Source organism: Marmota marmota, unplaced genomic scaffold, assembly GCF_001458135.2.
Source record: "Marmota marmota marmota unplaced genomic scaffold, marMar, whole genome shotgun sequence".
Classification (NCBI taxonomy): domain Eukaryota; kingdom Metazoa; phylum Chordata; class Mammalia; order Rodentia; family Sciuridae; genus Marmota; species Marmota marmota.
The window spans coordinates 6,456,162-6,584,819 of NW_025999943.1; the positions used below are offsets into that span (position 1 = coordinate 6,456,162).

The 128,658-nt window shown below is 33.5% G+C and overlaps 1 protein-coding gene and 1 non-coding gene across 10 annotated transcripts; both read left to right on the plus strand.

The window, feature by feature from the left end:
- The first annotated feature begins 42,513 nt into the window (after positions 1-42,513).
- Positions 42,514-121,664, plus strand: Rbm26 (RNA binding motif protein 26). Of its 9 annotated transcripts, none has more exons than XM_048801406.1 (22): positions 42,514-43,067; positions 65,036-65,154; positions 66,724-66,860; positions 70,170-70,258; positions 70,903-71,120; positions 72,969-73,229; positions 73,997-74,236; positions 74,648-74,818; positions 75,167-75,322; positions 79,616-79,727; positions 80,810-80,969; positions 83,713-83,877; positions 84,360-84,491; positions 85,538-85,609; positions 92,067-92,192; positions 92,640-92,714; positions 94,027-94,194; positions 95,595-95,699; positions 98,858-99,058; positions 101,857-101,943; positions 110,393-110,506; positions 117,948-121,664. In XM_048801406.1, exons 1-22 carry the CDS (start codon positions 42,997-42,999, stop codon positions 117,969-117,971), a joined length of 3,003 nt encoding a protein of 1,000 aa, XP_048657363.1. In that variant the 5' UTR covers positions 42,514-42,996; the 3' UTR covers positions 117,972-121,664. The 9 variants fall into 9 exon arrangements, with proteins under 9 accessions (XP_048657363.1, XP_048657364.1, XP_048657360.1 ...); XM_048801407.1 differs by having other exon boundaries at positions 117,951-121,664; XM_048801403.1 differs by lacking the exon at positions 117,948-121,664 and adding an exon at positions 112,199-113,559.
- On the plus strand, positions 118,763-118,867 carry LOC125616357. Its single transcript, XR_007346977.1, has one exon. It is a non-coding gene; the product is annotated as a U6 spliceosomal RNA (small nuclear RNA).
- Positions 121,665-128,658: the final 6,994 nt, after the last annotated feature.

Consider the following 128,658-nt stretch of genomic DNA (forward strand, 5'->3'; position numbering starts at 1 on the left):
TTTGTTAAAATATTTTTCCATGTCAGTTGACACAATGTGATATTTATTCTTGATTCTATTAAACATAATAAATGATTCTATATATTCAATTTATGTTCTTTTTTAACTTATCATATAAGGCAATACCCCACATAGCCTTCAATACATGAATTTTTGGGAGACATTCCAGATCCAAACTATATCAGATTCTAATTTGATGATATTGGTGTCTTTATAAAAAGAGAGAGAAATAACAAAGATCTCTCTCCATATACTGCATGGAAGAAAGGCCATGTTTGAATACAGCAAGGATATGGCTACCTATAAGCTAGGAAGAAAGGCCTCACCAGACACCAACCCTCTGATTCCTTATCTTAGACTTCTAGCCTCCAGAAATAGATTTACAACATGATCCAGCATCTTGAATTCTGAGTATAAACTCCCCCAAATTGAAAGCAGAGTCTACAAGAGATATTTGTATACTTATGTTCATGGAAGCATTATTCAAATAACTAAAATGTGGAAGCAAACCAGCTGTCCATAATAAATAGATGGATAGGCAAAATGTTTTATACATACATACACACACACACACACACACACACACACATACACACACACACATTTGTCAGGATATTACTTAGCCTTAAAAATAAAGGAAATTCTGTCATATGCTACAACATGTGGACATGATGGTGAGTGAAATAACTCAATCACAAAAAGACGAGTTCTGTAATTCCCCTTTAAGGAAGTAGTTAAAATAGTAAAAAAAAATCCTAGAGAAACAGTAGAATGATGGTTTTCAGAGGTTACAGGGAAGGTGAAATAAAGAGTTGTTGTATTAATGGGTGTAGACTTTCAGTTTTGTAAGAGTTCTAGAGATGGTTAGTGATGATGGTTGTGCAATAATATGAATGCACTTAACACCACTGAAGTGTACCCTGAAAATAGTTACAATGGTAAATTTTATGTTATGTGTATTTTACCACAATAGAAAAATTGAAGGAGGAAAAAGTTAACACAATCTTTTTTGCAACATAAAACAAGCATGGTACATAAAGGAAATATGTATATGAGACAGGATAGATTAATAAATATTTTCCACGTGTGTTTGCAAATCCAGCATGCATGCACATAAGTGATCCCAGCATACCTTGAGGAATAACAATGTTTTTCACATCATTTTCCCATGGAGATTTTATCTTTTCTAGTTAATGTAGAGAAAATAATTAATAGTAAAAATGATTATGAAAACATAAAAGGTTGATAACAAATACCTGTTCTAGTGGGAGGAAATAATCTATTTCATTCAGTAACATTCTACTCACACACCGTCCAGGAGAAAGGGATGGACAATGGATTGTGAAACATTTGGGCTACATAGTACTGAGGTTCAGAAACAGGACTGAGTAGGCAAGACTTACTATCATTCAAATTGAGTTTGCTAGTTGGATTTACTAGATGCATTAATTTTGTAGCCTTTGTAGGATTTTATGGGGAAGAGAAAGATAAAAAGAAAGGCCAGAGAGCCAATGTACAAAACAAAATAGAGAATAGCTAAATACAGACCCAGTTGGTTTTGTTGAAGTATATGTGTAAATCTGAATAGCATTTTATATTTAGTGGTTTTAATCTTCATACATTTGTAAAATGGATTCTATGGACCCTGAAAGTTTGTTGATCTTTAGGTCTATTTTTTTTTAAGGCCCAGGACCTGATACAGCTAAGCCAAGTGCTCTACCACTGAGAGGCATCACTAGCCCCTAAGTCTAATATGCTACATTTTAGTTGCTTTTTGAAATTTTAATTTGTATTCCAACACTTTTTCCCTTGGGAGTAATTTACCAGCTTTTAAATATTTTTAATTAAATCATTCATGGTTTATCCAGGCACTGGGAATTGAACTCAGGGGCACTCTGCCACTGAGCCATACCCCTATACCTTTTTATTTTTTATTTTAAGACAGGGTCTTGTTGATTTTCCCAGGTTGGCCTGAATTTGTGATCCTCCTGCCTCAGCCTCCCAAGTCACTGGGATTGCTAGGATTATAGGCATGCACCACCACTCCTGGCTCAGCATTCTTTCAACAACTACCTACAAGAATATATTATGTCCTGTGTTATATAGTGGGGAATCCAAAAATGAATCAGATACCTGTCTGCCTCAGGGAACTCACTACCAATAGCAAGGGCAGACAGGAAATTCCTACATCTTAAAAGATAAGGAGGAGTGAGGTTAAGAGATAGGCTAAAGCTGCTCTGAGTAGGAGTATTTTTGAAGTTGCTCAAGTAAAACCTGGAAAGCAAGAATGAACAGTGAATAGAGAAATTGTAGGCAAATAAGTATTCTTGGGAGGAAGGGTGATAAGTGATCTGGCTACATATTTTGAAGTGGTCACATAATTAAGAGTTCTGTTTGGCATGCTAAGGAATTTGAATTGTATCCTGAAGGCAAGGAAAAATCATTTAAGATCTCAAAATAGGAATGTGGCAAGATAAAATATGAATTGACAACAATCATCATAAGGGTCAGACAGATTAGATTAGAGCCACATGGGGCAACTAAAGAGAGATATCCCTAGCAGGAGTCATGCTTGTCTGGACCAAAGCAGGGACAGTGGGCACTCAGAGGCAGGGACAGGTAGGGAGAAGCCATTGAAGAAGCAGAACTGGTTAGACATAGTAAGGGTGTATACTAGGATTTGGTTTGCCTGGAGAGGGATTTGAAACCAATAGTTTAAATAAAATTTCCCAGGCAAAGCTAATAATTTCTCAGGTTTGGGACCTACTAGTACAGATGCTTCCCAAAGAGCTTGTATGTCAAAGAAAAAGGGAAAGAGAAGATGGCTGTTAGAAAGCCAAGGTGGGGGTTGAGTCTTGCTTGTTCCAATGCAATCTAGGTGCCAAAGAAAGAAAAACTGGAGACAGGGACAAGAACAGAGGGGCTATACTCCCTAGGAGGAGCTGAGAACTTGGGATTAGTGCAGGGGAAAGACTTCTCCAGAAGAGTATCTCAGTTCTGAGATAGGAACAAAAGAAGAAAGGGGAGAGGCGGGAATAGGGACATAGGTTCGGTAAATTCTACCTATCCTCCCCCTCCTCCTCTTTTCTCAGTGAATCAGGTGGTGAGTAGCCAGTAACCTTTTCAGAGAAAGCTAAGTTGAGAAGAAGATAAAGGCTATGGAGAAAATGAGAGGGGTCTTAAAAGAGAAAGATACAAGTGCTATTGCCTCTTGGCGTGCCCTAATAACTTAAACTTATATTCAAAGTGGTCCTGATGAGTACAATTGTGTGTGTGTGGTTTTTTTTTTTTTTTTTAAATCAAAGGTTGCCAAATTTAGCAAATAAAATAAAAATACAGGAACCTAGCTAAATTTGAATTTCAGATAATGAATAACTTTAAAAAATTTTTTAATTGTAGATGGACACAGTACCTTTATTTTATTTTTATGTGGTGCTGAGGATCAAACCCAGTGCCGCCCTCATGCGAGGCGAGCACTCCCCCACTGAGCCACAACCCTAGCCCTATAATGAATAGTTTTTAGCATAAACATATCCTATGCAATATTGGGAACATACATAAACTGAGAAATTATTTGTCTGTTATTTAAAATTCAAATTTATTGGAGCATCATGTGTTTTGTCTGGCAAGCCTACAAGAGAACTTGTAAAAATAAGATGTGAGGATTATGACCTAATCCCTAAAGTGAAGATCAGAGTTTACTATGCAAAACACCTTTTTTTATTAGTATTTATTCTAATTATTAGTATTTATTCTAAGCATGACTCACTGTTAGCTTCAGACAGGGCCATGAATACACACTGGTAACATGGCAACAATACAAGCAAAACTAATTAGGTCATTACTACTGAGTCGCTTCTTTCCTACCCACTCCTGCCTGTCCCATTGTTGGAGACATCCACCTCCACCTCTGACAGGGAAATCAGTGTTTCCTGTCCTGCTCTGCCTTCATGTGTTGCAGTCCTTCAAATGAGCAGAGTCCCTATACTCCCTGTGTTCATTGTTCAGCTTTCATTCTCCCAGGAAAATTATATTTCCCTTCAAAAAACCTTTGTCTTCAATATTTATATTCTCTCTTAAATAAAAGAGGTAAGACTTCACAAAGGCACATTTGCTTTTTGTCAAATTACATTTTAGGTTTTAGAACATCCTCAGAGGAAAATATGTCAATTATAAGATCACATTTTTTTTCTAGGCTAATTTTTTTTAGATGTTGGTGGACCTTTATCTTATTCATTTATTTATATGCAGGACTGAGAATCGAACACATTGCTGGGCAAGTGCTCTACTACTGAGCCACAGCTCCAGCCCCTCGGCTAGTTATTAATGATACAATTTTAAAATGATTGGGTCAAAGAAAGAGTTGATCCTTACATACAGTCTGACTTCAACAGTAATTTGGAAATACTGTAGGATCTATGAATATGCAGAATGGCAAAATATAGGTATATATCTGTACATATTTGTGTAATAAATGCCAAACATAAATCACTGGCAATCTATCTTGCTTTCAGAACTCAAAAATCTTAGTTTTGTACCTTGAAGTGAATTAACCTCATACAAACTAACTTCAAAGAAACCTGCATTCCACAGGTGAAGGCACATCTTTACCACAGGGCAAAAACAAAGACAACATAATTTTGGAGTCATGCTTTGGTGTACTGAAACCTTCATTATGATAGCAATGTTAGTGTCCCAATTGATAGTTATGGAAGCAGCCAAATCAATTTGATTCTCTTCTTCCTACTGAGTCACAAAACTTTGACTTTTTATTCCAAGAATCAATATGACCAGGTAAAGGACTTCTTTTTGCAGTCTGCATTAAAACTGAATACGGAAAAGAAAGGTATCTTAAGAGAAAGACAGACAGCTTGCATGAATCCTTTCTCACTTTTCTACCTTTCTCTTGTTTCTTACCTGGAGCTTAAGAATGGTGGCTGGTGCTCCAGCAACAATCCTGGAACATGAGAAAACTTTGAAGACAGCAGCCACAACTACAAATGGAATAGTAGGAATATAAGAAAAAGCTGGGCCTCTGAACACTGTGGCACCACCCTATGAGAATTAGACTACTCAACCTCAAGCTTCTTTTACTTGTTAGAGAAACAGTTTAAGATTAGATTAGTTTGCTATTTGTTATTAGCTGCCAAATGTATATCCTAGCCAATACAACTGTTAACTGTGAATATAAATAAAGATAAATATTGTTTGGATAAATAACAAAAACTTATTGAATGCTTGCTGTATGCCAACTTCTGAAATACTTTCTAAACACTTCTTTATTTAATCCTCACAAAACTCTTAGGAAGTAGGTGTTTTAGATAGTTCATTTTTCATATGAGGACATTCGGCTTGGAAATGTTAAGTAACTAGCCCAAGGCCATATAACTCAGAAATATAGCTTTGGGAATCAAACCCCAAAACTATCATGAGAACCCCGGCTCTGAATTTCTCAGAGGTTAAAGGAATAACATTCCTAGTGAGAGAAGGTGAGGAGGATTTTTTAAATGGTTAGGGCAATCGTTCATTTGAGAGGCTATCACTGAGCATCCATTATTGTTGTTCTTTTCTTAGAGCTATTCTTTGTTATTTTTCATTTCATTCTATTTTTATTTTTATTTTTTTGTGGATGTAAATCTTGAGGAAGGCCCAACTGTCCTAGAAATTCATAAAGGGAAATTAATATAGTTAGATTATAAATAACAATATTTGAGAATACCGTTCTAAGAAGGTTGCCAGGAATAACATAGAATTGTACTTCTTACTTCTCAAAGTGACTTCAGGACTTCCCTTATCTAAATATACACAACATTTTTAAAATTCAAACAATGAAATATGTGGATTAGATTGTACTCTAATGGACAAGAGAATCCTTTCTAATGAAATAAGATTATTTTCCTATTATTGAGCCCTCACCAATACCAAAAGATCCAGTCAGATTTAATTTTGGTTCTCTTTGTCTGACAAGAAAAGTCTTTAAGTGCAGAAATAATTCAAATTGCTTCATGGAGCTGATAGGTATTTACAAAGGTTAATTATCTGAGAAGCATCTAAATGTACAATAATTGAGATCCATAACCTTCAACACACTTAATGATTTCTCTCAGTTCCTTTCTCATTTATGGCTCTTTCTTGTAACAGGGTAAAACTTAGATTCTGTAGTTCTCTCAGGGTTTTTGTTGGTTTGGTTTGGTTTAGTTTTGGTTTTTAGATCTTTTCGAAAAGATCAGCCAAGTACCCAGAAATTTGGGACATTTTCCAGCTATCAAATTAGCCTCAGATTAGTATTTCTCTCTCTTGACCCCCCCCCCAACGATCTAACTCTATGAATTTCTAGGACAGTTGGGCCCCAGGATAAACATCACAGCCTCATCACCCTCCAGCTGGCAAAATAACATTTTTATATAGGTATTACTGCATAATGTGAAGATCGGGGCAACTGGAGTGTTGTTTGAGAAGAATAAGTAGATAGTTGACCCTCCTTTGAAGACAGGGGGACCATCATTTGACAGCAGCACAGGCAGAGCTCAGGCCTGTCTTTCACAGTGGCAGAGCCACTTCCGCTGTTGGAGGGGAGTCACTCCCTGACTCATGCCCAGGTCTGCTAGCTGCTTGTTTGCTGAGTGGTGACACTCTCCGCCTCCACCTCCCCACACATGGAGTTCTGGGGAATTGCCCCAATTTTCAGCTCTGCTAATGTGGTTTATGACTCATTCTCTTTTCTTTTTTAGTGACCTTTTAGAGTGGCAGTCATTACATCTATTTTGATTCCTTTTTTTAAAATTTAGTTAATTTCTCTTGTTGGACTTTTTATTTATTTGAACATATTCTATAATCAAATTTAAAAATTCATTTTGCATACTATGTATACAAGGCTGGCTCTTTGTCTACTTCCCAGATAAAACATTTCCTTTCCATTTAGGAAAAAACCGTGTAAGAGGATCTTATTTCCTGACTATGAGATAGTCAGTATTATATTTCCCAATAATTGTCTAAAATAAGGTACAGAGCTGCAGTCCTAGGAGTCTTACTTAGGATCTATTTATTCATAGCTTTACATACAATACATTTCATGGAATAAGAAGGATTGCCAGTGCAAGCAAGGTTGAAGCATCTAATCTTTTCACAATTCTGCAATGGTAAGTGGTTCTTTAAAAACCCTAATTCTAGTATATTTGTTTCTTTTTAATTTTATTGTTACAATTTCAAGCTCTTATCATAATTATATATCCTCCACCTCCTAAATGTGAAAACTCCCTTTCCAGTAATTTATAAGTTAGAATCTTTGGTATGCTTATTAGCAATTTTACCTCTCATAATATGGAAAACCCATGTAGATGGCCTATAGAAGATATATCTTTGTGTATGCACTTAACTTCTGTCACTAGCCCTGGAGCTAACTGGATTAGAGAATTATAAGTAGCATAGATTTGCTGGAACATAAGGTGTGAAAGTGGTAATGGCAGGAGGTGATGTAGGAGAGACTGCATTAAAGACTTCAATTTTTGTCATTTTATAATCAGCAATAGGTCTAGAGAGAAAGACTGGTCATTATTTAATTTTAAGAAATCTGAAATTTAAGTTAAATGTAATTTCCTAGATTTAAGAATATATATTTCAAAAAGTTCAGAGGAAAAAAAATATGACTCCTATATAATTCAACAGAGTAGAAAATTGCAGAAGCATAATTATCATTATATAATTATATTAGCAAGCACATTAATACTAAATAGCTACACTGCTAGACTTTAGAGTGTTATTAGCATACCATATACTAGAGTTTTATTGTATGTGTGAGGATGTGAGTGAATGTAACCTCATATTTAAAACTATGTAGTCTTATTAGCTACACACACACACACACACACACCCCATACCATTTGTCCTCTGTTTCTGTGGGATTTGCACTGCAGAGTCAACCAACTCTGGATTCAGCCAAGCAAGGATCAAAAATAGTTGAAAAAGAAAAATACTATACCTGTATTGAACATGTACAGACTTTATTCTGCTTATTCCCTAAACAATATAGTGTAACAACTATTTGCATAGCATCTACCTTGTATTAAGTAATACAAGCAATATAGATATGATTTGAAATATATAGGAAGGTATGCATGTAGATTATAAGCAAATACTGCGCCATTTTATATGAGGGACTTGATTATTCACCCATTTTTGTATCTGCAGGGAACCTGAACCAACCCTCCATAGACACTGAGGAATGACTTTATGTGTACATAGAAAGGAAACAAAAAACACATAAGATTGCACACAGGGGCTATTCTAGTAGTCCCAGGGCAACAATATGCTTAACAAGTGAACTAACTAAATACTATGCACAGCAAGTTGTTTCTTTCCTGCTTCCCTGACTGCCTCTTTCCTATCCTCCTTTGTTCTTTTTTGTTATTTTGGGGAGGGTGTGGAGAAAGAAATGAAGAAGAAAAGGAGAAGAGAGAGAAGGAGGAAGATCAAGTTCTATCTCCTGAATCTATCTCCTGCATGTGATCAGTCCCAGGCAGGCCTGCCATGTCTCCGGCATGTTTGCTAACTGGTTTTTATTGCATGGTGCCAGTGAGTGGGATGCCAGCGTAGGTAGAAAAAACAATAATTTTTATGGATCAGGTTGCCAGATGTTTTCTATGACATGGCAAAAAAACATATGTGCCTAGAAGTTGGATGATGATCCGAATGATGTAGTTTGCTTAAAATAGTTTTTAAAATCCATGTAATCTAATTATTCTGGAACTTCAGGCAGGCATGGTTTAAGTGAGAAGCACAGCGGTGGATCCAGGTTTTGTGGGGCCTGAGACATATTCAGTTCGGGAGGAGGGCACTAATTAAGAAGAAATAAAAACTAACAAACTTCAAATTTCTGTGATCTCTTCTAAGGCCTTGCGAATGACCCATGCAAATGAGAAATCCTGAAGCGTTAAGTATAATATGCCTTTACTCTGGTGAGGAACTTCCTCTGATGTGACAGGCCTTCCCCTGGACAATTGCAAAACTATTTTCAACACCTTTATTCATCCATTCAGGCTACTATAAAAACAAATACCTTCACTTACAAACAACAAAAATGTGTTTCTCATAGTTCTCAAGGCTAGGAAGCCCAATATTTAGGTACTGGAAGATTCAGTATCAGATAAGGCCCCACTTTCTGGGTCATAGATAGTGCCTTCCCTCTGTATCTGCACATGGGAGAGAGAGCAGGGTAGGGTGTCTCTCTGAGGTCTCTTTTATTAAGGCATTAATTTTTAAAAATTTTTCTTAGTTGTAGATAAACATAATATCCTTATTTTATTTATTTATTTTTATATGGTGCTAAGGCTCAACCCCAGTGCCTCACACATGCTAAGCAAGCACTCTACCACTGAGCTACCACCACAGTCCCTCAAGGATTAATCATGAGGGTTAATCTTAATCATGAGGGTCTCTCTATGCATTTATCAAAACCCCTATCATCTAATACCATCACTTTGGTGATTAGGAGTCAATATATAAATTTGAAGGGTGTCAGAGATGTTCAGACCATGGCATCACCCAAACACACATTCTCTGGGATAACCAAGAAAGCATAGTATCTGGTCATCTAAATTGCAAAACATGGAAAAACGATTTGTGTGACAATTTTCTCAATTCTCCCAAGGTGGTTATATAACTAATACCACTCCAGATGTATGGAAGAGAAACATTAATTCATTGCATACAATGGATGCCTTGGTGCAAATAAAGTCTAGTTTTCTCATGGAACTATTGAGAAAGACTGGTTTAGTTTCATCTTGTTCCTGCTGAACATGTGTCACTGTTACCCAACAAAAGTGTAAAAATGTATGTCAGAGTACTCACTTTGATATTCTTCAAAGCCAAATTTCTATAAGATTAATTCATCACCCTAGATTATGGACCCAGAAATAGGGCTTACTCAGAGTGACTACATATAAGCCGATATGATCCTCTGGTTAGTATCAGAGAAGGAATATCAATTATTAGAGCCAAGAGGCAAAGAACAAGCCATAAATAGGAAGTAAGGAAAAGCACCAGGAAGTATGGCAGTCAGGCATGAGAATATCAAGTCTAAACAAGGAGGAAATATTACAAACATTTTCTTAATAAGTGCTAAATGCATGCACAAACGTGAGCCTGACAGGATGGGTTCAAAGTGACAGCCAGTGATATGCCAACGACACAAAGAAAGGCTACTCCTAATTTCCCCTTTTTTCTTTTTCTTTTTTTTTTTTGATTTTCCCCTCTTTTCATGTTTTCTCTCAAGGACAATTGTGAACTGAATTTTAGTAAGGAATAGAAATCCACAATTAAAAGGATTACAAAGAAACATGTCTATGAAGTCTAATAACTTGGAGAAGTTCCACGCAGTTGTGGGATGTGTGGTAACATAACAAGTAGGCCCCTGGGGAGAAGGGTATTTAAGAAAGAATTTTCAGAAAGGCAATGCTTAATATGAACTTCAAAAGGAATAGAGCATTTCAGAGTGGAAAAGATAGGGTAAGGAGGGAAAGAAGTGTGAACAAGAACTTGTATATGGACGGATACAGAATAGGAATGAAATAAAGATTACCCAATAATCATAAAAAAGTAAGAGATCATTTCACAAATTTCCTAAGGAAGATTCTGAATTGTATTATTAAAGAAGTCATCTAGTTCCTAGCATGGACTAACTTGAAAAAAGCAACACACATCCTAAACTCATCTCTCCAAATTCCACACCTCCCATTCATTACTGGCAGTATAGAAGCGTGCTGAGTGCTTGTGGATAGAGGGGTAGGGAGAAAGGAGGAGGAGGGCATTGATTAAAGAGCTGGAATAAAAGCTAGTGTACCATGACACTGGAGATTGAAATAGGCAATGAGAATCTATGGCAGTGGGAGGTATGATTGTGGAAAGAAAAAAGTGTCAAGTTTCAAAACATTGTAAAAAGAATTACAGAAATTGAAGGCAGAATATGGTATCAAAAATATGAATCCCAGGGTGGTAATAGTACATGCAAGCCAACTGGGATCAAATAAAGAGAAAGAGAGAAATGGGAGAAGATAAAGGAATTCTTGCCCCCAAATATTGGTTCTTTTCTTTTCTTTTTTTTTTAATATTTACTTTTTAGTTGTAGTTGCACACAATACCTTTATTTATATATGGTGCTGAGGATCGAACCCAGGGCCTCACATATGCTAGGCAAGCGCTCTACCACTGAGCTACAACCCCAGCCACCATTTCACAAATTTCTTAAAGTATGATCCCCAGACAAAAATCACATTAAAATTTCATAGAAATGCAAATTCTCTGGCCTTGCCTACTGAATTACAAACTTTTAGGGTAAGATTCAGCAATCTGGGCTTTAACAAGTTCACCAGGTGATTCTGGTGCATGCTGAAGTTTGAGAAGTCCTTTCTAGGCTATCAGCTACAGCTTGCAGCTCACTCTAATGGGAACAGGGAAATCTGTCTAACTTTAAGGATTAGTTTCTATTTTGATTGTCATGTTAAATGATTTTGGTTTCATTTGGTTTAGTTTTTGTTGGTTTGTGTTTTACCATTCACAATCTTTATATTGCATTTATATTTCAGGGTTTAATCACAAATCCTTTTGTTAAAAAGTTCTACAGAAAAGAATGTCATTTTTTTTCCTAACCACTAAGAGTTAAAATGAGCTTTTTATAGCTCTGAAATAAAAGACCAAAAAAGAGAACTCAGTGAACTTGCCACTGATTCATTTGTACCAACCAATAAAATTTATGAACCATCATCAACTCATAATCCAGCTATTGTATCATGATTTCAGGCAATTGTTTACAAGAATGCTTCTCAAAACCTGAACTCTAGTTACATATTAAGGTTCCTTTTGTATATTTCATAATAGATAACATCAGTTTCCATAGCACATCCTCTTCTTGGGGAAAGGAGCTTAGAGAACAGGGAGTACACTATAAAATAAAATCTGATTCAGGATGTTTTACCCATCCAAATAAATTCATTGAGCAAAGTGCAATTTACTTGATAAAAAATAGACATGATTTCCTTCTCACAGGGTGCTATGGGCTGAATGTGTCTTCTCAAAATTCATACGTTGAAACTTAGTGACCAATAAGATAGTACGAAGAGGAGGGATCTTTGGGAAGGGATTAGTCATGAGCACAGAACAAGATTGATACCCTCAGAAAAGGAGCCATCTGTCTCTTTTGCTTTTCTGCCCTTCTACATGTGAGGATAACTAGATGGTCCCATGTATGAGGAAAGGGCCCTTACCAGATGCTGAACTTGATCTTAGACTTCCCAACCTCCACAATTGTGAGAAATAAATTTCTATTATTTATAAATCATCCAGTCTCAGGTATTTTGTTATAGCAGCACAAGTGGACTAAGACACAAGGTTTATGCATCAGGGTCCAGTCAAGAGACAGAACTACATCAGTTATTTTAATAGGAAAAGTCCAAAAGAATTGTTTGATAGTAGAAGGTGGTCATCAATAAAGATGAGGAGTCTAGAATTATCAGTTGTAAAATAGTTGATACTTCTCTAGCTCTGCTAGTCTGTGAAGAGACATTCAGGGACTTAAGTACTAGAAGAAGGCTAACACCCAACCCTCGGCCAAGATTCTGACCTGTTCTGAAAGACAACAATTAACAGAGTAATACATGGCCAACCAGTGATGAAGGAGGTTGCCACAGTCCAGGTTAGTACTGGTCTCTAGAAAAGGCCCACCATCACCAGCAGTTGACAGCAGGCCATGGTTGCTCAGATGTGGCTGCTTGTAGGAAGATCACCGCCTCAGAGCACAGCTAGAGCATGGCTGGAGCACTTAGGCTGCCTACTGATCTGCTATGAATACTAGTATCTCAGGAACAGAAGGGAAGTATCATCCTGCTATTTTTTTTTTTGTAGGATCACACCAGTGCCCCCTACTGGCAAAATCTAGCTTTCCCCTAATGGGCAATTGAAAAGTGCAAAATCCAGCTGCAGTATTAAAAAGCAGGGCAAAGAATGATGCATTTGAAGCTGAGAGACAATAAACAGATAGCTGTACAGTTCACACTTTGGTTACTCAGTTTTCATCTACACTTTTGTACACACGTTTACACCTCCACTCAAAAACAAAACAACTTGAATTTCCCACCCAAGAAAGTGCTGCTTTCTAAAGTGAAGTTCTCTGCCAAATGGGGGAATATATAATTCCAAAGGATATTGTAAATACTGCATTGCAATTCAGCCATAGCCCAACTAAATATTTTGTTATCTAGTCTAAATTGTAAATTAAACCTTCAAACACACATATATATATGTGTATTTATATATAAATAATTTTAAAATAAGAGAAGAAATCATTAATATACACAAATATATGTATACACACAGCAAGAAAATTGAAAATGTGCAAAGCTACTACAGTCTTTGTTTTATTTCATTGGCCACAAGGCTGTAACTGATACCTATGACTTTTTTCTTCAATTTTCCTTTTATATTTCCATTATTCTCAGGAAAACATAAACCAGTGGGGCTCTTTTCCTGGAGGATCTGTATTTTCAATTATCTTGCCTTTTTTCTTTTTTGACTTTCTTTTCTCATCTTCTTCTTCTTCTTTTTTTTTTTGGTGGGAAGGGGTGTTGCTGAGTTTTTCATACAACTGAGAGCATGGAAGTACCAAGAGAGAGCACAAAGAATTCCCTGAGTTCCAGACGTAATATTTCTTGCCTCCATTTCTAATAGCAACCCTACTTCCCCTTGGTAATTGGAGTACATTATACCAATCAGAGAAAGAACTTTTTGTTTTCTTCCTGTTGATTATATGGCAAAAGAACATCAATGAGCAGGTAGTAATCTTAGTTTTTAATTCCGTAGCACTATTGTTCTGTCTTTGCTAGAAGTGTTCCCTTCAGGGAACTAAGACCTCCAAATTAGCACAGCTCAAAATTTCTAAGACAGTCATCAAAAATTCTGCAGTGAGTTATTAGGTACAGTGGTAAGAGAAGCCATTTCCACATCCACCCCTTGATTCTCAAATGTCATGGGTGAGTGACTACCATATAATAATCTCTTCTTATTCAAACTGTATACTGTATGTACTCTGTAAGATGGAATTACATCTCTCAAGACACACACCCCTCCACACTGACACTATAATGGAGTTTTTAGCAAGTAGTGTACTTACTGTAAGTAGCGTAGTACATTCAAAGTGGTTGGCAGCTTCAGTCCTTTGATTTTATACATTTTTTTTTCTAAAAGAGAAGACTGATATGTTTAGTTTTGGAGCAAATAATGAAAATGGCTTAGATCTATTGTGGCTTGAACTACAGTGCCACATTTGACAAGGTGGATTATGACCCATTTATGGAACATTTCTGGAAAGATGAGTTGAATGGATGGCTTGGATTAGAGAATGTTGGAACATCTATTCTCAAAATATTCACAGGTCAATGTTGCCTGGGAGGGATGTATCTAGTATATTGATGCAGAATACTCTCCTTGGCCCACTAATGGGTCACATTTTGATAAATGATACAGCTTGTGATATTGAGGGCATAGTCTTCAAATCTGTGGATTAAACAAAATTAGAATGGATAATGAATAAATTGAACAAGAGTCAGGATACTAAAATATTTAACAAACGTAAATTTGGGACTCAATTTAACAAGAGGAAAAGCAACACAGAATTAATGCAAATTTTAACAAGTTATTATTGGGATTAGACAAGTTGATATTAAGTTCATATAGAAAAACAAAAAGGCAAGAAGAGACAGAAAAAGAGTGAAAAAAGAAAAACTTCCAAGAGAACTAGTTCTACTAGACACTAAAACATAGTACACACAAGCCCTTTATAATTAAAACTATGGGGAGGGGATAGACGGGGTGGCGCAGGCCTGCAATCCCAGTGAATTGGGAGGCTGAGGCAGGAAGATTACAAGATTGAGGCCAGCTTTGGCAATCTAGCAAGACCCTGTCTCAAAATAAAAAAACAAAAGGGCTGGGGATGTAGCTCAGTGGTAAAATGCCCCTGGGTTTGATCCCCAGTACTGAAACAAAAACAAAAGCAGAAACAAAACTGTGTGAAACTGGAACATGAGTGAATAGACAAACCAGTGAAACAAGAGAATGTCCAGAGTTAAACCCAGATACTTAAAGATATTTAGTATATAATAAACATGACATTTTAAAACATTGAATTAAAGATGGATTTTCCCCCCAGGGTTGGGGTTACTAGGGATTGAACCCAGGAGTGCTCAACCACTAAGTCACATTGCCAGCTCTTTTTTATTTTTTATCTTGAAACAGGTGTCTCTAAGTTGCTTAGGGCCTTGCTAAGTTGCTGAGGCTGGGTTTGAACTTGTGATCCTCCTGCCTCAGCCTCTTGAGTCATTGGAATTAAAGGCATGCACCACCATGCCTGGATAAAGATTTTTTTTTTAATAAATGGTACCAGAACAACTGGGTAGCTGTTTGGAAAAAGATAAGATTAGATTCATATGCTATACACCAAAATAAACTCTAAATAGATTAGGAATCTTAGAAGAAAACATGGGATATTCCTCTTAAATCCTGGCATAAGGAAAGACTTCTACTTAGAGTCAATAAGAAAATAAATTTTGACTTTATAAAAATTAGAAGTTTTTATGACACAACATACAATCCATAAAGTCAACATACACTGACAAACTGGAAGAAATGCTGATGACATCAGACAGAGGACTAATAAACTTAATATACAACGAACCTTAAAATTGAGAGGCAATAATCAAGGCAATACTTATTGGAATATTTATAGCATTAAATATTTATATTAGAAAGGAAGAAAAGTCTCACATCAATAATTAAGTTTCCAATTTAGGAAGAAGCTAAAGAAGAAGAAATAAGCCCAAAGGGTAGGGGGTAAAAAGGAAATTATAAAGATGAGAGCAGAAGTGAGGAAATTGAAAATAAACAATAGTGAAAGTCATTGATACAAAAAGTTGATTCTTTGGGAAAAATAGTAAAATTGATAAACTTCCAGAAAGACTGAAAGAAAAAGAGAGGGGTAACAAAATATTAATAACAGAAATGAAAGAGGGGATATCACTACAGACACCACAGATAATAAAAGGATAATAAGGTTATATTAGAAACAACTCTATGCATATAAATTTAATGACCCTTATGCACACAAGATGAAAAGGAATTCCTTAGAAATCACAAACTACTCACAATCATTTAATTAACAATCATCAATCTCTATTTAGAGAACCTGAATAGTCCTTTATTCAAGAAATTGAATTCTTAGTTTAAAATCTTCTGGAAAAAAAGAGCCAGGCCCCAATGATTTCACTTAAGAATTCTACCAAACATTTAAGGAAGAAATAACTATTATTCTATAAAACTCTTTGAAACACAAAAATCATCAACAAAATATTAGCAAATAAGATCCAACAATATGTAAAAATAAAAATTCATGGCAATAAAATGGAACTTATCGGGCTGGGGTCGTGGCTCAGTGATAGGGCATTCTCCTAGCACATGTGTGGCCCTGCGTTCAATCCTGAGCAAATAAATAAATAAAATACAGGTATTGTGTCCATCTGCAACTAAAAAAAAAAATTTTTTTTAATATGGAACTTATCCCAAGAATGCAAAGCTGGTTCAATATTTAAATTCAATCATTTCAATTCCCTATGACCTAAAGAAGAAGCACATGATCATTATCAATTTAATGCAGAAAAAGCTTTTGACAAAATTCAACATTTATTCATGATAAAAACTATCAACAAACTAGAACAGAAAGGAACTTCCTCATTCTGATAAAGAGCTTCTACAAAAAGCCTGTAGCTAACTTTCAAGGTGAACAGGTGAACCAAATATCAAAAAAATGTGTATATATTTGTATATTTGCCATGAGTAAGATATTTACATTTTACAAAATTGATATAAAAAATTTTCTCTAAATGATGTGGATCACATATTATCATACATAATACATAAAAACAAATCTTTTTTTCTTTCCATTTTCCCAGGATGTCATCATCTGATGATTGTAATCTTTTTTGGTTAAAAAGGAGTGCCAAAATTCCAAAGTGCAGTTTGTTCTACCTTTTTATCTTTTCACTAAAGGCAAAAGTTTCTCAGTTAACTAAAATGGCTGTAATAATAGTTGCAACAAAGAAAAGTAATTTTGTGAAAAAAAGTCCCCAACTTTTTCCTCACTTATAATACACAGAAAGTATTTTCATAATTTAATGTGTATACTCAAAGGTAACATGATTATCTTATTTATACAACACGATAAGTGATATATTGCAATTCCAAAAACCTGCTTCAGACGTTAAGCACTCACTCTATTTATTCAGAGAGTTCTAACTTCTACTTACATGAAAAGTTTGGGAAAGTCAAGTTCAATTTATTTCATCAGCCTCATTAATGCATGTTTGTTTCTGACCAGATGAAATCTTAAATATAGCTTGTAACAACTACTAAATTGTAATTAGTTTACACAAATTTCCAAACAAATGACTAGAAAAGTTGATTTTATAATTCATGTCTCTTATTTAAATATCACTTAAGTACTTGCTGGGTGTGTTGTTGCATGCCTGTAATTCTAGCTACACTCAGGAGGCTGTAGCAGAAGGATCACAGTTCAAGACCAACTTGGGCAACCTGTTAAGAGCTTGCTTCAAAATAAATTCAAGAAAAGAAGTGTTGGGGGTGTAGCTTGATGTTGGACTGCTTGCCAGCAAGTGTGAAACCCTGTTTTCCTTCCCCAGTACCGCAAAATAAATAAACAAATAATAATAATTTAAGTACTTTTATTTTCTTGTGGTATATAAACTTGGTAAACTAAAATTATAAGACTAATATAAAGAAGTGCTATTTGCTTAATTGTGTTTGCCCCCCAAATTCTTATGTTGAAGCTCTAACCCTCAGTATCTTAGAATGACACTATAGAGATAGGACCTCTAAAGAGGTAATTAAATAAAGGGCATATGGGTGGGTCCTAATCCAATATAGCCAGTGTCCTTATAAAAAGTGATTAGGAGATAGTATGTAGACACACAGAAAGAAAACACCATGTGGGGTCACAACAAGAGGCAGCCTGTGTTACTCTGTTGTGTATGGAAGTCACCACAAACTAATACAAAGAGTTTCCAGCACTTTTTTCATTGTGTTTAAAATGCCTACAATAAGGGAGGGTGCATGGGGACAGGAAAGATGGTGGAATGAGATGGACATCGTTACCCTAGGTACATGTATGACTGCACATGTGGTGTGACGCTACATCCGTGTACAACCATAGAAATGTGAAGTTGCGCTACAATTGTGTACAATGAATCAAAATGCATTCTGCTGTCATAAATACCTAATTAAAATAAATTATTTAAAAAAATAAAATAAATAGACATTAGCTTAAAAATGCCTACAATATGCTAAAACAAAAACATTCATTTCACTCATATTTTCATAGATACATTTTCTTATATTTAATAAACAGAAAAATGAATGTTTACATCATATGGCTAAAACAGATCTTGCAATGTCTGTTTGGACTATAATACCCCTCAAGAACTTGTAAATGTAGTTCAATTTCAGAGAAAGTTTAATGGGAGGCAATATTTTTTCCAATTCAGCTGCACTGAAATCATAATACAGAAGCAAAAGTAGTAAAACTTATACACCATTTAGTTTATAATGTACTAATGATCTCCAAACAGGTACTCATTAACAACTGGGCACCCACTAAAAGATCATACCAGGGATATGGTTACGAGAACCAAGTGGATAACAGGGTCCAGACACCAATGGAGCTATCATCCAACTTGTGATACTCAGACTTGTACTCTTCTTATAAAATGGGAATTGCTCTTATATTTGTTTGGAGGAGTAATTACAGAGAATTTGTAATTACTCCAGTAAAAAGTTTTGAAACTTTCACAGCTGCATTTTCCACTAAATAAAATAGAAACAAAAACAAAAACAAAATCCTCTGGGATATTAGTTAATAGAAGAAATGTTAATAAATGAAAATTTTGTCTGATCTCTGTGGTTTGATACAAGCTGTATAATCTGTTCCAACCCACTCATCTATATTACTCATTTCTAACACTGAATAATTGAAAGTTAGCCTCACATTTGAGCACTTACTACATTGTATTCTCATACATTTTTAATACTGTATTGCTATTAAGTTGATAATGTATCCCCTTATATTAGAAATAAATAATTAATCAAAAGGGCCAAGCTCTGCGAATATGAGATGTCAGCCTTCCTTTTCTTCGTAAATACTAAGTCCATTACTTTGATCACTTGGGCTAGTGGTTAGGGTTAGCCAATCCTCTTCTGAACATTAATAAGCATTTGGGGAAAGATCTTTTTGGAAATGAATAAATTAATTTTATAAGAAAGGGTCAGAGGAATATCTATAGCCATATTTATAGTACTTTCTAAGAAATATTCCCAATATATAATTATTGCTAAAGACTATGTGATGTGGGGCTGGGGTTGTGGCTCAGTGGTAGAGCACTTGCCTAGCATGGGTGAGGCACTGGGTTCAATCCTCAGCACCACATAATGAAAAAAATAAATAAATGTATTGTGTCCATCCACAACTAAAAAATATTTTTTTAAAAAAACTATGTGATGCATTCTAGTCTTTGACTATAATTTTTATGATTAACAGACTAACTCTATTCATTCAGTCAGTCCACAAAGATTTATTGAATACCTACTGTAAGATATTACTTAACCAAGTTTTCTCAAGTATCTTGATAGATAATCCCCATCTCTAGATAATTATCAAGTTCCTTAGAAGAGTGCTTGAAATGGGGATTCTTGTTGAAATGATTAGTTGAGGGATTGATCTCAGGAAAAGTGCATGGTGTGTGTGAGAGTTTAGCAAGGATGCAATCTTATTAGGACACTACTTTCAGAGTAGGTCCATGGGAACTCTGGTTTCCTTAAGGGAAGAGGGTTAACTTGTGCCCTGTGTCAGTCAATTATTAGATGAAAGCTGTAATCCTCAAGGGGTGACTGTTCCAGTCTCCTGTTCTATTGAAAAGAAAAGAACAGTTCTCCTGAGATGGGGGACAGCTTTGAGCTATTAACAGCAAAGGTTCGTAAAAGCTAGGGGATAGGCAAGCCAGCCAGGTCAAGGTGGGGTGGGACTGCAATAGCATACACTGTCCACTAGTGACTGTGTTTGATACAGTTATGACTTACTCAATTTTTAGAGGTGAAAAGTACCTTAGATATCATATAAGTCAGCAAAATTCATTTTCTACGTAAAGCTCAGAAACACAAAGCACCCTATTTGGCAAAATTTGAATTGAAGCATGGAATTGACTTACAGCAGGTGTAACTTTTATTATAGCCCAATTCCCTATTTGATCCAGAAATCTTTCTTTTGATTATTATATGACTAACAGAAAACTTATGTCTAATATTTTTATTTCAGAGAAGTAAAGGGCTTCATTCATAATTTGGGATTAAAGAAGTATTGTAATAGGAAAGAATTAACTACTTAAGAACAGGTTAGAGTGACTTTTACAATGAATTTAAGAAGAAATCAATATCAAAATTTAGATGAGAATGCAAAAGAAAAATCCCCAAACTGGACAAAAGAACAAGAAATGGGATATCAATTCCTTCCTAACACAAGTGATGAGGCAGAAAAACACCAGGCTGGAATAATGCCTAGAAAAGAGAGAGCTAAAAGAGATGTCTCTTCATCATCACTTTTTAAATAGCACTAAGTATTTAGACCACATTTTATGAAGAAGAATACTGAAAGAAGATGAGAGTCAGGATTCTATTTTCAAGTGTTTAGAACTGACACCGATAAAACTAGGCATTCCCTTTTCTCATAACATGTTCTGGCTTTATAGGTTTACTTAGGCTGTCTCAAGGATTCTGTAATCATCCCAAATAGGAAAAATGTGAGGATCATAAATTTGTTTAGTTGGAGGAATTTTAACCCTAGAGTCTATGCACTAAGGGTCAATATATAGAATCCAGAGGGTCCTTGAAATTAAATATGTAAAAAAGAAATTACAAAGCTATTTTCAGTAACATTTAACTGAAAATTTGAATGTCCTTCAGGTATGAATGCTGACAAAAATCTTAGACACAGTGACTTTGCCACCAATAGAAAACACAGACTTGATATCATGATGAAGTTGTTGCAGATATCTGAAAATATTATTTGTGCTTATTTTTCCTTCAAAAATACTTGGTATTAGTCCTCAGCTTCCCCATCTACAGACATTCATGCACTGCAACTGGCCAACTAGAGGACAATTCTGGACCTCCAGATTATGAAGTTGTATAATCTCAAATAGTAATTTAACTCAAGCAGATATACAGAATTTGTTATTTGCAATGGACTGAATATTTGTGTCCCCTAGGAATTCTTATGTTGAAATTCTAACCTCTAATATAATGATACTAAGGAATGAGTTTGGAGGTGATTATATCGTGACTGTGGAGCCCACAGATATGGGATTAGTGCCTTTATAAATAAAGACGGTATAAGAAGGTTTGCTTCCTTTCTTTCTGCTCTCCACCTTGCAAGGATATATCAAGAAATCTTTATTCTGCAACCCTGAAGAGGATCTCGCTGGATCCTGACCATGCTGGCACCCTCATCTGGACTTCGTCTCCAGAATTGTGAGAAATACATTTTTGTTTTTAAAGTTACTCAGCCTCTGTTAATTCACTGTAGTAGTCCTAACCAATTAAAACACAATTCCCTGAGAGAATCTATACATTTCTTGTTAAGTGGGCTATGGAAACTTTAATTTTATTTATGGTAATATATTTTTAAGAATCTAGATTGTCAACACTTGTAACAAAAACAAATAAAACTGAACATTAACTGGACATCTCACATGATGTGCTTATTGCCCTCCCAAAACTAACTGTTCTTATTTATGCTGAGTGACAACAGCCTTCACAATGACAAATGCTGTAAAATTAAAACTTAACCTTGACTTGCCAATATTTTAAGTGTTCATAGTTTTAAAGTTTGTTTTTATATTACAAAAATAATATTTTATAACTTTCAATGTAATTGATTTTATTTATAAAATATATTTTATATATTCCAAATATTATTTTTAATGAGGACCCATATCTTTATCAAACTGCCAAAGGGGCCCATGATATAAAAGGTTAACAAAAACAAATCCTTCTTTAGATGTAAATTGTTATAGCTAAGTCATAACATTCATTGGCTTTTGCTTTTTTTAAATATATTTTTAGTTGTCAATGGACCTTTATTTTATTTATTTATGTTGCAATGCTGAGAATCGAAACCAGTGCCTCACACATGCTAGGCAAGTGCTTTGCCACTGAGCCACAACCCATTCAAATCATTTTATCATCTCCTTTAGTCAACTTTTTTCTATTTTCTATTTTTAACAGATATACTTATCTTATATATCATCAAATTCATCCATCTCCATGTACAAGTCAATGATTTTTAGTATTGTCATCAAGCGGTGCAACCATCACCATGAGTTACTTTGAGAATATTTGTATCACTACCCCATTAATATCCCTCAGTCTCATTATAATCTTTAGCTAATTGTTAGAAATATTGAACTAGAAGTAGGCATGGTTGTGTATGCCTGTAATCCCAGTGGCTCAGGAGGCTGAGACAGGAGGATTGCAAATTCAAATTCAGCCTCAGCAATTTAGTGAGACTCTAAGGAACTTAGTGAGATCCTGTCTCAAAATAAAAAATAAGAAGGACCTATGTTACTCAGTGGTAAAGCGCCTCTGGGTTCAATCCCCAGTACCAAAGGGTTAAAAAGAAAAGAAATATTTGAAATTGTATTCTGCCTCTCTATTTAATTGAATGTAATTGAATGTAGTGTTTTAGGGGTTACAAGAAATAGTCTATAATAAAAGTCCTAGAACTATGCCAACACTTAGTATGGCCTGACATTTTAGAAACAAGTTTCATTTCCTAAAGGAAACTCAGCTTGCTGATGCAAGAAAAATGGAGAATATATGCTAGGCAAGCAAAAATAGTATGCCTGGTTCAGAGGGTAAAAACTTGGGAGAAAAAGTGGATACTCAAACTTGTGTGTAAATGAGGAATACTAATATTGCTATATGTGCTAAAAGTAACTTTTCGCAAGGCATTGATTAATTATAATGGGCATTATAATTATATAATTACAGTATATAATATATTTAAAATGGAGAGTCATGACAGCCTCCATCTTAGCCAAATATATGATCAGGACTGATGTCACCAATAATAGTACCAAGCAACAGCATGTGTCTCCGATATGGGGCACTGAGAAGAACAAAGCATCACTTCTGTTATTCCTGTCAAAAGTGTAAAACATAAATCTAATCAGGAGAAAACATTATAAAAACCTCAATATGAGGGATGCTGTACAAAATAATTGTCATATATGCTTTTAAAAAGTCAGCTTTATGAAATACAAAGTGAGCCTCAGATTTTTCTTAATATCAAGAAGTAAAGAGACATTAAAACTAAATGTTAATGCATGGCCTTAAAATTCTTTTGCTATATGTGCCATTATTAGAAAAATGGATGAAATCTGAATAAAGGCTGTGCTCTAATAGTATTGTATCAATGTTATTTTCTCATTTTCTACTGATTTTTTAAATAAATGACAATAGAATGCACTACAATTCATATTACACATATACAATACAATTTTTCATATCTCTGGTTGTGTATAAAGTATCACACCAATTTGTCTTCATACATGTACTTTGGATAGTGATACCCATCACATTCCACCATCCTTTCTAACACCCTGCCCCCTCCCATACCCTCCCACCCCTCTGCCCTATCTAGAACTCATCTATTCCTCCCATGCTCCCCCTCCCTACCCACTATGAATCAGTCTCCTTATATCAGAGAAAACATTCAGCATTTGTATTTTGGGGATTGACTAATTTCACTTAACATTATCTTCTTCAATGCCACCCATTTACCTGCAAATGCCATGATTTTATTCTCTTTTATTGCTGAATAATAATATTCCATTGTATATATGTCACATTTTTTTATCCATTCATCTATTGAAGGGCATCTAGGTTGGTTCCACAGTTTAGCTATTGTGAATTGTGCTATTATAAACATTGATGTGGCTGTGTCCCTGTAGTATGCTGTTTTTAAGTCCTTTAACTATAGAGTGGGGTCAAATGATGGTTCCAGCCCCAGTTTTCCAAGTAATCTCCATACTGCTTTCCATATTGGCTTTCCAATTTGCAGTCCCACCAGTAATGTATAAGTGTCCCTTTTGCTATATGTGCCACATTCTCGCCAACACTTATTGTTGTTTGTCTTCATAATGGGTGCCACTCTGACAGGAGTGAGATGAAATCTTAAGAGCAGTTTTGATTTGCACTTCTCTGATTGCAAGAAATGATGAACATTTTTTCATATATTTGTTGATTGATTGTATATCCTCTTCTGAGAAGTGTCTGTTCAGGTCCTTGGCCCATTTATTGATTGGGTTTGTGTTTTTTGGTGTTTAGCTTTTTGAGTTTTTTATATACCCTAGAGATTAGTGCTCTATCTGATGTGTGAGGGGTAAAAATTTGCTTCCAATATGTAGGCTCTCTATTCACCTCACAGATTGTTTCTTTTGCTAAGAAGAAACTTTTTAGTTTGAATCCATCCCATTTATTGATTCTTGTGCTATAGGAGTCTTATTAAGGAAGTTGGGGCCTAATCCCACATGGTGACGATTAGGGCCTACTTTTTCTTCTATTAGATGCAGGGTCTTTGGTTTAATTCCTAGGTCCTCGATCCACTTTGAGTTAAGTTTTGTGCATGGTGAAAGATAGGGGTTTAATTTCATTTTGTTGCATATGGATTTCCAGTTTTCCTAGCACCATTTGTTGAAGAGGCTATCTTTTCTCCAATGTATGTTTTTGGCACCTTTGTCTGATATAAGAAAATTGTAATTTTAATGGTACAGAATAGAGGACACAGAGCTAACCCACAAAATTATAATTATTTTCTCATTTTGATAGTTACGCTGTGATTGCATAAGAAAATGTCCTTGGTTTTAGGAAATATATACTGGAGTATGTAGCAGGAAAGTGGCATTGTATCTACTTATTCTTAGATGGCTCAGAAAATGTGTGTGTGTGTGTGTGTGCCCTCGCAGAGAGACAGAAAACAGAATGAATCAATGGAAGAGAAAGAAGAATGTGAGACTAATAAGAGTTAACATTTGGGGAACTGGATTCAGGCTATTCTGGAATTCTTTGTCTTCTTGCAACTTTTCCCATCAGTACAAAATTGTGTGAAAAGAGGGGAAAAAAAGGTACTTAGTCTTAAGTGTCCTTACTGTTGTACAGAACTTCGAAAGTTGTCAGACCTCAATTTATACCCCATTATCAGCTATTTTTAGCTACTGGTATTTTTTCTTCATAGATTTTTCTGTTATGCCCTACTTGCTTCCTCGTTTGAGAATTTATGCTTTCCTCTTTTGTTTGTTATTTCCCTAGGGCAGATGATGCTGAGTTTCAAACATATGGCCATTTTCATTTTCTGCCAATCACCTATCCCCCAATGCTACAAAAGACCAATCGTTTTGATAAACTAAAAAAAGGTATGGAAATATAAAAATGAGTCATATTTTGGGAGTCAGCAGCTTTGGTTGGCCGCTGATTCAATTCACGACCTTGGAAAAAACCACATCATTGCTTTGTGCCCTATTCTCTTCATAATCTTTTTCCCAGGGTTTATGTTACAGAGTGTTGAAAGGATTAATTTATGATTGTGCATCTCTTTGAATCTCCATGATTTAGGTATTAAAGAAGTTACCACAAATAAATATCCCTATAAATAGTACACTTATGCAAATCCTCCTATTGATATTTTGGTTGTTATGTTAGAACTTAAATGCTTTTGCCAAAGCTCAAAGTATTACCCACATTGGCTTGTGGCATTCTTTCTCACTACAGACATTGTATTTTTAAATATTATTTAAAACAATAGGATATCATGCCAGGGCTTTACTTAATCTCTAGTATTTTTCCCATTTTTGCCTTTTTATTTCTAGGCTGACATTATCTCCTGTTTTTCTTCCATGTTTTTAACCTCTCTTTTCTTGCTTAGCATCTAAATATTCATCCTTTTTCTGGTGTTGGTACGGCTGAGTTTCTTTAGGAAAATATGCGTCTCCCAACTTAGTTCATATGCTGTAGTTGGGACTCATCTAGAACAATGAGTTCCATGATCTGACTAATCAGAGCAGCACATCTTATCTACACAATGATTGGCTTAGGAATGGGCATGTAACACCAAGGACCACAAGTCTCTGCCCTGGCTCATAATGAAATTGGTAAGAAACAGATGATATCTTTCCAATGGGATTGCTAAACTAGGGGAAAGGAAGCTTTATCTTTCAAGTAGTTACCATGCTTCCATGAGAAGAGAGTATTTCTAAACCTGTTTCCATTCCAAACTGAAGTGGACCTGAGAGAAAAAGAGCAACTTTCAAATGATTTAATCACCTATATTGGGTATGCCTAAGTTCTGGTAATGTGGGCCAATATATTTCCTTTCCTTTTCTCTCTTTTTTTTTTCTTTATTAAATAGTTGGGCATATAAGGCAAAGACAATGGTATCTTATTCTATATTCATTCTTATCTTCATCCTTAGTAACATAATTTCAATTTTTTTCAACCATCTCAGCTTTAAAAATGTACTTCTTGACCTGTTATGTAGAGAAATGTGTCTGTGTAACTTAGTGTTGGCTGAACAGATATCAGCAGAAGTTACAGGATGGGATTTATTAACAGAAATCTTGGATGAGCCCCTTTGCTCCCTAACTTTCTGCTTATTCTTGCTTGAAATGGACACTTGATTGTTGCAATCCCAGTGGGAATTTTGTGATCTTGAGAGTGGAAGTCGTGTATTTAAAAAAGTATGACAGAAATAAATAGGAAGACCTTAAATTTTGTTACCCTTTGGAACCCCATGCCAGTGTGGATCACCTACTTCTGAACTTCTCTTATGTAAAAGAATAAACCCTCAAGTGTTCAAATCACTGGAGTTAGTTCTCTATTGTTAATAACTAACGAAATTCCTCGTTGATGTAATACATCTCTATAATCAAACTCCAATGGTATGTCACAAAATGCCTGGGTCTATTTTGTGTGGATGCAGTATGAGTAGAACTGGAACAAGAATATTTTTGTTTAAAAGGTAGAGTTCATGGCCAGCTTTGGCAACATAAAAACAAGACCCTATTTTCTAAAAGAGAAAAAAGAAAATATATACAAAAACATATATGTGTACATATATACATATATGTGTGTAGTTCCCTTATTTTTGCCTCAATTATGCATTGTAGGTGAGAAGCTTCGAATAATGCTGGCCACTACTACCTCAACTTCCTTTCTCATCCTCTTCATAATTTTTGTTTTTTGTTATTGTTGTTCTGGGGATTGAACTCAGGGGCATTCAACTATTAAGCCACATTCCCAGCCCTATTTTGTATTTTATTTAGAGACAGGGTGTCACTGAGTTGCTTAGCGCCTCGCTTTTGCTGAGGCTTTGAACTCTCTATCCTTTTGCCTCAGCCTCCAGAGCCACTGGGATTACAGGCATGTGTCACCAGGTCCAGCCTCCTCCTCATATTTTTGGTAAATCAATTGTAGCAGTTCAGCATCACTGCTTTGCCAATGTGTCCATGTAGAGATTCTGAACTTTTTGTCTTTATTCTATCATTGTCTCATTTCATTCCACCATCATTCAGTCTGTTAGCTGGAGCTTCCTACATTCAATCTTTGTTCACTAAACCTAATTCCCTGCACTGGCATCATCATCATCATCATCATCATCATCATCATCATCATCATCCCTTGTTAAACTTTCAGGATTAAAAAAAAAATTGCTTAGAAAACAAGTGCCTAAATCCCGAACGAAATAGAAGGTAACAGAAGCAGGTAAACCCAGAGAGAAGTTAGCACTTCAAGGAAGAAAGTGGCAACAGATGAGGAATAGAGTTAGAAAGAAATGAACCATGGAGGAACTGTAAACACTTATTACTTTTTTCAGTTCTGGGGACTGAACCTAAGGCCTTGAACATGCTAAGTAAATGCTCTATCACTAAGTTACACCCACAGCCCCATACATGTACTTCTAAATACGAGAAGTCCGTGCTGTGTACTGTGTGATTTCTACTATATGACATTCTGGAAATTATTAAATTATGTGTTTAGTTTAATTTTTTAAAAATTAAATTTAAAATATGTCACATTTGTCATATTTTATCTATTATGTTTTCTGCTTATAGCACCAAACTTTTCATTTTAGTTTAGTCTGTCTTTCAATAGTTACTAATCTTGGTCAAAAGAATTTTTTTGGTGTAAAGGCTACTAGGAAAATAAAAGGATATGCCATTTCTAAACAAAATAAGTAACATTGGCATCTTTTTATATAGTAATGAATTTATTATTTTAGCCAACAGTATGATAATCTTTTGTCTACTAACATAGTTTATTATTTAAATCACGACACTATTTTTCAAAATCCTACAGGTTTTAAAAGAAAATTCTCTTTAGTAAGTTAAAAAACACAACAAAAAAGTAGGAGCTCCCTCTACTGGCTCTGTAGTAGCATATCAGAGTGTAATCTGTTTTTATTCAGAAACAAAACTGGCACATAGTTCACGCCATTAATTGACTTTGCCTTTGCCAATGTTTGGAAGAACAGTTTTAAACTATTTTTCATAATTGTATAAATTTTAAATTATGCTAATATGCCATTAATATTGTCAAGAAAAATTAGCATTTTAATGTAAATATTAAAGTTGTATTTGCCTGGACCATTTGATTCAATCTTTGTTCACTAAACCTAATTCTCTGCACTGGCATCATCATAATCATCATCATCATCATCATCATCATCATCATAATCCCTTGTTAAACTTTCAGGATAAAAAAAAAATTGCTTAGAAAACAAGTGCCTACATCCTGAACGAAGTAGAAGGTATCAGAAGCAGGTAAACCCAGAGAGAAGTTAGCACTTCAAGGAAGAATACTAAAAGAAGTATTGCATAAGTGTGTTGTGCAGCGAAATGTCCTATATACACCACAATACAGACAGAAGGATTTTGGTGTTTAAATTTATTATGACTTTTAAATTTCAGGAACCATAAAATGTGTATGTTATGTTAATATTTCATTGATTAAAAATACCATATGTGTATATGGAAAGTAGGAAGAATATAAAATATTTGCAGTTAAGCAATGATTTATATAGTTCTGAACGTCTATATTATTTAATTTATTGTCATGACAGTATAATCTGTGACACAGTGGTTTATGATAAAGTACAAAATTTCAACTACTTGTTTTCACTTTATGATTTCTATTTTTATGTTCCATATCACTGATTTGTATCTGGATGATGGACATCCCCTCCTTCCATTATCTACTCCTTTAACTTTTTTTATGTTGTACTTAAACTTCCTTAAGCATGGCTTTAAAAAAAACAATTCAGATTTTATTTGTTTTTTTATAAAATTTTATTTTCCCCTTGTTTGTTCTTTTTATTCTAACCGAAACTCCTCTCTCAACCTATCAGAGCCTCTTACATAAGATAATTTTCTTGGTTGGTTGATGAGCTAAAATTTGATTCTTAAAATGTTGGACTGGGGCTATGACTCAGTGGTTAAGCACTCCTGGGTCCAATCCCTGGTACCAACAAATAAATTAATAAATAAATATTGGAAATTTCACATGTGGTAGAATGCAGCAGGCTTTCTAGTTAGCGTTGTGCAGGTACCCATTTTTATCAGCTCGTGAGAGCTTATTGGTCATTTTTCAAGAATTTTGCAATCTAATTGTTACACCCAGAATGTATTTAAACTAACTTTTAAAATTTGTTTTTGTAGTTGTAGATGGACAGAATGCACGTATTTATTTATTTGTTTGTTTGTTTATTTATGGTGCTAAGGTTCAAACCCAGTGCCTCACACATGCTAGGCAAGCGCTCTGCCACTGAGCTACAGCCCCAACTCTTAAACTAACTTCTATAAGCTAAAAATTGCATTAATTATATTAAAAGCAAGCTAATAAAAAATCAAAACTTATAATTTCCTAATTATTGTACTTAATTTTATGATTATTTATACTCAGGTTATTTATATCTATCTATGGTATTTGAATGGTAAACATCTCTTTCCAAATCTACATTCAATGAAGTCATATTGTACATGGAATCACCTGTGGTGGGAACACTGACACCACGGAAATTGGCACATGCTACAAAGCTGAATTTGATTTATTGTTTTGTGGATTGCCTAGATGTAATAAAGTCATGCAGAAAATGTTACAGATACAAGCTTTGAGAAAAATCAACTAAAACATTTTGTGAAAACCAATTAGTCATCTAATAGTGAGGCCTGATTTTCCTTCCTTTAAGTATGAGTTATACCTAATGACTCTAATTAATTGAATGTGGTAGAAGTAACAGACTTTCAAGGCTAATATAAAAGGATATTATATATTTTATTGTCATTTGAAAATTGTGGGTTACACATTCTTTACATCAGTAAAATTTATGTACATGTACACATATCCTTACCATTTGTTTTCTAGAATTTCAAGTGTTAAATTTTAACCTGTACTACCCCCAGAGATAGTAATAGGCAGGCAAAAAGTTAAAAGAATTCAGGAAATAACATCCCAAAATATAAGGCCTTGAACTGAGGATGTTTGGATAACCAGATTCAGATGGAGACTCTCTATGAGTGCCCCTTATCTGCCTAAAGAAGGATCTTCTAAAAGGAACTCAGCATTCATGGATTCCTTCCCTAGAAATCTTATTAACCAGGGAACATTAACTCAGATCACAGAAGAGAGGAGAGGTTGATATCATGCCCAAACAATTCTCTTCTTCCAAGCTTCCTCAGAGATAACTTTTATTACCTGACTGACTTTTTACCTGCATAACAAGACAACCTTTATTTACCATGTATTTCCTGTTCTTTCTGTTTCATAACTTGTGTTATTGCCACCTCCAGAAGCCCTAGGGCTCTATTCCTGTCTGTAGCGTGGGATGGTATATAAGTTTTTATTACCCAATCCTTCTTTGAATCTCATATTTTGTGTTACTCCTGTGTATATGTACACAATTAAGTATGTTTTTCTCATAATCTGTCTCATGTTAACCAAAAAAATGTATTATAGTGGAGAGGAAAGCCACTGGTTCCTCCCCAACACAGTCAGTTCTGTGAGGCTTCTGGGGGAAATCCCTGACTTAGTACCTGCCCATCCTTAAGGGCAGTGCTGTGGTTTTAAAACAAGTCCACAAATTCTTTAATACATTTTCTATCTAAAGGGAAGCCTAATTTTCTTCCTCCTAAATGTGGACTGTACCTAAAGACTCTAGTTAATAGAATGTGGTGGAAGTAATGTTAGACTTCAAGGCTAATCCATGAAAACCTTGTAGCCTCTGACTTGCTTTCTCTTGGATTATTTGCTTTGGGGGAAGCCAATGACCATGTCATGAGGACACTCAAACATCCATGAAGAGGCCCCATGTGCTTTGGAACTGATGACTCTTGGGAAGCATATTCTCCAGTCACAGGCAAAGCTTCAAATGACTGTGACCCCAGCAGACATCTTGACCTCAACTTCACCAGAGACCTTGGGTGGGAACCTTTCAGCTAAGCAACTCCTAAATTCCTAAAGCACAGAAACTGTGATATAATAAATGTTTGTTGCTTTAAGCCACTAGCTTTGGGAATAATTTATTAAATGGTAATAGATATCTACCATAAGTAAGGAATGCTCATTGTTCTCACTATTGGGCTTTGGAACTCATAGTGCACATACTAACTTTGTTGAAGGAAGGTGTCTGTCCAGAGATCACTAAAACTAAACTCCAAACAGGGTTCAAGATGTTCAGAAGCCAACATTACTGTTCTTCCCTTGCTTTCTGAGTTCAGGGGAGAGAAAATCTTAGCCAAATTTCTCATACCAGGATCTCCAACACAGTGCAAAGTCTCATTTTCTAGTCACTTCCCACAGGCCCTGGCCAGAACTTGCTCAAGATAGACACAGGAGTTGAAATTGTGAGGAAATGGAAGAGAGTTATCTATAAGTTGTCATATTTCGTGAATATCCTATATGGTATATACTTAAAAAAAGACATTATTAATCTTTTATTGCCACAAAATAAAGTCATTAAAAGTTAGTTGAAAATGTTTTAAAGGCATACAGTAAATGAGAAAACAGAATAACAATTTTTTTTTTACTTTTTAGTTTATACATTTTTCAAAAACAAAGTATAAAGAGTGGCCAACATTTCTTGTATTAATGCCTTTGGACCATCAATCAATTTTAAAATACTCATTGCAACATTAAAATTATAGGAAAATATGCAAAAAAGAAAGAAGGAATGATGCAAAAGCTAACTCAAACAGTGATCATGAAAATCCTCCAGCAGCCAGATGTAGAGTAGGAAGTATTCTCAGTCACTAGTAGCTTGGCAAATCCTTACTTTCCATTTGTGTCAATCAGTAAATATATACTTGCGTAGTCTTGAAACAAAAAAAAAAGAAAGAAAAAAAGACCAAATTCTTTGTGTTTTTTGCTTTTCATAACTACCAAAATATACATTTGCCATTTGCATCCAGCATTAAAAGCATTCCCTTAAATTTTTTTACTATATATTCATATTTTCGTAGATAAAATATTGAAGAAACTAATGCATAAATAGTAATGTGATTTGATCTTAATTTTGTAAGGTTAGGTGTTGTTGTTTTTTTTAATTCTTTTTTGAAGCATTGGGGATTGAAACCAGGGATGCTCTCCCACTGAGCAACACCCCCAGCACTTTTCATTTTTTATTTTGAGACAGGATTTAGCTAAATTGCTCAGGCTGGTCTCAAATTTGCAATTCTCCTGCGTTTGCCTCTGGAGTAGCTGGAATTTCAGTCATGCACTTGGTTTTTATTTTAATATTTTAAATGTGAGGCTAGTTTTTATTTTAACATTTTATTTCAGCCTATTTTCAATTAAATAGCAATTGCATTCTATTAATTAACAAATCCTGAATTGATTGTAGCTCTGGATCTTATAGTGAGTAACTTGTTTCTTCTATCACCTTTTGAAGTGACCTTGGAAAAGTCATTCTACTTGACTTCTGTCAATTTTGTCTTCTGTAAATATGAAGATAATGATTTAGTTTGTCCCTAATCCCTGATACACTATCTAAAATTTTAAATATTTATTGAGTGAATTGCTAATTATATTCAAGGATATAAAGAAATAGGAAGGGGCTGGGGATGTGGCTCAAGCGGTAGCGCGCTCGCCTGGTATGCGTGCGGCCCGGGTTCGATCCTCAGCACCACATACAAAGAAAGATGTTGTGTCCGCCAAAAAAACTAAAAAATAAATATTAAATAAAAACTTCTCTCCTCTCTCTCTCTCTCTCCTCTCTCAAAAAAAAAAATTTAAAGAAATAGGAAACCCAATTCTTACCCTAAAACAGATTAAAATCTATTTTGCAAAAAAAAAAATTCATGTTATTATAAGTACATGGTCATTTAAGTATTAGAAATGTTTGGAGGGAGAGGTAAATGGAGACTGTAGAAGTCATGGAAACTCAAAGGAAACAGAACACAATATAAATCTAAAGAATCTGAACGTTAATGAAAAACCCCTCAAACCTTGTAAGTTCATTATTTCTTCATCAGCTCCTAGTAAATCTTATACAATGGCAACTTGCATTAGTTTTGAGTATTTTTGTGTTTTATGATTTAAACTTGTCTTTTGAAGGTCCCACTCTAACTTAAACTAATATTTACTGTCTGAAAAATGCAAACATGGATTAATATATTAAAGGAAAAAAATCAATTTAATTCTTGTTAAAATATTGACTGTTTTAAAGTCACATCTTTTAGCATGCCAAATAATCTTCTAACTCATTTTGTAATAAATCCCTCTTTCTTGGTCAAAGAGACAGGCAAAGTCAATTAGATTCTCTATCCCCATAAATTTGAGTCTTGAGCAGAGGTTCCCTGGGTGGGAGATTGTCACTGAATCATTTGAATGCAAGAGAATTCTACAGAAAAGTTCCATGAATAGATAAATTTTAGTTGCTATGATCCTTGGGGGGTGTGTTGGTTCCTGTTGACTTGAAGTCTTGTTCAACATTTCCATTGATATTATGAGTTACTTAAGTCGTGTTCAAAAGAAGAATCTTTTTATGGAACAAAATCAACTTGAGTATTTAATAAATTAATGATGGAGTGAAATTAAAAGCTGTGTCACAAGCCTTGGTTTGTGTTTTTTGGGCTATGTATCAATTAATGTGACTAAGTGACTTAAAAACATTTTATTACCTCTCACCATTCTGTGAGTTACTGGGGAGTTCTTTTGGTTTAGGCTGGCTGGGCAGGTTGGGGTTTTGGTTTGTCTCATTCACGTGAATGGTGATTGGCAGATTGGTTCTAGCTGGGACTCCTTCACATGGTAGATCTCCATTGAGCTCCTGAGATGACAAGCCCTAATGTGCAATCACTTTTTAAGATGTTGCTTGTATCACATTTATTTTTATAACATCATATTTACTTTAATCTGATTAGCCAAAATATATCACTTTGCTAAGTCTAGAATCAGTGTGGGAGGAAACCTCTCAAAGTCATGAATATGGGAAATATAAACAGATTTGGGGGCCATTAATGATAGTCATTTACCAGGGGATTAGAAATATGAATATAGATAAGCTTTAAACTCCTTTACCTTTCTAGCCCCTTAAAATATAAATCAATTCAACAAAAAAAAAAAACTTTGTAATTCTTTTTGAAAACCAGTTTTTGTTGTTGTTGTTCTTTGGAAAATGACAAATATCAAAGGAAGGCTATTTAAAAAAAAAAAATCTCTTTTCTGGACTAATGTTCCGCTTTGTGGCATCTTCAAAGACAGACGAGTGTCAAATAACATGAGCATCATTACTACTGCAGAAGAAAAGAAGTGATAAATGACAATTTTAAAAACATAATATGTATTACAAGTTGGATTCTGGAAATAAAATTGTGTATGGAAAAAAAGCTTTTCCCTTCAAGGAATATAATCTTTTCTAAAGTTTAAAAATTTTACTGATACATTATAATTAGTGGGATTTGTTATTACATATTAATAATGAACACAACAATAATTTAGTCAATTTTATTCCTCAGTGCCTCCCCTTTCAAGGAAGTTAATGTGGTAGACAGACCAATATTAATAATCTGGTATGACATCATTATAATAGGGATAAATACTCTCAACTTGGGCCCCATAGGAGAAGGCTTCCTGGAGAAACTGATTTTGAAGATAAGTCTTGAAGGATCAAGAGTTAAGGGAAGAGTGTGGTTTGGTATGGTAAATGTTCTACACATATGGGTTACTTGTATAAAGAATGGAATGGAGAGGCTGAGATTGTAGCTCAGTGGTGGAGCACTTGTCTAGCATGTGTGAGGCACTAAGTTCGATCTTCAGCACCACATTATAAATAAATAAATAAATAAATAAATAAATAAATAAAGCAAAAAAAAAAAAAAGAATAGAATGGAGGATAGCATGGACTGTTTATAGGAAGAGATTAAGGTTTTACAGGTCTTATACACCCAAATATTATATGGCTTTCCCATTTAAAATTGAAAACAAAAATAATACCAACTGTAAAATACAGGTAGGAAAGTCCTTCTGTCTGATTTTTGTCATGTTTAGTTTGATACTTCAAAATACAAATTCTCTCTGTATATTCATGCTCTGGTTTCTTCACAAGTGGGTGTTCATCTCCATGCAATAATTCATCTGCTAGTAAGTATCCATCCTTATTTGGTATTTCACCAAAGGGAGACAGTGGTCTTCTCTTTGCCTTCCGTATTGGCAGGTTGTCTTGCACATATTCTTCCCAACTTGAGTCTTGTCATACCTGAACTTTCCAAACTGAACAAATGCCAATGGTGTTTTCAGCACTACTTTTATAGAAGGGGTCTAAAACATACCAAAACAGTACATAGCAGGAGAACTAGGAATTATGCTATTTGTACACTGAGTTCTTTATTTTATTCCAAAGGAGAGGAAAAAAATTCTTACATTTTAGAAAAACACTAACAAAAATGTATGTGAACCACACATATAGTTTTAAATTTTCTATTGGTCACATTAAAAAAATAAAACCAAGGCACAAAAAAAAAATAGGTAAAATTAATTTCATTAATATTGTATATTTTATTTAACCGAACATATTCAAAGTATTATCATTTTATTGTGTGATTGACATAAAAATTGAGATATTTTACTTTATTGTTGCCATTATTGTTTCTAAGTGTTTGAAATCTGGTGCATATTTTACACTTAATACATACTACAATTCAAACTAGTAACATTAAAAGTGCTCCATACTCACACAATGCTGGTGCAGCTTTAAAAATTTAGGTAGTGTCTCAGCCGGGAATGGTGGTGCATACCTGCAACCCCAGCATCTCCGGAGGCTGACAGGAGGATTGCCAGTTTGAGGCCAGCCTCATCAACTTAACAGGACCCTATGCAACTTAATAAGACCCTATCTCAAAATACAAACTAAAAAGGGATGGGGATGTAGCTCAGTGGTAAATTACCCCTGGGTAAATCCCTACTACCCCCAAATGAACAAACAAAACTCAAGAGATTGTGTCATAAGGATATTTAATTGTGCCTGATATTTGTTATTCCAATTTTATTGGATGTTTTTCTCTGTTCAGGTTCTGGTCCCCAAAAGAATGGATGTAAATTTCAAAAGCCCTAATACAGGTTCTACATCATTACCTTTGTACAGACAGTTTTGTCCTAAGGCTACTTAAGGAGCCAAAAAAAGCATGCAGAGGTGAAACTTCTTCAAATGAATATTTATTCCTTCTCCCACTCCAATTAGAGAATGAGAGGATAGGGTATATACTTTGTGCTTTTTATTTTTTCTTCTGATTTTGGCTCACAGGTTGAAGGCACCTTATACAATAAATATTTGTTGAAATAAACAGGAATGAAATATGATAGAGACCTTATGAATAACTCTGTAGGGATATATATATATATATATATGCATGTTAATACCTACTTGTTATGGAACCCCAAGATGAAAGTTTATGAATCGTCTTTCTCTTGGGGGTAGCTTTCTTGAAGTATTTATCCTTACAACAGCTAATAGAATACCATATGTTGTAGGATAGATGAATAAAGCCCAGAGTTCTTGCCCCTCAGTCTGAGATGTCAGACTCTCCTCCAGGATCACATTTTATTCTCCAGTGTTCATTAGTTCCATGTCTATTAAGAATATACTAAGTGCTACAAATTTCTCTAGTCATTAGAGACAGCTGTAAACAAGATAGGCGAAGTCTCTTCTCTCATGGTCTAGCCAGTCTGTTAGGCATTCCCAGATCTTTTTGTTTTTCTAGGTCTCCCTGCCTTAATAAGTTTTTTAAAGAATATTTTTTTATTAATATGGAAAACTTCAAACACATTTAAAAGCTAAAAGAAGTGTAGTCTCCCATTATCCGGTTTCACCAATAATGGACTTGTAGTCAATCCTGTTTCATTGATACTCTCTCCCCTTACTCCATTTTGAATTACTTTGATCATACACATCACATCATTTCACTGACAGTTTTTATATTGCCTTTCCCACACTAAGATTTACACTATCATATTTCATTATTTGTGGCAATTTGTACAAGATTTTATATATAAATGGGTGTTTGTAATGAATATGCAATATATGTACATATGAATCTTTATCCTTTTTATGTTTTGATTACTACTACTCATCATGGCCATATCCACATACAATATTTCCACAACAACTCTGCACTGGAGATAGAATCATTATAATTAATTATGGATATGAATAGAGCGCCCACTGAGGAGTTGGTGATTATCCCCAAACTCTTTGATACCAGAAGTGCCCTGGTTCTATGAGGGGAAAATGACAGTAGGTCTTCTGATCCCAGTATGTATCAATGACAATTGCTAAAGCATCTCCTACCTATGACATACTTATGAACCCAGCCTAATTCCATCTTAAATTTGGGAGCCACCTTGGCACAAAATCATGAAAAGTTAATTTCTGTTTTACTATAAATTACTGTGATTTCTAAACTTGTTTGGAATTGCTGCCCGTGCCTTGCACTCACCCATACCTGGCTTTCCCTGACCAGATAACAACCCTCTCTGAAACCTCAGTGGCGCCTCATAAATTCTGGTGTTGAGATCTAAATTTATTCCCTACCTTGAAATGTTAAGCCATGTAGATCATTAACCTACTATCTGCCTTTGTATTATGCTTGTCAAAATCCTGTTATCTGTAGTTCTCAAGACTCCCCCATTTTGCAACTTTTTGTGCTATAAAACTGTGTTCCTGGAGAGCTGGGGTACTGATCTCTAGCTCAAGGTTTTTGGGAGACATAGTCCTGGCCAGCTCCAGTATACACCAATACAAGCTTGCTTTAAAATTGGAGTTGGTGTTGTTTTCTTTTCTTTGCGTAGGGGTTTAACAATACCTTACCCCAGCAAGCATTATTCTTCTTTGCCTTCTCAGATTAGAAAATATATTTGCTTTGTAACATAACCTTGATATTATTTCTAGGGAAATAAAAATCCTGGGTTATTATATTAAAGGACAATTACCTCCTTTAGGTTTTTATTTTTAAAATTTCAAATTTAATTAAGTTCTCTGTGTAGTGTGCTCATGTTTTTAATTGATTTTGTCACACTGAAAATCCTTCAGAGGCTATTTTATTTTAAATAAAATTCAGTACAAAAATCTTAACATGATCTTTTTTCCCCCTCTAACTTGACCTACAGCTGTCCCCCTCCCCAACCTTGATACCTCCCACCTCTCGGGCCTTCTTTAAGATTCTGGATCTTCTTTACCTCAGGAACATCCCACAAATCTATTATATGTGCCTGAAATGTTCTTGTCTCTATTTTGCTTCATGTGGCTGAGTTTTAAAACAATATTCCAACAGCATTACAGAGAGTACTACTATATCTATCATTTAGAACAGAAAACTGGAAGAAATAAGGAGGAGGTAAGAATACCATAGAAAATACTCCTGGAATCAAGCTAAAAGATGAAGACAACTCATGGTAAAAAAAAAAACAAAAACAAAACAAAACAAAAAAAAAAACATAGAGATACAGGTATGCTAGATAATACATCATTATCTTGCCAATCTAAATATTTTTTCCAGACTCTGTTTCCTTCCTATTTATAATGAAGCATATATCCTTCAATAAACTTTTTTCTTTTTCAGATATTGTGTTAAGTGCAGGAAGTACAAAGAAGAATAAGCTTGAGTCTGAGTCCTTAAGGAGCTGAGAAAGACGAGAAAACTAAATAAAATGTTTTAACTCATACAGCCAGGAACAAAGGGGGAAAATACCTTGGTTATCAGTGAGGAAATGGCATTTGAGAAACAAGGAAAGTTATCCCAGACAGAAGGAATAGTATGAACAAACTTACAGGCCTTTCAAAGAGCATGATGTGTTGGAAATGATAATTGGTTAACTAAATACTGAACATTTCAAATGTTCATGTTACTGAATAGAGAAAGTAGTCTATGGTGGTTGTTTTGTCTTCTTTGAGTAGTACCAATTATTACATTAGCTATTTTTCCACCTTTGAAATATCAAAGAAAATGAACCAGTGACATAACGTGGGATCAATAATTGATGTTTGAGGAACAGCATGCTAGAGAACAACAATGACTAATGAGGGACTGGTAGCAAGCACTGTTCTTTGGATTTAGCTGAAGAGATTGCTATCACCTATAGTGGGCAGGAAAGATTTAATGGAAATGATAGGGTTTCCCTTGGTTGTTCAAAAAATATAGTTGAACCTTATTATTTGCAGATTCTGTATTTGTGAAATATTTGGTGAAAAATTTGAGTCACCCAATGTTCATGTTCCCCGCTGAGGTTGAACAAGGGGATCCTTTGCCTTCTTTTTTTAACTCCCATACTGGAGACAAGTGTCCCTTCTCAGTCTCTTTATTACCATTTAAAAACAAAATTTTGTGCTTTTTTTGTTGATAATTTTACTGTTTAAAATGATCCGCAAGTATAATTCTGGAGTGCTGTTTAGTTATATGCAAGAAGGCTGTAATGTTTCTTATAGAGAAAAATACATGCATTACATAAGCTTTGATTAGGCATGAGTTATAGTGTAATGAGTTCAATGTTAATGAATCACCAATATATATTAAATAAGATGCTTTAAACAGAAACACAGAAATCATGATTATTTGTTGACCAATTGACAAAAATTTGACTGGAGGCTCACAGGTATCTAACCCTGCATTTTCCCTAGGAGAAATGGTTCCATATTTGCTAATTCAGCATTTGCAGATGTCTATGGAACCCAACTACTGTGATTAAGAACTGACTCTATATATCAGGGGCTGATGTTGAAGTAGAGGATTAAAGTTATAGTCAAAAGAAACAGATAATAGGATAATTATTAAAACAATGAGGGCTTTATTCATAGAAGCAAGCACAGGCTGATGTGAGAAGGACTATCACTTTAAAGCAGGAAGGTCAGGGATGGATTTTTTGAAGGTGACTATATGCACTGAATTTTGACAGGTAAGTAGGAATCTTTCAAATGAGAAAGAGAGGAACATTTTGCAATGGCTCAGTTTAGTGAGAGAACACAGTTCTTTCAAGGAACTTAAACTAGTTCAGGATGACTAGAAAAAAAGGCTGAAAGGTTTTTGAGAGAAGTTTCTAGGTAACTAGGAAGGAGTTTGATACAGGAAAGGCTTTATACAGGATGTTAAAAATTCTGTTTATCCTGAAGACAATGTGGAAGATGATGAAAATTTTAAGCTCTCTTTTTTGACACGATTAGAGCCAAGTTTTAGAATTATTGCTGTTAAAGACAATGATGATGATGGCAATTGAAGATGAACTGATATGAGGGCAGCTTAAAACACAGAGATTAATTAACTATTGCTATTGTTTAGGAAGAGCCAGAAAAGACCTTAAAACATGACAGTAGCATTGGTCTTAGAGAAGGATGGGAAAAGTTTGAGCAGTTAGAAAAAGAAGTGCAGGCATTCTTTGCGGGAAATAACATGAGCAAGCAATTTACTTGGATTCTCTGGTATTTGATAGACGTTTGAAAGGCTTGTGTGGAGAACCAGAGTTATGGAACAGTTAGTGACTAGTTTGAAAATATTGGTGAAGTCAGTGGAAAGGCTATAAAATAAAATAAGATTTCATTCTCTCAACATTAAAATTATAAATTTTATTATAACATATGCACTTATCATTTTAATTATACAATCCAATGGCATTTAATATATTCAAAATGTTGTGCAAACAGCAACACCATTCCTCTTCATAATAACTCTTATCATCCCAAACTGAAATGCTATCTCCAATGAAAAATAACTGATGTCCTTTTCTCCCTGCCTCCTTTTTCATGTCTCATTCTTGGGAGCCACCTTTCTATTTTTCTCTCTCACTACAATAACTCTAGAAACCTCATGTAAGTAAAATCATGAATGTTTGTACTTCTGTTTCTGGCTTATTTCACTTATCTAAATCACTTAACACCGGTTATTCAGTAGCTGGATTCTAATTTTCATTCTACTCTAGATTCTATATTTTAGAATAAATGTCTAGCTTTGTACTTGATATATATTTTTTTTCACTTAATGGTTAAGGGCATTTCATTCTAGGAAATTATAAACTCAGAGTTCATAAGGACAATTTCGTCTACTACTGGGTCTCCCATACAGAACTTTATTGGTCTATTAAGTGTCTTCAGCTTGTGAATATTTTCATTTCAATTGTAGTTCATGAATTTTAGACCCTTTGCAAAGTTCCATTTAGTCTTAAAGGGAGCATAAAATAAATAGAACTCAGGAATCAAACTTGAAGGGAAATTTACTTTCTGGGGATGTGATATGAAAGCTCTCTTTTTTGATACAAGGTAATTTCTCTTGAGATAGAGAAATCCGCTCTACTTTAAAACGGAACACCCCACGGCTTATCTTTCAGGTGGTTGGAAAGTATCCGAGAGCTGTCAAAGTTACTTCAAGTTTTGTCTTGGGGGCATCCCTAGGTCATTAGGGTTTTTTGTCTGTAAGTCGAGTAATTTTGGAGAGGACACTAATCCTTTGGAGAGTTAGTGGTTTAGCTTAGGCTAGCCCGTGTTTTCCAATCTTGTCCACACCACACAGTATAAGGTTTTGGTAGGCTACTAAGGTAAACATGCGCAGCAGACCGCTCTCAAGGGGCTCTCCATCCCGCTTATTCTTTCCAGTTGACACGCGACAGCCCTCACACCGAGGGTGAGCTGAAGGTCTCGCAGATTCTGCCTTTCGGATCTCGTAATCAGGTTTCGTCTTTAGCCTTTAAGAGAGCCACAAGGTAAAACGGAACCAGGCACGCAAACCACGCAGACACGCACAAACCAAACCATCCTACTTGTCCAGTGCGCACTCCGCCGAATTTACGTCTCTTCCCGGCAGTCTCCGGGAGTCACCGCGAGACTTCATTAATTCTCGCGAGATTTATCGGCAGCCATCTTCTTGGGGGTGCTGGGAGCCGGGAAGACCCCCCGAATCGTTCCCATTGAGCTGCCCTTCGTCTTCGCTTTCTTTACTTTTGCCTCTTGCGTTGCCAACAAGCACCTAGTCCCGAAGCTGAGAGGAAGCCCGGGTCTAAGCGCGTTTCGCGCTCCCGGTTCTGGAAGACTCGCTGGGGAGTAGGGAAGGGGGAGGGCCCGGGCAAACCGTTGCTGCCTCAGCCCAGGCCGGGGTCCGGGAAGGGGGAGCTCCTAGCACCCCGAGGACTCGCGGCCTGCGGCGATCCTCCGCGGAGCTGTTCGCCGATCGGGGCTCGCGGGAACCTGCCACCGGCGCCTCCCACCGCGGCCCGCGCGGGCGGCGCGCGGAGGAGGGGGCGGGGGCAGCGGCGGCCGTAGCGGCTGCGACCTGGGCGGGCGGAGGAGTGTGACGGGCCTCGGGGCCCCTGTGGATGGTTTCTAAAATGATCATTGAAAACTTCGAGGCACTCAAGTCCTGGCTCAGCAAGACTCTCGAACCCATGTGAGTATCCGGGGGATATCTCCTTGCAGGGATAGCTGTGGCGGATAGGCAGACACTTAGATCTGTGGTGTTTCCCCAAAGTGCCTGCGGTGGAGGCCAAAACGGTGATCAGAGGTCCCAGGGCTGTTTTCTCCTTTGCCACTCTCGCGTCCAGGTCCAAGTATAATGCCGAGAGCCTGAGCTGAGCTTTATTTTATCAGGGAGCTGAATTTTGAACCGGTGTGTCTCTCGTTTTCCCGTTATGTGTAGACCGACCTCAGCCTCCTCGCACACACGTTTTCTGAGGGCCTCAAAATCCGTTTCTTTTTCTTTTAGTGAATTCGAGCATAATCTCCTGTCCTAAGACTATTTCACTTTTTTAAAAATGAAATGGGTGGCCTCTATTAGACATTAGGACAGTTCTAGTTAAATATCTCATGTTTCACCTAAATACAATCACTAAAAGAAAGGCCACGTCTCCCATGTGCTGTCTGGCTCATCTGCACCACTTCTCTTAACTGATTGAAGATGTAACAGGTGCTAGGATTCCCAGTAAAATTCCCTTTTCCCGCCTACACGTTCGTTCACTTGGAGAGGTGGGAGAAAATTCAGTCTCCATCCATCTGGAATATTAGTTTTAAGTGGAATGCTGTAAGTGGCCTGGGCTTACGGGTGAGTTTAGAGTTCCGAAATGTCTTCTGTTGGAAATTTTAAGGAGTGTTTTAAACACTTACTTGTTAATACAGAATAAATCATGGACTGAGTGCTTTATCGGATTTGGTTGGTTTACAGTCAGCAATTAAAATACAAAGGGGAAATTTAAGACATTTATTAAGCTCCTGTTATGAACTGTGAGAGGCTTTGGGAACAGAGCTTTTTAAGTTTCAAAGCTACAGAATGTAATAAACAAGTGAATAGGTCCATTTCAGATATTGATAGTATCAATAGTGTTATGACCATTGTAATAATAGAGGATCATGTAAAAGAGTGATTAGAATTGGGGCTACTTCACATAGGATGGTCAGACAGAAGGCCTTTGAATAGGTCACATTTTAGCAACATTTAAAGAGGGGAAGGAACCATCTGTGTGAAAGTCTGAGCAAGGACCATTCTTTGCAGAATGGAGAGCAGATGCAAAGGCCCAGCCAGTAGCAGACATGATCCTGTTGTGTTCCAAGGAAGAGAAAGGCCATTGTGGCTGTAAGGTATTTTGTGATGGGGAAGTGGAAAGACATGAAGTTGGAGAAGTAGCAGGGCCAAGTCATATAGAATTTTTTAGTCCATGATGAGGAATCAGGATTTTATTTAAAGTGTAATACAAAGATATTAGAAGATATAAAGCAGGCAAGGACTGATTTAATTCTGCCTGCTTTGTTTAAAGGAGATTAAGGGGGAAAGAATGAGATGAAGGAACCTATTCTGACGGAGATGTGGTTGTTTGCATTAGATAGTGGAGACAGAAAGAACCAAATATATTTCTTAAGTAGATCTAATAGAATGTGCTGATAGATTGGCTATGGGAGATGAGGAAAAGGGAAATCAAGGATGATGCCAAAGAAGTTAGTCTAAGCAACTATAGTAGGCTGAAAGAGAACAGGTTGGGGGAGGAGGGAAAAGTGATTGGCTTTGATTATTAAGTATGAGGTATTGTACACCTAAATGAGATGTCAATTAGGAAGTTGGATATATGATTCTAGAACTCAGGTCAGCACTAGAGAAATTTGTAGTCATGCAGGTGATATATAAAGTCATAGTATTGTGGGAGATGTCCTAGGAAGTGTGCGTAGGGAAGAGGGGAGGCCTAGAACTGAGGTAGAAAAACTGGGCTGTATGTTAACTAAAGAAAGAACAAATGTGTGACAGAAGAGAATCATTAACTTGATAGAAAACTGCAGAGTGGATGAAAAAAGATAGAGGCAGATAAGTGGCCCTTAGATCTGAGGTGGAGGTCATTGGTAATCCTGGCAAAGTAGTTTCATTTGAGTGGAATAGTGCAGATGGAAGTTGTATTTCAGGGGGCTGGAATATATAGCCTAGTGATAGACCATGTTCTTAGTGTGTTCAAGGCCCTAGGTTTAATCCCCAGGACCCCAAGAAAACCCCAAATCAACAAAGATAAAAAAATAAAGTAGTTCTATTGCAGTGGAATGAAAAGAGCACAGCATAAGAGTTGAGAGGGAAGAACTCTAGGGCCTAATGGCTTGTACCTCTGCCACTTAACTAGCAGCTGTATCATATTCAATAAGTTAATGCCCGTGTTTCCTCATCTGTAGAATGGGGAGAATAATATATATAAAGAAAATCATAGAACACTGCCTGATATGTGCTTAGCACTTGATAAGAAGTTAAAAGAAAACTTTGGAAAATGTTTTGGGTTGATATAACTTCCAATTTTGTAAACATTCAGTTTTTAAATTTGAACAACTGAGTATTCAGTTTCAAATCAGCTGTACTGTCAGTTCCCCTTTTCTTCATTAACCTGAAAGAGATTATTTGTAACTACTTGTGTTGCTGTCTCTTTAGTTCCATTTCTTTTAGATGATGACTTAACTTATCCTAATTCTTTTTAAGACAAGTGGTTTCTAACTTTAGTTTGTTATCCAATGGGGTTTTTTTTTGGCTTCAGTTTAACATTGTAATTGAAAAACTACACCTGTTTGAGAGAGGAGCATAGGAAAAACCAAGGATAAGATATAACTTGAGATTTATATAGAACTTTTAAGCAACTTATATTAGTATTTTATGGTTTTGGATTTATCACAGATTTTAAATGATTAATTCTGCAAATTTTAATTGAGCACTTGACCTATTACTCAAGTGTTCATCGGTGTGCCAGATATTGGGGAAATATTAGGAAACAAGACACAAAATGACTGTCTTCATATCATTTACCATTTGGAAGGGAAGACAGATGTTGAACAAGAAATTACAAAATTGTGGGGTTTTCTTAAAGTCAAAATATATAAATGCTGTGAAAATACATGGGGAGGTAAGGAAAGGCCTTCCTAGCATACTAACATTTGATCTCAACTTGGAAGGATGAAGAGTAGTTTGCTAGGGTAAAAGAATGGAAACAGAGACCCATGAAAGCATGCCATTCTCAAGGTTTGGGAGAACAGATTGTACAGAAGTCCTAAAAAGAGAAAAAAGGTGTCTTGGAGGGATTCAAAGAAATCGAAAAAAGAGCAAAAGAAGAATAGTAGTAGAGAGTTCCAGAGAGAGGAGCCAGATCACATAGTACTTTGTTGAGTCATGTTAAGAATTTTGGATGTTATTGAAGGATAGAGGGAAGCCAATGAAAGGTTTTAGGGCAGATGAGTTTTCAGATTGATGGAGATGAGGTTGGGTGAATGCCTGGTTGCATTTTTTAGCATGAAATAAAAGTTTGTAAGTCTGTATTTTATTTGGTTATGAGTTCTGTAGTTGGATCAGTGTTTTAAGTTTGTTTTTTAAATTATTGAAAATGTAGATATTAAAATGTCATTTGTTGTCTCAAGCATTTGCTTAGTCATACTTGTTAATAATAATGTAAACCTAGATGTTGGTCTGTCCTCTAACATTCATGTGAAGTCCTTGGACAAAAAATTAAACTCTTTTGTTCTTTTTTGTTTGTTTTTTAAATACAAAAATTTTTCTGCTCTATTTAAAAAATTTTTTTTATAGGCTTACAATCACTAAATGTCCACATTTTAATCATATTATAGACTTTTTTAAAAAATACACCTCAAGATGTAGTAATCAGACTCTTCAGTTTTTCAGAAAACAGCAGGATAGATTTAATGTTGTGCTCAGATTCTGGAGTTTAGTTGGGAAGAATAGAATACCTCCTCTTTTGCTTTTGTGAGATGCTGTGGAGGTAGTATTGTATAGTGGAAAGAGAAGAAGCCTTTTGTCTACATAGATCAATATTCAGATTTCACTTTTGCCATTTATTAGCTGAGTGCTAGGCAAATTAACTTGTCCTTTCTTTTTGAATATAATAGGGAGAATTATACTGGTTTCTGTCTGTAATTGCAAGGATTTAGTGAGACATATATTAAAGAACCTAGCTTTTCCCTCTTTCTTACATACTGGTTGATTAAACACTAATAGGTTACACTACTATTGTTATTGTTTGTATTGTCTTTCCTAATACTGCTGCCACTACCATCTTGACATTTGCATGCATTTTTAAATGTTTTGTATTCCAGGTTTTATTAGACATTGTTACCTGTGTTTTGCAGAAGATGACACTGAGGCACTGAAGCACAGTTGATACTTCTTCACAGTGGTTTGAACTCAAGCTTTTTAACTCTAGAGCCATGACTATTCTTAATTTACTACTACACGATAGTGGGTTTTTTTTTTTCAATTTCTATATGTACTTTTTTACTTTTATATTTTCCTAGTAACTTTATTGAAAAAGAAAAAATTCTAAAGCATAGTGGTTATTGATCCTTAGCAGAGATTAATCATGAAACTTCCTTGGAGTTTTTGTGGTGTTTTCCCCATTATCCACAATTATTACTATGAAGTATACCTTTCTCACCACATTAAAGTTTATTTTGTTCCTAACTTAGAGGAATAAGTGTTCTTTGGAGTTTGCAAAATGATCTTTTTCCTTCTGAAATTTTGATCATGTTGACCTCTTTTTATCTTTCCCTTTCTACTGGCTCTTTTTGGCCAAGTGAGTCAGTTTTCTATTGCATAAAGAAGAAAGACTCAACAAGAATAGTAGCAAAAATAAAATTGTATTTTTCTTCTAGTCACTTTTTTGCTGGCTTCATTTTCCTTTCACTGTTAAATTGTGAAATCCAATACTTTTTGCTTATTTGCCCTATTTCTTAATCCCTTGTAATATAATTTCTTACCATGCATATTCAGCCAAAACTGCTTACCTCAGTGTTATCAATGAATTTTTGTTTACCAAATGTAAAGACTAAAGTTTTAGGGGTTAGGGTGGTAGCTCAGTGGTAGAGTGCTTGCCTTACACATGTGAGGCACTGGGTTTAATCCTCAGTACCACATAAAAATAAACAAATAAAAAGGCATGCCTTTTATCTACAACTACAAAAAAAAGACTGAAGTTTTTATATTCTTTGACCTATGTGTGTAACATCAGACAATGTTAATGATGATTTGAGGTACTGAGTATTGAATGTAGGGTTTTGTGTCTGAGGTATACCTGCAGCCCTTTGATGGTGCCTTTTTAACTTCGTATTTAACTTCCTATTTGCTTGGATCCCTGATACTTTGGCTCTCTTTCTTTTGAATTAGTCTTATGGACTTTAATTTCTTTTCTTGACTCTGAATTGTATTTTTCAAAGTCATTACATTGATTTTTTTTCTTCTCATGTAATCATTTTTACTCTTGATGTCTTACTCATTTCTGCTGTGGTTTGAGTGTTTTGTCCCCTCCAAAACTCATGTTCAAATTTTAATGGTTCATATAACACATAAACATGTGGGATTTTTTATTTTTTTTGGGGGGGTGTCAGAAATTAAACCCAGAGGTGTTTCATTGAGCCACATCCCCAGCCTTTTTTTATATTTTATTTAGAGACATGGTCTCACTGAGTTTCTTAGGGCCTTGCTAAGCTGCTGAGGCTAGCTTTGAACTTGTGATTCTCCTGCCTCAGCCTCCCGAGCTGCTGGGATTACAGGTGTGTGCCACCCAATTAGGACCTTTTAAGAGGTGATTAGGCCATAAAGACTGTCTTCATGGGTAGGATTAATGCCTTTATAACCCCCTTTTGCTTCTTTGCCATTCTGTGAGGAACAGTGTGTTCCTTTCTTCTAGGCTCTGCCTTGGGATCAGAATTGCCAAGCCTTCTAATGCCCTTATTTTTGACTTCACAGCATCCAGAACAGGGAGCTAAAAAGTCTGTGTTCATTAAACATTACCCTGTCTGGAATATTTTATTATTGCAGCCAGATGGACTAAGATAATTGCTATAGATGGTTTCTGTTTAATAATCTGCCATTGGTGCTTAAGATCCAAAGAATGATTAAAGACTCCCTTCCTGAGCATAAATATACTTAAACATTTTCTTCAAATTTCAGAGCTTGTTAATGGACTCCACGTGAGAACTTCTACTGTGGGCATTTATTTTTCACATAAATGTTTACTAAACTACTTCTCAAAACTTTAAGCTCTTATTTCCAATTGCCTGCATCTGTCACCTGAACATTCAGTTACATTTCTGAAAAGAAATATTCTCTAGGTTCACTTCATTTCATTTCATTTCTGCAGATTATCCAGGCTTGAAATTTTACATTTTGGCATCTCTTCCCTCCATTTCTTGTACCCCTACTTAATCATCAGGTCCTATCTCATTCTTTTAACAATTCTTAGTGACATTGCTTAATAGGAAGCTCATATTCCTTTTGTCTACCAGCACAATTTGTTTTCTAACAAAATCTTCCTGTCTTTGGTCTTTCTCCCTTCCAGTTCTTTTGATGTGGATACCCAACCTTTTTTATTTTATTTATTTTGGTAGAAGGGTTTAACCCAGGGATGTTTTATCATTGAACTGCATTCCACAGTTCTTTTTTTTTTTTTTTTTCTGGAGACAGTCTCGCCAGCTTGCTGAGGCCGGCCTAGAACTTGTGATCCTCCTATCTCAGCTTCCCAAGTTGCTTGGATTTTGGGCATATATCACAGCATCTGGCTCCAACCTTTTTAATATCCTTTTGTTTAATCCAGATTTTCAGCATTTCTAGATAATAAATTGCATTCTTTTTAGCTTGGCTTACAGAATCTAATGATCTGCTTAAATTATCTTTCTACTTATATTCCTACTATTTTTTTTCTTCTCATGTAATCATTTTTACTCTTGATGGAACTCAGCTTCCATTCTCTGTCACGTTGAATTTTGCTTCAGAGAAATACTTATATGAGCAGTTTGCAGATTAAATAATCTGTGGACCTATTTCTCTATTTTTACTTCATAGTACCTTCAAGAGGAGAAAATGTTTAAGCTTAAAGTTATTCAGGTAACTTAGTTTTTGTGGGGGGAAGACATTGAAGAATATTAATATCTACTCAGTAAAGTATTATTACATGGTACAATGTTCAGGATTGCTGCTTTCATAGAACTGCACAAAAAAGAGTTGCTTTCAATAATGTTAATCTGATAAATTTTACAGTTGGTAGAAGAGTTAATATTTTGCAATTAATTATTGGCCAAAATGCTTTTTATTACCCATTCATCCCCTTAACTTTTGATAAGTTGAATCTTATGACCACATTTTACTGCTACATTCTTATTTGACTTTTCACTGTGAGTTCCTGACTAATTAAATTTAAATTTAGCATTTTTTTTGTTTCAGCATTTTTATAGTGCTTCTCAAAATCATTTTATATGTATAAATCAAGAGACAGTGATAGTATTATTAGTAAAGTGGAAAGTAAGATATTCTCATGTGTGATGTGAACATACTGAGAATGACATAACTCAAGCTTGAGAAAAATGACTTCCAGGAATATTTTTTTTCTTCATCATACTTTCTTTATCCCCAAGAAAAGGGAATGAATAAAAGAAACAAGATACAGTAAACCCTTCCTACTAGGTTTATTACTCTCTTACTACCTTATTTATGTAAGAAAATGCCTTTCACTTTACAAACTGTTAAATGCCTTTTTTGGGGGGGGGGGGTACCGGGGATTGAACTCAGGGGCACTTGACCACTGAACCACATCCCCAGATGTATTTTTCTTTCTTTTCTTTTTCTTTCTTTCTTTCTTTTTTTTTAGTTGCAGATAGGTACGAAACCATTTATTTATTTATTTATGTTTATTTTTTTAGATGCATGGACCTTTATTTTATTCATTTATTTTTATGTGGTGTTTAGGATCAAACCTAGTGCCTCACACTTGGTAGGCAAGCGCTCTACCACTGAGCTACAATGCCTGGCCCCAGCCCTATTTTGTATTTTATTTAGAGACAGGGTCTCACTGAGTTGCTTAGCACTTCACTTTGAACTTGTGAACCTCCAGCCTCAGCCTCCCAAACTGCTGGGATTACAGGCATATGTCACTGCGCCCGGCTAGAAGCTTATTTTTAATTTAGGATTATATTTAGTGTCTTTGGTTTGTGTAAGTAGTGGGGTGTTTGAGATCTGTTACTTACGATTCTTTCTGAGAAATTTTACCAATATACGGGCAAATTTTATCCTTTTCTGTGTCGAGGTCTTACAAATCTTTTGTTTTTTTTTCCTCCCTGGCACATATTCTGCAAGTGGTATATTACCAGATTGAGGAAATTCTCTTTTAACTGCTGTTTTTGTCATGTAAGGGTATTGAATATGTTAAATTATCTTTTTTTTTTTTTTTTTTGCATCTGTTAAAATGAGCATATTGTGTTTTTTCCCTTTTATCTGTTAGAGTGGTATATTTACATGGGTTGACTTTTAGATGTTAATCTAGCCTTGCATTTACTGTGATAAAAAATCCTCCTGATTATGGTGTATTATTTTTAAAAAAACAATTGCTGGATTTGATTTGCTAATACTAAAAAAAAAGTGGAGAATCATTCTGTCCTATTTTTCTGAAAAATTTTACAATTATTATTATTTTTTTCTTAGTTATATGTGTTCTTCACCAGTGAAGCCATCTAGGACTGAAGTTTTTTGGTTTTGGGAAGGTTGGTTGATTACACAAAATCAGTCTTTAATAGGTATTCTGTGTCTTTATGTGTCATTTTCAAGAATTTTTCTGTTTAGCAGTTAAAACTATTAACAAAGTTGTTTACATTGTAGTCATTCATTTCATGACTATAGGATTTACTGTGTTTTACTTTTTTTGTTGATAATTTTGTTCTTTTATTTTCTTCAATTTTTCTAATAGTTTGTCAATTTTCTTCATTCTAAAGAATGTTGTTAGGTTTTTTTGTTGTTTCCTTTTTCTCTTTCACATTTTTATTTTTGTTTCTTTTTTAATCTATTTATTTTATGTTTAGTTTATTGTCTTATTTCCCTCTTACGGGGGAACCTTGGTCACCAGTTTTTCACTTCTCAGCTGTTTTATAATATTGTCCATTGCCTCTGTCTTCTGTTGTTTGTGGTGAGAAGCAGACTTGTCATTTAAACCTTGTTCATCTGTGTAATGTATCTATTTTTCCCCCTTTGGCTGCTTTTAAGATTTAGTTTGTTTTATTTGTCAGCAGTTGACTGTGGTGGCTCAGGAGAGAGAGAGAGAGAGAGAGAGAGAGAGAGAGAGAGAGAGTGTGTGTGTGTGTGTGTGTGTGTGTGTGAGTGTGTTTTCTTTCTGGGTTTGCTAATTTGGATCTGTTTTGGTGTCCTTAATCAGTTTTCATCAGTTCTTGGTCATATGTCTTCAAACTTTTTTCTGCCTCATTTTTCTTTCCTCTTTTTCTGAGATTTCAGTCAGTTACTTGTGTGGTAGATTCTTTGATATTGTCCTATAGATCTCAAAACTATGTTCTTAGGTGATCTCTTGTAGTTCTTCTTTACTACTCCTAGAACTACTGCAGAAGTTTTAGTTGGTAAGTGCTGATGAGTGGTTGTAGATGTAGTGATTGTGACTTAGGGATGTGGGGATTCTGGTCTATCTTAATAGCCAATATGTATGTGACTTAAAAATAATTTAAAGTTTGGTTGATACCTCCATGTGTGGCAGATTTTTCTTGACTTTTTATCAGGAATGAAAAAAAAAAAAACGTGGTTTGGGGTTTTCTTTTCTCTAATGCAAGATTTGTTGCTTTCTAGAGTTTAGTTCATTTGTTAGGTGTATGTGTGTGTCCTCTCAGCTCTTGAGGCTTTAAAAAATATTGTAGTTTCCCATCTTAAGTGACTTGTTTTTGTAGTTAGGGTGAGGGGAATGGTATCTTTTGATTTTTCTGCATCCATCCAGAAGTGGAAAGTCTACTGTAGTTTTAATGTGCATTTGTTTTATGAATTATGCTGGGAGACATTTTTAATTGCTTCATCTATCTGTATGTTTTTTTTCATGTCAGTTCCTCCTACTCTATTTTTTTCTGTTACATTGTTGCTTTCCTAAAATTTTTATTTGTAGGGATTTTCATATATTAGAGAAATTACTATATGGATTGCAACTTCTCTTCCCCATATTGACATTTATGTTGATTCTGCTTACAGTAATTTTTCTTTCTTTCCTTTTGGAGATGAAGTCGCACTCTGTTGCCCAGGCTGGCCTCAAACTCCTGGGCTGAGGCAACTTTTCTGTTCTTGTCTCTCAAGTAGCTGGGACTAAAAGTATGTACTACCATGCCTGGCTTGGAAATTGTTTTAATATAGAGAGTGGAGTTATTTCATGGAGTCTGGATTTGTTTATAAGCTACACAAAACCTTTCCTATTCTGAGATGAGGATATTGATGATGGTGGTAATGTATTGATAGCTATCATTAATCGTGCTTACCAGGTTGCCCATGTACCGATTGATTTATCACAGTGTGAATGAACTTTAATAAATGATAGGCATACTACACACATACTGAGCCAGCGATTAAATAGTCTTTCAGAGAGTCCTAGTGGTATCATCCATGTGCTTTATAGTCTTTAAATTTTTTTGATACTGAGGATTGAACACAGGAGTGCTTAACCACTGAGCCACATTCCCAACCCTTTTTTATTTTTTGTTTCGCAATCTTGATAAATTGTTTAGGGCCTAGTTGAGTTGCTGAGGCTGGCTTTGAACTTGTCATTCTCCTGCCTCAGCCTCCCAAGGTGCTGGGATTACAGTCATGCATCATCACCCCTGACAGTGCTCTTATTTTTAGTACCTCAGTCTTCTACCCACCTGAAATATATTTAAAAGAGGCGTGTAGGAAGTATGGATCCAGCTCTCTTATTATATTCACATGTGTACAAATTTATCCTTATACAATTAACTGCATAATATATGTGTTTTCCTAATGATTTGGGAGACTACCTTAATTCTATAATAAATTTTTATGTACATTTGGGTTTTTTCTAACTTTCTATATGTGTTATTGATCTATGTCTATTATACCACACTTTTATTTTGGGGGGATTTATAATTCCCTGTAAGATTAGTTCCCTGTTAATAATACTCATTTTCAGAATTTTCTGCCTATTTTTGCTTAACCCTCACCCCCACAGGATTATAGTATATGAGAAGTCAAATGTATAAGAAACATGTTTTGAATCTTACAGTGATACACCCATTGCTTAGATTCTGCCATTAACATTTTAGTGTACTGTGTCCTTTTTGATTCATTTAAAAGTAAATTGTAGACATCAGTGCACTTTACCCCAAAGATGTATATCATTACAGTTCAGTATTGGTTTAGTTTTCTTTTTAAATTTTAGAGTTTATGTACAATCAAATATACAGATAGATATTAAGTGTACCATTTAATGAATTCAACAAATGCATCCATTGTTGTAACCCAGTCTCCCATCAAGGTAAAGAACATTGACATCACCCTGAAAAGTTTTCATCATTCTCCTTCTTGTGACCACACCTGTCACTAGAAGAAAGCACTATTCTGATTTTTTTTTTTTTTGCCACTATATATTAGTATTGCCTGTTTTAGAACTTCTTACATATGGAATCATTGAGTATGTAGTCTTTTGTGTAAGACTTCTTTTAAAAATAATGTTTAAAAGGTTTATACTGTTGCAAATACTTTGTTTTATTTTATTGTTGAGTAGTATTTCATTGTTAGAGTAATGTATAATTATTATAATAATGTCAATACTATTTTTAGTTCAGATTAACACAGTTTCTTGTTAAATCTTTTACTTGATAATAATACATGCTTACTTTAATTAAAATAGTATAAAAATATAAACTAAAAGTGAGTCTTATGTCCCTTTTCTTATTCTCACATATACTCATAAACATGTAAAACTTAACACACACTTATTACATATTTATGTAAGTAGATAATTTTAAAAAATTTATTAGCTCATATTATGCCCATGCTACTGCAACTAATATTCCAGGTAACACTGCATATCCTGCCATAGGGGTATATTATTAAGTAGAATCCTATTCTTTCCAGTGTCTCCATAGTGTTACATTTAGTGAACATATGCAATTTGTTTGAATAGTGTTGTATTTACAGTATGACCTGTGACCAGTCTTAGTCCATTTCTGTTGCTGCAACTCAGTAACACAAATTGGGTAATTTATAAAGAAAATAAATTTATTTCTCACAGTTCCAGAGACTGGAAAGTCTCAGGTTGAGGGACCATATCCGGTGAGAGCCTTCTTTCTTCTTCTTTCTGATGAGTACTGTCTAAAGTCTCAAGGCAGTTGGTATGGAGCAGCACATAGCAAGTCCGAATAGGCTCATTAATGCAATCATTAGAGCTCTACTCTCATGACTTCATCTAATTCTGATTACTTCCTGAAGACCTCGCCTGGTTCTACCTCATGATGGGGATACAATTTTAACGTGAGTTATGGTGGTGACATCCAAGTTATAGCGGATGCTAGCCTCTTAAATTAATTTTCACAGTGTGAAAAGGTAGCAAATATAGCAGAAGGGCTTGAAATGTCTTTTTCTTTTGGACTTTTAGTATAACATGTAGTTTTTATGTTTAAAATGCCTGAAATTTAGTGTCATTATGTGGACATACTACACTTTGTATAATTATTTTGTTCCTGTCATTTAGGTTGTTTTCCTATTTTTTGACTCTATAAATATACATCTTCCTCTGTATTTTTCCATGTGTGTATACACTTTGTTCTCATTAGTAGGAATTGATTGCCAGAATCATCTAATATTGTTGGAGGGTTTTTTTAGGATTAAGAACTGGATGTTTGGCTGGGTGAGGTGGCTCAGGCCTATACTTCCAGCTGTTTGGGAGGCCGAAGACAGGAGGATCACAAGTTCAACCCAACCTGGGCAACTTAACTAGACCTGTCTCAAAATAAAAAATAAAAAAGACTGGGGATGTGTAACTCAGTGGTAGAGTGCCCTGGGCTCAACCCTAAGCACCACAAAAAGAGGGGGAAATGGATGTTTGGAAGCTTGGCCAGGTATTTTCTTGTTTCTTTAAACCTATTAGTCCAGATAAACTTACTTAATCATGTCCCGTATTGCATTTTTAACCCCTCCCCATGGTTTTAAAGAGCCATTTTTAAAAAGTGACTGGACATAATGTAATGAATGTGTCATTATAAACTCTAGACTATTTTTGAGTTTTTTGTAGTTTTTTGAATTCTGATATCCTATACTCTCTATTGCTATACATACATTCTTCAGTTATTTATTTTCCATTGCTTGTTGGAAGTTTAAAAGTTGATATAAAAATTATGAAATTTAAATGAAGTCAGTTGTTGTAAATAAAAATTTGTGTGACTGTAAATTTCACATAAACATTGATATGCAGTCAGGAGGTCATTTATTTGCTGTTCCTTGTATGAGTTTAAAAGATAACAGGTACTTCATGGCCTGCTATCACTTATGACTTTATGGGGAATATTTAAAATTGTCAGCATGACTGCTATACTTTGAATCTCGAAAGTTCCCCAAAAGGCCGTGTGTTAAAGCTGTGGTCCTCAGACTTAGTGTTATTGAGAGGTCCTCCTGGTAGATTTTTAGGTCATTGAAGGTGCTGTGTTTTCTTGAAGGAGATAGTGGAACCCCATCCACTTCCTCACTCTTGTTCACTTCCTAGCCATGAAATGAATACTTTTGTTCTGCTTCCAGCTTCCAACATGATGTGCTGCCATAGGCCCAAACCTCTAAAATTAAGCTAAAACAAAACTGTTTGTAGTTGATTATCTCAGGTATTTGATTTAGCAATGGAAAACTGACCTTTTAATGCTTATATTATGTTCTTTCATGATCTCAAGTACTTAAGTTACCATTTTAAATAGTTTAATTCCATAATAGCATATTGATTGGAAGAAGTAGATCTGATTTTGAAAACTGCTGCATAAAATTATTACTAGTATATAAAGAGGTGTGTGTGTGTGTGTGTGTTTGGTATTTTTCAGGTTGAATTTTGTTAACTTTTGGGTGCCTCTGATGAGATTAAATAGGTCAAATTGAAATAAAAGTTAAGTTCTTTGAGGATACATGAGGTTTTGAGGAACCACCTGTATTCATTAGGACTAAGAAGAGGCTTCTGAATCCACATAGTCTTTATTGATTTCAAATTAAGAGGAGGTTTTACTGCCATGCTGGAATTTGGATATTTTGGAAAATTGGAGAAGATTAAAGTAGAAGCAACTCGATCAGATATTTTTTCAAGAATGTTGCTTATGGTGTGTAGATAATTTAATTTTAACTTGTATTGTGGAGACAATTTTAGCAAGCAGTTGATCATTCTAGTTTAGGAGTGAATTGTGAAATAACTAAACTTGGACTTTGTAGGTGGTACTTAGTCTAGGTACTTAGCAAGAGAGAAGGTGGTAATCTTGGAAAATATGTGCTAAATGTGCACAGGAGGTTAAGTCTGAGCAGTCAGGATATAGGAAGAAAAGACAACTTGTCAAAGGAAGAGGAACTTGTCAAAATGTTAGAGGCATTTTTATTTACATTTTTGTGTCTGTGACAGATTTATGAATTCATTAGTACACTTATACATTTGTCCTAATTGTGACATCAATTAAGACATGCTTTTTCTGAGTTTTGGTTGCTATGTCTCTACTTCTATATGACCTTTTGTGTAATGTTGGTAATTAGTAGATACTTCTCAATACATTGTGGTTGGTTCTAGGAAAAAAGGCAGACATAGTTACCTAGAATCCCCTTGAGGGGAAACAGACAAACATAAAACAGTTACAATTTAGCAGTGGTAGAAATATGTATAGATCTTTAGGTCTTCAACTTAGGGGAAATATACAAAATGTTTCTATTTAGTAGAATTTAGTTGTTATGTATCCCTCCCAGAGCTTTAAAATTTGCTTGCATATGCTGAGAAAATGGTATCATATGGTTCTTGAAAAAAGACATGAAAGGAAAAATTTCTTTTGCCCCTGAAGATTCTAACAGTATACTGAATTTTAAAGTTCAGTTAGCTAAAAGTTATTAGGGATGGGAAGAGCAGAAAACAGAAGAGGTGCATTGATGGGGAAAGCTTAACATTTTACTCCTTGAAATGACCCACTTTTTCAAATGCTGTAGTTTAGTGTTTTTATTTTAAAAATATGTAAACTGAAGCCTGGAGAAGTAAAAATGCTAACCCAGGATTATATACTTAGTGAATAAGTAGAATTAATGCCAGATTAGAAATTTAAAAATCCCAGGTATTTTGGGATTCAGTCCATGCTTTTCTTTTCTTCTTAAACAATACCAGACTTCTTCAAAGAAAGGCCAACAATATGGCTTAGGACTAAGTGGGTGAGCTCGAAAGCAAATATATTACTTAAAATGCAGCCAGAATTTAAAATAAAGCATATTCTTAGAAGTAAGTATAGACATTTTATAACTTTAAAATTTTTATTGTAATTTATTCTTCAGTAATTCTTGAACCTGTGTTATTATGTTTACCAGGTTAATGTCTTCTTGCTGGGCATGGTGGTGCATACTTGTAATCACAGAGACTTGGAAGGTTGAGGCTGGAGGATCTCAAGTTCAAGGCTAGCCTCAGCAACTTAGCTAGACCCCGTCTCAAAATAAAAGATAGGACTGGGTATGTAGCTCAGTGGTAAAGTGCCCCCAGGTTCAATCCCCAGTATAAAAAAAGGAAAAAAAAAAAAAAAAGCTTTCCTTGAGCACATTTACAATTATTTCTAATTTGACAAAACGGCTGTTTCCTCAGATGAAGAAACTAAAGATTAATTACTTAGTCCTGAGATTTCTGAATCAAAAAAGGTCTATAATTACTTTTTTTAAAGGAAAATATTCAGCATCATTATCAGTATTAGAAAATTTTGTTGGCAATATTAAAAAAGACTTAGAAGTGAATGTGTATTAGGTGTAGCCTACCACACAACATTAGCCAGTATGTTGTTTTATTTTTAAATATTTAAGAAATAGATGTTAATGGTTTAACTGACTTGGCCTAGTTTATACAATAGAATGATCGTTTATATTTGTAGTCCTTGGTGCTCTTTCTCTTGGAAAATTCTGCCTTTGCTTGGTCATGAAAGAAAATATTACTAGTCATTTATGTCACCTTTTAATAACAGAAGGGATGGATTACCTGAGATCTATTTTGTAACTAGGTAGAATGTAAATAAAATGATGACTATTGGAAACCATACTTTTCCCAGAAAACTCAAATACTTCTTCAACTATGAATTAGAATAAAAAATACCAACAGATATCTAAATGTGGAATTTTGTTGTGTGTTTCCATATTGCCATTCCAATTTTCAAGAGATTTTTGCTGGGCATCATGGCACATGCCTGTAATCCCAGCAGCTCAGGATGCTGAGGCAGGAAGATCGCCAGTTCAAAGCTAGCCTCAGCAACTCAGCGAGACCCTGTCTCTAAATAAAATATATTAAAAAAAAAAAAAAAAAGGCTGGGGCTGTAACTCAGTGGTTAAATGCCCCTAGGTTTAGTCCCCCCAAAAAAGAGAGCTAAGAGAGGTATGATGTTATGCCCACGAGAATATGTGCTTAATTTGCTATTTGGGTTACTGCTCTTTGCACTGAACAGTACAAACTTTTACTTTGATTTTGTGATCTGATTATTGGGTCTTTGAGATTGTGAAGATATTAATTTGTCTTGGAACTAGACAAATGTCTTAATAACTTTTAAAGCAGTGATTCTCGTGTGTGATGTGAGGACTCCTAGGGTTTCCCTAAAACACTTTAACGTCACCCGTGAGGTTCCCATTTTTCTTTCTTTTTTTTTTTTTTAACTATAAATCTGTGTAGGACCAGATTTTCTTCATGTACTTCCAAACAGTGTCACAACAGATGGAATGCAGAAGTATTGGTCTGCCTTCTATTAACAGGACATTTAAAGGTATTTGAACAAAATGTGAAATATTATAATTCTTGTAAAAAATCTTTTGTTTTATAAAATATAGGATTTCCCTCAACCCCTGTAAAAAGTACAGTATCTAGTTTAAGTGAGGTGGTCAGTCTTGGAATTCTATTTATCCCTGACCTTGCGGAGGGGATATGACCCAGACTGGGAGGTTGAGTCATTTTCAGTATGGGCCAGTACAGACCCTGAGGGAGAGAATGATAGGTTCCTTTCTCTAGCTATGAGAATAACATAGCTGTGGGTCTATTGTTGCTTCTCTGTGGTCTAAAAATGAAATGCTCTAAAGGGAAAGCAAAGTAGTATCCTGGTATATCGTTTGAACTCCTAGATAATAGCTATGCCTAAAGCTGGTGATGCTTTTGGATTTTTCATTTATTTGTAGCAATACTTCCTTTGATGACTTCAAGAAAATAATATTCATGCTAAGTTGTAATTGGTTGTTAGTTTAAAGGAATTAAAAACTTTCTCACTTTCATTATTAATATAATAAATATTGATAGCTATAGCCCTAAAAGCTCTTTGGAGTTCTAATTTTTACGTAAAGGGAATCTGAGAAAACATTGGAGATCCCCTCTTGTAAAGAAAGGTGGGAGGAAATTAAGTGGATTGTGTGATTCTTATGTTCAGATCATGTTTCAATATGTTTTGGTGGTAATTTTATTTTGTAGAATGAACTGAGCATATAATAATTCTTAACGAATAACATGTACTTTAACAGTTAACCACAATCAATTTGTTTTGCCTTACTTGGATTATATGAAACTGCACAATAAACTACAGCAATTAAAAATTTCAGTGTGTGTATCATATTTGTTGCTTGAAATTTGGGTTTTTAAAAGTAATCATAAGTACAGAATAAAGAATTATGACTGATGCAAATTAGGTATTCTTCATGAATATAAAATGAAAAATTGGTAGGAACAGATGTGGGTGTATATCCGTGTTCTTCAGTTACTGAGTTAACATATTTAAATTTAATTTTTAATTCCCACTACCACCTCCAGCTCCTTCTTTTCAAGATTACTGAAAATGGAAGCTGGGGTTAAATTCTATCAGTTATCTTCCACTGAATTTCTAAAGCCTCCAAGAAACTTGAGCAAAACAAACTCCTGAAATATTATTGTGGAGTGTTATAGTTTTCTTTGTTTCATTACTGTTTTGAAAAATCCTAAATCATAAACTAAAACAATTATATGATGAGTAGGTTAGGAAAAATTGCAACCCTTATTTCTAGGGGCACTTTGATTCATGTTATTTAAACAATATTAAAATCCAGTTCTTCGGGGGAGATTTTATTATAGCATTTGATATTCTATATTACTTTGACTTATCAAATTTATTTAGTTTGTATACTTCCTCATATATAGCTGGAAGAAAAATAACCCTCTTAGATAGTCACCCCTATGCTTATTAAAATTATGCAAGAAGGTGAACCTCCAAAATAAAAATGGCATTCTTATCTGTTGTATTCTTTTTTTTTTTTTCGGCTTCATCTGTTTTTTTTTTTTTTTTTAATTGTTGGTTGTTCAAAACATTACATAGTTCTTGATATATCATCTTTCACACTTTGCTTCAAGTGGGTTATGAACTCCCATTTTTAGCCCATATACAGATTGCAGAATCACATCAATTACACATCCATTGATTTACATATTGCCATACTAGTGTCTGTTGTATCTGTTGTATTCTTCACATGGCATATTCAAAGATTGATAAAGTTTTATTTTTATGCCTTTAAATCATTATGTGAATGGTTTTAAGGTGATCTGGATGTTTAATTTGTCAAAGTTCACTGAAGCAATTAATTTGAAATCCTTGGAGAGATGAAAGATTCGAAATTTAAATGTTGGTGAATGCTCATTTTGCTCCATTTCACCGGAATCTCTTTCCTTGTATTATGTCAAATAGGCTTTTGCCTCAGACTCTCTTTTTCTTGGGTTCACTGGGTCTGGACTGTTCCCATAAAACATCTTGTTGTACTTCATTGCAATCCCTGCCTAGATTCAGATCTCTGTTTAAAACAATTTGTCAAGAGTCAGTCCTGGATGATCTCATCTAAGATTGTAATTCTTCACTCATTTCCTCCCTCCCTGCTTCCCTCTCTCCTTTCTTCTCTCTAGTTTTTCCTCCTCCTCTATGCATTATCTTGCCCTGAATTAGTTTTCTATAGAGCTCTTATCTATATGACAGTACATATTATTTACATAAATATGTGTATGTATATGTGTGTCCTCTCAACCCCAATATAAATTCTGTGGGGACAGGTACTTTATTCTTTTCAAAGTTATATCCTCAGTATCTAGAATAATGTCTGCCATACTGAGTGTATATTAAGTATTTGAGTATTGAATGCAATATTGGAAGATAACCACCAAGCCAAACATAATAAGTTATTTTATTTTATTCAAACTTTGTGAAGATGAAAATGATCCATGATAGGCCCAGATTCTAAGAGTTAAGAAAATTAGTTTTTCAATTTTCATTTTTTCAGTAAAACATCTTTTATGGTATGTGATTTATAGTGTAATTTTTTAAAGATTTTTTATTTTTCACATACATATAGCTAGGTAGATTGGTAATGAGAAGGGATATTTCATATGTTTGCATGATATCTTGTGAACAAAATTAAATCTAATGATTATGCTCTTTCAGGTTTGTGGGGCATTTACTATCTAGTCCAGTGCTTATCTGCCAAGGATTTTTCAGTCTATACTTGAAATCATTCTAATAATGAAGAATTCTCTTTCAGGTAGTTTATTGTACTTTTAGGCAGTTTACTTTGCTTTGGGGGGGCCTTTTTTTTTTTTTTTTTAAAGTCCATCTATTTTTAAGACAAAAATCTGTTGTTTTTATTTACTCTTTGTAATTATATCCCATGGAGGACATTTGAATAAATGTAATTCTTCTTCCTTGTGATAGCTAGGATATTATTTGCAGGATTACTGAGTTCTCTCTGACATTTCTATTCTCTAGGCTGAGAATCCCTCATAAGCCATCTAATAATGACATCTATTTACCATCTTGAGCATTTTCTAAGAATCTGTTTTTTAAAAAAATATAAAAGGTGGTACCTAGAACTTCAAGCCATAGCACTCTTCTACATGGGAGAGCCGCACTATTCTCTCTCTCTCTCTGTTTTATTGCATCATTATGATTTATGTTTCCCCCTTACCGTTTCACACTTTAATCTTATTTTAATATATTTTTCACTAAATAGTTAAGGTATTCCCCCTTTGCCTGCTTTCTACCAATGTGGTTGGTAAGTAAGGTGTCCTGCCTTGCGTATTTTGTAGTTTCTGATTTTCTTTTTTTAAATTTTTGTTTTCTTTACTCTTCTTCTCCCACCTGTATCCCCAACAGGTGATGAGAGTTAAAGCAGTTTGGTCAGAATCATTCTTTAATGGGAGATTTTATGATTGTTTGCAGGGGTGGTTAAAAAGTACACAGGGAAAATAGAACCGGTTTCCTAAATAGGAAGGAAGTATGTCACATTTTCAAAAATTGATTTTCCCTGCCCTCTTTCTTATGGTTTGTAAGAAGATTTTAGTCCCACTTTCAGTGGAGGAAATAATCTAGCTCTGAGACATTTTGTGTCATTCACATCACAAACCTGTTAGTAGCAGTGGCAACTAGTACAGCAAAATATCTCCTTAACAGTCTTGCTTGCCATGGAGACTATTTCTTTTAATAACCCCTTACTGTCTGAGTATGATTTTCTTTTGATAGGTAAATTTAAATGCTTTTCATAGCAGATTATCATTACTAGATGTTCAGATAATGTAGTATTGGTTCTTTTAATTAAGACAAAAGTAGGACATCTTTAGCCTTTCTATTCCTAATCAAAACATTTTGGTATATCATTAAAATTTTTATGGTTCAGTTTATTTTCTGCTCAAATCTGCCAAGTACATACCTTTTCTTTGTTTTCAGAATACAGAAATAATGATGGAATGACATATATAACTTGAAAAAAATCGCCTCCCAAGTGCAAGTTGTTTTGGTTTTAGATATGAAATTATAAACATTGATTCTAGTTTATATTTTGAATTCTTAACAAATTTTAAAAAGTAGTTAGCCAGCTGGGCATGGTGGCAGTTCGAGGTTGGGATTTCACCAAGCCCATGAGTTAGAAGGATGGTAAAAGGAAAGATATAGGAGATTGAGAAATTGGTTAGAGACTGTTTTAAATATTTGAAAATTAAACTGAAAAGTGGAGAATAAAAGGAGGAGGTAGGTGTCCTTCAACAGATGAATTGTTAAATAAAATGTGGTACATATACACAATAGAATACTACTCACCCATAAAGAAAAATGAAATTATGGCATTTGCCGTTAAATGGGTGAAAATGGAAAATATCATGCTAACTGAAATAAACCAACTAGATGTGAAAATTGGAGGTCTGGTTTCTGGGCAACTTTTTGTAAGAAGCAGTCTAGTGTAGTGGTTGTAAGTGTAGACTTCGGACAGTGAAATTTAGGGTTAAATCTTGAACATGATTCACTCATCAGAAACTTTCCTTCCTGTCTTTTCTGCTCTTGGATCTCACCATCACTCCCCTGACACAAATAACCATAGTTATTAGTTTTTTTTTTTTAATCCTTCTGTCCTTTGACTCATAAATATTATTCAAACGTAAACAATCTGAATACCTGATTTCTCCTCCTCCCCAACAAATGGTAACAAACTGTATAAAGTTCTTCTCTACCCTTTTAACAAACTGATTTCTCTATTATGTGTATCATTTCTTGTATGAATAATAGAATTTATGATATGTAAGGTGTTTTAACATAAGGATATCATATTTCTTCAGTGCCTTGTATGAAGCAGTGTTTTTACACATATTAATTTACAACTGTAATATCTTATAAGTCAGTTTGTACCTAAAATTTATAGGATGTGCTGTTATTTATAGCTAAATTTTCTTCATTCTTTTTTTTTAGAATTTTTTTTTCTTAGTTGTAGATGGACACAGTACCTTTATTTTTTTCATGTGGTGCTGAGGATTGAACCCAGTGACTCACACATGCTAGATGAGCACTCTACCACTCAGACACAACCCCAGACCCTCAACATTCCTTTTTTTTTTTTTTTTTTTTTTTTAGCTGTGATGCAGATCCATCAGCCCTAGCAAAATATGTTCTGGCTTTGGTAAAGAAAGACAAAAGTGAAAAAGAGTTAAAGGCATTATGTATTGATCAGCTGGATGTATTTCTTCAAAAAGGTAAGATCTTTGATTTTAAAATTAGTATTTTGTTATTGTTTTAATAAATTATTTATAGTAAGATTATTCATAGAGCATTAAAGGAATTTAGTATGAGATAGGTTGTAATTGTAACAGTTAAACAGTGTTGTTTCTGATTATATCCATAGCTTTAAAATGGAAATTTCCTCATTAATATGCTCATTCTTTCTTTTCTTTTTTCTTTTTTTTTTTTTTCCTGGTACTAGGGATTGAACCCAGGAGCAATTAACCACTGAGACCTATCCCTTTTAAATATAGAACAATTTTTGGGGCTGGGGTTGTGGCTCAGTGGTGGAGTTCTCGCCTAGCGCATGTGAGGCCCTGGGTTCGATCCTCAGCACCACATACAATAAATAAAATAAAAGTATTGTGTCCAACTACAACTAAAAGATGAATTAAAAAAATATATAGAACAATTTTTAATTTTAATTCTTTGAGTGATACATGACAGCAGAATGTATTTTGACATCAACATACATGGAGTATAATTCCCGTTCTTGTGATTGTGCATGATATGGAGTTAACGCTGGTTGTTTATTCATAAAGGAACATAGTAAAGTTATGTCTGATTCATTGGGTTATCTTTCCTGTTCCCATTTCCCCCAATCCAGTGAACCTCCACCCTACTCTGCCCAATTGTGAGTCATTGTCCACATATCACAGAGTACATTCGGCCTTTGGTTTTTTGGAACTGGTTTATTTCAGTTAGCATGATATTCTCCATTTCCATCTATTTACCGGCAAATGGCCATAATTTCATTTTTCTTTTTGGCTGAGTAATATTCCATTGTGTATATGTACCACATTTTATTTATCCATTCATCTGTTGAAGGACACATAGGTTGGTTCCATAGCTTAGCTGTTGTGAATTGAGCTGCTATTAACATTGATGTGGCCTTGTCACTATAGTATGCTAACTTTGGGTATATGCTGAGGAGTGGGATAATGGGGTCAAATGGTGGTTCCATTCCAAGTTTTCTCCTTAATCCTTTTTTATATTTTATTTAGAGACAGGATCTTGCTATTTGCTGAAACTTACTTTGAGCTTGTGATCCTCTTGCCTCAGCCTCCTGAGCTTCTGGGATTACAGGAATATGCTCATTGCATGCTGATGTTTTTTCTGACATAGGTTAAAAGATTAAGAAAATTACTAAATGTTTATTCAAAACTAGTATCACTTAGGAAACCACTTTGAATCTTTTCTAGCTATGTTGCTTTTCAACTTTTACACTTTGTCAATATCTAGATAGTAATAGTGTTTGTGTTACATAGTGGGTGGGCTATATCAAATAGACTATTCATGACTGGGAAGTGATTGGCCCAGAAGCTGTAGCCATTCCAGTCTCTCCTACCTTGAAAACAGATTAAACAAATCATTATCACCATGGCTATTATATAATGATTGGGAAGCTGTTGGTTTTATTATAATTTCTAGATTTATATAAGTCAAGATATATTTCATCATATTGGAGGTCTGATGTGTAAGAGTGCAAAATTTTTGTCATGTCTTTTAATCTAGTTTGTTTATTTAATTATTTATTTTTTTAGAGACACAGATATTTGTGGAAAAACTTTTTGATGCTGTGAATACAAAAAGTTATCTACCTCCTCCAGAGCAGCCATCATCAGGAAGCCTGAAGGTAGAGTTTTTTCAGCACCAAGAAAAAGATATAAAAAAAGAAGAGGTAAGAATTTGTGTTATCCCTTACAGGTCCTTTAAGCACGATAGTTTTCTTTTCTGTATCTTTGTGTTACTAGTCCTCAAGATCCACCTCTGTTTGGCGATATTACCAGGAGCACCCATAGGACTGAGCATGCAGTCATACTTTTGGCTATGACTTCTTAACAGAATACAAATCAAAAATCTGTAAAAGGAAAAGGTGTATTAGGTGAAATCTGGTGGAATATAGACTAAAGTTTCCAAAGTCCTTAAAGTCACATGGGATATGTTAATTCCCCTACAGTGAGTTGTGATGATGCAAGTGAATCAGGGAAGCTGGTTAGAGACTCCGTTCCCAGGGTTTTTATTTGTGGTAGGCACCCTCTACCTAGTATGTACCAAGATTCTATACTCCCAAAAGGAAAGTAGGTACTGGGCATAAATCATATTGTTACCACAAATAGACTTAGCCTTTTTTTTTTAAACCACTAATTGACCACTAATTCCAGGAACCATTTAATTTTGGAGACAGGGTCTTGCTAAGCTGCTTATTTTGTAGACAGGGTCTTGCTAAGTTGCTGAGTGAGTCTGGCTTTGAACTTGTGATTCTCCTGCCTCAACCTCCTGAACCATTGGGATTATGTGTAGGTGTGTGCCACTGTACCTGGCCAGTGAGTCATTCTTAATCAGTGAATGGTGGAAACCCTAACAAAATCAAGGGTTGCAGAAGTCAGTTATATTAGTCAGCTTTTCATTTCTGGATCAAAATATTTGAGAACAACAACTGAGAGGACAAAAGATTTATTTTGGCTAACAGTTTAAGAGGTGTCATTCCATTATTAATTTGGCTCCATTGCTTTGGGTCTGAGGCAAGGCAGAACATAATGGTGGAAGGATGTGGCAAAGGAAAGATACTGACCAAAGAAGAGACAACTGGAGGAAGGGACTGGGGGCAAAATATGGTCCTTAAGCACATGCCCCCAAGATCTACTCCCTTCAGTTAGTTCCCATCTCCCATAGTTTTTACCATCTCTTAACAGTCCAGTTGAAATCATGAGGCCAACAGTGGATTAATCCACTGAAGAGGTTAGAGCTCTTATGATCCCATCACTTTCTGAAAGTCTTAGCCTCTGACTGTTTGCTACATTGGGAACCAGGCCTTCAACTCATGAACTTTTGAGGAACATTGCAGATCCAAAGCATAACACCAGCCAAGGACCAGTCTTATAAGCCAGGCCCTCCTGAAAATAGCAGTCTAGACCTGCTTTTAACTCTTTTGTGCACAATATCTTAAAAACATGGAGTCTCATCATTTGTGTCCTATGAAAACAATTAGAATGACAATAGACTTGTTTGCTTCTATCCTTCATTTGTTTAGTAAGGAACTATTTAAATTTTTTTTTTTTTTTTAGTTGTAGATGAACACAGTACCTTTATTTTAGTTATGCATTTATATGTGGTTCTGAGAATTCAACCCAGTTCCTCACATGTGTGGGTGAGTGCTCTGCCACTGAGCCACAACTCAGCCCAGTAAGGAACTATTTTTAAGGTAGTCAAACACAAGGGAATTATGGTTGTGATTTTTAGTATTTTTTCCTATTTTTTTCCTAGATGATATAAGCAATATAGTTTATTATGTAATAATATGTACATATATTATGTAATAATTCTCAAGTGTATTTTTGTCTTTCTGAATATATTTATATACATGTGTACATACAGAAGCTATTTACATGTATGTATAGTTTTATATATAGTTACACCTACACACAAACATCCCAGTCAATTCTATGTGCAGGGGAAGACAAGAATTGTAATTTTGTAACTGAGCATTTTCATACCTACCATTGTGTGGGATATATTAGGAAAAGACCTACATATTTTGTTGGCAATTTCTTGTGCCACATAAATATATATATAATAATTTAAGCTTTTTTCATTGATACAAGTTTGGGTTGGTTTCAGATTTTTGCTGTCTCTAAAAAAACTTTAGTAAATAATGGGCCCTTGATGTAAGAAATAGTCTTTTTCCAAAGCAAGTTAGCGATAAAGCTTAGTCTTAAGTTTATTGATGCAGTAATACTTTTTACTTGGCCAGTTGTGGAGAATATTTATCCCTGATCTTTTAGAACTATCATAATTCCAGGTGGCAATTTGGGTTTAAAATGCTGTGGTGTATTAAAAATTTTCAGTCGAGCATGTGCTGTGGAATATGGCTGCCAACTTAAATTACTTGCAAGAGGACAATTGAGGCAAATAGAAAGGAAAAGTGCACCAGGACGGTTGTATTAGTTCGCAGTTTTTTTTATCTGGGTTGAGAGGGGAGTTGGAGTAGGTGGGAAGAGAAAAGTACTTGATGAAGAAGTAAACTGTTGAAAGCATTATAAAATATTCACCTAGTTTAGTCTAACGGTAGAATTTCCATTTAATTTATTCAAGTGGTACACTTTTGATAGACGTTTTTATCCAAAGGAATACTGAAAAAGGTGGTATTAACTGGGATATGTGTATCCTGCCTATAGATTACTTGAATCAGAATAGGGTTCTTCATGCAAATGAGTAATTTTAAGCCCTGACACATTTGTAGAAACTATGCTCAGTATTAATTCCTTTTTTTCTTATTATACATTAATATCCTGTGAAACTAGTGTTCTGGGCTGTACAATCTGGAAAAAGTAGCACTGATCAAGGGAATGTTTCCTTATATAGTTGACTGGATGCAGTGAGAAACTATTTAGCTCTATACATATTTTTCTCAAATATTCTCTTCACCATTCCCCTCCTTTTATTTTTCCTGTGTTAGGGATGAACCAGGGCCTTGCACCCATTCCCAGTCCTCAAATATTTTCTTTTTTAATACTTGGTTAGTTTTTATGCATTCTATTATATTCTTCGATGTGTTTGGTATAAGACTAAATCTATGAAACCAAAACATAGCATGTATGTTCGATTTTTGAAAGAAATTGTGAAGTGTTTTTCTGTTAATTATATTAAAATGAGGACAATTAAATATTTGTTTTCTTACCACTATTATTTAAGATAAACATGAATTTTTTTACTCTATACTTTAAATTTGAGCAGACTCCATTATGGTTAAATGATTATATTTAATAGTGAAATTTATTTTGTTTGCATATCTGCATATTGTTTGCATATCTATCCATTTTAGCTTTTTTTTTAACATAAAAGTGACCATATATATCTGTAGAAGTCATGATGAGAGGAAAATATTGCTCCTATATTATATAAATTAATTTAAATATCATAAATTATTGAAATAGTAATATCACAATGAATAATTGTTGCTAAATTTGTACTTTTTAAAAAATATCAGATTACAAAAGAAGAAGAGCGAGAGAAGAAGTTTTCCAGAAGGCTAAATCACAGTCCTCCCCAGTCAAGTTCCCGATACAGAGAAAATAGGTGATTTCATTAAATCATACTCAATGTTTAGACTTTGAGATTGTCTTTTATAAGAATGTATAGTCTTTGATTATCTTTTACATAAGGGCAAGTAATGTCTACTCTTTTATTTATCCTGGAAAGTATAACTAGGTCCTTCTCTACCAAGAAAATCTAGATCATATTTGTATAGCTTGGAAAGATTGAGAATAATATTTGACATTTATTATTTATTGTTTATTATTTTTATTTCTAACTTCAGATTGCAGGGGAATCCAACTACTTTTTGCTTTAATGTAATTAAATTAATTTTTCCCTTATGGTTTCAGCAGTGTTAGTATATACATGTAGTACATGCCTGATTATATGTATAAGACTATTTGTACTGTATGTAATGTAAAGACAGGTATAGATGCCTGTATGTACAGATGACTAATTGTGTAGATGTAGATGTGTATAAGATTAAGGTTATGCTGTTAAAAAAGTTTTTCCTTTTAAACATTTTTAGAGTACTTAAAAGTTTTCTGGTAGTTCCCATACTTGTATTATGATGGTGAGATAAAAAATAATGATGTTACAAGAATTAAATGCAACTTTTTGCGTTTAGAGATTTCTACCCTGTCCACTTTAGCTTTATTTACATAAAAGTGATCATATATCTCTAGAAGTCGTGATGAGAGGAAAAAAGATGATCGTTCTCGCAAAAGAGATTATGATCGAAACCCTCCTCGAAGAGATTCATACAGAGACCGGTACAATAGAAGACGAGGGCGAAGTCGCAGTTACAGCAGGAGTCGAAGTCGGAGTTGGAGTAAAGAAAGGCTTCGCGACAGAGATAGAGATAGAAGCAGGACTAGAAGCAGAAGCAGAACACGAAGCAGGGGTAAATAATACAAGTTTATATATTTTTTGGTTAGCATTTTTTTACTGTGAAAAAAATTCACATTATGGGTTTTTAAAAATTGTTCAACATTTTGCCAATTTTATCTTTATTTTTGTCTGTTATGATGTATTCTGTGGTCTAAGTGTATATTTTAAAACAGATTACTTTAAAAGTTTATTCCATGAAAGTTAAAACCATAATTATCACTGTACATTTAGCAGGATATCTACAGCAAAAGACTGTATTCATTCTTTGAATGTAGACTACTTAAGTGGCTATTTGGAAAACATTTTGGCGGAGTCTTAAAATGTTAAATGTGCATCTAATAAAGGACCCACCCATTCCACTCTTAGATATTTACCTAAAAGAAATGAAAGCATGTGTTCACACAGATTTGCATATAGATGTTCATGGCAGCTTCATTTGTAATAGCCAAAACTAGAAACAACCCTAATGTCTATGAGTAGTTGGATAAACACATAGTTGTACCATAACATGGATAAAAAGGGGGAAAAAAAAAAACTATTGATACATTTAACAAAGTAGATCAATCTCAAAGTAGTTATGTTGAGTGAAAGAATACAGGTAAGTATATATACATATATGGTGTGTGCATGTGTGTATATAATATATATATATATATTTTAGAAAATATAAGCTTTGATGACAAAAAGCAAATAATTATTGCCTAAGATGAAGTAGGGAAGAATGGATTACAGATTACCAGGGACTATGAGTGTATTTTGGAGGTAATGAGTATATTTAGTTTGATTATGGTGGTGGTTTCAGAGGTATATACATGAATCACAACTTTTTACATTGTATACTTTACATTTAGATTTTTATTTATCAGTTATACCTCAGAACTATAATAGTTTAAAAGTTTTATTTCAGATGTGTATATTTGCAAGAACCTGTCATTTCCAATTTGTGATCCCCCTCCCTGTCCCCAGTATATACTATTGAAAGAGATATCTGACTAAAACATCTTTGAATAAAATACTTTAACTTAAACTTATATTTTTGTTACTTTTAATACTGTTAATGTGCTTTGTTTGAGCCCTGAACTTGTTTATTCTTTTCTTATAGCCTTTTCTTCTGTGAGTAGGTATACTAGGTTCTTCACACATTTTGCCATTTAACCTCTTTAATGTATTTTCTCTTGCTTGGAATCATATACAGCCTAGTTTTCTTTATATTTAATATGAACTCCTTTGTTTTCCCTCTTTTGCTACCAGGAATTTAACCCAGGGATACTTAACATTGAGCCATATTCCCAGCCCATTTTCCTTTTTATTTTGAGACAGGGTCTCACTAAGTTGCTCATAGTCTCTGTAAGTTGCTGATGCTAGTCTTGAACTTGTGATCCTCCTGTCTCAGCCTCCAGACTCACTGGGATTATAGGTGTATACTATCATCCCTGGCTCTATTATTTTATAAAATATTGTGTTCACTATAAAAAAGCCATATCTTTAGGTGGATAATAAGAAAATATTTATCACACGAAAAATAGCCATACTTTTTATTAAATACTTTGTTTTATAGGCTGCAATTATACATACTAGGATTGCAATGAAGGAAATAACAAATTTGTTTTTTTGTATAAACAAAATGCATAGGAAAAACTCATTAAATACAGCATCTTCATGTAGTTTTATAGTTTAGTTCATACTGAAATAACTTACCTTGGAACAGTGTGTATTAATTGAATAGTTTTTAAAATAAACAAGGATTGTGCAAAATTTAAACTTTCTCTATGTTTAGCAAAAATATTTCTTATATCTTGTACAGTTTTTTTTTTTTTTTAATAGGGTGTAGTTTTATAAGTCATTTATATTTTGTTTGCAGAAAGGGATCTAGTAAAACCTAAATACGACCTGGATAGAGCAGATCCATTAGAAAATAATTATACTCCAGTGTCTTCGGTACCCAATATCTCTTCTGGCCACTATCCTGTACCTACTTTGAGCAGCACCATTACCGTAATTGCACCCACTCATCATGGTAATAACACTACTGAAAGTTGGTCTGAATTTCATGAAGACCAGGTGGACCATAACTCTTTTGTAAGACCACCAATGCCAAAGAAAAGGTGTAGAGACTATGATGGTAAGTGTTTTTCAACTGTTTCATAAAGTATTAAATTAATACTTCAGCTTCCTAACTTCTTTCAGTTGTATAGTTATTCAGACACTTAATTTCTGGTAGTAGAAATAGTCAGAAATCAGTTTTTATCATCTCTTAAGTTCCCTAATATTATTGTACTTTGATCAGTCACCTCTGATAACTTAGTATCAGCTTAAAAATAGGATTTATTTGTATGTAAGTCTTAATATATTGTTCAAGTTTACCAAATAAGAATAAATATCTACTGAGTTATTTTTAAAGAAATTGGCTACTAAAACATTTTTGGCAAAACTGACTTCTTTACATATGAGTGATTGTTCAAATGTAAAAAGGATCTTGACATGTGAGACTTTTATGAGAATTGAATACTTATAAGGATTTGGTGTAAAAATTTTATGAGTAGGGCTAAAACCATAGTCACACTATTCTTTTAGTTTTAAACAAGAGATTTAAATGAAGAATATGTTTTTAATAAGAAAAACACACTAGAAATTATATCAGTTTTATGTTATTTGCTAACTGGGTATACTTATTTTAATTCTGGTGATTTTTTTTAAGTGTATATGTTAGATGTATTTTCACTTGATTATATTACTGGAAAAGTACAGATTATTCATGTGAAGTGGTTAATTAATTACATTTTTGCCCAATATTTAAAACAGTCACCTTGTAAGTATTTTAGTTTTCTTAACTTAGAGACAATTTATATTTCCAGTGCTTTTCACATTTCTTTTTAACTTTCCTCACAGAAAAGGGTTTTTGTATGAGAGGAGACATGTGCCCTTTTGATCATGGAAGTGACCCAGTAGTTGTAGAAGATGTCAATCTTCCTGGCATGTTGCCTTTCCCAGCACAGCCTCCTGTTGTTGAAGGACCACCTCCTCCTGGACTCCCCCCACCTCCACCAATTCTTACACCCCCGCCTGTGAATCTCAGACCCCCAGTGCCACCTCCAGGTCCATTACCACCCAGTCTCCCACCTGTAACAGGTCAGAAGATATGTTTGTTTGTCTGTGTTTATTATCTGTTTGTTTATACTCTTTTTATAAAGTCAGTAGTTTGATACTTGCTTTTGTTAAAAGCATCTAAAGAATGTCCATAGATGCCTAGTAGAAATTAAGCAATATATTCTTATTTGGAATATACCTACATGTTGCATCCTATGCCAAACACTTTTCTGTGGTTTGGAATGACCTTGTGAATTATGTATGTCACTGATATATCCCATCTACCTTTAGTCCTTTATAGTTTAAAGCAAACCTCTTTTGGAATACATTAAAAGGATGATGTGCCATAGAAAACTAGTTGTAAGATTTTGGTGTTTGTAGAAGATTACAGTTTGATAAATGAGAATATCATGTTTGGATATATAATAATTTATTTTATTTGTTTGCTTCCAGATGATATTTCTTATTCTTTGGTTTTGACAGGACCACCACCTCCACTTCCTCCTTTGCAGCCATCTGGCATGGATGCTCCCCCAAACTCTGCAACCAGTTCTGTTCCTACTGTAGTAACAACTGGCATTCATCACCAACCTCCTCCTGCTCCACCCTCTCTTTTTACTGCAGGTGCAGTTTTGGCCCTCTATTTTCATAGTGTAATATAGTTTTAAAGCAGAGTTTTTAGATGAGGAATTTAAAAATCTCTAGAAAGTTCAATGCTGTCTCAGGACAGTTTTTCTTACTAAAATAAAATAGGATACAATGTAGTCTTGGTGAATATATATCAAATAATCCCTCAGGTATAATTATTAAGAAAATTGTCAGTTTTCTTCTTAGGACTTTCTATAAAGCTTTTCATTTTAATAATATAAAACATGTTAAGTTTTATGTTAGTAATGTTATCCAGTTACTTTTTCTATTATCAGTATTTTAAAAATTACCACATGGAGTTTTATAATTGTTTTTTAATTACAGTTTTTGTATTACCAGATACATATGACACAGATGGCTACAATCCTGAAGCCCCAAGCATAACAAACACTTCCAGACCTATGTATAGACACAGAGTGCATGCACAAAGGCCTAACTTGATAGGACTAACATCAGGGGATATGGATTTACCACCAAGAGGTACTGAATCTTCTTATTTTTATGATATCAAAGTGGGAAATCATTTATAAAGAACAATTACTCCTGCAGTTATTTGGGTTGAGTTAGGGATGGTGATTTTGTTGCCTGAATCCTTTGGTCTCACATGAGAAAAAAGGAAATGTGTACTTTTGTATCTGTATTATAGGGGCCTTTATTCTGTTAAAGAGGGAAATTGCCCAAAAGTATGTTTTTCTCAGGTAGCTTTTTTGGGGGGGGAGTTTCTTACATTTTATTCAATTTGTAGTCTTAATTGGTTCATTTAAATTCCTGACAGTAATGCTTTAATTCCTTAATTCTGTCCTCGCTTGGATGATGAAATTATCTTTTCAAACTTGTGCTGATGTATATTTTTATTTTTGTTCACTTTTGAAATGTTAAAATCCTGTATAGGTTTGCTTATGATATTTTTAAGCAGCAGGAATTGTGTTAGGAAGTGACTCATTTTTAAAAATGTTTAGATAAAATTTCTAAAAATTAGACTGATACCATCACAGGCCAGGGCATCAAGAAAAGTGCTAAACTAGAGGTATAAATTGTTAAGTAAGTTTAGAGGAAGGACAGAGTTCACACTAATTTGAAAGAAAAACATTTGCTACAGATAACATTTGATACAGGAAAACCAAGGAATTACCAGAAGTAATAGAGACTGTTTACCTGGAATTAACTTTAAAACCTCAAGTGTATTCCAGGCTTTTCTTCTGTCTTACTTAGCCAGACTAAACAAAATCAAAGCTCATTGGTTGTGAATAAAAGTTCAACCTAAGTAACAATCGTTGCCTAAAATGTGGTTTAATAAACTGTGGTTACTTATACTTTGTGCTTTTTATTTGTTCATTGGCAGCTATCAATCAGATTCTGAACATCTTTCTTAAATTTGAAGAACCTCTTGTGATGGGAGTGTGAGGAATATTTTAATTCAAATTTATATTCTCTTTGAGATTAGAGGATATTTAATATATATGCCTATATTCTCACATCTGTCTTTAAAATTCACCTCAAGGCATTACAATAATTACCATTACCATTAACAACAGTAGAAAAAAGATTTTAAAGATAGTTTCTGTGTAGTAATATGTAAATTGTTATAATTGAAAAGTAGACATTTAAAATTGTAGCTATTTGTGATATTTACCCATCCTCTGCATGCCTCTCCTGTCTGACTAGTTTATAGAAATCCCCTTTCCTTCCTTAGGTCACTATTTAACACTTACTTTCTTTTCTTCATGCTAATATTCCTTGCTCTCTTGATACTTCAAGTCATGTCTTTCTTACCTTGTTGATTTGGAATGGCATAAATATATGCCACTATAGATTGATATATATTAGACCCATTCTAATGACAGACTGATTTCTAATTGTGATTGAAAGAAGGAAGAGCCATTAGAACACTTGCATATAATTTTTACTATGTAGAATTTGGAGTTAATGGTAATTTTAACTATTTCTTTCTTGTTAATTTCAACTCTTAATGCATATAGTTATAAGTTACAGGAAGTGATGGAGAGGTAAATGTCTTGCAGTCTGGCATCATTACTTTGAAACTTGAATGCCTTTTCTCATATAAACATTGTAATTCATAGTGATTATTTTAGTACTCTTCTTTACATTGTGCACTATTTTTGTGAGCTAATTTATGGATATATTCTACATTAATAACATTGTTATTAATGTACCAAACAACTGACTTTGTAGCCCATTTAAATTGAGGATTGCCTGTACTTCTGTTTTCATGTCTTTTTTCAGTATTCTCTTTCATCCATATGTTCTCATCTTTCTCCTATTTAGGTTTCAAATGTACTGTTCTGGATTATACACATTTACTGACTATGTACCAAGAGGAACTTGCATCTTTATTTTTAACACCTTTCTTTTAAGTAAATATTAATGAAAGGGAATGTGAGTGAGAGAATAAAGGTGAATTGGCACAAACCCATCTCAGTTACTGGAAGGAAAACACTACCATCTCCTTTAGTGAGTTTTCAGATATAGAACATATTCAAGTGAAAAAACAATATTGGAGAGCTCAAAGATTGTCCAAAAGGGCCAGTGAGCCGGAGATAGGAAACAGGAATAAGACTAAAAATCTCACTGCAGAATTGGTCATGGTTCTAGTGGGTGCAGAAACTGCTGCTTGCGCTATGACCATCATTAATGCAAGTCAGAGATTTCCACCTGATCTTCTGTGGAGATGGAAGATAAATCAACTAGAGTAAAGAAATAGATAAAGAATGTGCACTGTTTATATGATATTTTTGAGAAACTGAAAGAATTTGTTTTTGGAATAGGAAGAAAGAGATATGGAGGGAGTCAAGAGGCCAGTTGAGGCATTTAAAGAATTCTGTAGTAGAGGTGATAGTATCTGGGTTAGGGTAATAACAGTGGGAATTGCTAAAATAGGTTTAATAGAATTGACATTTACAACTTGCTGACTTGTGTGTGGGGTATAACATAGAACAAATGGAAAGGATAAAATTAGGTACCAGATTTCTGCCCTGGATAATTAGGCAAATGATAATATCATTCACTGAGAAGAACGGATTTGGTAGGAAGATAAATTTAGTTTTGGAAGTTTTTAATTATTGTGCCTATCAGTTATTTGAGTAGAAATATCCAGTAGGAGGTAGGATTTAGAAGTATGAGGTCCATGAGAGATAGCTCACTAGAAAATAAAGATGTTTGAAGTCACAAATATGTAGTACATTGGCTTTTAATCTTCTGTCATATTAGTAACAGTGTGAAGGTAAGGGAAGATCAAAGAAGCTGTAACAAAGTTTGCAAGTTTGGCTGAATATAAGTTCTAAAACCCTTTTTTTGTGCTTCTGATAACTATCCCCATGCCAGCCGCACATACACAGCCTACTCCCAAGAATCATTGAAAAAGATGAATGAAGCCATGGTAATGGATACAAGATGTCCTAGAGACTGCATAGAGTGAGAGGAGAAAGACCAAATAAATAGGGGAAGATACATAAGGGACTGAAAAAAATGAAGCCCAAAGGGTACAAGATAAAAGCAATGGGTAGGAATTTCTGAAAATACAGTGAGGATAATATCTAAGGAGAGGAAGGTGATCAACAACAGCAAGTGCTCCTTAAAAGTCAAGTAAGAGGAAGACTGAGAAGTATTCATAGACCAAGCAACAAGTTATGACATCATTGATCTTAGTATGAGCAAGTTAAGTGCAATAATGGAAGCAGCTGTCAACATTCAGAGGATTAGTGAGTGAGTGAGAAAAGTAGGTAGTAAGGAAATAAAGTTAGCCAAGAGTAGAATTCTCTTAGGAAATGGCTGGGAATGAGATATGGAGGGACTAACAGAGAGAGAAGAGAAAGTAGCTGAAGGGGAGATTTGTTTTATAGGATTTTGTTTGTAAAAATGGAATAATTTGAGGTGTGGAATTAAGTGTTTATGTGTTGATGAGAAGTGCCAGTGCCATGAGAAAGGTAGAAGAAGATAAAAAGAAAAACAATCGGGCTCTAGAGTATTGATTTTGGGCCTCCTTCTGTATAGATTAGTTGACAGCCGGAAAAATCTAGAAGCAAAAAGTCCACGTAGAACAGACTAGAAGAAAGTAAGGCAGTTTTGTTCCAAGGCTCTTTTAGCAGGAAATGTGTAAAATATTGAAAATAGCTGATATTTATAGCTCTTTTGCAGTATATTTCAGTCTCAAATATTTTCCTTTTTAAGTGGGGACAACTTTCATTATATTAATGTTCCTCTTTAGATAGGCAGCTCAGTTCATTCACAACTCTGCTAAAGGTCATTCAGTCAGTGGTAAATTAAAATCTTAGATTGTACATTTGACTTTAAAACTGAATTTCTGCTTCAAGGTGATTTATTTGTATATTTTTATATGGAATTGTGAAAGTGATGGCAGATGGGAGTGGTGACATGGGTTTTACCCTTAATGAAGTGACCTACAGACTAGTAGAATAGAGAAGGGGAATAGAGGAAGGTGAGAGGAGGGAAAGAGGAAGCACTAGGGACTGAAATGGAACAAATTATATTACATACATATATAATTATGCCAAAATGAACCCCACCCCACTATTATGTATACTATACGGCAGTAATAAAAACATTTAGGGAAAAAAGTAGCTTACAAATCACGTTTTTATTTGGCTTTTGAGAATTATTGATTATGTTCGCGCGCGCGCGCACACACACACACACACAAAGCCAGAACTTTTTAAATATAAATTTAAGGAAGTAGCTATAAAAAACTGAAATATTAATCTATACTTTCTTTCATTTTCTTTTGTTTTAACACAGAAAAGCCTCCTAATAAAAGCAGTATGAGGATAGTAGTGGATTCAGAATCAAGGAAAAGAACCATAGGTTCCGGAGAGCCTGGAGTTCCTACAAAGAAGACTTGGTTTGATAAGTAAGCTGACAGGAAAAATTGGAGAATTATATTGTACACAGATTTTTGGGATTATTACTGTATCACAATATGTTACATTTTTTCTGTTCTATAAGCAAATCCCCAAATAAAATTTAAGGTTTTTTTCTAGAAATTTTAAAGTTCATTGTTTGGTACTAGAAAGGCATTTTCTTGTAAAAGCAGTATAGTGGCTAAGAACCACATTGCTTTTTCTTCTATCTACTTCCCCTTCCTCCAAAAGAGATTACTCTTTACTTGACATATATTTTAATACTAGGTATATGAAGGGTGGTCATGAATACCATATCATTAGGAAAAAAAGGTATGGATTAGGTCTGGGAAGATCTTAGCATATAGGCCATTTCTCTTTAAGAGCTAGAAAGAGTTGTTACCGGATTTAAGATGTAGGAAAGGTTCAGAGAAAGGTATAAGGAATCAGAATGTTGGGGAGGGTGTCATGAGTCATTTATAAATTTTCATTTATGAACTGAGATGAGGACCATGCTTTTGAGCTTTAATATTTAAAAACACATAGTTTCTAGTTCTGGCTTTGTGATTATTTCTATGATTTAAGGCCAACAGTACACTCTGGGTCACACTTTTGTCCCCTTTTCAAATGTCAAGTGTATTGTATGTACATTAAAAAAACAAACCTGGAAAGAGGTTGAGGTGGTCATTATTTGTACCAATAACCAATAATAACCAAATTTAAAATTTAACTGAAGTTTTTAAATAGGATACATTTCAGTAAACTAGCTTTGGCAGAAATGGAACAAAAGTTATCTGTGAAAACTGACTAAATTGGGGTATGAGTTAAATGTTAAATAAGAGCATGTTAAATAAGAGCAGATCAGAAGTTTGAAAAAGTAACCAGTATTATAATAGCAGAACCGTGAAAGATGATAACACTATTAATTTAGAAGCTGTTTGGAAGATACATTACTTCAGTTTTTATTAATTTTCAGTACTTTCAGTTTTGGGGGGAAATTTGGACTTTTGTTTTATATTTAAAACTTTATTCTTTTGTACTTATAGGGCTCGGGATTTATAAATGTGTTGATCAGCTTGATTTTTGTTTATAGGCCAAATTTTAATAGAACAAACAGCCCAGGCTTCCAGAAGAAGGTTCAGTTTGGAAATGAAAATACCAAACTTGAACTTAGAAAAGTTCCTCCAGAATTAAATAATATCAGCAAACTTAATGAACATTTTAGTCGATTTGGAACATTGGTTAACTTACAGGTAAGAGCTATAAAATGATTCTCTTGTCCCTGCTTAATTATTTAGGGACCTTAATAAGAAAACCACTTTTATAAAGCAATATTATGGAAATTTGTTAATATTCTAAAGTTGGGCATTATAATAGTCTGTTTTCAGTTACTGTAGTGAAATACCTGATGCAGGCTAACAAAAGAAGCATATTTAGCTCTTAGTTTTGGGGGCCGAAAGATCAGGTTGTGCCATTGGCTTGTCCTCTAATGAGGGCCTAAGGGTGGATGGTATTACGAAATGGGAATACATGTGAGAAGAAGTGATTACATCTCAAAACATGAACTGATGCAGTCGTGCTTGCTATTGTGAGAGCTCAGAGATCCACAAGAACTATCTAAACAAATTCCTTAACCCTTCTAAGTGCTGTTCCCCTGATAACCTAAAGAACTCCCATAAGGCCCCACTTCTTAAAGGTTTACAGTATGTCCCAACATCATTACACTAAGAATATAGGCTTCTAACACATGAATGCTTAAAGGGACACACTCATCCCATATCCAAACCACAGCAGACATGAAATGAAACTACCTTTTAGAGAAAAAAAAAAAAAAAAAGATTGATTGATAAGTTGTTGATTTATACACTGAGTTATATCTCCTGCCCTTTTGGACTTTTTATTTTGAGATATGGCCTTACTGAGTTAAGTTCCTCAGTCTCCTTCGTTGCTGGAGGGCAAGAATTTTGATTGATGATATTAGTATAAATATTTTACCTAATAAAGGATGACACAAAGTTAAATAATCACTCTACTAAAATATAATTTAGTAGTTTTCAGTTCCTGAGTTTTTCTAGATCATATTGTCAGAATCATTTCAGCAAAATCATTTGAGCAAATATATTTCTGTAATTTCTGTGATTGGATGCACTTAACAGTTAATTTTGGGAACCAGTGTCATAATTTGTAACTAATTTAAACATTTACTTTTCTCTACCACTTTTGAACATTCTTTAAGAAAAACAACAATATAAGTTATGTTTGATGTCACTTAAAATTTGTCCTTGGGTATATAAAACTTGGGAGATTTTTAAGTATTATTTAACTTATGTGACATGTTGAAAGTGTTGTTTTCCCCCTTATGCCTACTTTTCAACTAAATTGTTTTATAATCTAATAAAATAAATTTTAGAGGATATAGCTCATTCTGAGTTGATCTTTAGAAACTTTTCTTTTATAAAGCACAGGTATAAAAGTAATGGAGGGGAAAAAATGCATGTTCAGAGTAGAGCAATAGAAATGAATGCAGAATTTTAAGGAAATGTTTTCTTTTTAACTTGATGTTTTCCACACATTTCTCTACCCATATAAAATAATATAATTGTTATAATTTATCATTTGCTGTTCTAGATTGTTTTTATATACCTATTGCTGTGTACATGCAAAAATTTTAAAAATGTTTATGGGTCCATAGTATGTACATTACCCTGTAGTTATTTATAGTTATTTACTTTGGAATATTTCAGTATCTTTTTATGGCAGTTCAGTTTACTCTACCACATTTATATCTAGACATAAAAAAGTTTTCAGAATATTCCTTTTTTCATACAAACTTCTGTGGTTGAATGCATTTAACAGATAATTTTGAGATATACAAAATTAACTACACTGGTAATATTAATTTAAAAATTGTTTCAAAGCAAAACATGGTATCTCCCTATTGTTTCTGTTTGCATTTATGTAATTACTAATGAGGTTAATATCTTATTTTTGTTGTTCCTTTCCTGTGTCTTCATAGTACTTGCATTATTATGATTTACAAAATACATGTTTTGCAAAATCATTAAAAGTACCCTTGTTATCATAATTAAAAATTGATGTTATTCTAATAAATGTTATAATTATTAAAATGCCACCTAAAATTATTTTTACAGTTTTAGCTAATATTTATTGAATATATACTCTTTTTAAGTGTTATTGCTGTATTCTTAAAACAACACTAATAAGTGGGTATTGTTGTTATTATTTATAGAAGAGGACACTGAGGCACAGAAAGATTAAGTGACTTACTTGCTCTTATGTGAGAGTCAAATCAGGATTTGAGCCAGGCAGTGAGATTCAGACCATGCTGTTAATCTCGATCCTTTACTGCTGTTGCCTGTGGCTTATATACCACACTTCCGAAAATACTGCCATTACGCAAGAATAGGAAATTGGGAGTGAAAATCTTGGATTTTTTTTTTTTTTATTAGTTGTATGAGTCTATCTCTAGAAACATTCTTTGAATCTGTTTCCTATGTGTCAAATGTGATTGATGGTGCTGTTATATAGGTCTTTTTATTTTCTTCTGATCTTAGAAGTATTGTGAAAATTACAGATTTGAAATATTGTACAGATGTTTTTTTCTATGTTATTTAGTTGGAAATCACCCCTTCCAAAGTAGTCTTTGCCATCACATTCATTGATGTACAGAAATTTTTTCTCTTGGTCTGTATTAAAATTTGAGGTAAAAAGAGAAATAGTTTTAAGGGTCTGTATATAATATTTGTGCAATCAGCTTTGCTGGTAAACAAGAGTCTCTTTTAATGCACTAACAATCCTTGGCTATTTACTATTTCTCCTGAAATAAAAGTAGACTATGGTCATACTTTAGATATAAGGTAAACAAAGATGGGCATCTTACTTGGAAGGAAGAGTGTATGACATCTTGAGGAATTTTGCTGTATGAAGAAACAGATTCCTTTAGAAATTCACTTTTCTTAACATTTTAAATCATAGGTTGCATATAATGGTGATCCTGAAGGTGCCCTTATCCAATTTGCAACATATGAAGAAGCAAAGAAAGCAATATCGAGTACAGAAGCAGTTTTAAATAATCGCTTTATTAAGGTTTATTGGCACAGAGAAGGAAGCACCCAGCAGTTACAAACTACTTCTCCAAAGGTAACGAGAGAGATTTGTGTGAAATTGAATGCTTTTTCCCAAGAGTTCTTAGCATATTGTCTAAGAACAGAGGTATATATATGAATCGGGGGGGACTTGAGTTGAGATCCTGACTTTACTACTGCTAACTATATATACTAAAGAAAGTTACTTAATCACTCTAGCCTATTCTCTCATTTAATTGTGAAGTTAATTCCTAGTTTAGAGAACGAGATGGAACAGTCCTGGCAGATAGGCGGCACTAAGTAAATTGTAGCTCTATATATGTATTCCATAAATTTTTTTTCTGTAGTTTATAAGTCATTTCATGGAAAAAAAATGTGCATGCATAAAGAAAATTGAAAGGCATTTGAGTTTTGATTATAAGCTACATTTTTAAAACTTATTATGCACGGATAATCTAGTACAGTTTTATAACAAAGTTTTACTTTCCAAGCTCCTGAATTAATCAGCTTGTTTAAAATTTTTTTTCTCCTTCTGAGGTAATGCCACCTTTAGTCCAGCAGCCCATTTTGCCTGTTGTGAAGCAGTCAGTTAAAGAGCGACTGGGCCCGGTACCTTCAACTACTGTTGAACCAGCAGAAGCCCAGAGTGCTAGTTCAGACCTTCCTCAGGTAAATGGAAGGTCTTATCTATCAAATATAAATCTATTATTTATTAATAAATTATCTATTATAATATTAGATTAACTAGTAAATTAGTTTCCCTCGGTGACTTGCATTATAGTTACTATATATGTTTTACACAGAAATGTGATCTTTACAGATTAGAATCCCACCTATAAGTTTTTACCATAACATTTTCACTGTCTTTATTTTTCTATTTGGTATTTGTATCTTAAATTCTTCTCTTTAACACTTGTTGATTAGAAAGATTTCTTTTTCACTTTGTGAAGGATATATTTCTGCAAAACTGCCTGAAGAGTGAAATTTAGTACACTTAATCTTATTTTTTCCATCATCTTTTTACTTAATTAGAATCCTGTTCCAGAGATAATTGTACTGAACTGAAAACTTTTGGGAAGGGAAGGCTTTTAATACCTCAGGTTAAGTACGCTTGATATACTGTTTGACATACTAAAGCAGGTCACTCAAAACTTTGCATCACTTAATCCTGACTTTGGGATGCTCTTCTCCGTATATCATTTCCTTGCCACTTCCTTAAGTGGAATTTTCTTGTTTCTGTATTCTCAGTCTATGAAACTTGGCTTTCCTTTTTCTCCATGTTTCAGGATTTGCTATATAAATAGAGTTAGGATGTGGTATCCTACTTAGCTAATAGATGACATCTTTTAGCTAAGTATGGGACACACATTTTTAAGCTTTAGAAGCAGGCATGTTTTCATTATCCAAATCTAATTTAAAATGTGCTTTCTACTTGTTAACATAGGGAACCCTATCAGTGGAAGGGACTTCAGTAACCACCTGGTTCAGACCTCATTATTTTACATCATAATTTTTCATGATTAATATTGTATACTGTTTACTTTTGTTTTTCTACACATATTTCCCCCCCCCCCCCTTTAAATAGGCCTCAGTTTCTATGATTAGTATCTGTATACTCATAGACTCAGTATGTATTAGAACCAGAATGTTCAAGATCCCAACAGACTTATATATGTTTGGGGAAACACTGAATATGTCCATTTTAATTTTTTTAGAATGTAACTAAGTTATCTGTGAAGGACAGGTTGGGTTTTGTATCAAAGCCATCTGTTTCAGCAACTGAAAAGGTAAGAAGAATAGCATGATGTGTTTGTCTTGGCTTTGTAAATGTTTTCAGGTGGCATCTTAATTTTTAATTTTTTCATAGTTCCAAACTGCTTCTTAATAGTATCTGTATCTTTTATTCCTACCTTTTTGCTTTCCATTTGCTGAAAATGAAAAATATTAGTCTACCGTTTTTTTTACTTTTTGCATCAGCATTTTAATACTTGCCTCTCTATTTCCATCTGCTCCATTGTTTTTGTTAGTTTTTTCTTTATATTTATTTTCTTTAGAGACACGATACATTTTAGTTAAACTCTGGCAGCCTTATAGTAAGAGCCATGAACTAGGAATTTTACCTGAGTTTGAACCCTGGCTCTTTACTTACTAACTGCATGATGTTGGGCAGTGCTCTTAACCTTTCTCAATCTTTTTACTCATTGGTAAAATGGTGATGGTAATATTCATCTTGCTCACCGGGTTTTCTGAGGATTAAATAAAATCATTTATTTTAAAACTATTTTGTAAACAGGAAGGGATGAGGGATGGCATAATTGTAATTTTTTAAAAGTTTATTACGAACAGCTATTGATATAGCCTTGCAATACATTAGTTCTTTTTTTTTTTGAATGAGGAGTTAAATGCAGATTATGTTAAGACCATCTATGGATCTGTCTGCTGTAGATATATATTTTTTTCTGTTTAGGTGTGAGTGAATGCCTTGATCTTTATTTTATTTGAGGTATGTGAAATCTCATAATATTAGAATTGAATAGTCCTAAGTCCCCAGTAGACCAAGGCACAATGGTTGTATAGTTTGATCTAGTTGCTGAGCCAGACTAGAATTTGTGTCTCCTATTTCTAGTCCATGGCTCTTTCCATTCTGAAGATTACAAAGGAAATTCACATCGAAGGTAAATAAAAACATCCAGTAAGGTAAACAAAACATCCAGTGAGATAGCTAACCTGCTGTCATCACTTATTCTTAAGTATACTATTTCCCTCATTTACTTTGTTAAACTTAAATCTGAATATCATTCTATACATCAGACCTTCCTCTTGGGCATCTCACTGTTATTTCAGGTATAACATGCCTAAAATGAACTATTTCCCACATAAATTAACTTCTCCTACTCCCTACTTAGGTGATACTTTCATTTTCTAAACTGTGTAGTCTGAACTCCTCAAAACTCATGTAATCGTATTTGTAGTTCATTTCTTTTTCTCTTCTCTACAGAGTCCCTGACCTCTAATGGTAGTGTCTGAGCTGGCATCTTGAAATTTCCCTTCTTTATTTACATGTGTCACCATTCTGTTGTCAGACTTAATGTTAATTCATTATAGAAACTTTGAATTTCTCAGCAAAATTACTTTACTTGATTTACAGCTCATCCATATTTCAGTTATTGTGGTTCTGTTTTGCTCTAGGGTTTCCTTTCTACACTGGGGAATACTTTTCTACTTACCTTGCCCTTTTCTGCCTCTCTGCTCCCCTGTCCCCTTTTTGGTGGTAATTTTTCTGGATTACATTTCCCCCTTTCTAACTTAAGTTCTATTTGTTCTTTAGAGATTAAAAATCTCTTCTAACATTTTCCATGAAACCACCATGTGGTGTATCTCCTCTCCATTTTTGTGTATTTTAGTCTATTCTTTTAATGTTTACTTTGATTATATTTATCCTGCTTGATAATAAGTATATTAGGAATTGAAAAGAACACACTGTAAGATCTGCTATACTTGTTTATTGATGAGCAATTCTGGAGATATTTAAATGCCCAGTTGTATTCAGGATCTGTTTATATCAAGATTTAGACTCTGGAATTGAAGTTTATACTAAGCTTTCACAAAATTTTAGCAGTGTGCTTTGATGTGGTTTTCTTTATTTTTTAAGGTCTTTCATTTAGCAGTAGAATAAAATTTGGGTTTGAGAGTATATATTAATGTATATTATACTAATATAGTAACCACTAATTGAATTTGTAAAAAAAAAAACAACAACACTAATGAGAATAGGCTATTTGTGGAAAAAATTATTAATAGCAAAAATCTTAAGGAAAACAGTTACTTAAAAGAATGTAACATATATAGTCATCTTCAGTGAATGTATTTGCAGAATAATATTTTTACGTATTCTTGGTTGTTTCTGTTCTACCCAATAGAGGGTTTTGGTTCAGAATCCTTAGAGGGCAAAGATCCAGAGAATCTTAGGAAGATGAGAAGAATGTTTCCCATCATCGAATATTATTTAAAAGGTTTTAATTTCTTTTTCCTAAATTGAAATCAGGAGAAAGTTCAAAGCTAGTATTTGTACAATATCCTCTGTCATTGTTAAAGTGAATGAATATATAAATGAAACTTTTACAACCTTCTTGTAAATGATAACCATTAATCCTTTAGTAATTGTTATTTATTCTAAGATTACGTTTTTGTGAGAAGGCTGGGAGAGAGGAAACTTAAACCTAATTGATAAAGATATTGCAATTGGTATTAAGTATTATTTGAGTAGATTTGATCATTGAAGTGATGTTTGAGTGTTTCTGCTTAGTCTACAGAGACTTATGAAGAATAAAGGTTGGTGGGTGTTTATACCATCCTTGTTAGTTTTTTTTTTTTTTTAACTTAAAGTGTTCAAATTAAAGTTTTAGATATCAAATTTATGATACCAAGTTTAGTAGTATATTTTTTAGTCAAAAAATAAGTCTTGATCCCTTTGTATTGTGATACATTAACATTAGTATCAAGGAAAATTGTCTAGTATAATTGAAAGAACATTACAAGAGTTTAGCTGTTGATTTAGTAACTGGCATTATATGTGATGGTGAAAAAGTTTTATTCTGTATGCCTAACTATAAAATTCAGTTGTTTTCATGACCCTTCGATTCATTCATTCATTCATTCATTCATTCATTTTTTGTGCTGGGAATTTAACCCAGGTGTGCCTAACCATGGAGCCAAATCCCCATCCGTTTTTAAATTTTTTTTTTTAGAGAAAGGGTCTTGCTGAGTTGCTAAGTGCCTTGCTAAATTGCTGAGGCTGTCTTTGAACTTGAGATCCTCCTGCCTCAGCCTCCTGAGCCTCTGGGATTACAGGTGTGCGCCACTGTGCCTGGTGACCCTTTGATTTTTAAATTTGATTATTTTTAATATAGTTTTCGTACTTTAAGTGAAAAGATTAGGGAGATTTATGTTGTTTTGTTGGTTTTTTTCCTTTCATAACTGTTACTGGCCATTTTTAATTTTAACTTTTTAGTGCATCATCCTTTTTAGGATAATTACCTGGATTATTTTTTCTTACAGGAAAATATGATTTATTTGGAAATATTTGCTGAACTTTCTGGGAAATAAGCTATTGTAGCAAAAATCAACTATTGACTATATACATTTTTTTCTTTGATATTTATTAAAGTACTTCCTTGTAAAATTGTTAAGCCTTTTGCTTCTTTTAATCCTTTTGATATATGGGATATAAAATAGTTGAACTCAAAAAGGGTGGTGATTTACCTTGGAGTTGGGAGTTGGGGAGATGTTGGTCAAAGGATATAAAATGTCAGATAGGATGAGTAAGTTCAAAAGATAAGTATAAGAGAGATTGTAGTTAACTGTATTATATTAAAATTGCTGAGAATTAGATTTTAAGTGTTCTTATAGCAAAATATGTAAGGCAATGCAGTTAGCTCAATTGAGCCACTTTACAAGATACATATTTTTAAAAATGTACACAATATATATATTCAGTGTTTGTCAATTAAAAATAACTTTAAAAATATTAAAGAAGAGTATCTGAGGAAAGCATCTGGGAACATGGCATCCAGGAAGCAGAGGGAGCTCCACTCTCCAAGGACAAAATATATACTCCAAAGGACACCTCCAGTGATCCAGCCTACTTGCTTGCAGTTACCACCCAGTTAATAATTATTGGGATTAACACACTGATTGAGTTAAGGGTCTCGTAACCCAATTATTTCACTTCTATATGTCTCACACATGAGCTTTTAGGGCATACTTAATACTTTATATCTAAACCATAACAGTGTGGTTGTTTGGAAAGGCCATTGTTTATGATTTTATCTTTTGAAAATATAGATATCTTACTATCTAAACTCTAGATTCAAATAGATTCAGTTAGGGAACAGTATTTATAATCATAATTCATTATTTCTATGCCACATTTTTTACCTTTTAATACCTCTGCTATTGGGTTGCACTTTACAGGGTTTTTTTAAATTAGTGATATATGACAGTAGAAAGCACTTTACCTCATATATCTTAGAGTGCTTGAGTCTTGTGCTCATTGAAATACATTTTCAGATATCATTTTTATAGAAGAAAGTTACTGGATGAAACAAAGCAATTAGGACTAAGAAGATTCCTTTATTAGTAGTCTTCTGGTTCTTGTCAGATACTTTTATTCACTTTGAAGCAACACTCTTTACTCTGATATCATATGTTAAGGACACTTTGAAAAGAAGTATTTCCTGTTCGCTGAAGTTAAAGAAATGCTAGATAAAATTTATTACATGGATTTCCTTGCTTTGAGGTTTCTCACTGGTTTTGGCATGAGGTGAACATTTGACCCTGGTAAATGAGGTTATGATATTCAATGTTTCCAATTTACTTAGAGTATAGAAATCTTTGGTCACAGCTTTTCAACTTGTTATGTATTCTTCATAAAGAAAGAAAGATATACTTGATTAGACTCTGTTTTCAGCATATTATCTTATGTTTCTCCCCTTACCAAGTTATTGTGTCTCCTTTGTATAATCAGGGAGTTTGGCATTGTTTGGTGTGGTAAGATAGCAGGGAAGAAATTTTTCTTCAAAGTTATAGAGAATGGTCATCAAAGTTAGACTACAAACTAAAGAGGTTAACTCTTGTTTTATATTCTTTTGTAACATCTGAGTATTAGTTTTAATGATTGAAGAAAATTACCGATCAGATTTTGGTATATCAAACATTAAGAACTTTAATTGACAAAAATTATGCTATATAGAGTTAGGGTAATTATATTTCATTTTTATTTGAGAGGCTCATTAGACTTTCTTATACACTTAGAATAGTGATGAGTTTCTAATCTTTATGATAAAAGATTAGAAAATGGTCTCCAGTTTGCTGCTACTCCTCTGATATACCCACATGGTAATGTTTTGGTAGGTAAAAAGTAGCATGATTTTTCTCAGTGATACTCTTCTGTTTGAGTATATGGCTTAATCTTTTTTAGGTCATGAATTCCTTTAAGACTTTAAAATAAGCAATATTTTTTCCTCTGGAAAATTACAGTGTTCACACACTTGGTTTTATGTTTATTTTTTGTAGCAGTTGTAGATCTACCTGAGGAGATCCCTAGGCTCTTTCCTTAGAACCACCCCAGGGAACTTTTAACTGTTTTGCTTTTGAAAGAAAGAAAAATGTAGCCTAAACACTCTTATTATTTTGAATTAACCCTGTTGTGGAAAAGGTTGTGCTCTTTGACCTATGTCAGTTTAGTTGGGTGCAAAAATGTTTTGAGTATTTACCATGTGCCCTGGCACTGTTGTGATAATGTCTGTATCTAGAAGATATAGCAATATACCAAGAAAGAAAATTCCTCTTCAAGGAGAAAATTTTGAGATTTGTAAAGACTTTAGATAATGATCAAATTGAACCTTTTCATTTTATAAATGAGTGCACTAAGGCCCAAAAAGGTGTCTCATCTTAGCCATGGTCGGCCTCACCATTCATGAGTTGATGAGTAAGACTTAGGTACTACAGGGACAAAGAGGAGAAAGACATGATATTTGTTTCAAGGCCTTTACAGTATAGACTAGAAGAAAGACACATCAACATATTATCAAGTCATTTTTACTGAGTCCAATGCTAGGTAAAAGTAGCTTGTAGTATTTTTACCTGATAGCTGGAGGTATAAAATTTCATATAAAGAGAAATGATCAGGACTTTTTGAAAGTCTTGATTGTGTTATGCTGAACCTAAATTGTGTTTAAAGAGAATAAGTTTAAGCAGAGAGAATATTGCTAGCAAAGAAATGGAGAATGAATACATTTATTTCAGAGCTGCAAATTGCAAATGATTGTGTTAAATTGTTGATGAACAACATAAGGTTTTTTTCCTGTGCCATGCTTTTGTGTTATTTTTGCTTTAGTCACTATAGATAGTAGTTAATGTATTCTGCAATTAGTATTTTCTGAGCAATATGGTAATGGCAGTGATTGTTCTTGATTTGATATTTTTGTATGTTTGTCTTTGCTCTCCCCACTCCCTAGAAGTATTTGGTAATTTGAAAATATTTTTATTTAGGGCTTATTCTTCATTCATACTCTTCCTTTCAGATCATCAAATGTGATTTAGTTATTAAAAGTATATAATGCATCTAGTTTAATTTTGCTAAATTTTATTAGAAATTAAAGCTGAGTTTCATAGAGGGTAGAACCTAGGAAATTATTAAAGATTTATACTTTTTTTTTTAAGAAATTGAATTTGTATCGGTAGGTATTGTCTACATCTACTGGCCTAACAAAAACGGTGTATAATCCAGCTGCTTTGAAGGCTGCACAAAAAGCCTTACTTGTTTCCACCCCTGCAGTTGATAATAATGAAGCACAGAAAAAAAAACAGGTAAGTACATCTAGTATAGTGAACAAAATTTGCATATAAGAAAAGTGTCACAAAATAATATTAAAAGATGTATGTTGGCTGTGGCTGAACTTCTGTGTTCTATAGTGTAGCAGTGAATATTAAATTGTCTCTTAATAGAAGGTTCCTGATTGATCTTTTTTTTAAATATTAATTTATTTTTTTTAGTCATAGTTGGACACAATACCTTTATTCCATTCATTTATTTATATTTGGTGCTGAGGATCGAACCCAGGGCCCTGCGCATGCTAGGCGAGCACTCTACCGCTAAGCTACAATCTTTGAAATCTGCACATAGAAGTTTTACATAGCCAAATTTTGCATATAATTTTTGTTGCCAATCTTTTACAATTATAAACACTTTTCTCCTCTTGAATTATTTTATCACATTAATAGTATTCTAATGATATCTTTGATACCTGACTCTAGGAGGCACTGAAACTGCAGCAGGACGTAAGGAAAAGGAAACAAGAAATTTTAGAAAAGCACATTGAAACACAGAAGGTAAAATGCTAAAGTTAGATTTGGTAAAATGTATTTACAAATGTTATGATTTTTTGTGAATTTTATCTTAATACTATTTAACTAGTCCCAAGAAACAGATTATAATTGTTAATGATAAAAGTGAAATAGCTGTAATGATTTTGTCCCATCAATATTATTAATATTTTGTGTTGAGGATGAAGAATAGACATTGAAAGATGGGTGTGGGTTAAACAGAACTGTGGTTATCAACATGAAGTTAAAACAGTATAGTATTCATTCATCTGTGTTACTGCACAGTAGGTTGATCAAAAGTTAATGAAATGAAAGCTTTATTTCAGTGTTGATTTGTACCTCTTTTTACTGGCTTGGGATCTCTTAGTCCTGTGTTGTGTTGTGCAGTAGCGACATCTAGCAATTGAGTGTAATCTAAGTGTAGAATACACACCAAATTTCAAAGATGGAGAAGAAAAAAATTTGATGATGTCTTTAAATTTTTACCGAAATTTACCATTTTGGATTTATTAGATTAAATGTTATTGAATTCATTTTGCTCATTTTTGGGGGCAGTTTTTCTCTGATTTGTAGCATTTATTTAGTGTCAGTTCTTGATTATGTGTAGGTTGCTATAGGACATCTGAAAATATAGAAACCACATTTTAATTAGAAGTGTATGTCTTTACTAATTTAAGTTTGGGTATACCTTATAAAGAGAAATCACAGTGCTTTACATTAAAAACTAAATCCATCTTAACTCATAGAACTTGCAATACTATGTGGTTTCTTTCACCCCATGTTATTTTGCTTATCTTCTTATTTCCTTTCCATGTTAAGGATATCATTCTCAGGGTAACTGATTATTGTTCCCTGTGGCAAAGAAAAGTGATTGTACATTGTACCTAGTTTTTCATTGTATGAAAGGGGCCATAAAATACATTTTCTGCCCACCCCCCAGCTCACTGACTATATTTAGAGTGAGAATATTTGAAGAAGCATAATAACAAATGAATGAGAAAATGAAATTTATACTATTTCAAATTGAAAACTTTCCCGGGATTTGAATTAAATTTTTTTTTGGTTGTATACTTTGAACATGTTTTAAGAGAGCCAAACAGTAATAAATTTCTTTACAAGGTAAACCAGTAGTAAGACTTGAATGGAGATACAGTTAGCATCACCAGATCATTCTTTAGATACTTGCTAGTTGTTAGCTTAGTCATGAATACTAAATTAAGAATAGTAGTATTTATTTTTATATTTACTTTGCTGTATTTGTTTACAAATGGTAGTAGGGGCAAATATTCTAAGATTTTTCTGTTTAAAAATTTGGCAGATGTTGATTTCAAAGTTAGAGAAAAATAAAGCAATGAAGTCTGAAGATAAAGCAGAAATAATGAAGACTTTAGAGGTTTTGACAAAAAATATTACCAAGTTGAAAGATGAGGTGAAAGCTACTTCTCCTGGACATTGTCTTCCAAAAAGTATAAAAACCAAGACTCAGGTATTTAATTTGTATGCACTATTCATATTACTGTTTATTAAAAAACATTAAACATATCAAGATTCTGTTTTATTTTTAGGTACTGTCCGTTGTTCAGAATCTATCTGATCATTATATGTAACATTCTCTCCCACTCCACCAATAATAAGTAAATAAATACAAATAAGTAAACTCAACTGATCTTTTGAATCCTTTGGCATTTTAGTTGAAAAGTCAGTAATTAGAAAATAATTATGGAAAAGTTAGCTTGAGGACAAAATAATATATTTACTTGATTGATTGACTAAGGAGTTTGAGTTTTATATTATAAGTAGTTGGTGATATAAAAGGTTAATGACAGAGAAGTAACATTCTATCAGTACCATATAGAATGGATTGATTGGAAAGGGGAAAATTCAGTGAGCAAGATTTGATTAAAGTATTTATATTTGGTATGTGTGTAGTATATATATGTCTACAATCATCATACTGGTATTTCTAATCCAACACCACATGCTTCCCTTTTTCATTTTCTGTATTTTATCCCCTATTTCTATAGTGATGACTTGGTTTTATTATACTAATTTATTGTTCATTGACAATTCTGAATCTGTAAGACATTCAGAACAGTTCCAAAATTGTTACAACAATAATACTTCCAACAACTAACTTAATTAATATAAAATTTTGAATATGTTTGCTTTCTTTGCAAAATCTATGTATTCTACTCAGGGTAGCATTAGAAGTATGGTCTAGTTTACTTTTCTTCCTTGTATATATTGTGTTGTGAATTTGACAGGTTTATTTCTGATTTTATTTAGTTTGGATCCCCTCTCCCTGGCCCTATTCTTGTTGATTTAGTATTATTTTTTAACAAGTAAACGAGTGACATTGTTCAGAAGCCAAACTGCATAGAAAGGTACACATAGAAGACCCATTCCTAGCAGTATCATTCATTTCTGGTTTATTCTTCTAACACATAAAATACACACACACCCCTACCCCTACATGTATGTGTTTGTGTCTAAAACACCCAAACGTGTGTGTATGTGTATTCTTACCTACATAAAAGCATACTATATATTGTTTATTAGCACCTTGACTTTTTTTTTTGTTTTTTTTTTTCACAGTTACTTTCTGAAAATACTGCATATCAATCCATAGAAATCTCACTCTGGCTGTAGTACAGAAAGTTAATTGTAGGGAAATGTGTAGAATTAGCAACAAGTGAGGAAACGCTTGCAGTATTTTTAACCAGAGGTGGTCCATGGCTTGGACTGGAGTATTAGTAATAGAGATAGGAAAGAAATGTATGGATTAAATGGAAAATATGTAGAAGTTCATTGTTTTTTTTTTTTTTTAAAGTTTAGTATACATGCAGGATATTAGTTATTATTAACTAAAATATTTATTTTTTTTAGATGCAGAAAGAATTACTTGACACAGAATTGGATTTATATAAGAAGATGCAAGCTGGGGAAGAAGTCACTGAACTTAGGAGAAAGTATACAGAATTACAGCTGGAAGTATGTTTTATCACAGCTACACAGTGTACTTAAAATAAGCAGATGTAGTTGTAGTGGTTAACTGAAAATAATATGTCCTTCATCTAGTCAACAATTATTGACTGCCATATGTGTTAGTATATTAAAATGGAGAGGAAAGAGGACAACAGGTTTTTTCAAAACTATTATAGAAAAATGTTATTTAATGAGGTGAGGCATTGGTTCTACCTATATGCTCAGATTTCTTCATTTCTAGTGAATTTTATTTCTTTTTGGCCTTTCTTTTTCCCTAGGACTAAGAACTATTAAAGGCTTTTCAGACATTCTTGTGGAGATATTCTTTTATATATAGGCATATTAACTTGCTCTAAAGGTCCTACTTCTAGTGGTAGAACTGTACTGAAAAACATGCTTGCTTAAGTTTTGCCTATAGATGGTGCTGTGGATGTTTTAAAAGAGAAAATAAACCACTTTCTTGTAATAAAGTTACATAGGGTTATTTTTTGGAGTGGGGGCTACTGGGGATTAAACCCAGGGCCTTGCACATGCTGGGCAAGCACTCTACCACTGAGCTACATCCTTAGCCCAATTATATGGTTTGTTTTGAAAAACCCCTAGCAAAATTGATCGCAATTATATGACATAATAAGTTTTAATATTTTCCCCAGAAATGTTTAAAAACTAGAATTACATTCTAATGTATGGAAAGAGTCATTAATATATTATTTACAGGTTTATTTTCATCATTTGACAGTTTAAATTTTTCTTGTTTTAGATTATTTTGATTAATCTGAGTATAATGCTGTTTTCAGTTTCTTGGCAATGTCGTCACTTTTGTTTTGTTTTTGTATTTGTTTCAGTGTAGTAGAAATCTATTGAGTTACTACTGTATAGGTATTAAAGACTTAACAGCAGCTACCAGAGTTGTCTTAAAGGCGTATTTTGTCAAGAGTTAGAGGAAACTATAGGATTGTTTTAAACATGCAGACATTTGCATTCTCTAGGGACTTGATCATGTCCTACCCAGGATAATTTTAAATAAGTTTTATGTTAAAAATATTATATGTTATAGAAATTGTGTTGTCCCTGTTCATGCTAGTGTTGGTGGCATGAATGTATTAACCTGACTATATGGTTTCTTAGAGGCTTTTAATTTGTGAATCTTGAAATACAATTAAAAATTCATGTTTACTCAAATTTATATTTCAAGGAGCATCTTGAGATGTATTCCTTGGAGCATACTTTAGGATATTGCTGTAACATCTATCACCTCGCATACTTTTTTTAGGAAAATAGAACATTTAAAATCTGTTCTTAGAAGTATATAATACATTATCATCAATTATAGTCACTATGCTGTGCAAGATACTCAAAACAACTTCTTCCTGTCTAACTGAAACTTTGTACCCTTTGATCAACATCTCCCCGTTCTCCATGCCAGTACAGGCTTTGGTTAACCATGGTTCTGCTTTTATGAGTTTGGGGGTTTTTTTTAGATGCTATATATGAATGAAATTATACTATATTTGTCTTTCTATGCATGACTTATATCATTTAACATTATTATTTGGATTTTAGATGATTATTTTGGCTAATGTAAAGATTAACTGCCTTGAGATGAAGAAACTAAAACACTAATAGAGGTTTGACAGTTGTGCCTGCCTGTCATTTCCATTTGGATGTCTAATATCCTCATCAGTAAATTCAGAATTGTGCTTCTCTTGCTCCTAAACCCCATTTATACAGTTACCCAAATTAGAAGTATAGGAGTCTTTATTGATTCCTCCCTTTCCTTCAATGTCCATATCCATTTTAACTTCCATATTTAAATGTTTATTCTTCTCTGTCTTCCTTGCTGATACTACTATAGTGACATACTGATTTCCTAGCTCATTCTTTCTTCTACTGTATTCCTAAAAATCTAGCTATAATTTCATTTTTAATGCTGAATTGATTACATTACTCTATTTTACTGCTTAAATTCTTAATAGATTTTTATGGTCTGAGATAAAAATAAAACTCCTTAACCTGATCCCTAATTCAGCTGATCCTGATCCCTGGATGCAACTGCACTGAATTTTATCTGTTTGGAAAACAGTGTTCCTTTCAGCTTTGGTGCCTTTTCTTATATTGAAACTCTTGTGTCGCACTTGCATTTTTTTCTTTGATTCATTGAACAAATATTAAGTACAATCTGCCAGCTACTGTTGAAGGTGCTGAGGATAAAGCAGGGAATTAAAAATCACCTTCAAGAAACTTCATCATAGGTGGTTGCTCACTGCAGATCTTTAAAGTTCTGTTCAAATATTTAAAGTATTTCATCACTTTTTAAAGTCACTTTTCATTAATATAACTAGATAACTTAGTTGTTTGATGTCTCTTTATCCCTCTTAAGTTTTGAACTTGTTGAGGATAAGGACTTGCATAGTGCAAGTGGTTGGTAAATATTTCTGGAATGAAGAAATAATACACTACTCATACAGAGTGTTATGGTAGAATATTAATTAGTATAATACCTTGGCCCTATAATGATGTTAGTAATAAGTGATCAAAATTATGATTTTGAGATAACTATACCTATCTGATCCGTTAGTAATTAACCCATTGAGTCAACAGGTTAAGAAATAGAATGTTATATTGAAAATGTATTTATTGTGTATGTGGATATTATGTGTCTGTGTATTAACCTGACTTTTGAAGTAATCTTCAACACTGTATGCCATTTAAGAAATCTTAAATTGCTGATCTTTTTGTACCATATCGTGACAGTTTAGCAAGAATTAAGAAAAAGAGGCACATTTAGTAATTTCAGAACCTTTAATATTATTTTGTTATCTAAATTCACTTACTACCCTAAAAGTTTCAGTTTAAAACTCTAATTTAATTATGTGATCCTTTTTATAGGACATTATTTGAATATGATGTCAAGTTACATAAAAGTTTGGCTCATCTGCCAGAGTATAACACTTGGCTTATGTTAAGACAGGTTGAGTGTTTCTAATCTGAAACCCCAAATGCTCCAAAAAGGAAAGTTTTGGATTTGTGTTAGTCTATGCAAATATTTTAAAATTTGATAAACTCTTGAAATCTGAAACGTTTTCGATCCCAGACATTTTAGATAAAACATATTCAATGTGTTCCGACTGCATTGTTTAACCTGAGCATCTGACTTCTTGTAGGCTGCGAAACGAGGGATTCTTTCATCTGGTCGGGGTAGAGGAATTCATTCAAGAGGTCGAGGTGCCACTCATGGCCGAGGCAGGGGTCGAGGTCGTGGACGTGGTGTGCCTGGTCATGCTGTGGTGGATCATCGTCCTAGAGCATTGGAGATTTCAGCATTTACAGAGAGTGATAGAGAAGATCTTCTTCCTCATTTTGCGGTACTATTTTACTACCCAAGAGAACAGTTACTTATAATCATCATTGTAGATGATCGATAAAATTAAATAAAAAATTATGAAAATGACATGACTAATTTAAACTAGTTGATCTGAACAAGCATTTGATTAAATCCATAATACTTTTGTTAATTATTTATAAAATGGGAACTATAGTATTTTTAAATTATCTTGAAGGAATGTTAAAATTCTTACATTAGGAGGACTTCAGGTGTTATGAAATGAATGATTTAAACTTTGTTGTTTCAGACAAAGACATCCTGTAGTTTGTTTTGTTTGTTTGTTTATTCTTCATGTTCTGCCGCACCAGGTCTTGTAATTTAGTTTTGATATTTACTTACAAGGAAAATTTAACATGTTACATGGGCCATAGCAAATTTTTTTCTGAATAGAATTTTCTTTATTAATATTGTATTCTTGATCAAACTAATAAGAATTGAAGCAGGCAAAATTTTGATATGATCTTAAATTTCCTTAGTTACTTAAAAGAGTTTTATACAATGGTAATAGATAAATTAAAAGAAAGGAAAAGGAGATTCTAGTCCCTGCTAATCCTTTATTTAATTTAAAACTTTCTGGAATTCATTAGTCTCATGTGTAGAATGGAGATTTTACCCACCTTTGTGCTGCTTAATCTTAAATGTTGTGATTCTTAGTGGTATCCCAATAATTATTTACTAAACATCAGTTTTACTAAGCATTATAGGGTAAACAGTGCTTATCCTCAAGGATTTCATATGTATTGATTTAATATAAACCACTTAAAGTGTGAATATAATATAGATTCAGGCAATTTATTAAACACTGTAAGTACTTTAGTAACTTAGCGAAGTAAGTATCTTTGTCACTGGCATATGATGGAAAATAATGTAACATTAAAAGTTAATCAGGGGGTTGGGGTTGTGGCTCAGTGGTAGAACACTTGACTAGCACAACAAGGCACTGGGTTCGATCCTGAGCACCACATAAAGATAAATTTTAAAAAATATTGAAAAAAAATAATTAATCAGGTAGTAGAACTGAAGCTTAGATATTGAAGGATAGGTCAACATGCATATAGTTATACTATGATTTTTTTTAAACCTTTTGAAAATTTAGATTTAAGTATTGATAGTCATGTTCCTGCCTTGAAGCAACTAACATATTTTGTCGGGACATAAAAGAAATGGTGTATGTTTAAGAAATAACTGGGATGATTAATATTTAAGGATGAGGAGTCTGGAAAGTCCTGTGCTTGATGGAGTCAAAGGGATAAGGAAAGGAATCAGAGAACCAGAAAAGAATTTGGAGATAATATAACCCAATTTTTCCTGGCTATGTACATCACTTTCATACCTTCCACAAGGGAAATGAGATCCAGATAACTTAAGTGTCTTGCATATAGTTATATAGCTAATTAGGAAACTAGCAATGAATATGCTAAAATAATCCAAACAAACAACTTCAGTTTATTATTATGATTGTGTTTTGCTGAGACTAAGATGATTTTGCTTTGAGAAATATTCAAAATCCCTAAATGGAAATTTTTTCATATCCTTGGAGACTTGAATTCTACTCAAAAGTTAGTGATATTTCACATTACAAATTACCAATCTTACATAGAAATACAGGTCTAAAGTTGAACTTTTCCATTATAACTTGTGTAACTGAAACACATGAGATATATCAGAAGAAAAGAAAGCCAACATTAATCAAAGGACCATTGGCTATTGCACATTTTGATTTTGACTAACAGACTACTTTCTTTAATTTATCTGCTGAGACCAGTAATAATGGAGATAAAAATCATTGCTAAAACTTAGAGCATTTATTTTATAGCATGTATTATTCCGTATGCTTTAAAAAACAATTCATTATATTAGGAGTTATTTGAATCACCCTTTGTTATGCTCATTTTTGAGATGAAGAAGATGAAACATGAAGAGATGAAGTAACTTGTTCAGGTTTACACAGTAACTAGCAGAACTGGTTTCTGAGTAGCTCTACTGTCCATTCTCTTATGCTCTACAGAATTTGTGTGTGTGTATGTGTGCACGCGCACACACACGCGCGCACACGTGTATGATTAATGAAATTTATAATTATAGTTTTAGTTAGGGGTGAGAACTTAATATATAAGGGACATAAATTTTATATGATAAAAGTTACTCCTATATATGGTAAAAAAAAAAATTCCACAAACCCAAAATAGGCAGAATATAGTGTGCTTAACTTTTAAATGTCTTGTAAGAGGGTGTGGGATAACAGAATGTATAGTAAGTGAAAACATGGTTAGTTGGAGTGTTAAACTTTCTAATCAAAAGACCAGGATTCGCATCTTAGTATTTGACTTAATTACTTTCAGAAGATTGCTTAAATTCTCTGAATCTTTTTTACCCCCATTTATTGGGATTGATACAAAAAATTCATAGTATTTTGATTATCCAGTATGCTGTTTTAAGAACAAATACAGCATGTTCTAGGCTTGGAGTAGTAAATGTAAGAGGAAGGTCAGTTCGGGAACTCAGACTTTGACCATTGTTACTTCATTTAAAGAATAATATCCCTCAAGTCTGTTCACAAATTCTGGAAAGTATGGAATTGGAAGTGAGATTGGAAGATAGGGCTACCCTTTATCTTATAATACCAAGTACTAAAATAAATTATTCACCATTCTTTTCTATTAACCAGTATGGATTATTATGTATTCTGGGTGATATATATGTTTTTAATGTCATTGGGATTGTGGATGCTCCAGAATATTTATTTGGTGAAAATACTTTTTTCTTTTTAATTTAAAGCAATATGGTGAAATTGAAGATTGTCAGATTGATGACTCTTCACTTCATGCAGTAATTACATTCAAGACAAGAGCAGAAGCAGAAGCAGTAAGTATTAAAAGTAATTTATCAAAAATTTAGGTTTAAATGATTAATAATTTTTAAGGTTTAATATAATGAATGTTTAAATTTAATGAATAAATATGTTTGACAATAGGTAGAATATTTGAAGTGGAACTCATGCTATAAGAAATGTCCTAAAGCAGTTAGGCAAGTCTGCATGTAGCGTTATACAATTAGAAGATATATACATACACGAACATGCATACATATATGTAGAGAGAGTGAAAGAGTGTGTAATAGTCACCAAGTTGAATGTTAAGTTATATTTTTTAGACACATGAAATCTTTTAAAATATTTTTTAAGGATACAGATCCTACCCTACTTTCCATTATTATTCTTTCTTAACTCTCCCAGAACAAAGTCTGCTTTGACAGAATGAGTTGTAAGGGTTAAGATAGAAGCCCAGAGAATATAATCCTGATGTCTTCCCTTTTTTTTTTTATTTCATTTTTAGTTATAGATGGACACAATACCTTTATTTGTCGAACCCAGTGCCTTGTGTGTGCTAGGCAAGTGCTCTATCACTGAACCACAAGCCCAGTCCATGTCTTCCCTTCATACTTATCTCTCATCTGTTGCTTCCTAGTTTCCAGCAGGCTGAATTCTAAAGTGCCTCTAGCTTAGCATATCCCCAAATCGACTAGTACTTCTTTTTGCTCAAGATATGATATGTAGCTCTAGTTTTTAGAGTACTCTTAGTATAGTTGTTAATGTTGAGTGGTCTTTTCAGAGACTGACCAGAAGTTATCTTCACCTGTGGGAGAATAGCCTTTTTAGCCCTGTATATTCTTTATGTGGAAGACAATGTAACTATTTTGTCTTTGGCATTACTGAAAACACAAGATAGTTTTCCAGACAGTTAACTGGAAGATGCCTTTTAAAAGTTTTAGGTTGATGGTGATCTAAATAATCAGTTTGAAAAACCTTCTAACTTGTTTTATTCTGTTTGTATCCCCTGTCAGCACAATGGAGCATCATTGAGGGTTAACCTGGTAGGAGTTACTCTCTGGGCATTATAGCAAGTGTTAAGATTGTGAGTCTGCTAAGTCTTAGAAACGTATTTACTGGAACCCTAGAATAATCTAGTTTCTGGTGGGGTGTGTAGGGGTGGTTAAGTTAGGGTATTATTTCATAGAATAGGAATCCCTGATCCTTGAGTTTTTATCCTTTAAAATCTAGGGAACTCTCAGGTAGGTTTTGTTTTTGGATTTGTGGTATTGCGGATTGACCTGTCTGTCATCTATGCTAAGCACGCACTCTACCACTAAGTTATACCTAACACTTAAAAATCTAGTTTTGAGTCTTATATCATGTAAAGACCTTTTGTCCAAGTAAAAAGTCATTTATTTATAATTGTGAGAGTTTAAAATTTTCTTTCAAATTTGTTTTGTTGAAAAATGTAGAACTTTAATCAAGTTTTCTCTGAAAGATATTGGTCTGTACAAGCCATGTAATAAGCTTCCCTTTCAAAGTCAGTTTTGGTGATAATTTTAAGTCTATTGATAGGTTGTTTGAGTAACATTTCTTTATGTTTTTCTTAATTTCTAGGAAATAGCGATATTATAAAACAATGATAATTATTATTGGACAAGAGGTTAAAAATGATATTACCAAGTTTGTAGATTTAGTAAGAACCTGTATAAAAATACCACAATGAATCCTGATAGTCAAAATAATAATAATGATGATGATGATGATGATGATAAAGGGAGATCAGTAAAGTAGAACAAATAATAATAATTTAAAAGGGAGATCAGTAAAGGAGAAAGTAGATCAGATAAAGGGAAGGGGGTAAAGAAAGGGAAGGTATTATGGAATGAAACATGAAAAAGTTGTTATGTATGTGTGTGTGTATGAATATGACATAATGAGTCCTATTATTATGTATAATTAGAATGCACAAATAAAAAAATATATACGTACTAATCACTGAATATATGCATGGATAAGAAAAAAACTAAAAACCTTTTAAAATAATTTCTGGAAGTTTTGCTGTTGGTAAGCCCTATTGACATACTCCTTTCTTGGATATCGCCTTTTCTACCTTAGATGTTTATTTTTATTTATTTATTTTTTTAAATTTAATTTAATTTTTTTTTATTAGCTACACATGACATTACAATGATCTTGGCAATTCATACATTTGAATCATTGATATTTTTATATATTTTTATTTTCCAAACTGAATAACAATTTAAAAGCCAAGAATTAATATATAAGAAAGACTTAAGGACTAAATTATATGAAATTTTAATAAGTAACAGAATAAGTAAGTTTTAGTTACATATGTCTAGAGAGTGTTACCTGTTCAGTGTAAATACCATTTTAGTTGGATTTTTTTAATAAGCTGGAAGAAATAACTCCCACTGCTATGATAAATATTTGGTATTAAGTTATAAAAGTTGTGAAACCATAAACATTTCTTAAGCTAAAAAGTTTCTTAAAAATTCATAACACTCTTTGAAAAGAATAAAAAGGTTGAAGCTGATCATATACAAGCAAAATACAGATGAGAAAAGTAATTTTGAAATTTCTTGATATTAGGGAACAAAAGTGGTTAGGAATTTGAAAATTAGTGCTTTTGAGGTAGGGAGTGCCAATTTTTTTTTTTTTTTTTGACAGGGAAGAATGCTTAAAAAATTAAAAAAGATTGTTATGTACTATTGCTATCATATATGTAAGAAATTCTAATACCAAAAATATAAGCAGATGTAAATTCAATATGAAAGATAGGCCTTTCCAAGAAAAGAAAATTGTCAGCTTTTGCTAGTGTTTATTTCTAACTGATATTCTTTTCTTATTTTCTGGACCATTGTTGTTGATGAGCAAATGAATTTTTCTTTGTTTTTCAATAAGCCAATAGGTACATAATAGTTCTAGATGAAAGTACAGGTATAATATAATTGAGTCATTTAGGCATACCTGAAGAGAAAAATTTTCCCCAGGAAAAAAATTGAAGTATTTTAAAGAATATAAGCAGAATACTTTAAATTTTAAGTTTAGGTAGTTATTACGCTTCGATTCTGGTTAGTAAGAAAGTGATTACTATTATTTTTTATTTTACTTTCTACTTATCACTGTGCCAGTGTATTCAAGATGAGTAAGTACCCAAATAGAATTTAGAAAAAAGTAGACTCATCACATGACTGGTTAGATAGAATGTTATTTTTCATACTCTCAATTTTACCAGTATGTTTTTTAGGATACTAGGTTCTTGTTTTCAAAATGAGATGGTGAAGGGATGGTTAAGTTACTGTCTTAGAAGAATCAGTCCCAAAGATGAAGCCCATGATCCCAAACTTAGAAGTATAGTTTTTCGTATCAAAAAGAAAGAACCTTCTTCTACGCACACATTTTGACACCCATCCCTCAACTTGCAATAGTTGTGAGATTTTACTGATTCAAAACCTGTAAGTTAGGATCTGATATATAGTTAAGTCTCTATTAGCCATTATTGTATTATTGTGCTTTTTTTTTTTTTTTTAATATGAGGAGTGATTGGCAAATCAGTGGAACAGGATAAAGGCAAGATGGAGTAAATGTTATCAAAACTCTTATTCTGTAGAACTTCTAAAATTAGAAGTACAGAATTGGGTTTGTAGAGAATACAGTATCAATAGTCAGAAGTTGATGAAATTCATTAAGTAAATGGTAAATTTATAGCAAGAACAATGTTAGTAGATAAGAAATGAAATTATGTAGAGTATTTTTCATGTGTGCTTTTATTGTCTTAACAATTATTAATGGTATATGAAGGGCACTGTGCTTGCAGAATTAATTAACATTAGGTTTGAAGCTTGGGAGAAAGTGGCTATGTGCCTTGAGTTCCAGAGTTGAAGGAATGGAATTCATTGTGGTCATTTAAAGTAACTCCTGCCCCTAAGCACCTATACCTTAGAACAATTTTTGCCAGTTTCCATAGAACTCTGCTTTGGCACAGTCTCCCATAATAAAGAATTTTCTTGTCAGATAAACTTGAGAAAGGCTCATTTTGTATAATCCATATGGAACCACAATCTAAAGGACTTGAGAATTGAGAAGGTAAACAAACTTGTCTAATTTTGCATAATCTACCTTTCTTTAAAATTTCATTCAAAAAATTGTTTTCCAGAAACTTTTTCCATGTAAGACTTGGAACTCATAACTACTTTTCATAGTTATTTCTTTCTCCTTTGTCAGATTTTCAGCCTTTTTTCTTTCTGTTGTGTGTATGCTTGCTTTCCTTTCTACATTGCAATAAGCCTCAAATGAATGTGTGTATGCATAAATAGTCAAAAGACTGGAGGCAAGCCTATGAATAAAATGCTTTAGCTTGAAGACACTTTTTTTAGTAGGTCATAGTATAGAAATTAGAATTGTAAAATGAGTTCCCACAGGCTCATCATTGAGCTTCAGCAATTATCCACTACTAGCCAATCTTATATCTCATTCACTACAACAACATTTCCCTTCCTATATTGGAGCTATGTCATTTCATCTGTTCATATTTCAATGTGTACGTCTCAATAATAGAACTGTAAAAAAAAATAGAACAATATAATGCTTAAATATGTTATTTCTTAAATATCAAATATCCAATGAGAGCTTAACTTTCCTTGATATTTTAATAATAATTTTTAAGCATTTCATGGTTATTGATCCATTGTTCTCAGTTATTAATGTTCAAATTGTCCCATTTTTGCCCAATAAACTGTATAAATTGGTTCTTGAATCTTTTTGACAGGATTCTAGTGGTCTAAATAGTGTCCTTGTTTTATAATTTTAAAAAGGTATTCTTGGCTCACTTTATACTTTTTCTCTTCAGGCATGGAATTTATTATTTTTCTAAGGAACTTTTCTTTTTTTAATTAAACAAAGAAACCACAGTCTGAGTACTAGGGATGCTAAGTATGTTATAGTCACTAATCCTTTTCAGTGATCAAAACTGGGAATAAAAAAAATATACATATTATACATACACGTGTGTACATACATATATGCATACATTAACTTTTAATGCTCTTGCCATAGTGTGTATATTACATAATGATTTTACCACTTGCCAAAGACAAAACAAAACAGAAAATCATGGTTATGTAGTTTTGTCTTCATTCTTGATACAGCGAGGTATCAAACAGTTTTATCTTGTAAAATGGGAACTCATTCAGTTTGTTTTGTGTTTTGTTTTGAATAAAGACAGTGTCTCACTTTGTTGTATAGGCTGGCCTCAAATATTGGATTGTCCTGCTTCTTCCTCTTGAGAACCTGCGACTACAGGGTTATGATACCATGCCCAGTTTTCATTTCAGTTTTGATTAACTTTCCTCCTATGATTGAAGTTGAGCTGTTTTCACATGCTTAAATGCTATTTATTTCTATTTCTGTTAACTTAATGCCATTTGCCTATTATTTTTCTGAGTGGTCTACTGATTTCTCATAATTGATTTTTGTGTATTCTTTATGTGTTTGTCCCTCTCTTATCAAAGCAAACCTATCAATGTCTTCCTTCCCTAGTAGATGCCTGAGACTTCAGACAGTGCCAAACCTTATTTATACTGTACCCCACCCCCCAAACATGAGATAGCTACTGTAGGAGATTTACAATAGTAATTAGAAATAATACACTGTAATATAAGTTATGTAAATGTGATTTTTCTTGGAGCAAGTAGTATATATAGTGTGGATGCTTTGTGGATAATTCACTTTCCATGTAGAATTGAGATTTCATCATGGTACTCTGAATGGCAATGAATTGTTTATTATCAGGAATTTTCCATTAATATTTTTGGATCAAGTTTGACTGAAACTTTGGAAAGTAAAACCACCTTAAGGTGGGACTGTGTTAGGAAATCAGTTCATAAATTACAGCTTAGAGAGCAAATTCAGGGCCAGACACATTCTAGGCAAATGTACTACCAGTGAGCTATACCACCATCCCATAAGTTAGATTTTTCTATGTATATATATATATATGGGAGGGGAGAGACAGTGTGTAGTGCATATTATTTGTAAAATTTTCTACCATTAATGCATCTTTTTATTGCTGTTTTGTATGTGGGAAGATTGGTCATCTCTCATGTGGGAAGATTGGTCATCTATATAAATACCATCTTAATAATATCTTTTGATATTTTTGTTTTTTCAGATAGTTTTATCTTGATCCCTACAGTTAATCGTTTTTATTATTTGTTGTTAGTACCTTCAGAAAAATGTTAAAAGCATTAGTAGCAGTAATATTTCATCATGAAATGAATGAAAATGCTTTGTTATTTTTAGTACTATGTGTGATGCTGGATTTTTTTTTTTTTTTTTTAGAGAGAATTTTTTAATATTTATTTTTTAGTTTTCGGCAGACACAACATCTTTATTTGTATGTGGTGGTGAGGATTGAACCCAGTGCCGCGTGCATGCCAGGCGAGTGCGCTACCACTTGAGCCACATCCCCAGCCAAATGATGCTGGATTTTTATCTTAAGATAGAATATAAACTTTGCATGTTTTATTAAAAGCTGTAGAGGTTTTTGATCAGAAATGGATTTTTACCATGCCTTTTTTATTTATTAAGCTATGAAGGTCCCCCTCCCTTCCATTTGTATTGCTCCCGAACATTGAACTAACCATTTCTGGTATAAATCTCATTTTTATATTTCTTTGCTAAATCATTAAAATCTGCTCTTCTCTCTTCCTTTCTCCTCCTCCTTCTACCTCTTTCCCCCCTTTTCTTAGGGAGTTATTAAGGATTGTACTCAGGGGACCTCAGCCACTGAGCCACATCCCAGCCCTGTTTTGTATTTTATTTAGAAACAGGGTCTCACTGAGTTGCTTAGCACTTCACTTTTGCTGAGTCTGGCTTTAAACTAGTGATCTTCCTTCCTCATACTCTAGGATTACAGGTGTGTGCCACCGCGCCTGGCTCTTGCTCTTCCCTTTTTAAATCAAGTTTTAAAAGTAAGATTGGATTGCAAATTTTAGGAGAAGCATTATTTTTGTCAGGAATCTGTATTACTGGTCTTTATAAAAGTAATTGGAAAGTTTCCGTCTTTTTTTGTGCTCTGAGATTTAGGTAGATGTTTCTTAAAAGTTTATTAGAATTCATCTGTGAAACTTAGGACCTAGAAAATTTTATAGCATATCTTTTTTAAAAGTCTGTAGAAATGATTGCTTTAGGGGGCTGGGGATATAGCTCAGTTGGTAGAGTGCTTGCCTCACATACACAAGGCCCTGGGTTCAATCCCCAGCACCACCAAAATGAAAAGAAATATTGCTTCAGATTTTTAAAAAATCTTTTCTGACTTTACCTTGGTACTTTGGTAGTTTATTTCAAAGAAATGTCATCTTTATATAGATTGACTGTATTTGCATTGGGATGAGGAAATGTAATTTTATCTTAAATCAGAAGTTATTTGCACTGTGTAACTTTTAAAAAATTCTAATTCTGTAACATTGTTATGAGGCCATGAACTAAAAAACTTGCAGCTGGATTTTAATAGGCACAAAATCTTTTAAATTTATCATAAATTTATATGTGCAGATTTAAAATTTATACCTGGGGACTTTAATATTACACAACTCTGTTCACAAGTCACAGAACATGTAATTGTTTCTACATTTCACATTATGTTGTACTTTTGAGATTGTACTATAAATCTTGTGACTATGAGTTATTTCAATATGCTGCTAACATTGATTTATGTTCATTCATGTTACTTTTATTTGAATGTCCTGTTTCCAAACCAGTCACTTAATGTAGCAAGTACTTAGTCTTGACTATTTCCTTAGTTCAAATTTTATAATATTCAGTTCTAAAAGCTTTGTAGGAAATACTGCTCTTTCCAGTAGAACAGTTCAGGGTTTTCACTTCATTTATTGAGATGTTTATATTTATATCAGTTATACATCAAACATTTTTATGGTAGTCGTGATTATTTAATGTAATTTGATGATAATATACATGCAAACTTTTTCTTGTATTTGTTAAAGGCTTCTAGTTAGTAGTTACTATACATGTCATTTTTAAATTAACAATTGAAATGCAATAAAATTCACTTAGCCTATTAATTTTAATTAGACATTGATTCAGAAACTACAGCCAAGAATTTGAAATTGAAGTGCCTTGGGATTGTTGTTTTATATAGTAGCTATTATTGTATTGTAAATATATTTCTTCTGGTGAAATATTGGTCAGTAGTAAAATAGCTTTACTCAGTTATGAAAAATTATTGTTGTATTCTTTTGTAAAGTTTATTGAATCACAAGTCTGGTGATTTTTAGAAATAAATAACCATAAAAAGTAAATTGCAAATTATAATAATAAATAGTAAAACCAAAAAAGCAAATGAGTAGATAGTCATCTACAGTTGAATTTGGCTATTTTAATTTAAATATTAGGCACTACAAAATTTATTTTTTTCAGAAATTATTAATGTTCTATATACCAATGTTCTTAATTTTTTAGGCTGCAGTTCATGGAGCTCGTTTTAAAGGGCAGGATCTAAAACTGGCATGGAATAAACCCATAACTAATATTTCAGCTGTGGAAACAGAAGATGTTGAACCTGATGAAGAGGAAGTATGTTTTTCTTTTCCACTTGTTTTTGCCCTTTATTGTTTGTAGTATATATATAAAGTGTGATTTTTTTTTTTTTTTAAATGGCCGTGATCTCATCATAAAGCTTTTGTTCTTGAGCCATATTCCAGACAGGGGATATCAGAAAAATGCAGATGACTTTAAATTTTCTGGATTCATGACAAGGATTATTGATTACTAATCCAAAGAGAGAATATATGAAGGTCATATTTTAAATTTATGTGTATGTGTGCACACATATATTTAAATATCTATGTGTGCACACACACATACACTTAGTTTTCATTTACTCTTAGAAGACAATAATTATTCATTAGTTTTTATCCACAGGAAATTTGTAATATTTTAAGTTTTAGGATATCTATTCTATTCAATTGCTGTATTAACGTTTCAGCTTTCTTGTAATTCATATCGTTTTAGTTCATTAGTGAATGCCTACTATATGCTAGATTCTGTGATAGGCACAAGAATGAATAAGACACGGTCCCTACCAAGGAGCTTATAATCTGGAAAGGAGGGTGGTGGCAGATACTTGAGAAACTAATTACAATAATAGGCAGTCTGATATGCTGAATAAAGATTTGAACAACGTGCTGTGAAAACCCTGAGGGAGGAGAGATTGTTTCTGTCCAAAAGAATATTCAAGGGTGGTATTGACAGTGGAGCTGGACCCTGAGTGATAACATAGCTTTCCATAACCAGATTCTGGAGCTGGAAATATAGTGAGAAACGTATTTTAGGGAGAACCACAAACTTCAGAACAGGTATGGAAAAGTGCATTTTTCTTGGGTAATAGTGATTAATATGATGACTGAAAGGTGTGGGCATCTTAAACAGTGAAGTGAGAGAACACTTTGAAACCAAAAATTTTAAAAGTAAGCAACTCTGTTTTGCCTAGTCATAAAGGAAACTGTAGGGAAAAGTAAGAGGTTAAGAAATAAAGGTAAGGTGAGGAGACTAAATGATTCTTTTTTTTAACCTTTGTTAGATTTTCATAATGGCACTTCATTTTGTTAGAAGAGCATTTCAAGGCTGTTATACATATCCATAGTCAAATGAAAGAATAAAATGTATACTTTGAAACTCATATACATGATTTGTCATTTTATGTTTTAGATTATACCTTTGTCCTTCCATGAGTTTGAATTGAATGGGGAGAAAAGCAGGAGAGCTCCTGGTATTAGGTATTTTGAAAAGTCTGGAACAGCAGTCTGAGAAACTTTTATGAAGGGATTGGGGAAAAGAAAAGAATGCTATAAAATGTTTGTTACGTATAGCAGAAAAGAAATAGATAATTTAGTCGAATTTTTACAAGCCATTAGTTAATTTAGTGTTCAGAGTTAGAATCAAAAACCTAATGTTTTCTTTTTTTAAAGAAGTATTAAGTAGTAGTATTTTGAAGGTACAGATGGTGGTTTAATTTGTTAGATGCAGGAGAAATGGCATATACAAAGTCTTAATTTGGTATTTCTTTGATGCTTGTTTCTTGCAAGCAACAGAATAGAAATAATTGAGTGGATAACAGTTACTTTTGTTTCTTTAATGTTCTAGCTTTAAAAATACCTATTGTATTCGACTCAGAGAGATCAGTGTTTAAAAGTGTCACCTTTTTTTTTTTTTCTTTTCTTTTTTTTTTTTTGTTGGGTAAATTCCTAAATACATTTTAACCTAAAGTTTCAGGAAGAGTCTTTGGTGGATGACTCATTACTTCAAGATGATGATGAAGAAGAAGAGGACAATGAATCTCGTTCTTGGAGAAGATGATTTGACTGATCATTGATCGGCATATGCTAGAACTCTACCTGTGTTTCATTAGTATTATCTAATGTACTTTTACATATTTGTAAAAACAATTTTTTGGTAAAATGTGATGAAGATGGATTTCACAAATAGACAAAAGAGAAGAAAACTACCTTCTGATCCTGTATTTTGAAAGATTGATGTTTGCATTTTATTTCAGTAAACAATTGCTAAAGACATCACACTAGAACATATGCAATGTTTTTATTACATACTTCTACTGAACATTACAGAATTCTTTGGGTTCTTTGTAATTTAATGAATAGGTCTGAAAAAATATGACCCAATACTTGTTATAATTTAGAGGATTTTGTTTTACTCCAAATAAGGAATGAATTTGCATTTAAAATCTTAATGAATGTTTTCAAAATGAATAGATAACATAGTACTCTAACTAAAGTCTCCAAGTTATGTATTCATAATATTACATAGTAGTATGCTTAGGCTTTACTATGTATTAGCCTTTTGTTGGACTTGTGTATGTATTTTATCACATGGGTTTTAATAATAATGGTGTATGACTGCTTTACATATGAGTCCTTATGCATCTGGATGTTAAAAATAAAGTGGAATGGTCTCTTAAAAAGAAAAGAAAAGAAAAAAGTGACAAAGAAAAAAAAAGTCCAAGACAATGTTCCTTGATTAAAAAAAAAAGAAAAAAAAAGAAAGAAAAAAGAAAAGAAAGAAAAAGAACAAAGGAAAAAAAGAAAATAAAAAATTAAAATAAATAGACCATTCCAGATGGTGATCTACCCTTCCCCCCAATTATCACAAAAGAAGCTATAATCACTTATTCTTATTGATTAATGATACCTTTACAATAATGTACAATCCAATGTTTAAAATTCTACCACTTCAGTTTGGTTTCATCCTATAAATTTTCAACAGATGTCTTAAAATTTAAAAGCAGGCTGATTAGTTTGGAGCCAGACTTCAAGTAGAGCTAACATTTGGTGAATAAGAAAGCATCATTTTACATTTTGGATGTATGAAAGAAAACTTGACCATTTGAAGATGTATGAATAAAGAAATGTACTATAGATACTACTTTAGGAAAACACTGTTTGGTAAGTGTTCCAGTCTGATACTTTAAGTGTGCATTTCCTATACTTGTATAAAAATCTTTGAAATTTGCAACAATATTGTGATTTTTAAGTGGATTTCTCTGGCAAGTGAACATGATTATTGAAAGTTGATATAGCGGTTTTCAGGAAATAAATATATTCTTTGTAGAATGAGGGGGTAGGAGATTATATTATATTTATTTTTAAAATCCATCACTTCAATTACAAGTGTTTCTGCCTCTCTTGAGATTATAGAGATAATATTAAAAATCACATTTTAAAAAATCACTTTCATTCATATTGGAGACCTTATAATCAAAAACTAATTCCAATTATGGATGCTGTTTTTTTTTTTTAAACTTCCCCATACACTTTGGGTTGAAGTTGTACTTTCTTGATGGTAATACTATTTTGTAGGAATGTTTTGACTTGCAGTTGCTTATATTTAAAATTACACACTCAGATTTCAGTTGTCAAAAATACTTACTTTACCAAAAACTTTACTTATATCTATGATATACTTTTATGTAGTCTTTTGTATGTTGACTATGTGCTATTCTGATTCATTAGGTAAGTTTCTTTTCTTTTCTTTTTAGTAGTCGTGAAGGGTGCCAAATTGGCAGAGGCTCACGTTTCTTCTCTTTACACCAAACAGGTATTATAAAGAAAGTAAATCTTTCGAAGGCCAGTTAAATCTCCATGCTGATTTTTGGCTTTATAATTTGATTAGTAAATTTTCGTCCAATGTTTCAAAAATTACTGTAAAATTCCCTTATAATGTACCTGAAATTACCTGCTTTGTTTATTTCAGCCCATAAACAGCTAACCAGAAACACCTAGCCTAAATTTCCTAGTAACCTAGAATTTTAAATGTTTTAACCATGTTGCTTTAAATGAATCAGAAGACAAGTATGTTTCAGTTTGATCTGACAGTATGAAGATTAAATATTACCAACATTCATTAGGTTCAGAAATTATACTTTTATAGACATTAGTATGGTTTTAATTATAAATATTACTTATTATGGATTTTTATGGGTATGTTTCTAAATATTCATTCTCTGTGTTGTACTTTTTACATGTTCTTTTATTTAAAGTATTCATTAATTTTAAGTAGTCATTAATTCCCATTTTACAGATAAGGAAACTTAGGCTAATAGAAATGGAGTGATTTACCCAAAGTCATGGCTCATGAGTGGAAGGGCTAGATTTGAATATAAGCATTCTGATTCAGTGCCAACTTTTTGTGTTTTGTTTTTGGTACTGGGGATTGAACCCAGGAGTGCTTCACCACTGAGCTACATCCCCAGATTCCTCCCAACCCCCACCCCCTACCTTTTTTTTTGTTTATTTGTTTTGTTTTGTTTTGTTTTTGAGACTAGCTCTAAGTTGCTGAAGGCCAAACTAAGTTGCTGAAACTGGCCTTAAACTTGGGATCCTTTTGCCTCAACCTCACGAGTAACTGGGATTACAGGCGTCCCCACTTGTGCCAGCCCCCCCCCCCAAAAAAAAATTAAACTACATTACTACTTCTTTCCTAATTATTGATAAGTCATGAGATTGTGTTTATAGTAAATGTGGTAGTTCTTATCTCAGAGATACTGCACAAAATTAATATATTTATTTGTCATCAGGAAGTTCATACTTTTACCCTCCCTTTTAATGCAGCACTTTGTTCATATCTTTGTTACAATACTTATGTTGTAATATAATTTATCTGGTTATATGTTACAAGCTCCTCTAGGAAGGGGACCATGTCTTATTCATCTTTTTATCTCTACTGCTTATCATAAAGCCTGGCTCATGTGGGCACTCAAATGTTTGTTGGATAATATAGTGAATGAATGCATATTTAAATCTCCAGTAATGGGGTGACAATTACCTCCCTTGTTAATTCTTATCAATTTTACAAAAATTTCTTTTGATGGTCTTTTCAGTCACTGAGACCATTTTGCTAAACAGTGGATACAGTTAAACTTCTCTTTAGAGGGTTTATACTTACAGTCTTAGTGAAATTTCCACAATAATTAGTAAGGCATTAATATTTGGGAGTGTTAAATGTTGTAATATCAGAGGTAATATAGCCTTTGAGTTTCTATTAGAGAATGTGATTGCAAATACTGAGAATCACCAATCTAGTCCATCCCACTAATTTTTTATATCCAAAGGTGACCTAGTATAGAAAACTGGACAAGTGTTAAGAGATAACAGTTTTTGGTCTCAGCTCTGCAACTAACTGTGGCCTTAGACAAGTCTCTTACCTTATCCAGGGTTGTTTCCTTGTCTGTAAAATGAAAAGGGGTTGGACTAGATGATCTCTAAGATCCCTTTCAAACGTGTAGTTTCTTTGGTGCTATTTTAGTGTTCCAAAACAATTTAATATATATAAATCAATTCTTTATGTCTGTTGTTGCTGTTGTTTCTATCATCTTATCAGTGGAAACAACTTAGATGTCGTTTTGATAATACATATAATATCTCTTGGTACAGTTTTATATGTAGACTTCCCAAATTCCATTCAACCTACTAATAAGTAAAAATTAACTTCTCTATTCACTAGCAACTTCCATTTCCCTATTATAACTTTTCCTTTTGTTTCTAAACTCAAGGTTTAAAAATAAAAATATCTGCCTGTAATGCAGAAAGTCTCTTCATATGCAAATATGGATTTAAATCCTCTGTTCATTTCAGTTTACTTTCTTTTTTTTACAATATGCTACCTAAAAGTAGAAACATTTTTAAATTCTATAATTCAACTAACAAGTTTTTTGCTTTACTGTGCATATATGAGCTGTTGCAGGCAGAGTTGGGGATGGGAAAAGGATTAAGGGCAACGTAGGTTATCTGCTTATAAGAAAAAACAGGAAATTATATATTACTGGTTAAAAGATTGATTAGGATTACCTCAAGGGATGGTTGAGTTGTCATTTTACATATTTCAGTATTTTATGTCTCTAAGCAGTTGTTGTTTTAAGTGTTATTGGATAATTGTAACATTATAAAAATTAAGTATTTAATTGATGCCCATACATTTAATGAAACTATGATGCAGGAATGGAGAATATTCCATAACTTTTGTTTTATCGTCATATAATCCAATGTAACAACCAGTAGTGTAAAGACAAGGCTTCACTGTTTTAGCTGATTACTTATAACAAGTATAGCTGAACTTAATAGAAGAAAACATCTTGTTACTAAAACTGGTTTTGGGGCACTGTATTTCCAGTCTTATTTGGAACACTAACTATTGGGCATAAAGGTCTTTAAAAAAAAAAGCAGTTGCTTGTTTGGTATGTTGAAATATTAATGATTGTATCAGAGTATCATACAGATTTTATCCATCCATATTTTCTTTTTTCCCCTTACACATAATACAGACTAATTATAGAAAATTAGATTTAGTTCTCCTAGAATTTACCTAAATATTTATGAGCCTCTCCCCCTTTTATAAAAAGTTTGCTAGCCTTTTAAAACAGATGTCCTGTATGATTGTTAAATTAGTTCACTTTTTTGAGCTTTCTTTCAGAACTTCTAAAATCCTATAAATTAAAAATGGAAATTTAATGTAGAATTAAATCACCACTGTAAAATATTTGTAAGGCAGAAGGAAAATTTCTTTTTCCCATATATTAGAAACTTATTTTTGTTAACATCTTGAACTGGCTAGTTCTAAGGTATGTATATGATTTTTAGAAAAGAATAGTTCTATTTTTTTCTCTTTGACATTATATACTTATCAAATGAAACAGTCTTCTAAGATAGCTACCTAAAAGTCCTAGGAAGAAAGAAATTTTGGTGAACATTACTCCCATTGTCAATAATTTCAAATGAAAACATCATACTTCTTTAGTAGAAAAACACCTAATATCTTGCACTTTGTTAGTATTTTGTGCTCATTACTTAATTAATTGAAAGCACTCTTAATTTCACGTCACATTTTTATATTTACTCCTTCCTAAGTCTCTCCCTTCGTGTTTCTTTATTTCATCCATTCACTTTTCTTCTCATCATCCAAAGTTAGTCTTTTTTGGTATACCAGACACTGTCTCATTTTGATGCATTTCTTTTTGACCTTAGTACTTAGTATAGAATTTTATATCATACAGAGTGTTTAAAGAATGAAATGGTAATTGAATGGAATTTAAGGAAATTAGTTATACCTTGCAATTACTTTAAAGAAAATTTTTATTTTTATTTAAAATACCTTGGAGTTCATATTTTTTAAATTTTTCTCTGCCTACCCACATCTCTATGAATATATAACCTGATAAGGATCTAGATTTCCTAACTGAAAATTTCAGTCAGAACCATGTTATAGTGCTGTGAGTTTTGGAAGCTTGATGTTTCAAAGAAGCATGATGCAGAGAAGTTTTGTTAAAATCACTTTAGTCCAAAGCTAGTCCTTTGTGTAATTTGTCTGCAACTTTGATTATGATTCCTTTCTCAAAAAGATTATTTTAATGTTTAGAAAAGTTGGAGATCAATTTATGGTGTGACTCAATTTTTAGAATTATTTGCTTCTTGCAAAGTTTTTTTTTAATAGTCTTCTCTTTTTTCAGCAGAGAGAGATCATCATTGCCTGAATTTAGTTTTGTGACTACAAGAGCAAGACCTGTTCCTGTCCGGAGACGACTGTTAATGATAATATCATCCTATCATTTTGTTGCCCTTTATCAATTGAATAGATGTTTACATGTACTATAATTAGCATTTTATCTTTACAGTACACCCGAGTCCAGAAGTATCTGAATGTGTGTTCTGTGTGACCTTATTCATAAAGGTTTTTTCCCCTTACTTTATAGCCACTATTTTTTTAAACACCTTAAAGAAGGAACAAGGCCTCTTAGTTTCCTAATATGAGTACATTCAATCTCAGCCAAATTGAGAATTGTGTCTGGGAAATCTATAAAGCCATGATACTGTGTGTGTTCATTAGCATGAACAATTTATAATGAAGAAAATGAATTAAAAAGTTAAGCATAGTTTGGTTTTAATTTTTTCTTGGTTTTAAGATACATTTCTGAGATTACAAGAGTCACTTAAAATAATTTTGAACAAATGAGATATTTTTACACACTGTAATGCTTGCCCATTTCTTAATGAATATACTTCATTGCCAGCACCACTTACCCAAATATTATTTTTTTTAATTCTTAGCTCTTCAAAACAAGGAGAATAATTTTCTTTTTGAGTAATAAATGATGATCTGTGGATTGAAAGAGATCTATTAAATGTCCAGTTTACACAGCTTTTCCTGTTTTCTTCACTTGTAATCAAACATCAAAAGATGATCAAAGATGAGCAAGGGGAAATAGTATAATGTGTCTAACATTGTTAAAGACTATATAGTTTCAGCTGCTTTAAAAAGTACATAGTGCTTGGTTCAGTAGCACATATACTAAAATTGGAATGATACAGAGAAGATTAGCATGGCCCATGCTCAAGGATAACACAAATTCGTGAAGCGTTCCATATTTTTAAAAATGTGTATACAAATTATTTATAAACAATGGCTTAGAATTACCAAGACTATGATTAAATCTCATGTACACTCAATATTTTTTAAAAAATTTTCTCAGTATTCCTTCATAGATTCTTAGGCATTTGAGCACTCAAGTCTTTATTAGAAAAGTGAAGTTACACTGATTCTATTCACCATTTTTAAGTTCATCCAGACATACTTTTTTTGTGTGCAAAGCTGACTATTCTACATTATTTTCCCCTTGAATATGCATCGTGATTGTCTTATAAAAAATGAAGGGAATGTAATAAACATATAATATTATCTGTTTTGATCCACATTGGTTACATAGGCATGGTTAAGGGAAAAGTCATATTGTGGAAAAGTCTTCTGATAGTTATTAACAAGGCATTTGTTTTCTTAAACTTGACTTTTTTGAGGGGGCCGGGGGCATTCGCATTTACAAACTAGCAGGTAGCTAGCTACCGGAAATTCAAAAACATTTTCCCGGATTAGTTTGGTACTTTTGATTTTCAAGGAAGGACTCTCTGCCCCTAAAGTAGTAGTTCAGCTGCTAGATTAGAACCCAAAGAACATCTTCTGAAGAGACCCTACTTGCTCTTAAGTTTTGTTTTTTTAATGGATGTGGACCATTTACTACCACCTTCAACTTTGTCATGGTTTTTCCCTTTGCTTTTAAATTAAAGCAAATTGAATATGCCAGTGGGAATCAAAAGTCAAGATGATTTGATTCTCATTAAGATCATTGTGTTTTTTGAAAATTGCTGTGAGATCCAGTTGGTCAGTTATGTATTTAAATCCTCATATGTTGATTAAAGATAGGTTCTCATTTTTTAAATTTTCTTAAATAGGATTCTCATGGAGCTATGTGTAGATAACTGTACAGAATCACTTTTATGTAATGAATGAAGTGGTTTACCTCTGCATGATTGCATTATGGAAGCCTTTTATATATCTTTATATTTTTCAATATACTTAGATTTTACACTATTAGCCACTCTAGTCATGCTATATTTGTTTTTTTAATAGAGTTTATAAATATTTATGCTCAAAGTACAGATCAACTGAATATTTTTGGTCTTGTTTACAAGATAATACTTTAAAGTGATACAGGCCCCTCAAGTGTCTTAGGAAAAAGTCGTTGGTGCTACAAAACCTTTCATTAATCATTTTGAACCTGTTGTCTAGACTTTGCTAGGCTTTAATCTGTGATTGCTTATGATTTATTCTAATCTAGCAGCATAATTATAAAAGTGGTTCACGCTGAGTCAAGTAAAGAGCCCAGCCTATTTGAAACACCTCATAAGTTAAGGAAATGGTACAGAATGACTGTACACTTATTTGTGCCCAGCTTCCCCTAAAAGATTATTTTGATAAGAAGGTTATTAATTTGACTAAAATTTTAAAAAATGTATTCAGCATGGCTGTTTTCTCATATGTCAGTTGGAAAACTTCTCTAGTACTAAAATATTATGTAATCTTACTCTGCTTCAAGTTGCCTTCTTTCACTCAACAGTAGGCAGAGTAATTCTTGACTATTTGCAGAATACTTGATGAGTTATTAAGAGATGTATTATTACATTGTACAAGTTTTGCATTGATGTGTAGAGTTTTTGTTTTGTCCCCAAATTTTATTCCAGCACCTTAGTGAATGTTCTTAAGATACTATTGTTAAGTATCAGCAAAGCATTCATATATGTTTACTTTTGATTCTCAGAATCCTGAACTTGTTTTGAGTGGTACTACTTCAGAACATACTGTCTGGCACAAGATTTCCTTTAACAAGTGGTTTGTTTTAACTTAGTTTCTGTGGACTGCTGAATCTAAAATCACCAAAGGAGTTTTTTCTTGTCTGAAGACTGGATTGTTCCAGTGTTTAATACCTGTGCCCATAAGTATCCCATTTCATGAATGTGTGTTGGCATGGGGAAAAATATTCCCTGCTCTTTGAGTGGAGCGAAAGTAATTGGTTAAGCTGTAGCAGCTTTTTGTTTATTTTTAAAGTGATAATAAAACTTGAACTTAAAAAAGGCAAAACTTGAACTAGAAACTACTCTTGTATGCTTAGAATGTTTATAGTATTACATGGTTTATGTGGGGTTGTCAACATTTTTATTATTTATAGTTGAATTATGTTTTGTTTGTTAAATATCCATAATGTTTATTATTTTTATATTTCAAAAATTTTAAAATAAAATAGTCTTACTAAAAACAGTTGTTAACGTTTAGAATTGTCCTACATCTTGCATCAGCTATATTATTATGAACTAGAAAGATATGTACCCGATGGGCATTAACAGTTGAGAATTCTGAAAATTGTCTGTACAAAGAAATGGCTCCACATTTTCTCTTGCTTCTTCACCCTCATTCTTATTTTTTTAATTTAATTTTGGTTCTGGTGTGTTGATAGCTTAATAACTCCTCTCACATATGCATACATAAATTTTCATTACCCTTTTCCTCTCTAGTTTCTGCCTCTTCACTGGTGGAAGTTTTCTCTATTCATTTATGGCCAACAATTTAGGAGTGATAAGTATAGAAATACTATTATGATGTCAAAGGAGGAATTCCATGGATTTCTAAAAGTGAAGTATCAATCCCCGAGGCCATTGAAAGCTTTCAAATTTCTCTAACTGAATTTTCACCTGAAGTTTTTTCCCTTCTGATCTGATTTGGCCTACTTTCCCAGCATTTAGCATGTTCATTTCATATTTAATTTTATCAAATGGATTTTATAAAAACTCTGCAAAAATGCATTTTCATCTCACTGTTTCAATAAAAAAATCTAAAGAGATAACGGTTGTGAAATGGAGAACTTTTGTTAATCTTGGTAAAATTATTTTAACAATATAGTCATTTTATATGTACACATATATTTGCAGATGTATGTGTATATATTCATGCCTTTAGAGTATTTGAAGATTGTGTTAGCCTTCATTTAAACCCAAATATATTTTTTTCACAAAGAACAAAACTTGTCCTTTTTAGTTCTTTTAAAAGATCGTATGTAGTATGTGTCATTGTAGAGAAGCTAGAAATGTTAAAAGGCCAAGATGTAGTATAATAGCCTTTCATCTATAAATGATCACTAGACATTTTTAAAATGTGACTATACAGTTTATTTTGTAGCCTATTGCAGAGTTAATACCATCTTTAAGAGTCCATCATTTGTAGATGAATCATGTAATGAATCAATTCTTAGTTTGGGTAGATAGGCCTTTCCATTCCTTGAATGTATGAATATATCCTTGAAAATCTGTACCTTTGATTATTTGTGATATATCCTCAGAATTGCTTAGTCAGAGCATACTGATTTTTAAAACTTGATAAATTTTGCATTTTATCATTTACAAAGCTGATAATACATGCAAATATCTAGTTAGGTACTTATCATAATTTAACTTTGAAAATAGCATAAGTTGAGTTTGCACATTTTAGAACTCAATTGAATTTATTCCATGTTTATATTATGGCAAATCATATTATGCTTATTAGTAAAATAATTAAGCTGTGATATAGTATTGAAACTGTTACTGATGTTTTCCACAACATATAGTCTCCAGGATTTTGTGAACCACAGCAGTCCTTTCTTGGAACTACATATTTTTAAATAATTTTTTATGACATTTTTATTTTTAAGAAAATGTTTTTGGAGTAGTCTATGTTGAAGGTATGGCATATCTTTATTAAGATAAAATAGTGGGAGTATCAGGTTTGTAATTCCCATTTCTAATACCATATTATAAGAATTTGGTCACCAATTAAGAATTCATAACCAGGAAATCTCTATACTTTAATCTTCAAACTGCTTTTTTTTTCCTGAAAAATATTTGTGTTTTCTTCATACTGGTGCACATAAATATGAAATGGAGTATAAAAGACAATCAGACAATGGGAAGATAATTGTTCCACCTAGTTTTCCTTTTTTTTTTTTTTCTTTCATTAAAAAAGGTTTTGAAAAGAAAATCCACCCTATTGGAAAGAAAAATTTCTTGCAAACCATATTTTTCTTTTTTTTTTTTATATCTTCTTTTTAGATATACATGACAGTAGAGTGCATTTTGGTATATTATACATACATGGAGCATAACATACTAATTAGAATCCTATTCTTGTGGTCATACATGATGCGGAATTAACCTGATAGTGTATTCAAATACAAGGATAGGAAAATAATATCCAGCAAACTATATTTTTCAAGCTGTCCTTGTGATAGTAATGCTTTTATCTAAATGGGAATGGGCACATTTTAGATATAATATACAATATATGAAATGAATTCCAGTATTTGAGGGTATACAGTGATAATAACAGCATTTTCTTCAGTTCACAGTTTGATTCACTTTTTATAAGTCTAACCTGATATTAAAGTGTCACACAGTATTATATTTTATATTCAGTGCTCTGAGAACCATGATTCTTACAGTATACAGTGTGTTTGAGGATTTTTTTTTTATTTTAGGACATGGAGTTAATGAGATCAACTGATACTTCTGATTTCAGGGAGATAATGTACAGATCACACACACAAAAAGTAAGCCTTTCAAGTATCTGATATTCTTGAAGCATTTTTGATATTAAAATGCTTTTATTTATCACAAAGATGTCATTTAGTTTTTCAGTGTGTCTGGAAATGCAGGTAGATATTTGTAGTGTCTGAGACATTACCAAACCTAATTTTTGAAAAATGATATTAGAAGTGTCTAGAAGTAATACTTAGAAATTATAAGAAGTATTTGCAGTTTGGGAGTTAGAAAACTGTCAAAAGTAGGCTAGTGGGTAATGTGCCAATTTTACACTGTACTTTCTTACCAACTTAATATTTAGTTAATAAACTAAGGAATGATAGGTCAATTTCTGGCATTTGGCAATGGTTATGTCTGAAGTAATTTAATAAAAACCAAAAAGGTAATTTTTGACAAAAATATTCTTTGATTATTTCCTTATTAATTGTGGCAGTCCTCAAACCATATTCATAGCATCTAAATGAATTAAAACTACATATACTAAACATTTTATAGAAACTTACCCATTTTTTGTTAACCTAAAGAGGTCTTTTTGTCAAGATGTTCACTGGAGAGAACCTCCAACTTAAAAGTGCTTACAAAAGAACAGCTTTCTAAGGTGCCAAGGATGAGAGGAAGTGATTGATTGTGTTGGTTCTATTTAGATTGTGAAGGTTCTATTTAGATTGAAGGCTAACTGGAAGTAAGTAGCACAATTTGTTCTTTTTTTTTTTTCCCAATTGATAAACTTTATTGACCAACAGGAGACATGAAAACTTCATAGAAAAAGGTGCATTCAAGAGCTTATCTTTAGGATCTCCTGTTCATGGGGAAGCACTCAAGGGAGAGGTGATCAGCAATCTAAGTTCCAAGGTACTATTGTTTTGAGACAGGGTCTCATTCGTTGCTCTCTCAAATGGTGAGCTAAAGTGATTTTCTTGCCTCAGAAACTAGAACTACAGGCAAGCACCACTGTGCCCAGCTCCAAGTTGCCTTTTTATCTTCCCAGCTACAAGAGCACTTCAACACAAGTTATTTTGTCACACAAAGGTATAAACCATATTGTCAAGGTTCAGTGTTCTCTAAGAATTTTGCTTATGCTTAAACATAACTTTCTTGTCACTGCTTTTGCCAGTTGGACCTCGGAACTTTCCAAATTTGTACTTTTTGGGCTGCCTTGTGAGCAATGTCCTACCATAACATCCTTCCAGATTCTGTGCTGAACAAGGGTTGAGCAGTTAACCAGAGCAGCTGGTATGCACTAGTGTTCTCTTTCAGGTTCCATTCAATAGAAGAGATACACAGCTGTTTTTATTATATTTTGTTATTGGGCTCCTCTCTTCACCCTCAGACTATACTTGATTGTTATTTTTAAAAAGTGAGAGATGGTTAGTCTCGGCATCATTAAGGAAATTGAATTTGTAATTGAAAAACTCCCTTCCCTCCCTGCAAAAAAGTTTATATCCAGATTGTTTAACTGGAGAATTCTACCAAAGACTTGAAGAAAAATTAACAATTCTATACAATCTCAGAAAAAAATAGAAGATGAATGAATGAATACTACACAGTTCATTATATGAATCTTATACTGAAATCAAAACGAGACAGTAAAAGGTGCAAAGCTGGTTTAATATTTAATCAACCACCATATTAACAGGCTAAAGAAGAAGAATCATTCCAATCAAAGAAAAAATGTTGGACAAAATTTAGTATCCATGATTTGAAAAAAAATGGGAATAGCAGATAAATCCTTTAACTTCAAAAAGAACACACAAAACTGTAGCTAATATTCTGCTTAATGATGAATGACTATTTACCCCAAGACTAAAAACAAAGGAAAGATGTCTGCTCTCAGCTGGTTAATTTAGCATAGTGCTAAAAATTCTAGCTAATGCAATAAGGAAAAGAAAAACCACAGAGATTGGAAAGGAAGAATTAAAACTTTCCCTATTTAGAGCTAACATCATCTGTTTACAAAATCCTAGATAGCAAATGAGTTTAGTAAGATTCCAAGATAAAAAGTAAACACTAAAATCAATTGTGTTTTTATGTACTAGCAATAAACATAAGACAAAATTACAATCAAAAAAATTGATATAGGTATAAATATAATGAGCCACGTATGACTTGTAGAAACTATAAATTGCTGATGAAAGAAATTAAAAAATAAATAAATGGAAAGATGTGTTATTATGGATTGAAGACTCAACATTTTGTCCCCAAAACGTACAAGTCTAACAAAATACCTAATGGAAACTCCACATGGTTTTCTGTAGACACAAGTGGAAAGGCAAAAGAATTAGAATAGCAGCTAAAACAAAAAGAAAGTAGGAGGGATCAATACGTTAAATTTCAAAACAGATTATAATCAAGAGTGTTTTCTTTGTTGATAGAGGAATAGATGCACAGGTATACAACAACACAGAGCCCAGAAATGAACATATAAATTCCTAGCTGACTTTTATTCAGTTTTTTAAAATTTGTGCTAATTAGTTATACATGACAGTACAATGCATTTTAACGCATCACAAATGGAGTATAACTTCTCATTCTCCAGCTGACTTGATGAGGGTACAAAAATAACCAAAAGAAGAGCCTCTTCAACAAATGGTGCTGGAGTAATTGGGCATCCTAAGCGAAAAACAAAATAGACCAAAGTCTCACCTTATTCAACAATTAAAATGAATCATTTAAAACTATAAAACTTTTAGAGAAAAAGAAAACTCTTTGGTATCTCGAGATAAGCAACAAATTCTTAAGACTTGAGACCAAAGCATGATTCATAAAAGCATGATAAAATGAATTTAATCAAAATTAGGGAAAAACCTTTGTTCAATTAAAGAAACTGTTTAAAAAGTAGTTACAGAATTGGACATTATATTTTCAAGCCACATATCTAGTATATGTTAAAATACTAGTATCTAGAATATATAAATAAAACAGAGCAACCGATCTAAGTAGAACATGCATACAAGACATAAAGAGATCTTTCACTAAAGAATATATACAAATGGAAAATAAGCAAGTAAAAAGATGTTCAACATCATTAGTATTAAGGAAATAGAAGTTGAGACCACAATAAGAGTTTCTACACACCCATCAGAACGACTAAAGGAAAAATAGTGGCAATACCAAATGCTGACAAGGATGCAGGGAAACTAGATTTCTTGTGAAAATGTTATATACATCTATTCTGGAAAACAGTATGCCTAGATCTTAAACTAAACATGCAACTGGCGTATGAATCAGAACTTGCACTCCTGGGCATTTACTTATTTCTATATACAATTGTTCATTGGAGCTTTATTTATAGTAGTAAAACACTGAAGATAATCTTTTAGTGGGTGAATGTTTAAACCAGTTTATCCATTCATGAAATAATAATCTTCAGTAAAAATAAACAAACCACTGATACTCTGGAAGAAACTCCAGAAATAATAATGAGTGAAAAAAACCCCTATCTCAAATGGTTCTTGTGCAATTGCATTCATATAACATCCTTGAAATGCCAAAATTATAGAAGTGATAATTTAGGGGGTTATGGAGGTGATAGAGAATGGAGGGAAGAAGGCATGATTATGAAAGAGTAATGAGATTTTTATGAGGATGGAGGTATTCTGTGTCTTGACTGTTACCACTGACAATATTCTGGATGTGGTAATGGTACTACAGTTTTGCAAGATGATACCATCAGAGGGAACTTGGTAAAGGGAACATGGGATATCTATTGTATCTTATAACCACATGTGAATTTAAAATGATCTCAAAATTAGTTTAATTTAGAAAAACAGAAATCAAAAAGTACACAAAGCCAGAATGACATCTAAGTAGTTACAGTGGAGATATAGTATTGCCTTGGAAGGAAGTGTACTCCCTGAAAAGAATGTGGTCTTGAGAGTAAGAATTTCAAATATATACAAGGAATAAACTGAGTTTGCATACCTGAGAATTTCTGAAGTTACCATAGACTCATTTATTCCACTGGTTACCCTATAGCTATGGCCAGTAAATGAAACAGTCCCACAAACCTGCTGCCTAAAAAAGACCTCAGGAGATCCAACATGGCGGCGGGCGCGGAGAGATCAAGTCTTTGACCTCTTTAGCTGTGCGGGCATAGGGAGTCATAAACCGTCTAAATGCTGTTTGCTCAGGATCACTAGGCAATGCTGAGCTGACGTGGATCTGGGGCGAACAGTCTGGGCCTCTCAGAACACACACCGAGCCCAGATCAGCTGAATTCAAGCTCCCGTTCGTCTGCATCTCGCAGACAAACCACTGTGACTCAGCACTAAACGATCCCACTGAAACAACTGGTTGGCCCTTCTGAACCTGCAGAGGTTAATACCAACCAAGCCTTCATAGATAGTGGCCACATGATTGAGACGGGGCTTGGGAGAGCCGGTCAGGACCCACCAGTTGCATTGGTCACCCGGCAAAGGGAACGAACTTTCGCCATTTGCATGGGATACCACCACGGCAGAGAACTGACGTCACCAGAATGTGGCGGAGGAGATAACTTCATTGAAACTGGCGGCGACAGCATCAAATAAATTTATAGGAGTAAACAGTAACTCAGCAGTCAAACAGAACAAGAAATAACATGAGCAGCATGAAAAAGCAAGGAAGAAAAGGAGTACAAACAATGCAGGACAGCCTAAATATTCAGGAGGACCTAGAGGCATCAGATAAATGGCCAAATAAAGAACTCAAGGAATACCTTAGATAGATGGAATGGAATCTTAAAGAGGATATGAGACAGCAAATTCAAACAGTGAAAGAACACATTGAAAATGAATTACATAAACAGATAAAAGAAGCAAATAAGCATCTTTATCAGGAGATAGAGATTATAAAAAAAATCAATAATCCTAGAAATGAAGGAAGCTATAAACCAAATTAAAAACTCAAATGAGAGTATCACAGAGTGGAGCAAGTAAAAGCCAGAACGTCAGATAATGAAGAAAAAATATATCATCTTGAAAAGAGTCTAGCCAACTCAGAAAGGCTGGTAAAAAAATCACGAGAAAAACATCCAAGAGATATGGGATAACATAAAAAAACCAAACTTAAGAGTCATCGGGTAGAGGAAGGTATAGAGGTTCAAACCAAGGGAATGTGAAACCTGCTGAATGAAATAATTATAGAAAACTTTCCAGAAATAAAAAAGAAAACAGATATACAAATTGTCGATGCACACAGGACACAGAGCATACAAAATCACAGTAGACCAACTCCAAGACACATTGTTATGAAGATATCCAATATACAGAACAAAGAGAAAAT

Coding starts and splice junctions, on each gene's coding strand:
- Rbm26 (XM_048801403.1), top strand. CDS start 42,997: ATGGTTTCTAAAATGATCATTGAAAACTTCGAGGCACTCAAGTCCTGG. Junction 75,323..79,615: donor TATGGATTTACCACCAAGAG/GTACTGAATCTT, acceptor GTTTTAACACAG/AAAAGCCTCCTAATAAAAGC. Junction 79,728..80,809: donor AAGAAGACTTGGTTTGATAA/GTAAGCTGACAG, acceptor TTTTGTTTATAG/GCCAAATTTTAATAGAACAA.